Below are 139,761 nucleotides of genomic sequence, written 5' to 3'. Positions count from 1 at the left end.
AGGCAATGGTGATTCAGTTGGGCTGTGCGACAAGAAGTTGGGCGTTCCCTTAGCTTTAACCTGCAAAGAAGGCTCTGTGGGTTTGGAGACTTTGATTGTTGCCTTGGTCCCCAGTGCAGTAGGCCTGGGTCGACTGATGCTGATACAATTTGTGGATTGGGCGGTAGAGTCTAGTCTGACTCTCTCCTGAATGGCTGGATTTGTCCGCAATGCCGGGGTCTGTCCCAACACTGGTGGGTTTCCAGTCATGACCATCTGGCAGTGTGAGGATGTAGGCAGTTTGCAGGGGTTTCCAAGCAGGGCTGGGACTGGTGGTTTGTGGAGTCCTAAAACTCCAGTAGGTCCTTCTGGCATAGGGCAGCTATGAATGGGCTGCACTGGATCCATTTACCTGGAGAGACGATACAGAGAGCCATTGAGCTTTTAAATTAACTTTTCAGGTTCAATGCAAGTCTTTAGCTGTTAATCAACATTAAACAGATTAATATTTATACTATACAATTATATTATATACATTTTTTTTTCTATTATTAATTCATTAAAGGGGTCATGAACTGCATTTTGTTTTTATTATTTTGTAATGTTTCCTGAGGTTCACTTATAATGTTAGTATGATTTTTACATAAAAAATTGTCATAAATTAATAATATAAGGGCATTTTCTACCCTGATTTTAGCCCTCTGATTTGAACGCTCTGTTTTAAGGGCGTGTCTGCTGTGACTTAAGAGTAAATGCCCACTGCTGTGATTGGCTGACATCTTTGCAAATGAAATAAGTGTTACATGTGGAACTCTCTCGAAAACTTTTACTACATTTTTACTATTACAGCTGTCGAGATTAACTAATCGTGAAAAGTGTTGATTATAGCATTATATTTAGATATTTAGATCTAAATATATTTAGATATATTTAGATCGCATTAAAGGTTGCAGCGATGAGCATTGTAGCCGATGACAGACATGAATGCAGTGATCTCGTCATTGCAACTAGATTTATGAACTCTCACAAATACTTTCATCATAACTAACAGTTCCAACACATGTAAATAAGAGATTCATGGTGTAGATTCATAGTGTAGACAGCATCACTGATCATAACAGAAGTTTTAGCGAGAGTCCAGAAGTCCAGAGTCCACTCGTAACGTATAAACTCACAATTTAATCACAATTTTAATAACAGGTTATTTATATGCTACTAAGAGAAACAATGTGAAGTTGCCTATTTAGTCACTGGCTTGATTTAGTGACACAAAAACAGCAATAAGAAAATAATATTGAGACAAAGAACGTCTGACTGTACATGAATCACTATATATCAGAAATCACTGATCACAGATTAGGCATTAAAATTAACCAGGTAACATATTGTGGCATTACTGTCAGGTCCACATCTTACAGTAAAAGTCTGTTTGCAAAGTCTGCACCGAAATTGTGACTGATTTCTGAGTCATTCACATACCGTAAAACTTCAAATAATAACCGAGTCCCAAATAGACGCCTGTCTCTTTTACACGCCTGGTGTGGCTACAGGTTTGGATAAAAAAAGGCCGGTCTCAAATAGAGGCCCGGTCTGTTTTTTTAGTTTCGGGTTGTATTTAATCTTCTAAAACCCGTCAGATCGTCTGTTTAAGCCAGTTCTATGGAGCAGATTGCGCACACAAGAGAGCCCTACGCATCTGGGCGGGAGCTGTTAGCGCAAGCAAGGCAGGCAGAGTTAGCGGATGCCGGAGAGGGAAAAGTGGAGGAGAGCGACGAGGAGGAGGAGAAATTTGCCAACTTGTAGTTGAGGATCGCGGTGATGATGATAGTGATGAATAGGTTCCTTTTGCATCACATGATTGCAGTTGTTTTACAGGGTAGCCTTCATTCTTTCTTGTTGATGTGTTTCAGGCAACTAGTTCATAGGCTCGATGGATATTACCGGTAACTTGTATTGTTCAGCCCATGGCTGTCACATAGTTTCGTTTTTTTATGCTGCCAGTAATCTAAAGGGGGTCGCACACCGTACGAGAAGCGCAGTGCCGCGTTGCGTCTATGACAACTCGAGGTATCGCACACCGGACGTGCACTTTGTCAGTTTATGGCCAGCAATATAGTTATGTTTAAGGATATTATGGAATTAAGATCATGTCTGTACTATGTTATGATTGTACTGTAGCCTACAATTAAATACAATCATTGCTTAGTCTGCAGTCTGAATTCACTTTACCTCAGAGCGTCCGCTAACTGAATGAATTGAGAATATCACCTGAAAATCCGATAACATCAGCAATTTTCATTCAAGCAGCTGATTTCTGTTAATGATTGTAAAACTGAATGTATATTGCAGCACAGGGTGAAGTCAGTATATAGATTAACGACAATTTGAGACAATGTACACTCATAAAGAATAATGTGTTCAAATTTTAAAGACGTGGCGCTGCGCTTCTCATCTGGTGTGCGACCCCCTTTAGACGTACGGAAATATAGTAGGCTAATTCTTACATTAACTGATTTGTTAAACACAAACACAGATTTGGTAACCTCCTACTGTCATGCTCATCTCAACACTAAATTAAAGGCCTGTCTCATATAGACGCCTGTCTCAAATACAAGCCAGTGCAGTTCGGCGATTTGGGAAAATAAAAGCCCGGGCTATTATTTGAAGTTTTATGGTAGTTGAAAATAAATAACCACATTCCTAGCATTAGGATCCGTTGGAAGGTAATGTTATTTTTAGACCAGTCCTATTTTTAATCCTGTATCGCTCTTCTCTCCTTATCGTCTCACTAACACGCCAGTGGGCGGGGCCAAAGACGTGATGATGTATAAGTAGGCGTTGATCTGATTCTGCAGAGGCGTTCTTTCGTCGGTTTTACGTCATTATGTGACAAAATCTGAAACTAGTCATTTTATGAGCTTGGTTTATATAAAAGCTGTTTTTGAACTAACAAGGAAGTTTTGAGCTCTGAAACTTACAGGATGTTTTAATAGTACAATGACCTCATCTAATTCATGACCCCTTTAATATCAGTGCATTTTTGGAGAATTGCACCACATGACATTTTACCACTTGAAATACCTTATCTGATATTTTAAGTGACTTATTGACCTTGCCACACAGTAAGGGCCCTCTCTGTGATATCCTTTTTGTATCATTTACATTGTTTTCCTGCTTGTTTCTATTATGTTGTTCACACCACATGACTTTGACACAAGTTTTTTTTTTTTTCTTCTTATAAATGATTACACCAATCTACTTAATACGGTTTGCTTTTTAAGAATTTCATCTTTTTTCTTTTCTCTGTTATCAAGACTGCATCACTTTCACTTTTAAATGAATAAATTTGGACAAAATGAACCACTGACTCAAACCACAAATTCTGTTCAAAGAGCTGAACTTCTACTGAACCCTGAACATGCCTTTAATAACGGTAAGGGTGACCAAACCAGAAAATAGATGCTGTGAATGCAGAGTAAGATGAGAGTCCTGGGTTTGTGTGTCCTTCACACTCCTCTGCTTTCTCCCATGGTCAAAGACAGAGACCGCTGCTGTCTGCAGTGGATGGATGAGTGTGTGAAGAGCTTTGGACAGTAGCCAGGGCTGAACGTCCCCACTACCTGTCCCCTCTCGCTCTCTGTTTTTCCTGGGACGTCCCTGCTGACATCAATGAACTACAATCAGCTAAGATCAATCCTTTTCCTCACATGACAACTATATACCCTCCCCGCTGTCCTGATCTACTTTCCTGTTGCTTGGCAACAACTTTCTGTCCCAACACATTTCCATTCTGTCCTTTTAACATTCCAGTATATTTCCTTCAATAAACAGGATTCTGATCGATAAGGCAATGTTTGAAGAAAGTGCTGGGGATAATCACCATCACATAGCATTAGCAATGATGCATCTGTCTCCATCTGTTGCAGACTAATAGCTTAGAGCTTTTACACATTGGTGTCTTGGGACAGATCTTTGTTGAAAAAGACAGAACGCTGTCTCAAGTACGATTTACATCTAAGAAAATGCTATGTATAGTTTAGCAAAGATGTCCCAGTCTAAAAATGCAGATATACAATAAAAACACAGACCAATTCATATCAAAATTACAAACTGGGCAAAGCTTTGGAGCTGTAATGTTTATGGCTGATTTATTCTATGCAAATCATAATTCTAATGTTTGGAATGCAACACAATGCTTTGCAACACAAATGTGACGTGTGAAATGTCACATATGGATAAGGAAATTAATTATATGGGGGTTTTTATATATGTATTTTCATGGTAAGTATTCAAATGCGCATTAATGTACTCTACAACAATCAAGTATTATATATAGTACTAGTACCGGTTATTAATAAATAAAAGAAATCCCACAGTTCAGTGCAGTAAGGTAATACTATAAAAGCTAACCTGGTCACAGTATAGTGCACAATAATAGGATGGCATTCATTAAGAAAATAGGTCATCATTAAAAATGTATATTGATGACAATAATAGCATTGGCTCATCGGACTTCAGTGGAAAGATACATTCACAAAAATTTAACCATAGGAAGCAACAACAACATGACACAAATTTTCCAAGTATGACACTCAAGGTGTCAGCTCATTTTATAAAGGAGGCCAGGGCTAGTTGTCACTCATGTTCAAATTTTTTCATTACAAATTCTGTTGGTTGGTGGTATGTTTGTATGTTGTTTTGTGCTTCCTTATTATTTGTATTTTTCAGAAAAGCCTATGTGACAACATGCTCTGCTTTTGGGGTCAAAAGGTCATTTAAAAAGCTTCTAAAAAATTTCACACCTGGCCATTTTTCACCTTATGAGCTAAACAAGGTAATGTGCTCTGGTGGGTTTTAAAGATCTATAAATATACTTCTGTTCATATATAATTTTAGTAATTGTATTTGAACAAAGTTCAAATACAATTTTAAATAGAGTTTTAAATAGTGTCCCTCATTTTAAGTACGTCCTATAAAGAACTTATATGCAAAATGCATATATGCAAAATTAGTGGGTCATTTTGTCAACACATTAAATATGTTTGTCTGATGGTAGTGACAATTTAGTTTGAAACCATCCTGTAGGCCTATTTTCCATTCATTAATTTTAGTGAATGTCCAGTATTTTTCATTATAAAAGTGTTCTCATTATTTTTGTATCAGATCATTTTGACTGATATTCAGTGATAGGCAAGAAAAAATGGAAAAAAGAAAAAGCAGGAAATTTAACCCAACTGAATATAGCCTACTGAACAGACACAAAATAATTATTATATGCTAATTATATCTAAACTTTTTTTTTAATTTAATTTGGTTTTGTCACAAGGACCAGTGAGTAGGCTACTCGTTGGTCGCAAGAATAATAGGCTAATATTTATAAATATCATAGAGCACGCTGGACATCAAATAAAATTTCGAGTATAATATTAATAATCGTAATTTCCACCAGCCACGCGCCTAATGAACCGATATTATGAACAAGGTCATATGTCCTCTCGTGACAATTAAGAGTCAGCAGCACGCGCTGCGTATGAGATAATTCACCGTTTGACACGCTGATGGGATGGACATTTTATGTTATGGAAATGACGAGAAATGAACGCGAGTCTATTTCACAGACGAGCTGGTTAGATATTTTCAAAGTTGTTTGTCTGACGACACTTGTTTTTACGCTGCAGTGTCTCGAGGTGAAGGATGTCACGCGCATCTCTCGCGCTTTAAACAGATGAGCGTCACGGTAAGATATCTCCAATAATTTTTAATCACAATTAAGTTGTCTGTTTTTGATATCATATCGAAAGAAATCTTACCTGTCCTGTTTCTCTGCACCGGCGCAAATGTTTGTGTCCTGTAGAGACGCTCACATCACATGCACACACACACACACACACACTTCCACTGGTGTGATAATTAATGATGGGGAGCGGATACGTCAGTACAAAGAGGACACGAGGAAAGGTAGCGAAAACTGTGAGTGAAACATCTCCAGCAGACACTTGACTAGTAGTGACTAACATTGGACCTGAAATGACGTAAGGCGACGTAAAATCAGCCGCATCGTCGTGCGCGGAATAGAAATGCCCAGCTGGCACGCGCGGGCTCTCACACGTGGGGTCAGGAGTCAGGACTGGATCTATCATCCACACAACTCACGGAACTTCCCTCACACTGCAATAAATAATGATTGTGATGTTGAAGAAGGTCGGGTAATTTCTACTACATAGGCTACTAAGGCCTAGGGCCCTAATAATATAATATTGGATAAAGTATTAACTCACAGATAAATGTCACCACGAAATCAAAATGGACATTTTTTCTTGTTTTTTTTTATGGAATATTGCCGTAATATTGTTTATAAATTGTTTATAAATATGCCGTATAAATTGTTTATCAATGTGCAGGCGGGATAACCTGTCACTCACATAAGTATTAATATCGATCAATATCACTAATATCGACCAACAATAGCAAACCACTATCCAACCATCAAATCAATCCCCATGGACAAAATCAATTTCCGCCCTAAATTTCGCTTGTCCGAGAAGCCATTTCTCATGGATATAGGCTACTTGTATCACAAATTTCACAATAAATGTACACAATAAAGCGAAGAACAGACTTCAACTTCCGTTTCATATTAGGCTAATCTGTGAAAAAAAAAGTAGGCTACTTTATTGTATTTGAAATATATTCCCTTTTTCAATAGTAGCCTAGGCTACATTGCAAATATACTAACAAAAATGTTACTATCTTTAAATATATTAAAAGTATATTAGCATCATGCTTTTACCTATTTTCACAATAAAACTTTGAACACACTATAAAATAATTGTACTTTAGTATATTTTCTAAAAATATATTTTTGAAAAATTTACTTGAAAATTGTATTTATTTGCTTTATTTAAAATATATTTTAGGTTTATTTTAACTGTGCTGGAAATGATCATTGTAACAGTGCATTGGAAGTATACTTTCAAAATACATTACAGTATACAATTTGTATATTATACTGTATTTTGAAAATACAATAGTATTTTGTACAAAGTATAGCTAAGTATTATTTGTCTATTAATGTGCATTTGTTATATTTTTTTATACATATCTATACCCTTGTGGTTGGCGCTGATAGCCTTGTGGGAAAGTGCGTCGACGTGCTTCGGGAGACCCGAGTTCGAGTACCAGCTCGTGATCCCGTCCCCCTCTCTCTCTCCCACCTCACTTCCTGTCTAGCTACTGTCCTATCCTAATAAAAGACAAAAAATATAATATTTATATAAAAAAAAAAAAAAAAAAAAAATATATATATATATATATATATATATATATACACACACACACACTTACGGTATATTGCTTGTATGTTTCGAAGACACTCGTGATGAATTTGTAATGTACTTGTAACACAAATAAAGTACACTTTAATATCACTAATCAAGCATGTAATTAGTCCCTACATAGGCATATACTTAAAGTATACAAAGTATACTTGAAGTTGTTCCAATTTAGTACACAAAAGTACACTAAATACACTTAAAGTTATGCTTTACTACAATTTAATTACAACTAAAATATACTTAGCACAAAATTAGTTGTTTCAAAATAGCACTCTTCAAGTTATCTAATCATTAACACACTTGAAGTATACTAAATTAGTCTGGCTGCAAGTATACATAGCATATTTTTTTTTCACCAGGGATTAGTTTTCTTTTACCACAAAAGTATTATTTTCCGAACATAGAAATGGATTTTGAAGTAATTTCATGGCTTTTATTTGAGTGGATATTGCCATTTTTGTCATGTCATTGGGTGCTGCGCTGAATTCGCAACTCAAAAAACAGAAAATATTTTTTGTAAACAGAACGTCTCAGTTACCAATGTAACCCTCGTTCCCTGAAGGAGGGAACGGAGACTTAGTCGATCGTACCGACTGTATGGGATAACGCCTAGTGAGCCCGATCACTCTGATTACTCTTAAAATCAAGCCAACAAGCTTTGGCAGGTGCGTAATCAACACCCCGCCTTTCCCTGCGGGTATAAACACGGAAGTGGATGCACCTACCAGTTGTTTTTCGCTGAGGAGCAGATCGTGCCCCAGTCAGCGGTGGTCCAGTAGAAGTGGCAAGGGGACTAAGTCTCCGTTCCCTCCTTCAGGGAACGAGGGTTACATTGGTAACCGAGACGTTCCCTTTCAGTCAGGTAACATTCGACTTAGTCAATCGTACTGACTGTATGGGATCCTCTAACACGCCACTACTACTGCCACCTTCCAGTACCTAAACACAAAGCTGCAAGAGCCTCCGCATGGCGGACGGTCGAGCTTAGGTCAGGAAGTCACTGCTGTTCCACAGGACCACTGGGACAGCGTACCTTGAAGGAGAGGTCTACGCTGCGAAGCCACATCTACATGAGAGTAACATGTGGAAAACACATATGGACCAGGCGCCTAAGCGGGTAGTACAACATATGGGTTGTCATTGAGATGGCTCCAGCCGCAGAAGGGGAGGGGGGGGGAGACACAACCAGTCATTGACGGCAGAGGTGACTCTGCCGAAGGAAGATACGAGCTTACCGTAGGAAGAATGCCGTAGAGAAATACACATACGGGATCACCGTAGGGATCACAACGTGCCCGTTATACATGGCCCCTGTGCTCATGTCCCCAGATCTGGTCTAGAGTCACTGACTCGAAAACCAAGACCTGTATACGGCTAAGGGTTTGGTAGCACACCACGTGAGTGTGCTACTCTGCCATGGCCACTAGCGAATCTGGTCAAAAAGTCAATGTTGAAGTGGTCAACACATGGAGGAAACCATCCAGGATGGATGCGTCTCACACATGCCCCGGGAGCCTCTGAAATTAATCAGTGGGACCCTTTCTCACCCCATCACTGACCGGACATGTCCCCTGAGGAACATGTAAAAGCAAGTTCACCTCCAGACTAAGAAAGGTTCCTCTCTGTTTAGGAAAGCAACCCCTCTCAGTTGACCTGCGAACGCCACTGGCTATACAGCACTCGTAGGGTAAGGACCCGTACCAAGACCTCCATCCCAGATGCCAGGCACGGGATGACCCATGTCTCGCGGAAGAGTGGAGCCCAAAGTACTGATCCAGCAGGTCCTTCGTTGCAACCACTGAAGGACCACAGTTTTACCCGCTGTGTGAAAACTGAACGGGGGCTTTTTATCTTCCAAAAAAGGCCCGAACAGTAAACACAGATCCCATTGAACTCACTGTAACCCAAGTATTACAGAAACGGATCCCATAGAGACCTGTTTCCATATATGCTGGAGGAATGGCCTCACCGCAACCCTCACCAGTGGGAAGCGATGACCACGCTCATCACGGTACTACCTGCACACATAGTGACACAGGCAGCACCGGACCGAACGGGTGCCAGACGAACTGAATTGCCTTAGCCGAGTCAAAAATACACGAACCAATCGAGACGATCAGGAACACTTTTCAGCGCTACAACTGACCACCCCAAAAGGCTCAGTGTACCAGACCTACTCAGAATGAGGCAATGGTTCGGAGGCAGAGACCTAGCTTCAGAGAGCCTGTAGGCGGCCAAAGACCAGGTCTGCCTCCTTAGTTAGCAGCAGCGTGCATGAGAAGGCATGAGCAGGTCCTCGAACACATTACTGCTAACTAATGAAGCTGAGTCTCTAGCATAAGGAAAAAAACTGAAACAGCCAGGAACACCTCACGGCGCTACACCGGTGAATCAACAGAATTCCAGATACCATCAACCACAGCTTCAGTAAACAGGGACTCTACTCGGAAGGCCCGTAGGTGGCCCGAGACTGAATCATGTGTACATGTAAGTGCACTTACCCGTTTCTCTCATTTTAGAGGATCTCAAAATAGCGTGAGACGCCCAACCGATACCGAATCACCATAATGAGGGCTGGTGATACAGACGTGGCTGTTGGTGTCAGGCTCCTGGGTTGCACACCTACAGCTCACCTCTGCTAATGCTCAGGGATAAAGAAATTTGCTCTTTCTTTGAAAATGTAGGTACCGCTGGCCCTGCTTTTACGGGGAGCCAGCGGCGGAACAGACATACACAAACAAAGACTCCCCTCGGTGGACGACCGGGGGGAGTCTTTGTTTGTGTATGTCTGTTCCGCCGCTCACTCCCCGTAAAAGCAGGGCCAGCGGTACCTACATTTTGGGCGAAGTTCTCCACCGCGTCACCGAATAACCCAACCTGGGAAATGGGGGAGTCCAGGAACCGAACCTTGTCCGCTTCCCTCATATCCGCCAGGTTGAGCCAGAGATGGCGCTCCTGTACCACCAAGGTGGACATCGCCAGACCGATCGCGCGAGCTGCAACCTTTGTACCCCGGAGGGCCAAATCGGTTGCAGTGCGGAGCTCACCCATGAGCTCACGATCTGCACTACTCTCGTGCATGTCCATTAGTGCCTGGGCCTGGTGGACCTGAAGCAACGCCATGGCATGCAGCGAAGATGCGGCCTGCCCACAGGCCTTGTAAGCTCTACCCGCCAAAGCAGACGAGAACTTACAGGCCTTAGAGGGGAGACGAGGGTCTCCCTTCCAGGAGGTAGCGATCGCTGGACACAGTTGCATCGCAACAGACCGCTCCACTGGGGGGATCGCCTCATAACCCTTATCCGCACCTCCATCGAGGGTAGTGAGGGAGGAGGAGCTACCAAGCCTGTTTCTGGCAGAGAAAGGTACCTTCCACGACCTAGTGAGCTCCTCATGCACTTCAGGAAAGAAAGGTACCGGAGCGGCGGGCTGAGAACCAGACCGGCCTGCTCCAAGAAACCAATCATCCAACCAAGACGGTTCGGGATGCAGTGGAGTATTCCACACGAGCACGACCGCCTCGGCGGCCTTCTTGAGCATAGCCGTCATCTCAGGATCAAACATTGGCGTCGCCACCCTCCCGGAGGAGGGCAACGGCACAGAGTCTTCCTCTGTCAAATCAAGCTCCTCCTCTGATGCTGCGATGGACATCCCATCGTCCGGAGTCGCCCCAAAAGAAATGTCCGGTCGGTCCATCATAGAGGGACCGACGCATTCCTGGTGAGCTTCCCCTGGCTGCTATGCCAGAGAAATGGGAGGGATCCACGGGGCCACAGTGGGCGGATTACCACTCACCGTAACTCTCAGATCCAGAAGAACACCAGCACACCCGTTGTATAGTCGCTTGATCAGTGACCATCAGAATGAACCGATCAGCTCCGAAAGCAAAAGATAACTGGTAGGTGCATCCACTTCCGTGTTTATACCCGCAGGGTAAGGCGGGACGTTGATTACGCACCTGCCAAAGCTTGTTGGCTTGATTTTAAGAGTAATCAGAGTGATCGGGCTCACTAGGCGTTATCCCATACAGTCGGTACGATCGACTAAGTCGAACGTTACCCAACTGAAAGGGAACACATTTTCCTGAGAATAGTGTTTTAATTAGTAATCAATTTATAGTTTTATTTTACTGTGTCCTCAATGTACTTGCTAGTGATTTGATGAATTTTGTGCTGTTCTGTGGTATTATTTGGTTTATCACTAAAATCCAATAATACATTAAATTGTGTGTGTGTGTGTGTGTGTGTACGTGTTAGTAAAGTGAAAAAAAAAGCACAGGGAAGAATGTCACATTTAATAATACTTGGCAAACAGTTGGTGATGCACTGTGGGAGGAAAATAACACCCATAATTTAATCAAACCAGAACAGTGATACAGATTGACAGCAACTGTACTTGTATGACTAAAGATACTAATAATAGCCTACTTAAATAATTTTTTATTATATTTGAAAGTCATATTTTTATGGTGCACTTAAGTCATTAGCCATGCAGCAAATAGTGTCGAGGACATTTTAAAAGCACTTAAAAATTACCATTGGCCACAAACAAGACTTACAGGCATGTCACAGGCCTCGAGTGCCTGTCTATCCCTGAGTGAGAGGTTTTATTGGACCTAATCTCTCTTAGTGCAGTTCTAGGGTCATTTTCTAGTACCAAGCAAGGGCTCAGTACAATGCACATCCTGAACAAGATGAGAGAAAGCTGTCATATTTCACCCTATAAGCAAAATCAGGTGACACTTCTATTCTGAAGGAGACGAAAGAGACATTTCTTTCGGGCTTTAGACTTTGTTGTCCTTTCTGAACGCGTTTCAATAATAGCAAAAGTTCCCTGTCTATATTTTTAAACAAACGATTAATCTGAGTTAAGAATAATTGTGTATTAGATCTCATGCCCTTATAAGCCTGATGTCTCTGTGCTGGAGTGCATTCAAAACAGGGAGTAGCAGTACCATAAAAAGCCTTCTGCGTATACACACACACACACACACACACACACACTTTCACACAATCTCTAAGCATAGACTGAGATTAATGCATGTGTAATCTTACTGGAATGCGCTGTTTCAGAGCCCCAGCTGTACCCTAGTGCTAAACACGCAGGCTATAATCCTCGTCCACTGCATGTGCTTTTATGAAACAGAGAAGAGCATGAGTATAATAGACTATCTGTCTGATCTTAGGTAAAAGCTGCAGGTCAGGTCACATGTGCGCTATGTTGTGTACCTGTTGTGGCCCATTGGTCATTTACAGTGAAAACGCTCAAAAAAGTTTCTATGGCATCTTCTTTTTAGTCTTGACGAGGCCTTTCTCTACTAGGCAGCGGTAGAACTCTTGGATATACGTGTACACACACTTCCAGTCGGGCTCTCGCATCCGCATCAAGTCGTCAACGTCCAGCAGGGGAGGACAGTCAGCTAGTCTCCTAAAAGTAATTTAAAAAGTTGTTAAATACATTATATTTTAAGTATAATATAATTATTAAGTATAATTATAAAATTAATTATATTAAATGATGAAATATATTACTATTATTAATATTAGGAAATTGTTATAAATTATGTAATTATTATAATATTTATTTTGTATTATATTATTTTATATGATTAAAATTTCATCCTTTTTCGGGTGATATATAACATTTCTTCATGTGATGCAGATGAGGATGCAATATTAGTGTCATGTCTTACTCTGCAGTCTTGAACGCCTTCTCAAAGTTGGCCCTGCGATCATAGGGGTCGAGAGTGCAATATTCAAAGCCCTCAGGGAAAAACCTGTGCACTAGGGCACAAAACGCCAGACCGTCTGCCCAGCTAGAGGAGAAATTTTGGATTTTCACACCCTAAACATAGAAACAAGTATAAGAACACTTTTTTTTTTGTTAAATCATATTTTGTTTAAAGAAAATTAAGCTTATTTTTAAGACCATTAAGGCCCTGATATACTCAGAGCAAAGTTATTTTTCATTCTACATGTTGGGAAAAAAAGAAGCTTGAAATACGTGACAGGTGGTATACTGTTATTGAACATCCTGACGGCGCCCACATTTAGATGAATGATTATGTAAGTGTTGCACGCTTTTCTCTCAATAACAAAGTAAACACATAACTAAAATGACAGTGGTGAGAAAACAACAGTTAAGAAAGCATCTGATCATAGTGATGTGGATGTTTGTCTGAGCTCTGCAATTCAGTTCTCAAGTCATGTCACCACTTTTTTTTATATAGCACTTTATACAATAGATTTATACAATAGAAGTCCCTGTGGTGAAAATCAAGCTTTTAATGCTGTTTATATGCCTATGTGGTGTTTTTGATGTGCTGTAAGACAAACCAGGTGTGCAAATTCATAAGTCAACAAGTTGCAAGCGTTTCTGGTGATTGTTACACCATGTCCTAACCAGACTCGATGCGATAAGATTCCAGCGACAAATAATTTGTGGGTCAACACTAGACACGACGCGACTACGATATGCGTCAAAATCAATCAAAACCCACAGCCAATCGGAACAGCGTGTGGGCGGAGTCTCGCTGCGAGTGCACGGCACCAGAGAGTAACGGCACTCGCAAGAAAATGGGTAAGTAGGCTACATAATCAGTTTCACAAATATTACACCATTTAAACATTATTAAAAATACATAGGTTACTGAGTTACTAAAACAATCTTTGTCAAATAATACACTTGTTTGAACGTTCTTGTTTCCATTTGTTTAATTTCAAGATCTGAGGTGAATTATCCATTGTTGCTTTTACAGCTACAAAGCTGGGAGCACTAAATGATATTCAAAGTCACATTACACGCTTTTAACATTAAATAAAGCACATAAACAGTATCTGAGATTATCATTGCCACACAAAATAGAAACCGTTTCTAAAATAAAATTGTTGTCTGTCGCCGTCGCGGCTGGTTAGGACAAAAACTCTGATTAACATGGAAAATAACCTTTTATCGCGTAGCGTGTAGTTAGGACACGGTGTGAGATGGTAAACGGGAACATAGTTTGTGTAACATTAGCAACTCATTATTAGCGGTTTGATAACTTAGTCAAGCAAAAGGCTAATCATATAAATTACTGTTATGTGTCCGACGTTGTAAAGAGCGATACCATTGTGCAGTGTTTACTACAGTAAAGTTGGCCGAGTGAATCTGTGAGCTGGTGTGAGTGAGTGGAGGCGGGGCTAATTAGCATATTCATGGCTCGACGTAGATTAAATTAAACAAGGCTGTATATTCACATTCAAGGTATTTTAAGGCATGAAGTTTTTTTTTTTCACAGGAAAAAACTTTTAAATTTGTTAAAGGGATACAATTATTAACTACAGGGGAACTTTAAAGAAAGCAGCGAAAAAACTGTGTCAGTGTCTGAAATTTTTTGATTAGAATTACAACTTCAGTTTCTACTATAAATCAGCTCTTCTATTACATAATCACCACAGGCCAATGGTTGTTCAAAGGTGTTTACCAGCCAGATCGAATTTTTTCTGGAAAGTTTGCTTTGGCAAGCTGTTAACTCCTGTAATGAATTCCAAACTAACTTAGTTTTGGCCCAACTTTGTTTGAAATGACATCACACCAGTTTGTTCTTCGATTACGCTTGAAGTATATCAGGACCTTTGAAGGAGCCGTATGTAAGATTGTGGCCAAAACTGGTACTGCAATCACTTTCAAATTACTGTAGAGCGGTGTATCCCCTCCCCCTCCCCCTGACTCGAGGTTGCCAGATAGGCTGCAGGATCCAGCACGAACGTTTGTAGCTGCAGCTGTGGTAACTAGAGCTGAGCTGGCAACCCGGATGCTGAAACACTACTGACTTCGTGATTGGTAGATAGGTGGAGGGTGGCGCTTCAGGCCAAAACACAACATGACAACATCAACATCAGTTGAGGGCTGCAACTTCACTTTTTAAATGACAATATCCTGGCCGGACTACTGTTGTCAGTGATATTAGTATTTGAAATGAACATGATTTCTTAATGTCTAGTGACATATCAGGGCCATTTTATGATTAATTGAAATACATTTCTTACATACAGCTCCTTTAAGGTTATTTTGGGGTTTTCCCACCACCCTCCTAATTTGCATTGTAATAAAGCAAATAAAAAAGATATAAAGTATTAAAGCATTTGTTGTAAAACAATTTCTGCTGAGTTAGATTTTTTTTTTTAATTGCTTAAAAAAAAAACATTACATTATTTTTGGCAGTAATACAGTAAAAAAGGGAATGATCATTAAGCATAATCGGTCTTACAAATATGGTATTAAAAAAATAGTAAGCATTACAGTAATGAGAATGAGAGGGAAAACGTGCTTAATTGTCATACAAATATCAAAATGCAAAAGAAATCCTTACGATAGGTTTGATTTTCTTTTTCTTTTTTAATATTTTGGGGTGAAATGTGATCTGGACATGTTTCCATGAGATTCACACAGGGAGGGTTGCAGAGCCAGAGAAATGTATAGCAAAACAGAAACTGTTTGATTTGATCTTATTTGCTCTCTTCAGGCCCACCTCATATGGTTCAGTCTTGACACGACACCAGTCCAGCAGCATCTGTTTGACATCTTTAGTGTTTGTCCCCCCGACTGCCGAGCCACCCGGCACTTTTTTATCCCTGGCCACATGGGATTGAGCAGGGCTTTAAGAGAAAAAATAAAACAATCAGACGATGGGATTCATCCCTGTCATCCTGCCAGGCCTCTAGGAATGACTCACCTGCCCACAGTTTTTGAAGAGACAGTAGAGGTTGGTGTTGAAAATGTTTTTGCCTGAGCCTTCTCTGTACCGAATTGAAGTAAAAAGAGAAAGGGGAGGTTATCAAAGCCTTGCAGTTAGAAGAACTGCAGTAAATGTACATAGTGTTCAGATCCTCAAGAGTACTCACTGTGTGCGTTGAACTGAGCGCCGCTCGTGTTATTAGCGGCTTTCTGGTCTTTATTCAGTCCAGCAGCTGTCTTGCCTCCGCTACCCTGCTGACGCAGGTTCTCCATCCGGGCCGCCCGCTCCCTATCACGCCTTTCTGAGAGAGATAGAGACGAGAGGAGGACATTTTTCACTCACAAAAAAGAATAAACAAACTATTGTGTTTTTCATTCTGTATAGAAAAGTTAAACAAATACTAGTAGTGGTTTATTCTGTTGAGTTTACTTCCTGTGGTTGTTTGTGTAATAGTAGTGACTCTTAAAGGTAGTGTAGGCAGGATTGTTATAAAAAACTTTTTTCCAAATTTGTTTAAACTTTTTATATATATCAATGCATAATTAAAATGTAAGTACTCTGATAAAAAGAGTATAAAAATCGAGTGACTCTAGACCGTTTAATCTGTATTAAACACAGCTCATTATTTCCATTCGGGACGAAACAAAGGATTGGCTTAGGCAACTGTCACTCTCTCGCAACCATGGCAACCACCCTTTTGCCACACAGGATCTGCCCATATGCGCGCGCACCCGTTTGATTTGAGGAATTCAAGAGGCACGGAACCTAGGAATAGCAAAACAATGGCAGAGAAAGAGCAATCAAAAATTCACATTACCGGCATATGCAGTTAGCGAAGGCAAACAAGGCAAAAAGGAAGACAGTACTAGAAAAGGTAATGAACAAAAAGTCTTTGAATAAAACGCGTGTCAATATCCTCGGACCCTAGTTGCACGGCCTCTTGCACGACCTCCTCTGCTTCGCCCTCGACCCCGGACCTGTCCTCGAGCTGACGATGCGGTACTTGTCTCTGGAGTGTAGTCCTCATCAGAGTCAACAATGCTTTCATCATGGAAACTCTTACATGCAGAACACCATATATGTTATGAATCTTACACGAAATTCATCTTCATCACAGTGTAAATGATGGTAATGGAAAAACGTGTATCATGCAACCTGTTTTTAGCTTTGCCTTATAGATAACTAGCTCGTTAGCGAATCAAAAAATATATATTTTAAACTTTACCAATATCAATATGCTAGCTTGATAGTGAGTACTAAAATACATCTTATTTGTTTATCTTCATAATGATAAAGTTAGATTTTTTTTATAACATGTGATTCTGACATGATGTCACTACATGCACTGCACTCCTTCCTCTCCACTCGTCTCAGGTAAATAATGCGTCTTCAGCTCAGCGGTCGGCGTCGCGCGTTCATGTGTTTTGGGGGCGTGGCTTTGGAAGGATCCCAGAAGGGAGGGGGTGGAGTGAATGGAAATAATGAGCTGTCTTTAAAACAGTCGTGAGAGGTCTACAGACACTCGATTTTTATACTTTCTTTTTCAGAGTACTTACATTTCAATTATGTTTTGATATATAAATAAAGTTTAAACAAATTTGGAAAATAAGTTTTTTATAAAAATCCTACCTACAATACCTTTAAAGGTGGAATCTCATGAAACCTGTCAAGAACATGTCTGGGTTATATTTATCACAATACTGTTCAAAAAGTTTGAGGTCAGTAAATGTTTTATTTTAAAAGAAATTACTTTTATTGAGCATGGATGCATTAATCAAAAGTGACATTTATAATGTTACAAAAGATTTCTAATACAAATAAATCCTGTTTTAAACTTTCTATTCATCAAAGAATCCTGAAATTTTTTTTTTTATCACGTTTCCACAAAAATATAAAGCAGCACAACTGTTTTCAACATTGATAATAATGAATGTTTCTTAGGGATGCATGATATGATAATTTATAATGTTATCGGCCCAATAAGAAAATTAGGCCGATATCTTAAAGCCGATAAATAATGGATTATTTCCTTCAGCTGAGACACTTCAAATGCGCACTGTTCGTCATGATGGTTTTGAATTGCTTGAAATATGATTGAAATCATTTAAAAAAAGGAAATAAAGGAATATACAGTTAAGTGCAACATGTGCAGCACAAGTCTGTCATATAAGTTACATGAAATTATAATGAGAACGTTATAATTGTGTGCTTGGGACATGGCTTTTAATGGTGAGGTTTTTGTTTTTGTAACCAGGCTCTCAAAATTTATATAAAAATTTGGATTAAGATTTATCGGCCAATATATCGGTCATCAGCTTTCAAATATAAAGAATTATCGGTTATCGGTAATATCGGCCACAGTTTTCATATCGGTGCATCCCTAATGTTTCTTGCGCATCAAATCAGCATATTAGAATGAATTCTGATGGATCATGTGACACTGAAGACTGGCGTAATGATGCTGAAAATTCAGCTTTGATCACGGGAATAAATGACATTTTAAAACATATTAAAATAGAAAAAATTAAATAGTTTTGTACATTTTTAAAATTGTAATAATATTTCAAAATATAAAATTTTTTACTGTATATTTAATCAAATAAATGCAGCCTTGGTGAACATAAGAGACTTCTTTCAAAAATATTAAAAATAATTTACGGACTTTTGAAAGGTAGGTTATATTAATTTACATATATATAAATAAGAGATTCTATTAAGACAATGACAACCTATTTTTAGAATAGATGTTTTGCATTGTTGTATTATCGTGGCATTTGACCTCTGTCCACTTTTGAAATTACTGTAATAAAAAATATAATTCTTATAACTGTACAGAAAAGAAATCGTATTTTATGTATCATCATATATTATTAAAATAGTTTTTTATTTTACATATTTGTTACTGACTTTAACATGTTTCTTAATGCTGATTTTAATTGTAAATTAATTTTGTTAGTCATTTTTAACAGTATCATAATGCTGATAATAATGAATATGATATTGATAATGAGATTAAAGGCACACTATGCAGTTTCCGTTTTTGTCAAACAGCGACCCCTAGAGTCGCTGTGGAGTACTTGTATTTAACGTTACTGTCGTAAATAGCACTCACGCAGAGCCGTCTCTGCACTCGTCCGACCGTGCTTTCTTCGATTTCTTCGTCGACTCTGCCATGATTCACGTCTGAAATGCGTGCTAGTGTCTTCCATAGAGGCTGCTTCATATGTTGTTGATGTATGTGACGTCGTGCCGTAAAGCAAGTCGTGATTTTCGCGAGATTTAGCGTGGCGCCACCTCTCAAACTTGCATTGTTGGTTTTGCCAGCGGCTTCCCCCCGTTGCTTTGCTATCGGGATGATTCGCCCAACTACGAGTTTGTTTACCATCAAAATGATTTTGAAGCTGTTATATTAAGGTACAAATCTTGCATAGTGTGCCTTTAAGATAATGAGACTCCAATGGGAAATAACACTGAGAATAATGAGAATTGTCTAGATTTATTACGATATGAGAATATTGTATAATACAACAATATATAACCCTTAAAACCCCAACTATTTTTTTTATTTTCATGATATTTTATCACATTTTCACCCAAAATTGTCATTATTATAATGCAAAAAAATTGCAATGATGCAATGATAATAACCCTGTCCAGATGCTTTTCCCCACTTATAATTACCATAAATACTTAAGACAGCAGCACAAACCATGAATAATGCTTACATTAATGTCATACAAAAAAATGCAACATTTTCTTTACGCAACACTTTTTTTTTTCCTTTTGATTGTGATCCAGATCCTTGACAGGTTTTAAAATTCACCAAAAAGCATGTCGGGAATCAAGTTAGACTTGAGTTATATATATTGAATATGTGGCATTAGGGACATGACCCACTCCTCACCCCTCTTTCTCTTGAGCAGTTCTCTCATGGCAGCCCGGATCATTTTCCTCTCCTCGAAATCCACAGCCTTATCTAGCTATTACATGCAATAAACAAAAGGGAAACACACTTTCCTAAATATGGTCAAGACAACCCACGATAAAAAGCCTGCTCCACTTGTAGCGCCTATTGTTGCCTCTTACCATATTATTGAGGATCTCTTCATCCTCTATAGCTGCCAGCTGTTCGGCTGTCAGTGGACCCGTCATATCAGGTTCAGGTTGCTCTTTGACACCTGCCTTTAATGTTCCCTTCTCACCCTCCATCTTTAGTGACAGCTGGGACAGAAGGAGGAACAGGAGGTGTTGATGCAGCCAGGTTACGAGATGTGTAAATCTCCATGTGTGCGTGGGAATGAGGGAGTACGTTTATGGAAAGGAAAAATGAAGGAGAGATGTTCTAGCTGAAAGCTTTGTGTGAGAACTTCTAGTACAGGGATAGCAAGATAGTCTGTAGCTATTAAACGCTGATATAACTAGTCACAGCCAAAGGGTTTGAGCGGCTTCTGAACAAACAGGTTTCATTAGTAAAAAATATTTAGCGTGATTGTTTTCTCACAGATTAAATGTCACGCTGCTTCCAGCCACACATAATGATGACTGTGTGCATCAATATAAATGGAAAAGGACATTTAAACAGCAAACATTCATCTCAACATAAACAAAACCATGTTGGTTGGCGCTGACATTAACCATGCAGAAGCTTAGGATATCTGTCACACCTTCTTCCTGTCGTCCTGTAAACCAACTGAGATCCAAACACAAACAAAGAGATTTATGAGTGGAGACTATTTACAGGGATGAACATTCCTTCATAATTTCCATGTCGTTCCAAACTTGTATGACTTTCTTTCTTCTGTGGAAATAAGATATTTTGAAGAATGAAAACTATTTCTTATCCATTTCCTGTGGTCCAAAAAAACACCATTTGACTTTCACTGAATGAAAAAACAAACAAACAAACAAACAAAAGAAAGACCTTTTTAAAATATCTTTTTGTGTGTGTGTGTGTTCTACAGAAGAAAGTCAGTCATACAGGTTTGGAACAACCTGAGGATGAGTAAATGATGACAGAATCTTCATTTTTGCCTGAACTATATAGCTTCATAAGATTAAAATGAGAACATTATAATTGTGTGTTTGGGACATGGCTTTTAATGGTGAGACTTTCATTTTTGTAAACAGAGTCTCAAAAATTATATAAAAATTCAGATTTTAAATTTAACCGAAAATTTTTTGGCTATCGGCTTTCAAATTTTCATATTTGGTGAATCCCTATTTGGTGAATTTTCATATTGGTGCATCCCTATCTTTAAGACTGAGATTAGATAGAAAATATCAAACCAAGTGGCATTTATTTTAAAGAAAGATAGTACAAGTGCACTTTTTAAGCAAAAAAAGAGAGAAATTCTTAGGTTTTAATGCTAAAACAATACATACTGTTTAAAATGAAGCATTTTTGTCTATGGAAAACATGGTTATTGAAAAAAAAATATGATGGGAGGAACATTATATTTCAATGCTTTTTATTCTCGTTATTCTCTAAAATTATTGAGTTCCCCCAAGAAACTCAAAATTGGAGAGTGTGCGACTGAATTTTACATCCAGTCGCACATGTGCGACCAGTAATTTTTTTTTTTACGTTAAACATGGAAGGGGCGCGCGCGTCAATGAATCCGGAATGTGTAGCAGGCCAATGATGACGAGTGTGAGAAGAATAGGGAATGGCCACTGTAACTGGCTAATGTGTGGAGGGGGAGGGTCCTAGAGATAATCGAGCGCGCGACCGCGCGTAAACGTCTGTGGGAAGGAAACAGACTAACGGAGACAAATATCAATGTCACAGACACAGTCGGATGATGATTCAGAGTCAGAGGTTTGTGAGGTGATAAAGTCCCGAACCCACCATTTTCGGGAAGACTGGCTGAGAGAATTCAACTGGTTGAGGTACTGTAATGAGACGAACTTAATGAACTGCGAATGTTGCAGTCGCTTCCCCAGAACTGCGGGGAACACGAAGTTTGCAGACAGTGCAGGCACTTCGCAGTTTAAACACAATACGATAGTTAGACACAATCTCAGCCTCAAGCATAGAGTAACATGTTAATAAATGGAAACAAAATGAAAGCGGAAAAAAACTGCGCTACTCATTTCTGCTTCACGGACCGTTTAATAGTTCGAACCAATAATAGACAGCGCAGAGCTTCTCTCGCCAGTCGCGGGCGGATCTCGATCACGCAACACCGTTACATCGTTGAGATCCAGTGAAGAAATCCATTGATTTCGCGACAGAATTAATAACATTGCTGCGAGATCCAGTGAGAAACTTTCAGATTCGACGCAGAATTCTGTTATAAACCATATCAGATCAAACAGCACTGACGTGGAAACCAGGAGAAACGTGCCATGAACGAACAAGTTATAGAAGGCTTTAGGTCCACAGATCAGCAACATTCACCATGGATTTAATGTAGTAACATTAACTGTAACTAAGATTATAACAGTAGCCTACACATATCTTTTTCCAGCACTTGAAAACTATAATATCATATTTAAATGTTATTTTTAATGTGTTGGCCAAATCATTTTTTGTTCATCCTTTAAAGATTGTCCCTATTTATAAAACTAAAAGTTTCAAGAAGTAGGAAAACTCAAAATACACAAAAAAAAGGAAAAAGATTAAATTACCATTGTAAACATAGAGGATGCTTATTGGCTATTTTCACTCCCTAATAGCTATTTTGTCACTCATTTTGCTTTTGAATTAATATTAAGACATTATGAATGATAACAATTAAAGTTAACTTTATCTATACACCTCAAATTAAGCTCAGTGCTTTGTCATCCCAGTGCTACCAAATACTTTCTGTAGAACTTAGTGCTTCTACCCTCAAATGTTACCCTGGAGCCCTGCGAACTTAAAATAAAACTGCACATTGTAATTTCTGTACGTTAAATCTATTTATTATCAAAGCATTTGTCAGTAATACAGTTATGTGGGGGGGGGGGGGGGGGGGAAATATGAATAATTGCATTGCAAGGTGATTTAAGGTGTGCCCCTAAATTTTCTGCTTGCACTCCTAAAATTTTAAGTCAGGGGCTACAGCGCTCCTAATAAAAAAAGTTAGTCTGGAGCCCTGCATTACAAATATACCAACCTCATATTATTTCCAGCAGCAGTTTTGTTTTTGGTCACAAAAGTTTTAAGTTTCCCTGAGATACTTTGCATGCGGCCACAAAAATTCTATGTTCACTAGCAAAAGCATTGAACTAAAGTTTTTCATTCCACCTTATATAAAGTCTATTACCTGTTTTTGCATTATTTTGTGAGCGAATGCAAAGTTTCTTGGGGGAACACAAAAGCTGATTAAACTTTGATGGTCCACTTTAGACATTTTACTAATAAGTAACTTGTCAACTACATGTCAACTAACTGTCATTAGAGTATTAGTAGACTGTTAGTTTAGGGTTAGGTGTTCAAGTAGAATAAGTTGCCATGTAGTTGCAAAGTTACTTATAGTCAGTAGAATATCTGTTGATGGAGCATCAAAATAAAGCGTTAGCAGATAATAAGTAGACAGTCTACTAATACTCTAATGACTGTTAGCTGACATGTAGTTGCAAAGTTACTTGCAGTCAGTAGGATATCTAAAGCGGACCATTAAAATTAAGTGTTACCCAAAAGTTTTACGAGCAAACACAAAGGCATTGAAATATAATCTCATATTTCCCCCCCCATCACCATGTCCCTTAAGGGGCTCCATAGTTGTCAAATGTTAGTGGATCATCTTCACAGTCAATGTCATAAACTAAATAGTTACTCTAACAGGACACCTGTGTTGACCAGTTAATTAAAAGTCAATGAGCCTCAAGTGTCCAGATGCTCTTTGCTGCTGTATGTCAGCATGTGTTGGGAATAATGTGTGGGCTGAAGCTAGCAGAATGGGTAATATTGTTTGTGGATGCCATAATACAGTTTTACCCTAATAACACATAATAATGTTGGTGGAATTTATATAACCGCTCAACAATTTGCTCTTACACTGGTGTAATAGCTGTTATGTAATCACACAATCATTGAACTGAAAGATAAATAGAAAAACAACAAAATTCTCCCTAAAATCTTGCAAAATAAGAAGCATATAAAGATGAAGCTCACCAATCTCACTGCGGCTGTCCAGAGGAAAGGCTTTGCGGTCTGATCTAGAAAGGTCACATACACTCAACTCAACTCAACTCTGATGCTGGAGTGAGTGAGTGAGTTTTTCAGAGCCACCGTGAGCCACTCCCACCCCGACCCTCATCACCCTCTCCTGAAGGGACCAGGAAAAACGGGGAATCAGTAGAACGGGACATTAATTATTAGTGACATATTTTGGCACTGCTTGTTCTGATCTCTCTCTACTGTCAGCTGTGCCGTATCTACTACTTAGGAGATAACAATGCGTCATTATTTTATCTAAACACTGTCACTTAAAAAGTGGTATCAGGGTTTTTATATATTTAAAAACCAGAGGAAAGGAGACGTTGAGATAAATGGTGCTCACCCAGCATGCTTTGTGATGACAGTGATTGCATAAGCATGTGGCCTGGCTCTACGCAGAACTAAGCTGTGAATGCCGGACAGACGGAGAACACTGCCTTATTAAGGCATAACAAGAATGATGTTGCCTCGAATCGGCTCCAAGTTTACACAGGTCGGACACATCCGTTTCTCCCCTGCAGACGTAAACATGCAGTGTTGATCTGCAAAAGCTGAGGCCAGAAATGTCACTGGCACATAAACATTTTCACACTCACACCATTACAGAATTACTATGATGGAGGCGCTCTGTGTGTTTAATGAAGGAGTGTTTGGCTCCACCTAGTGGTGGCCGATGGTTATCGTAATCTTTTGCTGGCAGAAGTGAGCTAGCATGACATATGGAAACAGTGAGGGTGAAGGAAACCTTGGCTTAGACTGGATGTCCAGTGAGTCATTCACTAATGAGAAACATGTTGGAAGGGTGCTGTGTGGTTACCAGGTCATTCTTATGCGTTTGTAATGGTGACCTGAATGGTAGTTAGCATGTTGCTTTGTGATTTCTAAGGTATTCTGTGGTTGTTTATGTACTCAAATCTAAGATATTTTGGTCTTTTAGACGTCCTCTTTCAACATACATCTAAGACATTTGAACTGTTTTATCATCATCTATGTGAAAAAACAAGGTACAATACAAGTTGCAGTGAGGAAAATAAGTATTTGAACACCCTGCTATTTTGCAAGTTCTCCCACTTGGAAATCATGGAGGGGTCTGAAATTGTCATCGTAGGTGCATGTCCACTGTGAGAGACATAATCTAAAAAAAAAATCCAGAAATCACAATATATGATTTTTTAACTATTTATTTGTATGATACAGCTGCAAATAAGTATTTGAACACCTGTCTATCAGCTAGAATTCTGACCCTCAAAGACCTGTTAGTCTGCCTTTAAAATGTCCACCTCCACTCCATTTATTATCCTAAATTAGATGCACCTGTTTGAGGTCGTTAGCTGCATAAAGACACCTGTCCACCCCATACAATCAGTAAGAATCCAACTACTAACATGGCCAAGACCAAAGAGCTGTCCAAAGACACTAGAGACAAAATTGTACACCTCCACAAGGCTGGAAAGGGCTACGGGGAAATTGCCAAGCAGCTTGGTGAAAAAAGGTCCACTGTTGGAGCAATCATTAGAAAATGGAAGAAGCTAAACATGACTGTCAATCTCCCTCGGACTGGGGCTCCATGCAAGATCTCACCTCGTGGGGTCTCAATGATCCTAAGAAAGGTGAGAAATCAGCCCAGAACTACACGGGAGGAGCTGGTCAATGACCTGAAAAGAGCTGGGACCACCATTTCCAAGGTTACTGTTGGTAATATACTAAGACTTCATGGTTTGAAATCATGCATGGCACGGAAGGTTCCCCTGCTTAAACCAGCACATGTCAAGGCCCGTCTTAAGTTTGCCAATGACCATTTGGATGATCCAGAGGAGTCATGGGAGAAAGTCATGTGGTCAGATGAGACCAAAATAGAACTTTTTGGTCATAATTCCACTAAACGTGTTTGGAGGAAGAAGAATGAGGAGTACCATCCCAAGAACACCATCCCTACTGTGAAGCATGGGGGTGGTAGCATCATGCTTTGGGGGTGTTTTTCTGCACATGGGACAGGGCGACTGCACTGTATTAAGGAGAGGATGACCGGGGCCATGTATTGCGAGATTTTGGGGAACAACCTCCTTCCCTCAGTTAGAGCATTGAAGATGGGTCGAGGCTGGGTCTTCCAACATGACAATGACCCGAAGCACACAGCCAGGATAACCAAGGAGTGGCTCTGTAAGAAGCATATCAAGGTTCTGGCGTGGCCTAGCCAGTCTCCAGACCTAAACCCAATAGAGAATCTTTGGAGGGAGCTCAAACTCCGTGTTTTTCAGCGACAGCCCAGAAACCTGACTGATCTAGAGAAGATCTGTGTGGAGGAGTGGGCCAAAATCCCTCCTGCAGTGTGTGCAAACCTGGTGAAAAACAACAGGAAACGTTTGACCTCTGTAATTGCAAACAAAGGCTACTGTACCAAATATTAACATTGATTTTCTCAGGTGTTCAAATACTTATTTGCAGCTGTATCATACAAATAAATAGTTAAAAAATCATACATTGTGATTTCTGGATTTTTTTTTTTAGATTATGTCTCTCAAAGTGGACATGCACCTACGATGACAATTTCAGACCCCTCCATGATTTCTAAGTGGGAGAACTGGCAAAATAGCAGGGTGTTCAAATACTTATTTTCCTCACTGTAAGCTCAATCGCCAGCATTTGTGGCATTGTTAATTTTACCTCAAAAAAGAATTAAGACTCATCGCTTCTTTTCTTTAAAAATAGGAAAATGAAGGTTGGGTTGAGGCACTTACAATGGCAAGTAAATAGAGCCAATTTAAATAGAGACATGTGAAGCTTATTTATTTTATAAAAGCACTTTTATTAATTCTTCAGTTAAAACTTGTGTTTTGGGGGGTTTACAGTGTTATGTTGTCACATCAACAAAGTTGTACATTTAGAAATAACTTTACACAGAGAAGGGTTTTTTTACACACTAAATCATGGTAACATGCATATTGTTTACATCTTGTGGCTATATTATTGAAACAAATAGTGAGGATTTTAATGTTTCCAAATCGCCCCCATTCACTTCCATTGTAAGTTTCTCACAGTAACGTTGATTTTGAAAGGAACAAATGTAAGTTAAAGTTTGATGATGTTGACTTGACAAAGCCTGGCCTGAAAGCATGACATAGCTTTAAAAGCTTGAGACTTTAATGTTTTATTGTCAGATAAACAGAACGTCAGATGAAGACAGGAAAACAAATCTCAGAGCATGTTTTAAGACAATTAGCATGTATTAACAGGTTGTTAGCATGCTGCTAGCATGTTTTAAGACAATTAGCATGTATTAACTGTTGTTAGCATGCTGCTTGCATATTTTTTATATGTTTTAAAACACTGCTAGTTTTAACAAGTATATTGATATGAACAATAATAATAGCTAACAAAAAATGTTTACATACTAAAATGTAAGATAGCATTAGACATAAGAAAAAGAGACATCAGACAGTGTGTTTTTGAACCGGTGTATTTGTCCAGCTTTCCATGATTGTAAAATACATAAATATAATAAAATAAGCATTTGCATCAGATATTTTGCTGACATCAGAAACCATATATACACAGGAGCCACAGAGTTATGCAAATCGTCAGCGCAATTTTGCATTGCAACCAATAAAAGACACATCAAAACCGTCAGTACCACTCTATGTTAAGAGATCTCAGCATTGAAAACATCATCTAGTACACTAGTGACCCAGTAAAACGTCATCACAGGAACAAACAATAACATCTGAGGTATTTATCTGACAAACTTCACCTCACGGTGTATCAGAAACTTAGACTAATTGTGGTTAGTTAACCACTGTGCTTGTGGTACAGAGAGACTGGATGAACATTACGTGAATACGCCGTCGCTTTCACTAATAAGGCGCGGTCATATTAGTGAAATTTCAGCAAAATTTTGCAGACAAATAAGGTCCATTGCCAATTATCAATAGTGTAGCGATATATGAAGCATCGCTCACATAGAAGTCAATTTTTCAGTTGGTCAACAAATCTTTCACACTTGCACGAAATTCCCAATTGCAAAATCGCAAAATTTTGCAGAACAAGTAAATGTGATTGCAACTATAGACTGATGTATCAGCTAGAGCTAGACCGTTTAATGGGCCATTTTGAAATGATCGGCAAAGGTAACCGAAAACCGTGCAAGCATAGCCGAATAACAGTAGCTGCGTTTACATGGACACTTATAATCGGATTGACGGCTCAATCGGACTAAAAAACCTTCATGTAAACACCTTAATCGATCCGATTGAGCTCGATCCGAATGAAATTTCGATCGGATTGTAAGGGGTGGTTTATCCCTTTTGTAATCCGATCGAGAGAACATGTAAACACTTGATCGGATTGAAAACCGAAACTGAAAGGACTGCGCATGTGCAATGACGTTAAATAGCGTAATGACGTATGACGCGCGGAACGAGCTGTTCTTCCTGTTGAATAAAGTGTCATATTAATAAGTTTCCCATTCTAAAATTCTCATTTCACTCGCGCGTCTGTGAAGTGAAGCAGGACAACGTCCCACCAGTCCTTGTTTTGGATTCTCATCCACAGACGACTGGTTTTGGCCGCGGGGAGGGGCATTTTTACTGCGTGATCAATAAGCAGCACGGCAAAACGGTTAATATGCTCTAAATTATGACCAGAGACGAATTAATATTACGTCTGCTGTTTAAAACAATTAAAGAACCAATAGAGGAGAATATTTATGCGCGAAAAGCGGGAAACTCTGTATATTCGTGCAGTGTGCGCATGTCAAAACATCAGATCCGATTTGAAACTTGTGACATATAAACGCGCACATCAACCCGATTACTTTATTTATCATTCATGTAAACACCTTGTTCGGATTCATCAATGGTATTGATTTCATTCCGATTGTGTCCATGTAAACGTAGCTAGTGTTAGCGCCCCCTTGTGCCACCCTTAGTAACATATAACAGCCTAAGAAAAACGTTTAAAATTTGTCAAAACGAATGCCAATATATATTAGACACTCTTTTAGTCTCTTAGTACCATGCTTATCCTATGATGCTGTTCTCTAGAAATAAAGTAATGAGTGAAAACACTGAAGAATGAATGGACAGTGGTGACCTTAATAAATAAAGCTTGAAAGGCTGGTGTTTCCTTATGAAAACAGCCCTCAGGTAGGCACACTTGAGCTAGTGTAGGTTTTATCATGGATTTGATCATCTCCATGAGACTGCCTACACCTCAACATCCGCTCGGATACATTCACATCCTTGTACATTTCCAGTTACCCAATTCTAAGAACCCAAAATGGGTTGAGTCAGTTTTTATGAGAATATATTAAACCCCAACTATGAATTCCTGTCAAACTGCCTGATATTTGCATTTAATGCACTTCAATTCAGTTATAAAAAATAAAGTAATAATAATAAATGCTAATCCGCTTTCTATCCAGCAGATGGCAACAAAACCTCTTCGAGGGAATGACCTTGCTATACCGTGGTCTATAACATCTGTTAGTGTCAATTTCTTATGACAGCTTCAAAACACACAATTCAAATAGGAGGGGAAATAATACTGTCCAGCAGGTGTCACAAAAACAATAAAACAAATCAAAGAAACTAGTGAAAAAAGATGAGCACCTACTCAAGAGGAGACGAGCAAGAGCAAGGAAACCTTTTGTGGAGGACAACGAGGGTGAACATATCGTTTTGATTTCTCCTGAGAGATCATAGTGTGCTAGAGATGAATGAGACTCCTTAGAGAGACCTATTAATAATTATCTGCACTGGGAATTACATAAGAGGCACCAGTTTATACCTGCCTGTCTATGATGGGACACAGTCACATTTATATTATTACATTAAAAAAAACAGCCAATTTTCTCAACGGATACTTCGGGTGAATCTCACCCAAGCCTGTCAGGAACACGTCCAGGTCGTGCATCACTCCAAAAGCAAAAGAAAACCTTATGACATTATATTTTGCATAAATAAAATGAAGCATATGCTTATGTTTTTATTTGTGACATTATTTTCATGACAATTAAGCACATTTCCTCTCTTCTTAGTAAAATTCTTAGTAGTAGCGTAATGCTTAAGTTCCTTTATAATTCTCAATGTCATTAATTATGATCAATTTTAATTAAATTAAGTTGCATAAACATCATAATAGGTCTTTCATTTATGCTGCTTTCAATAAAATGATGACAATTTTGTCAAGGATGCTTTTCTGTACAGTATTGTGGACTGAAAAATTGTCCAAAAATGCTTCATGTTCTTGGTGCAAAAAAGTCAATATATTTATAGTTTTTTTGCATGAATTAAAACTTATTTTGGATTTTTTTAAAAATTCACCTATTCCCCCAATTCTCATTAATGCAGTGTGAAAATCATTTCCGTAATGCAATAAATTATATATTATTAAAATTGTACAGTATAATAATAATAATAATATTTGTTGTATATTACAGTAGTGAGAAGCCTCAATGAGAATAATGGCAATTATAAAACTCAAAATAAAAACATTCAGATGAATTGCGGTAGTGAGATAACGCAGTAAGAAAAAAAACATGTACTTATTATAGTAATAACAGTAAACTAAGCATAATTACAAGTAACTAACCCTAAACCAAACCCAAACTCTTACTAAGTACATGTAGTTAATATTACTCAGTACTTATTTTAGTACAATATAACTACATCACCTTAAAATAAAGTGTAACCAACCAATTTTCTGAAAAGAAAAGTGCACCAGGCTAAATAAAAGTGAACCCAAATGAGGATCCAGTAGTCTTGCTCGTCTCCATTATGTAAACGTAACCTAGATGAACATAGGATACTCGTTCAAACATGGCATCCTACAGAAAGCTGCCTTAAATGTACCGTCCATTTCACCAGAATCAAGACGGCGGAGTTACAGTATCTAAAAATACATTATTCCTATGTATTTTTTTGTGCCCATCTCTAATATTTAAAAAGTGCAAACAAGTCCAAAAACAGCTATGCTGACCAATAAAGAGGGTCAGAGCAAATCGAGCAGTTGTTTTTCACAGTGCATTAGACACAGTCACAGAATGAATATGGCAGGATTTTGGAGATCTTCCTGATGCTCATGCAGAAGTTTTTACGAATGTGTGAACGTGTTGGCAGAACAGAGGTAATAAAATCCAAACAAATGGTTGCGGTCGGCATCAAAAAGACATGTGCTAAAGTCTGTCTCCATTGGAAGAATGACTGAAATAAAAGTATTGGCACAGTGAGGAGGTACTGGGGAAAACTACACCTCCGATATCATCTTCATCATCGCCGACCAGGATACCTCGTATCTTATCAGACTTCAACCAGATAACGCTGGATGATGCTCAGTCTTCAGTTCCAAAACCTAGTGAATTGTCTATATTCAAACAAAATACTCCTAATTCATTCAGTAGTGAAAAGTATCAATAAAATAGTTCAGTCTCATTATAATAGACTATTTTATCCGATTATAATAGACTATTTTATCCGATATTTGTGTGCTCTATGCTCATTAGAGAATCGCCGCGTTAGCTTAGCAACATGCTAACATCAAATTCTTTCTAAACCCAAAGTATACTTCGGTTTTTATGTGTATGCTAGGTTATACGTACAGTACACTTTCTAGTGTGCGTGTTGAGCGCCTCTGTTGGCGCACAGTATCAAACAAAAGTATAATTTGAAAGGCCATGCATTTGGCTATACGCGTACACTAGCGTTCACGTCAAAACTGAAGTATAATTTAAAATCACTTGTGAGGTGAGAAACCGGTATGACAATCTTTCTTCTGTAGAACACTATATCACACACTGCATGAAAGGTAATATCCCAAAAAAAGCATAATAGGGGCACTTTAATTTTATTAAAAGTTTTAGCTAAACGTTAAAGTTTAGATAAAGTTTTAATTTTGTTGTTTATGTCAAAAATATATATATATTTTTAAAGTGTCTATGTAGTTTTTATTCATTTTATTTCAGCACGTCAAATAAAATTAAAATGAGCAACGTGAAATAATAAATAAAAAGGTTTAGGTTTTTTAAATATGTGTATTTTATTCCAGTTAAGGTTTTTTTGTTGTTGTTTTTTCGCCAGAAATAACGATTACTTTTTTTCAGTGATTTTAGTTTTAGTTTCTGTTTTAGTTACACATTATAACTCTGGTCCAAGCTGCTCTTTTCCATCTAATGAAAGTGGTTGGGAACCAGAGAAATCTGTGGTCACCTTTCACTTTTATTGTACTCCTTTTGTGCTCCATGCACAAAAAAAGTCCAGAGTTTGACTACAGACAGCACTGCAACTCGCTAGGTTTTGGAACACAGCCGTTGTTGAGTCTCTTCAGTCGGTTTTCTCATGAATCTGATCCTCTGTCCTCTCGTTAGGTTCTTGAGCCGGTTCCGGAGAGGATTCTTCTTCTTCTGAAGGTTGTGGAGCTGGTTCTGCAGTGGAGTCATTCTCCTCTCCACTGTCACTGGTTGGTGTCCTGGCCTTGCGTGCGTCGAAGAAAGCTACAATGATCTCCGAGTTCTGGTAGATGATCATGCCCGAGAGGGTGAGGGCCGCTCCAGCACAGCTGAGAGCCGTCAGCTGGTGGCCAAACAGCAGCTGGGAGAGCAGCAGGTTCCCCACCACATTCAGGTTTCCCAGGATGTGCAGCGTGACAGCGGAGGTCAGGGTGATGACACAGCAGCTGGCCAGGTTGTAGAGCACTGAACCCAGACAGCTGAGCAAGATGAAGCCCCAGAGGTGACGGTCATACTGGAGAGGGGACTGCATCGCTGCCCAGTTCTCCAGAACCAGAGCGGCTATGGCCAGGATGCAGAAGCTGGGGATGGACATCAGATACAGCAGGAAGATAGAGTTGATCTTCTCCTCCTGGAGCAAGATGCCTGACAATTACAAATATACAAAATATAAAAAGTGGTGCAATTTAGCCATTATCGAGTGCAACAGTTCAACACTTTTTCAGCAGCTTTGGTTCTGAAAGTATTTTTTCCATTCATTTATCTTTAAATAAATTTGTCATGAAAACAAGTGATGACAGCAGCCACTGTGTACATTATTATATTTCAAAAATGAATTGGAGTAGAAAATTAACTTTATAATTAGATTTAGAAGTTAATGCAAAACCTGCCTTATGTGCAATTTACAGTACATGTTTTGTACTTGTGTTGATTATTATATCTAACAATAAATAGCAACTGAATTTAATCATGTGGGCTCTCTTGTTAATTATAACCTTTAATATTATAGTAATGTGTAATTAAGGGCTCCCCATATATTGTTTAACGCATTAGCTAAGATAGTTTTTTTTTATCCTTTAGAAAATTTTAATTATGATAGAATTTATTTAAACACATAAACACATTTGTTAAAAAAAAAGGTTTAATTTAAAAAAAGAAAGAAAAAATAAGCAATTTTGTGTTCCTGCTGTACCGAACCCGTACTGAACCGTGACTTCAATACCGAACCGTCATGTTTGTGTACCGTTAAACCCCTAATATATATGAATACACATATATATATAGTCAAATATTTAAGTATTTTGAGAACGTAGGACTAGTGACTTTTTTTGTACAGCATCATGAGTAATGTTGTTGTTCACAGTAAGACTGTAAGTAAGTCTTCAAAGGTTTATAAGTATAGGGTTATACTATAAAGTCCCTATAGGGAAATTGAATGGATTTTTACTTCCGTAACCCAGCTGTTACACTCTATACTTACTGACACATATTTTTTGGCCATCTGGATTGTCATTTACGAAAGCGCATGTTGAGCTATGGTGTAATGCATATAGTAAACAACTTTAACCTCTGTCATAAAACTAAAATAGTGCACTGAAACATAACACCAACGATGAGCAAGATAAGTCTACATGGAGTATCTCCCCTGGAACCAAGAAAGCAAAGTAGCTGATTCAGTTACAACTTCTGAAAAAACATTTAATTCCCTAAAATTTCCCAGTTTTCTATGAGATATTAATCATTACAATATATTAATTAATAATAATAATAATAATAATACAAACCAGATTTTTCAATTATGGAAATACTTAGCCTCTATTAATTCTTTGTTTCCTAATATTGACACATCATAGTTTTTCTTGTATACACTACAAGCAAAGTTCAATTTGTTAAAAACAAGGCACTGCCCATTTAGCTTGTATGCAAGCTGTAGGTTATGTTATGCAACAGTACAATAACTAAAACATTTTCTTTGACATACATTGCATTGAATATCATCAATATGTATGGTTGCAGCTGTTTGTGAAAAGTTAGAAAGTCATAAAAAGACTAAAACCAAAACCAGTTCTCCCAGTAAACTAAAGCGCAGACTCTTGCCCAGTCCGCTCTCACTCCTTGATGTTCTCAGAGCCTGACGCCCTACATAGTTATTCTAGGGAGGAGGTCACTTAGTGTAATGGAGATCAACTGACACTCATTTTAAGTAATCAAAAACAGTCAAGTAGATAATCCCCATCTGTTACTGTGAGTTCATTTGCTACTTGGGAGATTGGGTTAGAACAACAGCAGCATGTAGTCGCTCGTGGGTCTCTGGGACAGGACGTCCTGCTCTGACTCAAACACTAGGAAGTTACAGCAGTGTGGAACATAATGACCAAGAACTAGCCTTATTGATACAAAAATAGGCTCTGCTGTCAGGAAGATTTGGTTAAGAATATTTTCATGTGTCAAAATAGCCAGTGACCTTTTAAATTATGATAATGAATTTAGATACAGCATCAAATACCTTTCTAAAATTTTGAACACGTTTTATTGTCAAACTGAACAAGAAAAAGCTCTGCAGTTCAGAAGAAGGTTATGAGAAAGATCACTAGTCATCCGACTCGCGAACGAATCGTTCTTGTGAGCCGATTCTTTTTTAATGATTCGGTCGAAAAGATTCGAAAGGCGTTATGAATCATTTAACTTGTCTAGGAATAACGCAAAATCTACTTGCCTTAATTTGACCTATTCATTTCTCTGACCGTTACAAATCTTTCATAAATCTACCAATGAGGCTGTATGACTTTCCAGGTAGGTTAAAATTCCCTAATATTTCCAAGTTTTAAATGACATTGAAAACCCTGAATCTGTATAACTAGATCTAAAACAGTCATAAATGTAGACTGCAAAAATGTATAATTACACAGATTTGAGTGATAAATCAGTTTACTAAAATGAATCGGCCCACTTAAAAGAATCGAATCCCAAACACTACATTACTTACTTTGTTGAATGGTTTTTACGCCTCTTAACATGGTGGCGGCGAACACAAACAGGCAGCCGATCTGGTCGAACTGGACTTCGCCCATGATGCTGAACGACGCCCCGAGACAGATGGGCATCATCGCGGTGTACTTCAGGATGTGGTGCTGCTTTCCGAGAATCAGCGTGGAAATCGCCAGAGTAAACAGCGGCGTTGTTGTGTAGATCATCTGTGCGAACGAAAGCTGCACATAATTCAGTCCCACGTTTCCAAACGCGATACTGGAACAGAATGTCAAACTCAACAGGAACACTTTGAATTTGGCGTTGGCGGTTAAATCCTGCTCGCCGATGCCCCTGTGCCGGATAACCCTGCATTTGATCAGCCCGTAGTCCACCACTATCGCCGTCAGCATGTGGAGGGCTGACAGGAGCAGCGGGTATCTGAAATTGTACACGGTGAATATCCATTTGTTGAGGCTGGATATGGTGGTGCCCGTCACCAGCCACACGGAGACCGCGAACATGAGGTGCAGCATTTCAGGCGGTGTCCTCTCTCTCTTCCCGGTGTCCCGGGTCTCCGCGCACTTGGTGGAGGGGCCATCGGTACTGATCATGTTCGTTTCATCTTCGCACCTGCAGGGGAAACACATAAGTTATTAAGTTTGCAACGTAAATTAATAATTCGTCTCGTCACATAAAAAAGCAGGTAGTAGCAATATGAGTCAGTTGTATTCACTCTCTGTTGAAGGACTGAAGCCGTGTATGTGTGTGTCTTAACCCGCTATAGCAACCGTGTGTTTTGGAAGCAGACAGAAACAACATTCCGTCTCGTCTACACGTGTTACGTGGGTCTGGTTGGTGACGTAATCAACGGGCGTTTGTTTTAGTCATTTGTTTCATTCGGGAACCAATCGGTTCTTTTGAATGAATCCCGATTCCCGACTCTTACGACTCGAAATAGCATACTACTCCTAGGGCCTGTCCCAATACCTACACTTGCGGTCTTTTCACTTCATCACTTGTCTACTTAAAGTCACTGTAAGATCAAAATAGACAATCCTTTTTTTTTTTTTTAAATGGAATATTGTAGCATTTATTATAAAAGATTTAACCATGCACATCATTATTCATGTGCCCTCTTAAAGGGATAGTTCACCCAAAAATGAAAATTCTGTCATTTACTCACCCTCAAGTTGTTCCAAAACTGTATGAGTTTCTTTCTTCTGCTGAACACAAAATAAGATATTTTGGAGAATATGGGTAACCAAACAGTTTTCCAGTATGGGGGAAAAAAACAATAACATTATTTCTAACAATATTCAACAAAGGCTCACCTAACTGTAAAGTTACTGTAATGATCAGTGCTGGGTCCAAAATCCCTACTTGCCAACTATATAGAATGCGAAAAACTGTATGCCAATAGAGAAGTATGTCTGAATACATATTTGAAAAACTGTATGCAAAAAGTACCCGGATGACCTACTACTTCCGGAGAGATTCTGAAGTGTGCATACGATGAACACTTTACTATCCCATGAGGCCACGGGAGAGGATTTATGAAGGACAGTGAAGCAATGCAACTGACATTGGTAGGTCACATGATAATGACAACATGGCAGATCTAGTACATCCGGATTACATGAATTCATACTACAAAGAACATACTTTTGTAACTGTCGTGAAGTAAGTCGTAACTCAGACAGAATGTGATTCAGATACACCGCAGCCAGTGTCAAATCGGGTCACCAAGCGATTCCATTGGCTCAAAGAACTTGTAATAGTTACTCTTTTTAGCGCCTGATTACAACAAAATACAACCCACAAAATCACATTATGATATTGTTTATGTTATTATTTTATAATGACCATTAATGTCTGTTTTATGAATGTACTAATCTAGCATAGCATACAAAATCTGATTAGCCTGATTGCTTATCTTGCATTTGCATTTACCCCTACGTGTATTCACAACAATCTTTAATGTAGGCTAATTATCATGTAAAATATCCAAATATTTCAGTTACTAAAAGAATGATAATAATGTTCAATTATTTGTTTATTATTATTATTAGGCTATTATTTATTTAGTTTATCAAGTGAAATATATTAGCCTAGGCTACATTATGTTTGATTGGTTTTCTTGTGCTCTATTTAGTACGCAGTTATAAACATATGTTGATGTTGTTAGTGTGTACATAGTAGAGACAGGGAGGACCCGTTTTCTCACGACACCGGGGGCGCGCAGGGAAATTAAACCATCGAGTCTACCAATCAGAAATCGGCTCGTGTTGCGCTGCCTGTTTTGGATTGGTGGGCCATGTTTATTTAAAATACTCTATGAAAATGATTCAGTATAAGCAAATCCTAAACAAATTAGTGGTTATGGTAATTAAACAGTCGGGATAGTGAGTCGCTGAGTGTGTTTGTCGCTGACTTCACTGCTGTCGGTGGCTTTTAGATTGACAGCGCAGCAAATGGTCGCACTGTGTGGTCCAGAGGCTTATTTCATCCGGGATCCCGTGATGGGGTACCTGAAACTGCGACGACTATACAGCCTAGCCACATATACCAACAATTACTTATGAGTTTAAACAATAACATGAGACGTTCAGTGCGCTGCATAACAAAACAACAAGGCCGTACATGTGTACAAATGACGCTCGGTATATTCACCGCAGCATCGGTATATTTTATGTCCCGTATAGTTTCCATGGAGGTTGTTCAAGCCTAAACGTGTCATATATTCCTTGTTATATTAATATATTCGCTTGGTAATGCGACTGTCGGATTATATCAAGGATGCAGTTTGTCTTGATCGCCACATCGTACGCTACTTGTCACGTCCAGTGAAGCGTGGTAGCAAAACGTTTCATAAATGACAATAGCAAGACCCTCAACAGAGGAAATAAACAACCGGTCCGCATCAACAGAGTAGCCTATAATACCATCACAACTCATCCGCAGCACCATGTCCGATTGCACAGTATGATCAAATGCGTCGTCACTTACCGTTCCCCCGCACTGCTGAAGCTAGATGTGTTTAATAATGTCCTGCGCGGGGACACACACATTCAGCTCTTTCTGTTGCCAGATCAGCTGTGCTATACGTCACCCGTCTATTGATTCGCTGCGCCCGCTGCTGAGAGGTGACCGACCCATCATCGCGTGCCGAGGACAACCCGTTTCAGAAGAAAAGCCTCGAGCATCTCAAAAAATGCGTGTTTGTTTATTTATTCATTCATTTCATTAACAGACATTTTGATTGACAATTTTATCGTTTTCTATTTATAGGCTATATTTTTGGTTATTTTTAACATGTCCCTTTTATTTTCACCCCTTTTTATTTTATAATAACGTTATGTAGGCTATTGCTTTCTATATTTAAACACTTTAAATCATATTGAAAAAAGGTTAACAATACTTCCAATAAAGCCTTTAGATTTTCATGACAATGTTAAAAATGTCACTCGCATCACTATAGGCTACATTTTACAGTGTTATACAGTATGCAAGATACGCTTGACTGATTAAGGCCTGTGACTTAGTAGATAATGGTTATTTTAGATGGCAGGTTTAACCTGGTTAAAGGGATAGTTCACCTAAAAATGAAAACTCTTGTCATTTTCTCACCCCCAACTTGTTCCAACCCTGTACGAGTTTCTTTCTTCTGTTGAATACAAAAGAAGATCTTTTGAAGAAAGTTTGTAACCAAAAGGTTTTGGGCACCATTGACTTCCATAGGATTTTTTTCTCCCATAATTTGGAAGTCAACAGTTTAGTTACCAACATTCTTCAAATTATTATCTTCACTTCTGTTGAGCAGAAGAAAGAAATGGGCTGAGCAAATGATGAGTAAATGAGCATGTTGCCGTTCTGAACCAGTGGATCAGGATCTTCCATTAACGTGAGTCAGTGATGTGCTATAAGTATTGTGAATATAAAGGTGATTAACTGAGCAATGTTGCCACCCATCATATTCACTTCACAGTATCAATGTGGAATAAAACATTCAGACATTTTATCAATGTTCAATGCATCTACAGCAGAAAATTCTGTCTTGCCTGTTCATGAGATAAATTCATTTATATTCACCCTGTAGATTTCAGGATATATTGTTGCCAGGAGACTAAATTGCTTCTAGAAGATTAAAACAATACTGTGTTGCATAATTTTACCATAATTATGCTGCAGCGCTATTCCAAGTACGTTGGCGCCAACTACTGGCCGTGATGAGAACTGAAAACAAACCATTGATAACCTTAATAATTATTAAATCAGATAATTATTTTTCTTATCATTCGTTTGAATCTATTAGCCTACTTATATATTCAGATTATTTCGACAACCAAGACAAATACACATTATCTACAGTGCACATTTTAGAGAGATGAACTTCAATAAGAGTCCTTGGAATGTCTAACACATTCAACATCACCATATCAGCATCATTTTTAATCAATTTATATAGTTATAATAATCAGCTTAAGGTTATTTATATATCTGGAAAATACTGCGTACATGGAAAGTGTAGTTTTTGCAGTCGTTATGGTGCTGATGATCTCAAGGAATTCTTTGAAGACACTTGCTTTTGGTTAAAAAACTCAAACACAGACAGTAAATATTCAATCAGTCCTTTACATTTTTCACAATGTACTAAACACAGTTCCTGACATGGTATACTCTCATTGGAAAAGTACATACAACACTGCTCTGCTCATATTCTGAAAGTTTTTAATGCCTAAATATGAGTTTCCTTCATCTTCGTTTTGGTTACAGTTTACGGTCAGTATTCCAGACCACTTTTCCTTGCAGCAAGAAGGGTGTATTTAGTGTTAGTGTGCTTCAGCTGCTAATACTAAAAACTAGAAAGTATTGCCACCACAAAATGTTAGTTATTGACAATATATAGTCAAGGCCAAAAGTTTGCAAACACCCTAAAATGTGATCTGATACTGTGTTAGACAAATATATGAAGAAATCTGTTGAAGTGCATGCTTAATTTTGCATAATTATTTCCAAAAATCTGCACTGCATGCAGATGAGTAATACTTCACGATGTGCAATGTATTATTAATTCATCTACTTAACTAAATTTTAGCATGTTTGCACACATCTAACCATGACTCTAAATGGAGAATCTCAATCAAGCCGTAATTCATCACCTACACAATGACATTTACATTACGCTTGTGCTAAATAACCAAACAGCCAGCTAAAAAGAAATTCTCGCATCTAATAAATTAGCTTTGATAATTGTTATTTTGTAAAAGCAACATCAATGCACTGATCTGGATTGTATCTAGGTTGCTAATGGAGCATGTTTGCACTGTTGAAACCACACAGCACTTAATCTATTCTACAGCTCAGTGGAGGAACACAGTCTTGAGGGCATTCGGTCTCCATACTTCAAGAGTAGCATGTGCTCTGAATGTCTTTTATCACACACCGGTGGATAATTCATCATGGCTATCATACAGTTAACCTGAAGCAATCAGCAAAAGCTCTGAGGAAGAATCTTATCCCTGGTGAAGTGTTACATTCCCCAGATCATTAATGTTATTAGTGTCTTTCACTGTGACATTTATAAAGTGCCTCCATTTCTTGTGCTTAAAATGTTTTTTTCATTTTTTTTTCCATGCTATGTGAATTTTCCCTGCTATGATACAGGTGTCCCAATGCCCCCATGAATACACTCCAAATTAAGATATACATTTATATACATGTGGATGCCTTAGTAGAGACTGAACAGAATCAGTATATTCCACATCTTTGAAACTCCTTGGAATGGGAAAGATGATTCGGAATGGCAAGCTGGTCCTGGTGGAAGAGAGGCCTCAAAAGATGGCAGAGCACTGATTCCAGTCTTGTCTGTCTTTGGCTTCCCAGTAGCCTCCTCTGTACACGTAGCTGCTCTCACCTGTCTCTGTGTCAGTCCTTTTCTCAAACCACATTGGCTGGTACCTCTCCGCTTCTTTACCTGTCAAATCCAGGACAAAACATCTTTATTGAGATAATAGTATACTAGCCTACAGCTTTACTGCACTGTATGTACTGTATATTGAAACGCCATGAGTGTTTGTGGTTCTGTCTTGCCTTCTTCCAGTGCGAGGTTGGCTTGCGCCTCTCTCTTCCTCCTCTCCAGTCTCTGACGCTCCTCCAAACGCTGTTTCTCAGCGTTAGCTTCGTCCCACAAACCCGCCTCCATCAGCCGCTGGTCGGGCCGTAGACGGCTGTCAGTAGGAGCCACTCCATCCTCAGGCTCATTCAGAGTCAAGGCCAGAGAAGAGAAGAAATGCATGTTCTCGGCATTCTCGCTGGAATTACAGCAGACGAAACGAGAGTATAGAAAGATACGTTTACTAAACAAAATATTAAAAAGAAATATATAATTTACACATTATAAATAATAAAAATATAGCCAGATATATACAGACAGACAGACAGACAGACAGATAGATAGATAGATAGATAGATAGATAGATAGATAGATAGATAGACAGTTATAGTTTGATTCTTACGGGAGAGAGTATTTTTTCCACAATAGTTGTGGTGATCGAGTCTGATAGACAGTTTTCTGCTTTCCCTCAGATCCTCCCCAGCCGTGGCTGCTCTCTATGATCTTTGCACTTTCCATTTTATCGTCCCACGTTCCAGAGAGAATGTAGTGTGCGCTGCCTTCACCATCCGTCACAACGCCTGTTACCTGGTGACAGGACACAGACACACTCAGTACCCTGCAGAGGGCAGTAGCACACAGACTGAACAGAGGATGCACACACTGACCTTGCGGGGAACATCCCTGGAAAAATAGCTGTAAGGGGAGAATTTGAGGTGGCACGTGTCCTTGCTCCTGTGGTTCACTATTATAATGTCCCCAGACTGCATCGGGACAAAGAGTATACATTAATAATAATGACGGAGCTGCAGTGATGAGAGCAGTTGTTTGCATTAGAATACATATACAGGCTGTGCAGAATTATTAGGCACGTTGATTTTCTGATCATATTTTATTCCCAGGAACATTTTGCCAATTCCAAACCATATTAATCTTAATAACTACTATTCATTTTGTATTTAATCATGTATAAGTGATATATAATTGTTCATGAAGGCTGGAAATGAAAAATGCCTTATTTTCAGGTGTGCAGAATTATTAGGCAAGTTTTCTTTTTCAGATAAAATAAGCCAAAAAAGAGATTTAACTAAGACTGAAAAGTCAAAAATTATTAAATCCCCATGAGAAGAATGCAATACTAATGCAATACTAGAGATTGCAGTTAAGGCATGACCATTGGACAGTGAAATGCTCATTGGGTCAGCAGGGTCAGACAAAAACAGGTGGAGAAGAAAAGACACATGTTAACTGCAAAAGAATGAAGAATTAAGGTGAAGAATTAAGTGTGAAACCATCAGGAACCCTTTAGTCTTCAGCGCCACCATTTTCCAGAACTCCAACCTACCTGGAGTCTCCAGAAGAGCAAGGTGTCAGGGTCTCAGAGACTTGGGTTAGGCAAAGAATCCTAAAAAATGACCCCCCTCTTAATAAGAATCACAAGCTGAAGTGTTGTGAAATATGTGAAATAAGTGGTTTTTTTTATAGGCTTTATAGACAGACAGATTGAGAGTGACTCTTGAAGGACCAGCACCACATCCTCTTCTACCACTATTTGAAGAATTCATCTTCCAGAATACGTTTTAATAAGTTTTGTGAGTTTATTTTAAGTCCATCTCCTACCCTGAAGTCTGTTTTGCAGAGATGGACTAAAAATTAACTCACAAAACTTATTAAAACGTATTCTGGAAGATGAATTGTAAAGGGTTCCTGATGGTTTCACACTTAATTCTTCACCTTAATTCTTCATTCTTTTGCAGTTAGCATGTGTCTTTTCTTCTCCACCTGTTTTTGTCTGACCCTGCTGACCCAATGAGCATTTCACTGTCCAATGGTCATGCCTTAACTGCAATCTCTAGTATTGCATTAGTATTGCATTCTTCTCATGGGGATTTAATAATTTTTGACTTTTCAGTCTTTGTTAAATCTCTTTTTTGGCTTATTTTATCTGTAAAAGAAAACTTGCCTAATAATTCTGCACACCTGAAAATAAGACATTTTTCATTTCCAGCCTTCATGAACAATTATACTTATAAATGATTAAATACAAAATTAATAGTAGTTATTAAGATTAATATGGTTTGGAATTGGCAAAATGTTCCTGGAAATAAAATATGATCAGGAAATCAACGTGCCTAATAATTCTGCACACACTGTATATATATATATGTAATAACAGCTTCCTGTTTCCTCTGGAGTGGGAATGATGGGGTGGAAGACAGATGGAGGAGAAACGTGTCAATGGTGACTTTTCTCCAACAGATAGTGTAATGATGAGTAATGCCACACAACGTGGGAGGACTCAAACCATAAATATTACTCAAAAATGAAAAATCATAATTTAATCACCCTCATGTTGCTGCAAACCAATTATTTTTTTCTTCCATTAAACCTGATATAACATAAAATGGTACCATGTTGGATTTGAGAGCAACAATAAAGATTTTTATTGAATTTTTGAATTTTATTGAATTCATTGTACAGCTTCAGAAGACTTGGAATATGGCATTGATATCGTTAACTAAAACTACTACTAAATGTCTTTTCATTAATTGAAATAAAGCTAAATTAATACATACATATATATATATATATATATATATGATATATATATATATATATATATATATATATATATATATATATATATATGACAAAAGCACAATAAAATACTGAAACTTGAAGTAAAGAAAATATATAAATATAATAAAAAGAATTCAAAATATTCATAAGTACTATAATTGCATATTAATAATACTGATACATATACTGTCACGGTTGATTTATGGTTTCCTCTGTGTCTCGTGTCACTGTTTGTTTACATGTCTGTGAGTGTGCGCGAGTGGGCGTTGTCCCGCTCGCGTGATTGTTCAGTGCTCCAGCTGTCATCAATCACTCTCATTCCCTGTTCAGGTGCAATCCATTCCCGCTCTCCATAAATACTCATTCACCTCTCCTTTCCAGTGTCCATCCGTTGTTTGCAGTCCTGTGTGTTAGTGTTGTGCCGTCTCTTCCGGATCTGAACTTCCTGTGGATCGCGTCTTTTCTGTTTCACCGCACACGAGCACCGAGCACTGAGGATTCCACGGATTCACCGCACCCGAGCACCTCTGCACTTGACCATCGAAGTCCCTGCGAGAGTGAGCCTGATTGTCTTCCCCTGAGAGCGTCTGTTTGCCTGTTTCCTGAGAGCGTCTGTTTGCCTGTTTCCTGAGAGCGTCGGTTGCCGGTTTCCTGCGTGCAGCGGATCGCCAGTCCCCATGAGATCGTTCAGCATTGACTTTTGAGTGATATTACTTTTGTTCTTGCTGTTCGAAATAAACTCTATTTTACCTGCTATTGCTTCCAGTATTCTATCATGACAGAACGGATGGACCAAGACATGGAAGCAGCAGGGGGATCTTCAGCTTCATTGGAGGAGTTTATTCGAGTATGCATCGGCCGTATGGATGCACAGGAACGCAGCCAGGGGGAGACAGGACGAGCAATTCAGGCTCTTGCCTCGCAGGTGTCCGAGCTCACCCAGCGATTCCATCAGCTGCAACCTCCCACTGCGCCAGCACCACCAGACGCACTGGCAGTTCCCCCCACACCAGCTGTGCCTCTCTCCCAGTCGGAGCCCAGACTCCCTACTCCTGAGTCATACTCCGGTGAGCCCAACTTCTGTCGTCCATTTCTAACACGTTGCAGCATGCATTTCGCCCTACAGCCTAAGACTTTCGAGAGAGAGGAGTCGAAAGTGGCGTTCGTATTGACGCTACTGACTGGGAGAGCGGCGCTTTGGGGAACTGCCGTGTGGGAAAATCAAGACCAGTGCTGCTCCTCGTTCCAGGCGCTCGCGACGGAAATGAGGAGGGTCTTTGATCGTGCCGTCGCGGGAAGAGAGGCTGCCAGGGTGCTGGCAGAGCTACGCCAGGGAGATCGATCCGTCTCGGACTATTCCATTGAGTTCAAGACCCTGGCAGCCGAGTGTCGCTGGAACGAGGAGGCGCAGTGGGATTTATTCCTGCATGGGCTGGCCGAACGCGTCCAAAGGGAGATCTACGCCCTGGACCTGCCCCCATCACTAAACGCGCTTATTGATCTGGCCTTGAGGGTGGACGCTCGTCTATCTCGGATCGGCCAACGAACGTCACCCACCAGAGTCCGCGGCAGCGTGGAACACCAGCGGTCCAGCGGCATGGACGCGTTCGGTCCCCACGATCCCGAGCCCATGCAGGTAGGGCGAGCTCGGCTTTCCCGGGAGGAAAGAGAAAGGCGGAGATCCCAGGGCCTTTGTCTATACTGTGGTGGCGCAGGACATTTCGCTCATTGTTGTCCAGTAAAAGGCCCAGCCCGACAGTAAGTATGAGGCTACTGTCGGGTGGGATCTCCGCAGAAAAGACCTCATCCACTTCCACCATCCTCCCGGTAAGACTGAGATGGTCAACTCACGATCACCACTGCAAGGCACTTATTGACTCGGGGGCCGAAGGTAACTTTATGGATTACAGTTTTGCTTTACAGTTTCATATTCCCCTCCGAACACTCCCTCAGACCATCACTGTAAACGCATTAAATGGACACACACTACCAGCCATCTCTCAAGTCACTGAGAGCCTCACACTCATCACATCTGGAAATCACGCTGAGACCATTTCATTCTACATCATGGACTCCCACCTCACACCCATCGTTTTAGGACACCCCTGGTTAAGTTTGCATAACCCCCGTATTGACTGGAAACACAGGACCATATCGGCTTGGAGCACTGAGTGTCATAATTCGTGTCTAGTGTCTGCTTGTTCTGTTGTTTCTGTCCCTGTGTTGCAGGAGGAAGCAGTGGATTTGTCAAACGTGCCCGTAGAGTACCACGACCTAAGGGAAGTGTTCAGTAAGTCAAGGGCTGCTTCTCTCCCTCCGCATCGTCCCTATGACTGTGCAATAGATTTACTGCCAGGTAAGTCTCCGCCCAAGGGCAAGATTTATTCACTCTCGGTTCCGGAGAGAGAGGCTATGGAGAAATATATTTCTGATTCTCTAGCAACCGGGTTCATTCGGCCTTCCTCTTCTCCAGCGGGGGCGGGGTTCTTTTTTGTGGGGAAGAAGGACGGCTCTCTGCGACCTTGCATTGACTACCGAGGGTTGAATAACATCACGGTAAAGAACACCTATCCTTTGCCATTGATGTCTTCAGCCTTCGAGAGGTTGCAGGGAGCGTCACTCTTCACAAAATTGGACTTACGTAATGCTTATCATTTGGTCCGCATCAGGAAGGGGGATGAATGGAAGACTGCTTTTAACACCCCTAGGGGGCACTTTGAATATTTGGTTATGCCGTTTGGTTTATCCAATAGTCCCGCAGTCTTCCAGGCACTCGTCAATGATGTGTTGCGAGACATGATCGATCAATTCATATATGTTTACCTGGATGACATATTGATTTTTTCTTCGTCTCTCCAGGAACATGTGCAGCATGTTCGACGAGTGCTTCAACGATTGCTAGAGAATGGGCTTTTTGTCAAGGCGGAGAAATGCGTTTTCCATGCACAGTCGGTTCCTTTTTTGGGACACATCGTGTCGGTTGAAGGTATGCGTATGGATCCTGACAAAGTTAAGGCTGTGGTAGAGTGGCCAATCCCAGATTCCCGCAAGGCCCTGCAGCGGTTTCTGGGATTCGCCAACTTCTATCGGCGGTTTATTCGCAACTTTGGCCAACTAGCCGCACCTCTGACCGCACTGACCTCCCCCAAAACTACGTTCAGGTGGTCAGACGCAGCTGAGGCTGCGTTTGCCAAACTAAAGAGCCGCTTTGTTTCAGCTCCCATCTTAATCGCCCCTGATACTTCACGTCAGTTTGTGGTGGAGGTCGATGCGTCAGAGGTGGGGGTAGGCGCAGTTCTTTCCCAACGCTCTCCTTCAGACGACAAGATGCATCCTTGCGCGTTTTTGTCACATCGTTTATCTCCTGCCGAACGTAATTATGACATTGGTAACCGAGAGTTGTTGGCGGTCAAGTTAGCTTTGGAGGAATGGCGTCACTGGTTGGAGGAATCTTATCGTCTGGACAGACCACAAGAATCTGGAGTATATTAGAACCGCCAAAAGATTGAACTCCAGGCAGGCCCGGTGGGCACTTTTTTTCGGTCGTTTCGATTTTACTCTTTCGTATCGTCCGGGGTCCAAAAACATCAAACCCGATTCTTTGTCGCGTATTTTTGATCGTCCCGAACACGAACCTACTCCCGAGCGCATTTTTCCAGAGACCCTAATTATCTCTTCGCTCACATGGGAGGTCGAATCGAAGGTCAAGAAGGCCTTGGAAGGGGTAACGCCCCCGATCCGGTGCCCACCTAACCGCTTATTTGTGCCGGAGGGATTACGATCAGACGTTATCCAGTGGGGTCATTGCTCTAAACTAGCCTGTCATCCAGGGGTGAGTCGTACTATCTCCTTAGTTAAGCAGCGATTCTGGTGGCCACTTATGGCTCGTGATGTTCACAGTTTTGTTTTGGCTTGCTCTAGTTGTGCCACTGGTAAGTCATCCAATCGACCCCCAGATGGGTTACTTCAACCGCTGTCGGTGCCTTCGAGACCCTGGTCCCACATCGCTCTAGATTTTATAACCGCCCTCCCACCCTCCCAGGGTAACACGGTAGTTTTAACCGTGGTGGACCGGTTCTCGAAGGCGGCCCACTTTATTCCCTTGCCCAAATTGCCTTCAGCCAAGGAGACAGCGGTGGCAGTCGTAGACCACGTCTTTCGGTTACATGGCCTCCCGACAGACGTGGTTTCGGACAGGGGACCCCAATTTGTGTCCAAATTCTGGCGAGAGTTTTGTAAGTTGCTGGGGGCGACGGTCAGTCTGTCCTCTGGGTTCCATCCCCAGAGCAATGGTCAAACTGAGAGAGCCAACCAGGATCTGGAAAGAACACTACGATGTTTGGTCTCCAGGAATCCTTCCTCTTGGTGTCAACAACTTTCTATGGTGGAGTACGCCCACAATACGTTGCCAGTGTCATCCACGGGCCGGTCTCCGTTTGAGTGTAGTGTAGGGTACCAACCACCTGTTTTTCCTAGTACGGAATCCGAAGTCGCGGTCTCCTCCGCCCACGCCTTCATCCAGAGGTGTCACCGTACTTGGACGAGAGCCCGGGAGACACTCCTCCAAGTGCGGGAGCGCACCAAGGCCAAGGCCGATCGCCACCGGTCAAGGCCTCCTGTATACGTCGTCGGTTCCAAAGTGTGGCTTTCTACCAAGAACATTCCTCTCCGCTCCGTTTCGAATAAATTAGCTCCCAAATTTATTGGCCCGTTTTCTGTCACCAAGATTGTTAGTCCGGTGGCAGTCCGCCTCAACCTTCCTCCGGCGTACAGGAGAATTCATCCGGTTTTCCACGTTTCAAAGATAAAGCCCGTGTTTTTTTCACGTATTAATCCGCCAGTCCCGGTTCCCCCACCGCCGCGGCTCGTAGACGGGGAACCATCCTATTCGGTCCGTCGCATCCTGGATTCTAGGCGGAGGGGACGCGGGTTCCAGTACTTGGTGGATTGGGAAGGTTACGGTCCGGAGGAGAGAAGTTGGGTTCCTGCTCGTGACATCCTGGATCACTCCCTTATCGATGATTACAATCGACAGGTAAGGGGGTCTGGGAATGCCGTGAGGCATTCCTAGGAGAGGGGGTACTGTCACGGTTGATTTATGCACTGTTTCCTCTGTGTCTCGTGTCACTGTTTGTTTACATGTCTGTGAGTGTGCGCGAGTGGGCGTTGTCCCGCTCGCGTGATTGTTCAGTGCTCCAGCTGTCATCAATCACTCTCATTCCCTGTTCAGGTGCAATCCATTCCCGCTCTCCATAAATACTCATTCACCTCTCCTTTCCAGTGTCCATCCGTTGTTTGCAGTCCTGTGTGTTAGTGTTGTGCCGTCTCTTCCGGATCTGAACTTCCTGTGGATCGCGTCTTTTCTGTTTCACCGCACACGAGCACCGAGCACTGAGGATTCCACGGATTCACCGCACCCGAGCACCTCTGCACTTGACCATCGAAGTCCCTGCGAGAGTGAGCCTGATTGTCTTCCCCTGAGAGCGTCTGTTTGCCTGTTTCCTGAGAGCGTCTGTTTGCCTGTTTCCTGAGAGCGTCGGTTGCCGGTTTCCTGCGTGCAGCGGATCGCCAGTCCCCATGAGATCGTTCAGCATTGACTTTTGAGTGATATTACTTTTGTTCTTGCTGTTCGAAATAAACTCTATTTTACCTGCTATTGCTTCCAGTATTCTATCATGACATATACAGTATATGGATTACTTTAATGATACTTTCATGGTGATTTTGGATTTGGAACGACATTAAAGTGAGCGTAATACATAGAAGAGTAAAACAGAAGAGTAATACGTACACATAACAAATTCAGAAAAAATAAGAGAACACCGATCACGTACTTGGTCAATCCATAGTTTGCCCACGATGATGTTGTGCACAGTGGAGGTCACCTTGCTCCACACATAGTGATTCCCACTGGCGTGGAACTTAAGGTGAATGTTGCCTACAGAGAGCAAACAGAGGCATTATGAGCAAATTATAGCATGAGAAGGAGAAATGTACCTGGAAATGAAAGTCAACGAGGTTGATTCGCTCTAAAAACAGTTCGGAGCTGTAAAAATAGAAACCATTCCACAAATGAAATTTTCCTTTGAAGTAACGTTTACCAGGAAGCAGCACATCTATATATACATTTGCATGTGCACAAAGTGAATCTAGGTAACAAGTATTTTAATAAAAAAAAATGTAATGTGATCACTTTTAAAACGTTTATAGAGTTTACATATTATTACTGTTTTGTTCTGCTTTATATTCCCTCAAGGTAATCAAGGTTTTAAGGTAACTCTGGATTGATAGAAAAGTGGAAACTATTCAATAGTTTTGAGTGTGTGATGATGTGAATGTCCTTGAGAGGCGACACATAGCTCATGATGGATCACCTAGCGGCATGATGGAGATGTATTTGCCACGAAATTTGCTGTCAATGGTGATCTCCTGCCACAAGGTCCAGCCTCGCTGCGATATCACATGATGGGCAGCCGCCGGTGGGTGATGACTTATCTGAGAGAGAGAGAGAGAGAGAGAGAGAGAGAGAGAGAGAGAGAGAGAGAATCAGTGTGTGTGGAATCACTGACAATATTGGGAAATATTACAATTTAAAATAACTGTTTTATATTGTAATATATTTTAAAATGTAATTTATTCCTGTGATCAAAGCTGAATTTTCTGCATCATTACTCCAGTCTTCAGTGTCACATGATCCTTCAGAAATCAGTCTAATATGATGATTTGATGATCAAGAACATTTACAATCAATGTTGAAAACAGTTGTGCTGCTTAATATTTTTGTGGAAACTTTGATCAAATAGAAAGTTCAAAAGAACAGCATTTATCTGAAATAGAAATCTTTTGTAAAATTATAAATGTCTTTACTGTCACGTTCAGTTATCAATTTAATGTATCCTTGCTGAATAAAAGTATTAATTTCTTTAAAAAAAAATTCTACTTATCTACTGAACTAAGGTGCATAATAAGGATTTATTTACAAAGTATTATCAATAATATTATTATTATCCTCATTTCTGATTTATTCAATTAATAATTAAATGAATATTTGTGCATTATGAGTGTGGTTTCGGACCTGTTCACAAATGGAGCGGTATCCGTACTCCTCCACGCGGTCCAGCTCATAGGTCTCTCCCAGCAGAGGGTTGAAGGGTTTCCCTGTGCGGTGGATGGTGGTTGAATAGGACGAGACGGAGAAGGCAGAAACCAGACACATCTGCTCCAGAGAGGAGTCGCAGCGTGCCGCCCGGTCCAGGAGCTCGCTGTATTCAAGATCCTCCGTCAAACGCTGCAGCATCGACAGCGGCTCGTTGAAGTTCACCTGGAAGTGAGGATTCAGACGCATGCAAATCCCTGTGAAGATTCAGATATCGACAGCTACACAACACACCAGATCTGAGACTCCTCTTACAGGCATGGGGATCTTGGAGAGCTCCTTGCCAATGCAGTTCTTCATGATGCTCCACAGGTTCAGGGAGTAGTTGGGCTTATCTGGGATGCGACAGCGTCTGCCTCTGCGCAAGTAGCTACCAGAACTGTCCTGTAAACACAGAGAAAACACTCTAGTGAGCAAACACAAGGGACAGTTCACCCAAAAATGAAAATTCTGTCATCATTTACATCATCATCTTTTTTGCCGTTGCTAACCCATAAGGCTTTCTTTCATCTTAAGAACACAAATGAAGATATTTTTAATTAAATCTGAGATATCTGTCTCTCCGTTGAAATCATCTTCACCAAGAAATTGAGATATAAATCCAATGTCACATGATCCTTCAGAAATCATTCTAATATGCAGAGATTTGATGCTCAAAAAACATTTCTTTTAATTATCAATGTTGAAAACAGTTGTACTGCTTCATATTTTTGTGGAAACCATTATACATTTTTTCAGGATTCTTCGATGAAATAAAAATATTTTGTGACATTATACAGTTGTAATCAAAATGATTCAACCCCCACTGCAAATCAGGTTTATTGGCAAAATGTAGAGACTTTCAGCTGTTTGCAATGAACAAATCAAACAAACGTAATTAAAATAGCTCAACACAACAAATGTTTCAAGTGGTTTCCCCAAATTCAATGGAAAATGCAACATTCATTCTTCCTCCAGACATACCACTGATACATAGGGCTGAAAAGTTCTAGTTTTGCTTTAACGCTCCACAGAACAGAATCCCAAAACTTCTGTGGCTTATTTACGTCATTTTGAGCAAACTTTTCTTGTGCTTTTGGGTCAGTAGTGGTGTATGTCTTGGAGTTCTAGCATGCGTTTAGTACATTTAGTGCCTTCGCTATCTTTTTGTATCCTATTCCTTGTTTGTGAAGGGCGATGATATCTTCTAACTTTTTGAACCATTCTTTTGACTTATTTTTGACCATATTTCTAACATGCAGTCAAACGTGATACTCAACAAGCCTAGCCAGTTCAGATATTTCATGTGTTCTAGCTCAAGCACACCTGGTGAAACTAATGAAGCCCTTGATTAGTTGCATCAGATGTGCTTGAGACAACACCTGTTTTGTAGATTTGTGCTGTTGTGAGGGATTCAATTCAGGGGGTTGAATAATTTTGAGACTGCAGAAGTCAATAAAAGTTGCATTTTCAGTTGAATTTGGGGAAACCACTTGAAACATTTGTTGTGTTGAGCTATTTCAATTACTTTTGTTTGATTTGTTCATTACAAACAACTACAAACATTTGTTTGATTACAACTGTAAATATCTTTACTGTTGCTTTTGATAAATGCAATAAAAGTATTAATTTCTTATGTATAAAGTATTATTATTAATATTATTATATTCAATATAATATTATGAACTGTCCCTCCACTGAAAGCCTATTCACCCACTTTGACGCTTCAAACCGTTCATAAAGAGATCATTTAAAAAATCCATATGAATTGAGCAGTTTAGTCCAAATTTTCTGAAGAGACAATCGCTTTATATGATGAGCAGATTGAATTTAGGCTTTTATTCTCTATGAAGTTTTTAGAGCATCAAAGTGGTAGTTGTGTACACTGTCAATGGAGGGACAGAAAGATATTTGATTTCATTAAAAATGGCTTCTTTTGTGTTTCGATTCGAAGATGAACAAAAGGCTTATGGGTTTGGAATGACATGAGGGTAAGTAAACGATAACCGAATTTTCATTTTTGGGTAAACTAACTCTTTAATTAAGATATTTAACATTATTTGGCATGTGTGGTTTAGTTTGGATATGTTATGATTAAACAAAAGCCCAAACCTACATTGTCGCCCTGGCTCCAATTACTGGATAAACTTCCACTTGTCACGCTCTGGTTACTGCTCAAGTGTCTGAGAGACACACAGAGAAACACAAGAGAAGGATGAAATGGAAGATCATTATTCAGGTACATTAGTGCCTGAATAGATAACACATAAATGCTGAAAAACAATTTGTTGCTTAATGGCATTATTATACCAAATAGAATTCATTTATTTTGGCAAAGAACTGCCCATTTATACAGGGAAAGGCCATCTAACTGACATGAAAAACCACAATTCATTTTGTTTTTACACGCCACTTAGGGGTAGGTACATCTGAAATTGATGACACTTAAAAAATATTCAAATAATAGTGCAGCAGTTTCAGTGCACAAATGATAATTATCTGAAAAAGCTAAAACAATTGTGTAAATTGTGAAGATTATTCTAAGTGAGCTAGTAAAACCTGGGCACTCTGACTTCCAGAAATTGTGAACAGTCAGCCAATCAAATCTGATCTTGTTATTTTATCAAGCTCTTTTCCTTTTATATGCATCAGATGGTCAGTGATTTGATTGTGGGTGTGTGTCTGGTTCAGTGAGTAAAAGCCATCAACTATATGATCTATATATGAACCTGTGCTGTGAGTGATCCTCTGCAGGCACTGTGATGAAGGCTGGAGAATCTTCCATGGCATCAAAGAACTCTATGTCTTCATTCTCTTCACTGGATTCCCCCTCCGGTGTTCGCTCTGCCTCTTCTGAAGAGCAACACATGGACAATCTCACTTAGTGCTAGGTGAGCATTATTACAAATGCAGTTTTATAATAAAGATAGAAATATTTACACTACCATTCAAAAGTTTGGGTCATTAAGATTTTTAATGTTTTGGAAAAACGTTCACCAAGACTGCAGTTATTTGACCAAAAATACAGTAAAAACAATAGTATTGTGAAATATTATTGCAATTTAAAATAACTGTTTTCTATTCTATTTGTACTTTTTGGAGCATGACGACCAAAGTTTACTCTTCACGCTCATTATAGAGAAAAGGTAGCTTGGACATTCTGCAAAACGACTCCTTTTGTGCTCGATGGAAGAAAAAAGTCAAAAAGTCTCACTATTGTGTGTACTGGGCGCTTCCCTCCAGGCTCTCTCCAGATTGTTGTGCTGTTTGGCTAGCTGCTCGATGGTCTCCTCCAGGTGGTGGCGCTGTTCCCTTTCATACTGCAGCGCACGCTGCCACCGCCGGCTGTGAGTCTCCGCTAGATCCACAAAGTCCTGGCAGGCCTGATCCAAAAACCAATCATTTAGATTCATCATTCATTTAATTTCGTTTAGTATGCAGAGTCAACTGTAAGACTCACATTGATCATAGCATTGGAAGTGATGCGGAAGAGAGTGGCTCGCTCGTTCACGGTCTTCAGTTTATCGGCGCCGTCGGTGGGGGTTCGCAGGTCCTCTAGTTCACTGAGGGAGCGCTGGAGGGCGGCACCGTGCTTCCCTATGAGCTCATTGCAGGTGCTGAGGTCTTCAAGCTTGCTGGCCAGAGTCTTGAGCGCCCCCTGGATCAGAGCCCGATCCGGCTGGGCTAGTGGACCCTCGTCACCAGAGTCATCTGCAGAAAAGAGATAAATGGAGAGACAGACGGAAAATTAATGAGAAGATGTTATAAGTGAAGTAAAGCTAGTCGCAGCCTCATTTTCATTTGCATCAATTTACAATTTGCAGGCGGATGTCCATTGACAGCAGAGGATGTGCAGGCATGCCTAAAAGGGGTGGCCGATATGACCAAAATCTATATATCATGAGTAATTTTATTTCACGATAACATTATTTTAACGTTATTTTAGCTTTAAATTAGGTTTTTATGACATCTACATTTTTTATACCATTGAAAAACCATGATTCTTGTGATCAATTTCAATATCGCAAAAAACTACCAGCCATTACTACCATTTTTTATACAAGTATAAAAAATAACTTTCAAGATTACTAAAGACAAGTAAACAGTGATAAAAAAGAACAAAGAAATGAATTAAATTGATATAGACCTATCTGAAAAACGTTAAGCTCTAGAAATAAGAAATACTACATATATTGTATAAAGTATGTATAAAAAACATAGTCTTTTACTATTTTCCTCACATAGTAAAAAATGAGTCTTAAAATATATTGCAGCATTTACATTTTAGAAATGGGTTCCTTGCCAGGGGATCATCATATTTGGGGGTCCTTGGCATTCAACAAATTTGATTTCCATTGTAAGTGAATTTCTGCATCCATTTTTTTTTTTTTTTTTTTTTGCAAATTAAGGGATGATTCAAAATGTCTTCTTGTGGTAATCGAAAGTATAACACATTCCTTTAAATAAGTGAAGTTATTGTGTGTTATGGTGTTCTGCAGCCAACAGAGATGATCAAATTTACCGCAGTACTACAGGCTGAACTAAAATAAGTTTATAAATAGCACAGACGTGGCGCTGGAGGGGTCTGATGTGACAGCTGAGAATTTACGCAGTCCTTTTGTGGAGGTCTTTTCAATTACAAGCGTGTTTTTCAGCTAAGCTTTAAATGGATGCTGAGAAATGACCACAGAGATGGACCGAGGAGATGGCCGTCGGAGACAGCAAGAAAGAGAGAAAGACAACATGTTCAAACAGAACGAAAGCAACAAAGACGCAATCAGAGGGAGAAATATCCAGATTTAGATGTCACTGGAGAGTTGAAGGACATCACCATTGAATGTGGGCAGTTGGTGATGGAATGAGCGAGTGTGAAAGAGAGGCGTCATAATAACCAACAACCCATTCAAACACCAGATTTCTGTGAATGAACATGGTTACCATGGAAACTAGGAGACGGCTATTTTTAGAAGCTATAAAGAGAATGAAAAGCCCAAAGGGGCTAATGCGTCTCGCTTTGCCTACTCTCTCACACAACATGGCCATCACTCACTGGCAAACAGACGAGGGCAGGCTGTAAATCACCTCTTGTCTTGTGTGACGCAAGACATTTTTGGAAGTACTTGCTTGTAGGAGCCTGAGGCAGATACACAGAGATGAGCAATTACATGCTGGCACACTGTTCACTGAATCTGTACATCAGTGAATGGAGATCAGATGGGTAGAAGTGTGACCTTTAAATGACCTGCTGCTCCCTGATCAGATCATCAGGTGATGTACCGTCATTATGATTATATGTATATGTGTATGTGTACATATACTCACTGCTGTTCAAAAGTTTGGGCTCAGTAAGGTTTTAAAAAAATTATAATAATAATACTCATTTAGCAGCACATTAAAACAAAACTGACAGTAAAGACATTTATAATGTTGTTTTTTATTTCAAATAAATGCTGTTCTTGTGACCTTTCTATTCACCAAAGTTTTTTTTATTTTATTTATTTTTTTGTTTTTTTATCACAGTTTCCACAAAAATATTAAGCAGCACAACTGTTTCAACATTGATAATAATCAGAAATGTTTCTTGAGCATCAAATCATCATATCAGAAGGATTTCTGAAGTTCAGCTTTGATCACAGGAATAAATTATGTTTTAACATAATTAAAATAGAAAACAGTTCTTTTAAATTCAAATAAATGCAGCCTTGGTGCGTATAAGAAAACATTTAAAAAAGCATAAAAATATTGCATAATTAATAATATATTAATAATATATCTGTAAGCTTAACAGCTCTAAAATAAACACAAAAAATTAATTTCCAACCATTTACATAGCAACTTTTCATATTACTGCAATAATAAAAATAGTAATAATAATGAATATCAATGTTTTGTTTTTGTTTTTCATTGTAGTATTATTATATAGTATTAGTATTATCTGATTAATTAGTTTTATATAAAAGCAAGACATTTAAATAAAACAATAATTACTAGGTACTAAAAACAATCTGTATCTTATCGGCCATATCTTTTAAAAAAAATATCTATAAAAAAATTATAAAATAATAATATATTAATGCATGTCCTTGCAACATACAATAAAAAACTGGTGTAGGATTTACTTTGAAACACTTTTCACTTTTCAGTAAATTTCACAAATAGTAACAAAGAAATGGCAAGTATTGAATTAAACGTAATTTTTAAGTAGGAAGGCTGAAATAGTATTTTCTTGTAAAACATACTCCAATAAACTTTGTTTTATTTCCAATTTCAAAAACTATATTACTATTCCTATACTCCTGTTTTGAACAAATAGAGGTCAACAAAGCACCTTTTGTTACAAATACTTTTATTTATTAGTATTCTCATTAGTATTCTTGTTGAGTTCATACTGTTGAGACTCTCTTTGTTCTTTGTTCATGCAACTTTTTTTTTTTTTTACATTTGTTAGAACTTTTTGCAAGTTGGATTTTTTTTACAGTGCCGAATCGCAGCTGCAAAGATTATATGATTCAATCTTTCCATCCAAACTGCATCTAAGCCAAAGCATCTTAAACCCAATCCAAGCAAAATATTGCAATTTTATGCTTGCCAAGAAAACAATGGGGAAAAGTGGATTAGTGTGGATGTCTAGAGAGCAGAATGAAAGAGGAGAGAGCGAGAACTCCTCCAGTCTGTTGAGACACATAAAGATGATGACTCCTGCCTGCCATCAGAGCGAGACCTGAAGGAGGGATTCGGGGGAATTAAACTCGCTCAGCCTCGGTGGGCGTAAGAGGAAAAGCACCAGCGCTGGAGAACAAAACAAAGATCAGCTTCCCCTGACCTGCTGGAGAGAGACGAGTGACTCATCCCTGACTAACCACCACACCTAACATGGAAGATTCAAAGTGTGGACCAACATCAATGGAGGCGCAGCAAAGGAAAGCCTAGAACGATCTTCGAAAAGTTCACTGGCTGTCTGACTATCCAGTTTGGCCCATCAGCCTGCATACTTTGCATCACAGATAATCTGATTTGCACAGTTGTGTTGTAAGTTTCTCACAGTAGTGTACAGTAATGAGGTGCTGACAAACCAGACTTAAAGTAACTTAGGAGTTTTGACACCAAGAACATGCTACCAACGCCCTGACAAACACAAGCAACACTGCACATTTTATTCAAAAAATGTAAAAATGTAGTTATAAATGCAGGCTATACCGCATATCATGCTGTTATGAAGTCAAACATGGGCTCAATTGGTTCCCGATGCAAATCCTGAGATTTAGCTGTAAGCGCTAATTTGTAATGTATTTGGCCCACGAAAGAGCAAGTGAACACATGCGAACATCAAGTTGACTGATAGGAATTGACTGATACAGTAGCCACAATGTGCTTCAGAGCATCTATAAAAATAGACTCATTCCTGTAACTGATCATAAAAAGGTACTGCATTTTTAACTTTAAAAAAATCAAGGCTGAATAAGGATGTAAAACAGACCATTCCATCAAATTTTAAGTAGTACTCGAATAAAACACTGGCTAAAAAACATCTATGAACTCTGGATTTATTTTCCACTAAACAAGAGACATGTTTTTGCATTAATGCCATTCAAGCATATGTATTTATAGTTTGTCCTACCTTTTCTCAACAGGATTGAATCGCTGATAAATACGATGATAAGATGATCAAATGTTATTGAATGCAAGCGTGAAGCAGCGTTCCCTCTCGGTCACCTTCCAAGCTTCCCTCCCATCCCTCGCGCTCCTGTTTTCCTTCTCGCCCTCCCTCTTTCCCCTCACATTCTCCATCCTGCACAGTGGGCGGAGCTATCATGCTCGTCATTTCATTCAGTAGCAGATGAGATGGTCCAAACGGGAAGGTGTTGCAGCATGCATATTAATCACATTTGGGGATAAAAGAGGCTCGTGTAAAAGCAATAATGTAGGAGTCGTCGAAAACAGTCAAAATGATCTGTGCATTTAAAATATCAAAGATATTTCACTTAAAATGTATGTTTTCTCAGGCTGGGAGTATTAATTTTTGTTAAGAAAAAACAACAACAGAATTCTGAGGATAGAAATAAAAAAAAAAGTAAGACGTGCACTGCATTATTTAATTTCAAATGAAACCTGTCAATTAAATGTAACACACACATAAAAACACATTTAAAATAGAATATTTATGAGTAAATAATAATTACTTTGTATATAATTGTGGATTTATAAATACTTTAAATATGAAAGGAAAAACAAGCTTAAAAATCACAAACAATGCTACCCCCTAGTGGCATTTGGCTAAAAAATATATAAAAGAAATAAATAATAGAAAAGGCACAAAGTTTTGCCTTAAATGATAAAGGGGATAAACAAGGTGTTTATTATACAAAACATTTTTTAGGGATATACAAGTGTGAGACTAAATGATGTTTTCTGTAGGAAATAATTTGACTGTGCATTCATGTTCACAGCCTTTACATCTGAGATTAGATCTGCAATCAATCATTTCTACAGAACTTGCACTGCTAAAATGAAAAATGAAATTCATGTTTAGTTCTATTATATACGACACCAGCGGACAACAATATTCCGTTTATCATAAGCAGTTTTGCCGTCTGCTCGAGCTCTTTAAAGCAGGATGGATTATGATTGGCTGTCATGTTTTTATCGTTCATCAGCTGGAAACAATCATTCTGAAAGTGATTCCAAGGACATCGTTTCTCTGTGCCTTTATGGTCATAGAACTATATTGTTATCGTTATCATTATAAATATCTTTCTTGGTCTGAACGGGCCTTAAAGGTTATGAGAAGATAAGAATGCAGACCTGTTTAAAAATAATGTATATGGCTGAGATTGATGTACAGGGTGGGCCATTTATATGGATACACCGTAATAACATGGGAATGGTTGGTGATATTAAAGTCCTGTTTGTGGCACATTAGTATATGTGAGGGGGCAAACTCCTCAAGATGGGTGGTGTGTACTAATATATACTAATGTGCCACAAACAGGACTTTAATATCACCAACCATTCCCATGTTATTACGGTGTATCCATATAAATGGCCCACCCTGTATTATTAAAGCCTGAAGAACAAGAAAGATTATTGAAACAATAACAATAGAATATGTGCACACTCCTCATTCTTTATTATGAATGTATTTTACACATTTTTTAATATAAGAAATGTAAGAAAAATATGTAAGAAAAATAGCCATATTTATAACTTTATAAACTGTATTCACGGGCATCCGGTAACCGCCGTACACGAGTGTAGTTCTGTCGGAAGAGTGACCCCTGACCCGACGCATGACGTATTGATGAAAGTGGAAGCGCAAAGGACAGAGCAAAACAAAACACCCGTCATGAATTAGAAGTCTAAAATTAGAATTTTTCAAGAGAAATGTTGGAGGAGCTTGAGTTTGTTTCCCAGCGTCTACTCTCACCTAAGCTTACGCTACTCCTACATCCTACGTCATGCGTCGGGTCAGAGGTCACTCTTCCACCGGAACTAGACTTGTGTACGGCTGAAGCCAGTGGTTTTAGCTTATAAAGTTATAAATATGGATATTTGTCTAACAAAATCATATCGCTTTATTTCAGGGGGTTCCTTTATTAACCCCCTGGAGCCGTACGGATTTACTTTTATGATGGATGGATGCACTTTTTTGGGCTTCAAAATCTCAAGTGACCATTCACTCATATCATAAAGCTTGGAAGAGCCAGGATATTTTTTAATATAACACGGATAGTGTTTGGCTGAAAGAAGAGAGTCATATACACCTAGGATGGCTTGAGGATGAGTATATTATGGGATAATAAAACATTTTGGGTGAACTATCCCTTTAAATGCTCGAGCTCTTTAAAGCAGGATGGGTTCTGATTGGCACTCAATGTTTTTATCATCAGCTGGAAAAAAGAGTTCTGAAAGTGATTCCAGTGACATTGTTTCTTTGTACCGTTACCGTTATAGGTGTGGTGTGAGTGAACTCTGCTTTCTTTTATATAAAGAACGATTTTTAGAACTATATCTTTATCGTTAACGTTAGTTATCGTCCTTGGTGTGAATGGGCCTTTATAAGCTAATTCACACTGCACCGACAGACGTAGACAAACGCCGTTGGGTTTTACCAGTGTGTCGGGTCTGTGTGTTACCAGTCGCCGTCTACCGGCTCTCTTTTCCGTCGACTGAACATGATTGAATATTGTTCTTGGAATGTCTGAGAAGTGACGTGCTGTAATCTAGTGACTGACGGCGACAATCAGTGTGAATTGGCCTTATGAAGTGCATCCTGGGATGCTTTTCATTGGCACTGTGACAGGACTCACCTGAGTGGGGCATCATTTGAGTGGCGTTTGCTTTGGCCTGTTGCAGAGCAGAAACCCAGCGCTGACACTCCCCCTCTGTATAGGCCTTCAGGTGGTAGCTCCGCCCCCCACTTGTCAACACGAAGTGATAGGTGTCGCCCATCTCTATGTGCACCGTCGCCAAGGTAATCGTGCCTCGGCAGGTGTGTGCCATTTCTGCTTGAGTCCTAAAGACAAATTCACACGATGACATGGGTTAAAGGAGCAACTAGCTGAAAGTAATTTGACACGAGTCACACCATCACAAACACACCCATATACTAGTGATAGACTGATATATCAGCCAGACTGATTAACTAACATAACAGTGTCAGTTCCAACATCTACCAGCAGCCTTGTCAATCGTTCATGCGCATTTTCTATGCAAATAATTATGAATTAATTTATACTTGAGTAATTATTGTGTAAAATATATTTTTCAAGTGTATTATTATGTGAGAATTTATTATTGTGAATAATTATGCTGTAAAAATATTTTATTTTGTATAATTGTATTTTTCTTTTTTTTTTTGAGTTTTATTATTGTATTATTATGAGTGAACTTATTATTTTGAGTAATTATGCTGTAAAACAATTTACTTTTATTGGGGAATTTATTATTGTGGATAATTATGCGATAAAAATAATAATTTACTTTTATTATTGGAGAAATTATTTTTGAGGGTAATTATTGTGTAAAAATAATTTATTTTTTATTTATTTTATTATTATAAGTGAATTTATTATTGTGCGTGCATATGCTGTAAAACAATTTACTTTTATTATTTCATTATTATGAGTGAATTTATTATTGTGAGTAATTATTGTTTAAACATTATCATTTACTTTTATTATTATTGGGGAATTTATTATTGTGGGTAATTATTATGTAAAAAATAATAACTTAGTTTTATTATTTTATTATTATAAGTGAATTTATTATTATGATTAATTATGTTATAAAACATAATCTAGTTGTATTACTTTATTATTATGAGTGAATGTATTATTTTGAGTAAAATAATTTTTAAATAATTTTATTATAATTAGTGAATTTATTATTGTGAGTAATTACTGAGTAAAACAATTATTTATTTTTATGATTTTATTATTATGAGTGAATTTATTATTGTGAGTAATTATGTTGTAAAACAATTTATTTTTTATTATTTTATTATTATTGGTGACTTTATTATTGTAAGTAATTATTGTGTAAATATAAGCATTACGTACTGTATTGCAGTCTTTTTTTTTATTATCTCATTTTCTATTACATTGTATTTGATCTTATTTGTATTCGATTATTGGTACCCTGCTCACATCAGCATTGCCGTTAGACACTGAAAGTACCAGACTGACAGACAGATATTACATGCTGGCTGCAATAAATAACTGCAGGATTTCTAAGTCCATAAATGCAGAATCAGAGCCTCGTTAATATCAAATCCAGATACACTGCAGTAGCAAGACATACTGCATTACTGCTGCATTACAGTCACACTTGAGTACAAGCTGAAGGGTACAAAAACAATTATCATAATGAGGATACTAATGTTAATAGCGTTAAAAATACAATATGCTAAACACCAATGATTTTTAATTCTGGATAACAGAATGTCCCAAAGGTCTGTAGTGAAATTAAAGCTGCAGTCCGTAGTTTTTCCTCTTTGTCGCCATCTCTGTTCGAAATCTGCAATTATTCACGGAATTATCAACTTTACGTGGGCTGTGCCTCCGCACGGCACAGCGCGGATGAATCCAATGTTTTGAGGAGAATGTGCGGCTGTCAGTCGCCGCGCCGGTGTGGATCCTGGCATTCACAATCACAGATTCTACTTTTTGGAAGTATGACCAAGGATTTCACCGGAAAATGTAGTCTGAACAAGTAAGTAACATCCATTTTTGTTCTGACCAACTAAGGGGAAAAAATTATTAAATCTAACGATCGCTTATCATATCACGTCAAACCGTGCAAATTATACTTTGTTCTCAAATTGTTAATGTTAACAACATCAGCATTGCGTGACTACATTTAATGCCCTTCCGATATTATCCTTGTTTTCGCATGGGCCGGTTGCAGTCTCTTTTTTTCTGTAGCCACTCCGAAGTCTTTTGCATTACAACGGGTGAATCTCCAGTTGTCACTGGTGATTGTCGTTTGAACCTTTCTGGATCAGCCATCAAATTGATAAGTGTAATTATATCAAGTGCTGTGAGAAAAGGCTATAAATCTCCACCTCCAACATCCTCACACGCAATATAGCCTACTAGCCGAGACTCCTTCTTTATGTGGACTGTACAGATGTGACGTAATGACGCAAAGACATGCTCGAATTTCCCGTGGAAATCCACCAGTACCACTGGAGTTAAAAACATTATTACAAGCTTACCGTTTTGAATCGAGCTTGAAGTGGAACAACAGTAAAGGCAAGGCAAGCATATAGTTTTGAACACTGGCTGGTTATGTACTTGCTCAAACATTTATTTTGGATAATTTTCAACCCAAAAAAGTTACGGTCTGCAGCTTTAAGTCAAATGTACTGGAATTGAGCATTTAAACTGCTGTATAGAGATGGACAGATGTCCCAATGAAGCACAATTTGTTCTTTGAAACATTCTCAGATCATGCTGGAGAAAATGACCATCGGGTTCTACACAAACTTGAGGAGTTCATGCCTCTTAAAAGAGACACCAAATACAAAGATATTCTGAAATTCATGACCCTTTTTTTTTACTTAAGTGGATACACTGATAATATTTTTAAAGCACAATTTTGTAAATGAGAAAACAGAGGTATTATCACTAGTGTTCTAAGACCCCACTGCATATAAATACACTGTATAATGTGTATTAAATAGTGTTTTTCTGTTAGGCCCTTGCAGAAGCGTGGAAACTTGATCTAGGCTAGTTGCTTCAGATGTCCCCATTACTAATTATAAACAGGAGAGGCATTGTTGCTGCATGGATGGACAGCTAAGAAATGACTTGTGCTGTGGCTGTAACCTGCGGTGCCCACAGGTAAGAGGCCTTTTAATTCAAACTTCTGCGCAACTCTACCTCAGTTAAAAGTCAGATAATGTACGTACCGTGGCCGGTGAAAGGGGTGACACAGCAAAGTCACGCGCGCCGAGAGTCTCGAGCGCTCCTCGTGCGCATCAACTGAAACGCAGTGCACGTACCTGTAATAAGACAGGAGGCCGTTACTCAGGACGAACCACCGGCGCTGGTAGCCCTTCAGGTAGTTGGTCCATTTAAAAAGCCATCCTTTATAAGTGTCCGGGCCGGGACCCTGCACACCTGAAGGAGACGGAAGGGTCCGCACCACCAGTTCGGTCATATTGAGCGTTATCCGCGGGGGGTCCGCGCGCGCTGCTGCTGTCTCTCTCACCGCTGCGGATCGCGCGCCAGACACCTCACCTGCCTTCGCATGTATGCAACACGTTTAGGGCATGAGCGAGGAGTCAAATTTGCGGTCACTGCGAGGAGAGGCGGCGCTTCTGAGATATGATGATGGAAAACTGATGCTACTGGGGGAACCAACACAGTGGATGACGTAGATGCCTCGCGGACGCACAGACCGCTCAGAATCTGCCATATGACGTAAAGACATTAGTGAGGAGAGCGGATGCGAGGATGCACAGGCTTTTAAAAGCTCAAGCATAGGCTATGCATCCCGGGATAAGCTTGACAATGCAGGGCTTCATCCGATATCGATTAGATTCTTGATCCATGCATTAAGGCATTTGGTGTTGCAAAGTCACGCGGTGTTTTTCCTGTTTAATATTGTCTTACTGAATTGATCTTGGATGTAGTTCTCTATACTATCCGCAAGGTGGCGCTACAATGAATACTTCACCTATTACAGTGTCTGTAATATTTACTCGCATTCATGTTAGAAAACTTTTTTTTTTTCCTGGAGCACAAAAAGAGAATCAAGGATCTTAACGCGGCTCTTTTTCGTATAACTATAATTTTTGATTTTGTTCAACACAAGGAAAAAAAAAATCATATGGTTTAAGAAAAAAGGCAAGATCTTTTTTTTTCTTCAGAATTTTATTTTTTTGAGGTGAACTCTTAAACACTGTTTGAAATTACATAGGGGGCTGAAAAGCATCAGTTATTTACATTATTCAGTTACACAGAAGATGCCACACTGTTCAGGTGAAGTACATGGCCTAGGTTTTTTAGCCATGCATTTAAAAAAAATGGTTTAAATGTTTTTTATTCAACATTTCCACACATGGAGAGCAAAAAATATTGGGTATAGGGAATAAAAAAAACAAAAAACCTCAAAGTACCACAAATACATTTCTGACATATCCAAATGGCACACTGAACACCCTGCATTTACATGTGCATCTGGTTTCAATGACAGATCTTAACCAGAAAAGCGAGCACAAAACACAAAAGAAAGTTTTAAAAAAAATAAAACATTCACTGAGGACTAACAGCAATGCAGTAAATTCCATACTAACCATTTATAAATATGGAAATGCAACTTTAAAATCATTTGAAAACGAACAGGGTTGATGTTGACCAGCGAGGTATGGTCTCTCAATATGGTCTCTCTCTCCGGTCCTGGCGATGGTCTCCCCTGCAAAAAAAACAACATTACTGTTCTGTTTTGTGACTACAAAACCTTCACAGCTCCACAGAGACAAGTTTCTTCATACTCACTTCATATCCATTTTGCCAGGTGGTCCCATTCCTCGCCCCCTTCTTCCCATGTCATCCATAGGGGGCCCACCACGACCTCTTCCTCCAAAACCGCCTCTGTCCATACCACGGCCTCCTCTGAAGCCTCCACGGTCTACACCTCTGCCCCCACGGAAGCCGCCAGGTCCCCCTGGCCCTCCACGGTCCATTCCACGGCCACCACGCATCCCACCTGGTCCACCACGACCCCGGTCACCACCTGAAACCCAAAAGACACCTAGTGAATATTAACAATGCAAACATCTGAAGCCACAATGTTAGCGGTTCTGAAAGCTAACACAAGACGTGAATATGAAAGACAGTAACCTGGAGGAGGGAAGGGAGGAGGGCCAAAGCCTTCAGGTTTGGGTGCCTTGCACTGGTTACACTCCATTCTCCAGGCAAAGTTTTGGTTTCCACATCCCCTAGAAAATCAAAGACTCAGAATCAGAGGCTGAATGGAATACATGGATCACCGAGTATCGCTGCACCACTACTGAAATACGTACGCGTTTGGACACTGCCAGTCTCCTGCCCTCTGCTGCATGTTTCCTCCAGTAGGTCCTCCACGGCCCATTCCTCTAGGACCTCCACGTGGCATGAACCCTCCTCGATCCCCACCTCTGCCCATTCCACGACCCATCATTCCTACCGGAGAAAAAAATCCCATTTCAACTAAAAATGTATAGAAATGCAGGTTTCAATTGCTTCTAAAAGAGCAATTAAACGACGTACCTCCTCGTCCCATCATGCCACCTCGGTCTCCTCTCATTGGCATGCCTCCACGCATCATTCCCATCATGGGCTTGCGTCGGGCCATGGACACCTTCAGCTTCTTCCCCTGGAAATCTTTTCCTAATGAGGAAAACCAATCATGTCAGTTTATCTAGAGGACTCATGTTGCATGGAAAGACATTCAGGACTGATTTCAGTAAAGATCAACATACCATCAAACCACTCAACAGCTGCTTTAGCAGATGGAGGCTCCTCGTAGGATAAAGTGGCATCGCCTTTAGGCTTCCCGCTGTCTTTATCTGTGTATATGTTGACAGCAGGCAGGCCCGTCCGTTTGTTTATCTTAGAAAGATGAATGAAACAATATTTAATCATAAGCTTCAAGAAATCCAATAAAATGCATGATGTACAAATTATGCATGAAAAAAAGCCTTCCATCTTTCAAGCCATTTCATCGTATTGAAAAAGAGTATCAAGTACCCTAATGATTCCACTGTGCTTGAAAAAGTCAGCAACTTCATCCAATGTAGCGTTCTCAGTCAGCCCAGTGATATAGATAGTGCTGTTTTCAGAGTCATCTTGCTCCTCTGGCCGTCCTGCAGAACACAAAAGGTGTTAAAAGCAGAAGAAACTGATAAAAATGGACGGAAAAGGACCAATAAAAACCCCAAATCCAAACCTACCCATGTCACCATCTGTTCCGGAGGTTCATTAAGCAGGACACCAAGAGAAAAAGACAGCGAGAAACAAGTTAGTTTACAAGCTGAGCTTTAAACACCTGACAACATTATGCTACCATTTTCTGGTCAAGACTGCCCCGGCACACTTGCTCTGACCATTCAAAGACATAAAAAGACAAAATACCATGGTGCTGCTGACCCAAGAATGGTCTGATTATTGTCAAAAAAGTATTAAGAGGAAACTAGTCAAGAGCTACCTAGTTTTTATTCCAGTGTGCCTTAAATAAAAAAAAATGTATATTTGCAAAACCCTTGAAAAACCAAGGACCCAAATTGGACTCCATACCTGATATATAAAATTGAAAAAGTAGTAAACGCTGAAATGTTGATACTCTACATGGCTGGGTCGGCCATTTACCATTAACTCCTAAATATGAGAGCAAAAATAACCTTTCATTGGAGTCCACACTCAGGATTTTTAACCAATAAAAATAGGACTGAACCATTCCTATATGACCAATGGCAAAAGCTGAGCTCTTAATTTTAGCCGGCAGTACAGTTTTGCAAGGCATTACTTATTTCCCTTCTGAAAAACACCCATAAAGGTGGAGAATTCTAGTGTATGGTCTTGTGATTCTCATTAAACTTACCACCAGGCTTAATGAAGCCACCTCTGTCTCCAGCGATGCTGGGGGGGAATAAGCGAAGATATGAAGGCGATATCCCTTAAAACAGCCACTTCGGTACCACAAAAGGGGTAATGGGGGTATTTGCACAGTTCTGACTCTAAACCCTCACAAAAACTCTTAAGCCCCCCTTATAAAAACACAATATTTCTGAGGGGAACACTCAGTTAGGGTGCTGTAGCATTACAATGTCCCTGCCCTTAGTCTGACTTGCTCGATTTACAGTTTAATGACATTAGTGGCTGAACAGTATTGGGGCTGTATTAAGCAGAAGTAAGGGTTGATCTTTATTACTATTGTAAGTGGAAAAACCCAGAAATTTGTACACTGAAATTGGGATGTAATTGTTTCAGATGCAGCCTTGCTACGAACTTTAAGTGAAAATGAATGAGGTCATGCAATATTTAAAACTACACCCAAATCAACTCTTGAAAATATTATACGACAATTGATCCTCACGAAGGAACTAAAAGCTTGGTGCAAGTGCACCAAAATGCGGGAGTAGCCCGTTTGTGGCTGCATCTGAAACAATCTGCTTACATAAAGCTGGTACATGCATTTTAGTCAAAGAAAAAAGAAAAAGCAGATAAACCATAACACCATTTTTATCTTTACATAAAAGTTTCTAATATTATTACACAACACAAAAAAAAGTAAACTTGTATGTTCAGATAATTATTAAAAAAAATTCTTTGGTTGCAAAACATGATTTTCTCATTCCTGTTGGAAATACACATTTGGAACACCTCTCGACACCACCAACTTTAAGTCCCCATTTCAAAAGGCTGCCGGCCCAGACTCAGAACTGAGTAGTGGTACTGTAAAAGTATTGATGTGTTTACATGGCTCTCACTTTGTTACCTGTAGCGTATAAATGCGACAAAGCATGTTAAAGAAAACTTTTCATAATGCACAAGACAATTGCAATCCAAATGTGTGACAGATAAAGAAAACATACCTTTTAAGAAGGAAAATGAATGCAGTGCATTTTCACCTTCATAACCAAAATATAGCTTACTTTAAAAGTAGTATTGAACAAGCTCACTGTAAAATAAATCTATGAATGGATCAAATTTTTTTTTTTTTTAAACACCTAGCAGGGGACACGCTCAAGATAATGAAGAAGGGACAAGACATTCTGTAGTAACAGTTTTGTTTTGAGCATCACTGCATTCACTTTCATATTTGTTTTGCGCTAGCTTCTTGCTTTTGGCAGCAGTCTAAGAAGTCTTTGGGAACCAATATTCTTAATTATAAAACACTGTTCATTTTATGAAAACCAGACCTATTTAAAATCATTTTCAAACTCTGCAGAGTAAACTGGAATTTGATCCTGGATGCTAGTAAATATCACCCATTTAAACAGCTTTGTCTTTCCAAAAATACCCCTAAATTTCACTTACCGTGAAGAGTAAGTTGAGAGTAAGATTAAATAAAGTTTATTTAATTTAAATTAGTTTGAAACTTATGTACCTGCAAGCCTGTGATTTGCAGGTAGATCTACAGAATACCATTTAGAGTAACTAATACACCTTATTTATCCTAAACGATCACACTCTGCATTGACGACCACTTGGAGCACAGATCTTTTGAAATCTTTTGTATTGTGCTTTCTTGATGTTTAATCATCTTGTTTCCTTTTCTAACATATTCAGTTCTTCTAGTAAATTAAGATCCCACAAAATGTATTTAATTATTGTAAATGAGACTGAAATTATTATATTTTTTCCCAAAGCACATTCTCTATCATCTTACCTTAGGCCATAATGTAGGGTTGTAGTGTATACCGGTATGACGGAATATCACGGTATGAATGCAAATGATTATGGGTGGGGGGTGGGTTGTCCGAGGATAGATATCCAATTTGCAAAAAAAAAAAAAAAGTGGGCGCAACCCTCCGTGCAGATAAAGGTATGCCCCGTTTATAACTTAAGGCGTATGATTTCCGTTATGCAGAATGAATCCCGGAATCCAGTCATGAAAATGGAATTTACAGTCTCACGCAGATGTACAATAAATCAAATCGTGAAAAGGTCTAGTGTCTGAATATTCAATATTCAAAAAAACAGCTATTTAAATATATAATCGTCTTGAATCCTTTGTCTACTACATAGACAAGTACGCCGGCCGTCATGCTATTTTAGGACACGAATACCACTAGAACTGCTCTGAGAGAAAGCTTAATGAGCCTTTCAGCATTTTATTTGAGAAAACCAATTGTCAAATATACACTGAACCTCAAAGGTCTTCACTACAACCCATCAAAATAAAAGTTTGGGTTAACTTGAAATGATCACAGAACTCCTGTATATAATAGAATGTACTTCAATTATAATAATTTCAGCAAAAATAATAATAAAGTATTATTATTTAAAACATTAAGTTAAAACTTTAAAGGTTTATGCATTCATCTGATTACCACCCCTTTTGATCATCTATTTGTATTAAAATATAAAACACAGAATCCAGAAAAATTAATAAGACAAACCAGAATTTCTGAATAGCATACATTTCATTGGACTATTACAGCCTACTTAATGGTAATAAATGATAAATAAGTTGTTAATCTAATCAAATTCACTTGATTTATGTGCTTTTGATTAAATAAACAAAACTAACAAATGGTTTCACATTTGTCATTTAAGGGTCATTGTAACTAGTGATAATTGTAATTGATTAATACTGTATACCGTGACATTTTCTGTGATGTCATCATACCGTGAAAATCTCATACCGTTACAACCCTACCCTAGTGAGGCAGAGCTGAGAGCAGCACTTAAACCAGTTTTGCATCTTGTCAAAACAACTGTGTGACTATCAAATTAACAAAACAAAAATTACAGCATATAATTCAAGCTTTGGCTCTAAAAAACAAAGTTACATTTCTGCCAATTTCTGAATCTAGCATGACTCTCAGCCCTGTATTGCCTCTTTCAGCTCCTGTCTGAGGGAAAGAGAAGTGGTGAGGTGAGACTGCACAAACGCACACTTACCCCATGCCTCCACGGCCCCCTCGCATGCCACCACCTCCTCGCATCATGCCCCGGTCAAACCCACCCCGGCCACGCCCGCGGCTCTCCCCCCCTCCCATGCCTCGGCCCTCTCCAGGGCCCCCATATCCTCCGGATTCAGGGCCCGAGTAGCCACCTCCGCCCATGCCGTTCTGATGGTCTTGTCTGTAATTGCCTGTGAAGGAAAACTGTTAATCAACAGGAAAAACTCCAGTGACAGTCTCTACCAAGCTACTACCAGAAGACTTACCATACTGGTTGGGTGGTTTGTAGTCGGACTGGCCATAGCTTCCTCCAGTACTGCCCTGCTGTCCGTACTGACTAGCAGGGGGCTGTCCATAGGACCCAGAAGCTGCGGTGTAGCTGGAAGGCGGAGCTTGTTGCTGCTGGGCAGGAGTTTGTTGATATCCTCCCTGCTGACTATAGGAGCTCTGCTGTCCGTAGCCTCCTTGTTGGCCCTGGTATCCTCCCTGCTGCCCTGAATAGGAACTTTGCTGAGGCTGCTGGGAATACGAGCTCTGCTCATATCCAGAGGGCTGCTGGCTGCTAGAACTGTAACTGCTGAAGAAAATTTTAAATTTGCAATCAGTGACCATCATTGACAAACTTTGGGGACTATGCAGAATAGAATAAACCCAATACCTTGGTGGTGCAGCAGAAGCAGGCTGTTGCCCATATCCTGGATATGTAGACTGGGCACCGTAGCTGGTCTGCCCAGCATAAGAGGTCTGGTTACTGCTGGTGGTTGAAGCAGCAGCGGCGACAGCAGCAGTGGAGGAATCGTAGCTGCTGCTTCCATAACCCTGCACAGGCTGACTGTAGCCCTGTGGAGCAGCTGTAGCAGCATTATAACCAGCTACAAAAGGTAAAAATCAACAAATCATTGAATAAACGCACATTGCTTGCAGGTATTGGAGAAATTCAGTGCTGTTCGAATAAACACAAAAATAACACACCGCTGGCTGGTGGTTGCTGTCCGTAGGATGATCCATACGGCTGCTGACTGTAACTGCTGGAGGACCCACTGGTCTGAGAGTAGGTCGAGTCAGCCGGTTGGCTGTATGAACTGTAGCCTTGCTGTTGACCATAGGATTGCTAGACAAAAAGAGCACATACAATAAGTCACTTTTCCAGAAAAAAGCATGAAGAAAAGAATTTAAAGTGACGGTTTACCTGAGCGCCCTGAGCATAACCCTGTTGTGAGGGCTGGGCCGCATAGGAGCTGTACCTGATAACAGATGATGAATTATTAATAATTATTAATTATGAATTATTTCCTCATTTTATTACTGATGAATGACAACTATTATTATACAGGAATGTGTATATCTGACCAACACACTTCCATGATTATACATACATTTTCAGTTGTTCATGATTAGCAAATTAAAGAGACAGTTCAGCCAAAAATTCTGTCATTTACTCACCCTCAAGTTATACCAAACTTGTATGACTTTCTTCTGCTGAACACAAAATATGATATTTTGAAGAATATGGGTAGCCAAACAGCTGATGGACCCCATCAACAATATGGCGGGGAAAAAAATACTATGGAAGTCAATGGGGTCCATCAACTGTTTGGTTACTGACATGCTTCAAAATATCATCTTAGGTGTTCAGCACAAGACAGAAATTCATACTGGTTTAAAACGACATGAGGGTGAGTAAATGACGACAGAACTTTCATTATTGGGTAAGCATATATATATAAAACTAACTGTATAGAGCCTGCACAGTATAACTAGAAAAAAATGTATACTAAACACATACCCCTGTTGGCCTCCAGCCTGTCCGTAACTGTTGTAATCTGCGAGAAAACAAAATGAACACTCATTTAGAATATCAAATATATCAAAGCAAGAACAAAGCTGCGGAAATGGGTCACATATTCAAAGAAAGGTACGGTCATATACACTTTGCTTAGTGGTTAATTAATAACACATTAATAATATACGGGGGAAAACGGTAAAATGGGTATTTACAAATCGTCCAAAAAAAAAAAAAAGTTTATCCAGTAACGTTAACGTTAGATATTTCAGAGAATGGGGGGGTAACATTAGGTTTCGATGAGCGAGCAAGCACCACCACGTTCAAATGAACACGAGAAATAGAGAGAAATGAATGATTCTCTTCATTCACATTCTGTAACAGATGTTGAAACGGATGCATTTTGTGATTAATATTTAAAGGATTTAGAATAGCAGTGGATTATTTAGATAAGACACACCTGAGCACCACTAAACACAGAAATAGGAGCTAATAACAATTAGCCCGCTTCTCAGCTCAAGCGTTGCCAAGCAACAGACCGGCACGTGTAAATTGGTGCTAAAAAATAAGCTGCATATAATATAACCAAGGTAAATTTGTGTGGCATCAGTTAAAGAAATTATTTGCATGTGTTTGAAGCAAAGCAAAATGTAAAATGCCGCAGTTTTCCCATCCCCTCCCCCATTTCCAACGCAGACAGAGCAAACCGGCTCGAACCACACCGGCAAACATGATACAATTAATATTTTATGGATTCAATGCGTTTTATGAAACACATAACATGCTTAACGATAACTATAACTCCAGACAAAAAGACACACTGATATTTTCTAAAATCTCTATTCTATGAAAGAGTACAAAAGGTTTCACATTACCCTTACCTGCAGCAGACGCCATTTCGTGTGCCTTCTGTCGCGACGCGAACTGCGCATGCGTGGATGACACTCGTCAGGCGCTACCAATTCATCAAGCGGGGGTGGGCATTTATTACAAACGTTATAATTTCACGATTACTTGGTATGAAATGCTATATTGATATGTCTAAACGTTAATTTTGTTGCAGTTTGTTTGTTTAACCACATCATGAAGGAAAGAAGCTAAATATAGTGAAATTAAATGCTGCTGTCAATGGATTCGTCCTAAGGGTCTACGGAATGACCTACTTAAAAGATTCCATTTAAATAAATCCTGCATAACGGGGACGTCATGTATGATGTATCAATGTATGAAATGTTCTTAAACTGCATCACTATAAGTACAACTCTGCACTATTCGTATAATAAAAGTTCGTTTATAAGTGACTGAAACACAAATGGAAATTTACAGGAATGCTGATGAAAAACATGGCAAACAAACTGTATTCCCATGTACAGCTGTTGGTTTGTCAGTTCCTAAACCATAAACACATATTACAAATATTTCATTTGAAATTTATGAATAAAGCATTGTCTTATAATTAATTTTGAACCCAAAATGCTACTTGGGAAAACTGCTTTACACGCCAAATGCTGTAAATTATGCTTTAATATCACATTGGAAATTATAACTGTTATTTGGCATTGTTCATTGCACAGCATAGCATTACCTACACCATGATTTACCTGCAAAGTTTTTTCTATGTGTAAAGACCTAGCTATTCGCAAGCAAAAGTACAATTTAGTGTAGCATACAAAACTGTACATTGAAAAATAGTTATGGCACTTTGAAAAGCGATATGACAGCAAATGCTTATGAGGGTGCAATACCAAATACAAGTCATATCTCTTAAGATAAATATAATAACAGGACTTTGTTGACACTCTTTGAATGACAGTACATGACAGAACCACAGCTGACCATCCCGCACCAGAAACATCTGATATCAACTGGTGCAAATAGGGCTGTCAGGTTAGCCTGCTGATCCGACCGTGACCACGTTTTGCAAGAAAGCATGTTTTTTCTTTTACAACTGCTGGATCGCTGTCCGGTGCCCAAAGTTCAGTAGGCCATGATGATAAGCTACAGTGTCCTGTTCAAAGAGCCGTAGGTTACAGTCAGAGTAACCCATCTTGCTCAAAAGCAGAAGGTAACAGAGAGAAGTCAAAGGGGGCAAATTTGACTCCTGTTCCACTGTAGAATTTGTTCTGAAATTCCACCCTGCAAAAAAAAAAAAAAAAAAAGTAAAAATGAAATTATAATGTAATATTTTCAAATATTTAGTTTGACTTTTATATGTAACAAAATATTTCATATTAAAAAAAATTATGGATTGAAAAAAATATGTTAAACTCTAGGAGATTTTTTAATCCCACAAACCATTTCTGATACTTAAACCTGCCCATATCTGAGGCCGTGCGCTCACCAGTGAAGACGCAGAGCATGGAGGAAAGCGGACAGACCCTCCATGATCAGGAGAATGGAGACAGTGAGCAGAGCGAAGACACTGAACACAGGCACAAGGAAAAGCACGCCCAGTCTGGAGCTCATCCTCAGACCCAGACGCATCACCATCGCCCACAGTACCTCTGACAGCTCTAATATATAGACAAATGCAATATATGCACAAACAGTCTAGAAAAGATATTCATATGCCCATGATGCAATGAAACATGCAGGTTTTTCAGTGTGTTTTCTGAATGAACAACCAGACACTCACGGGCGTGGGCGAGACTCAGGGCCCAGAGACGCAAGTAGGAGGCTGTGTTGGAAATGCAGCCCAAACAGTACTCTATGGTGTGAATTGCTTGATGCAGGAATACATCTCCGAAATCAAACTGCCAGTAAACAAAAAAGCTGTTAGCGACATTTATACAATGAATAAGCAAAAACATTGGATCTGATTCTGAGTGTGCGTATGCACAAATTTTTGTGCATGAAATCTGTGTGTGACCATTTTCACAAGCAAGTTTCATATTAAAATTTATTCTAAATTTACAAAAAATGTAAACCCTAATCCGAAACCACACATACATACACAAAAATCACACTCTGGGTGGCCTTAAATTAGTGTTAAGATATTTTTTTTTATACATTTATATACATATGCAGTACTGGTCAAAAGTTTGGAAACATTAAGGTTTTTTAATTTTTATCTCTTAATCTCACCAAGGCTGCATTTATTTGATCAAAAATACAGTAAAAACAGTAATACTTTGAAATATTATTACAATTAAAATTAATTGGTTTCTGTTCTAATACATTTTAAAATGTAATGTATTCCTGTGATCAAAGCTGTATTTTCAGCATCATTACTCTAGTCTCCAGTGTCACATGATCTTTCAGAAATCATTCTAAGATAATTTCTAATTATTATCAATGTTGAACCATTGTCTAAATCATGATACGCTGCCATTCAAAAGTCTCTAAAGAGAGAGAAAAAATAAATTAATACTTTTATTTAACAAAGGCACAATAAATTGAAGAAAAAAAAAAGAGCAAAGACATTTGTTCTTTTGAACTTTCACTGAAGACTGGAGTAATGATGCTGAACAGAAACCAGTTAAATTGTAAGAATATTTCAAAGTTTTTTTTACTGTATTTTTGATCAAATAAATGCAGCCTTGGTGAGATTAAAAGACTGTATACTTTCAAAAACATTAAAAAACCTTAATGATTCCGAACTTTTGACCGGTACTGTGTATTGTATACACTGTATAGAAATATATATAAAAGAGTAAGAAAAGCTTGAGTTTCGAGGTTCCGCTGCATAAAAACACAAATATTTGTATGTAGCTAAAGCTGAGTTTGTATTAAAAGTGTTTGAACTGGTTTTGAGGATGGCACACTTTTTATAACTTGAGGATCTTGCTGTGCGCGATTTTTTGCGTCATGTATTCTAAGAGTGACAAAAGCTTGTGCGGAAAGCCCTTATATGGAGATGGTTTGGGACTGTTTTATGCAAACGACTAACCTCAGGCAAGTAGTCACTCAATGTTGTGAATTAAGTGACTTTTTTGTAAGAAGCTCTACTGTGTGTACAAATACAAAATAATCCACGCAATTATTAGTCGATGAGACCCACTGTGGTTCAATGGTGATTTTATGTGAGATAGGTCAACTTTAACCTCCTGAGGCTTTCCTGAGTCACTTAGTCCATCCTCTTCATCATGGACTACAGATGGTGACAGATCTTCTTCACTCACACGCCGAACTCTCTCGTAGCCCTACACACAAAGTGATAGCCTCTTTAACCAGGTCATCATGCATCAATATATCAGGATACATATTCTATTACACACATAAGAACATACATCTGAAGCCCACATTTGGATCAAATCTCACAAAAAAATGTGGGTTGACATTTCACACGAAAATAATAATAATAATAATAATTTTTAAAAAAAATGAATAAAGAAAATAAAGCCTATTTCAGGATTAAGTTGTATTTTTCATTGTGATTTTCTATATTCACGTAAAGTTGTGAGATTAATTAGGTTTTTTAAGAGCGATCCACAGCCCTAATAATTTATGAATGTACCATGTGATATCTTGACATCAGATACGAACACATACATACACAAGAACACAGACAAACCCTGTGGACCCCCAGTCTCTTCCCGCCATGATGCAGCCAGTAGAGGTAAAGAGGTTTCCCGAGCAGCAACACTGGCACAGACAGCAGAGCAACCACGACTAGAAACACCTGCAGTCCCATCTGTTACAAGAGGATTAACACAAATGCAGATATCAAGCAGACTGACTAGTCCTCCCACACATGTGCACACACACACACACACACACACACACACCTGCCCGGGATAAAGCGGTGTAGAGGCATTCCCCTGCATTAGGAACATGTCGATAAAGTGGATGAGAATGCTTGGAGCCAGCCGTGAGTCTTGCACTGAGAATGCCAGCCATTTGTAAAAGATCATGAAGACCAAATACCCAAAGAGACAAAGTAGAAAGAGCAGCTCAGGAAGAAAGACAAGATAGATCTTAAACTTCTGTCGGAAGTGCCTGTGAATACACAGAGAGGAAAAGAGCAAAGACAGAATTTATAGAGTATAAGAGCATAGAGAGCTTAATGCAGAAAGAATCTGATTAACAACTGATGTTGTATGTGCTTCTCATCGTTTTTTATATGATGTCACACAGAACCTTTTGATTAGGACCTTTTCTGAAAATATGGAAGCAACTATATATTTTCATGTACACATTTATATTGTGGAAGAAAAATATAAATATGAAATCATAAAATTGTTTCCAACATGAAATACTTGGCAAAATGAATACATTTTCATGCTGTACTGAAGCCAAAGCAAATTATTTAAAAACAAGATCACATATTTAAAATTTTGCAGGCAAAAAAAAGGTTCACTATCTATTGTCAATGGTGTAGCAATGTATAAAGCACAGATCACACAGAAGTCAAAACTAGCAGATGAAATCTGAATGAAGTACTCGCTCACTTTTTGAAGTCAAGAACTCGCAGTTTATAAAGTAAAGTACTTGCACAATTTTTGAAATACTCGCATATTTTTTGAAGTGAAGTACTTGCACACTTTTTGAAATCAAGTACTTGCACACTTTTTGAAGTCAAGTACACACATACTTTTTGAAGAAGCATTTTTAAAGTCAAATACTTTTGAAGTCAAAAACTTGCACACTTTTTGAAATACTTGCATATTTTTTGAAGTGAAGTACTCGCACACCTTTTAAAGTGAAGTACTCGCATACTTTCTGAAGTACTAGCATTTAAAATATTTTTTTAAATCAAGTACTCGCACACGTTTTGAAATCAAGTACTTGCACACTTTTTGAACTGAAGTACTCACACACCTTTTAAAGTGAAGTACTCGCATACTTTTTGAAGTGAAATACTTGCAGTGAAGTACTTAAACAATAAGAGTATCTTAATGATAATAAAACACTGCCTTGGAGTCCCCAGACCCCAGTTTGTAAACCCCTGTGCTAAATGACTTATTTGTATAATAATTAGTAACAGAACCTTTACCATTACAAACACAAACACATTTATAAAATAAATTGCTCACTCACAAGTGGTTAAAGACACTGAGCACCACCCCAAAGCTCATGTGGATGACTCCAATGATCACAGACATCTTCATCTTGTAGGAGTTGAGGAAGGACAGGCGATTCACGGCCATGTTCCAAATCTACAGGTCAATAGAACATGATAAATCAGAGCTCTGCAAACAATATCAGCGAATTACTCTGAGCTATAATGTACTATTTCAGGATGTGGCTGCCACCCACAGAAGAGTGCTTCATAAATCAGAGAGTGTGTACTCACTGGATCAATGCCCAGTGGATATGGCCCAGAGAAAACACCGGAAACGTTTGGATTCAAGGTGAGTAAAGTATTCATTTGTAGAGTTTCATTTCTATTCCAGAGTAAAAGGAGGAAAACAATAGCATCCAATGATATGTATGATTATTTTCGAACCTTAAATAAAATAGAAATGCAAATTTAGATGCAAGCAGCAATGACAGTCCCAAGCACTATGGTGCCACTGCACATGGAGGCTCTAGGAAAACTATGCACATGCATTTAAGCAAGTAAATATGAGAGGATTATTCCAAAGTCTGTTGTAATTGCCACACTTCCTGTTGACGCTATGACTTTCAGTGCTTGGATCCTAAAAAGTCAGCAGAATTACATTAAAGTCATGCTTTGCAAACAAACAAAACGGTTTCTTATAAGATTTGTATATTTTGTGTCTTACGACCACTCCTGTTCCGTGAACATGGCCTTGACGCTCCAGGCTGAGCCAAAGATGTTGAGGGATTTGGAGAAACAGTCATTATAAATGAGTCCAGTGTATAAGGAGAATAATCCCATCATCAGTATGATGTACCGCCCATCAAAAAAAGTCATCCAGATCTGAATAAAGACAAAAATGTATTCAAAAACACATTTGTACTGCCAATGCATAATCACAACAGCTCAATGCATGTTGAGCTACACCAAGGCTAATTGCAATTAGTTTAATTAAATTTAGTTACAACTCTGACCTCATTTCCTGGTCGTCTCCGTGTGTGGTCCTTCTCAGTCAACACCATCCACAAAGCACAAAGTGTCATGACTGCACCATGACCAACATCTCCAAACATCACCGCAAACAGAAAAGGAAAGGTGATAATGGTATAAGGAGCTGTGAAGAAAAGGGAAGAAATAAAAAAACTGAACTATAACAATAGACTCTTAAAAATAAAGGCTCTTAATTGGCATCGATGGTTCATGAAGGACCTTTAACAACCATGGAACCTTTCCGTTACACAAAAGTTTCTTTATATTGGAAAAAGGTTTTTCAGATTAATAAAATATTCTTCACGCTAAGAAAAAAGTGGTCATTTTAAAAACTGCTCAAGGTTCTTTGGGAAACCCAAAATTGTTCTTCTGTTGTATCACTGCGAAAACAACCTTTTGGAACATTTATTATATACAATTTCGGTCTGTTCCGGACACAAAGACAATGCACACTACAGTTTTTTTTAAAGAATTTAACACTTTTATTCAGCAAGGATGCATTAAAGGGGACCTATTATGCCCCTTTTCACAAGATTTAAAAGTCTCTGATGTCTCCGGAATGTGTCTGTGAACTTTCAGCTCAAAATACCCACAGATCATTTATTATAGCTTGTCAAATTTGACCCTATTTGGGTGTGAGCAAAAACACGCCGTTTTTGTGTCTGTCCCTTAAAATGCACTATATATAATATAGTGCCCCCTTTCTAGAAGAGGACGGACGGAGCATTTACAGCTCGTGCTTCGGATACTCCACAACAACAAATCTGGAGAATGTCACGCGGCCAAAATGTCAGAAATTGTCAGCCTTGCATGTTAGAACCGGAGTCAGACACTAATGAAGAGACTCAGGAAGAAGTTACAACTTTTAGAATGCAACTGGACGTTTCTGAATGGTTATTGGATACATTTATGTAGTTGTTGTGGAGTTAAGTTGATTCAACTCATCGACTAGCATGTACCATCATGTTAATCTATAAAATCTTTCAGAAACAACTTTTGTGCAAATACAGTGTTGAACTGACCCTCGTAGGTGAAGCAGTCTGGCGTAAAATGATTTGCGCAAATATATGACACGTTAACGACTTTCTTCGGCACATTTCTTTCATAAATGAAATTCAACTCAGATGGCGGGAGTCTATGGAGACTCTTGTGTTTGTTGGTGCATCCAATAACAGAACATTTGTAATCAGTTTTTTTTTTGTGTGTGTGGCGCAGACATTGTAAATCTCTAGCTGACACAGCGACTGCTGTAGCTCACTCAGGGCGGGATCTATGCTGAAAGGGCAGATCGTCACCAGTCAGGGGTGGGGCTTCCACCTACTCTTACGTAAGACTAGGGGGAAATCTGGAACCGCTCGTTTGGAGGGACTGTTTATGATTTATTATGGGATTATAAAAAAAGGAGTGGGTGGATTTTTACCATTATAGGCTGGTTGTTTACACACACTGCGGACACACATCTGTGTTCAAACACCTTATAAAAGTGAATTTTGCATAATAAGTCCCCTTTAAATTGATTAAATGGACAGTAAAGACTTTTATAATGTTACAATAATAAGACGATTTCTATCTCAAATAAATGTTCTTTTGAACTTTCTAATCATCAAATAGGCCTAATCCTGAAAAAATGTATCACAGTTTCCACAAAAATATTGCACAGCACAATTGTTTTCAACATTGATAATATTCAGAATATTCTTGAGCATCAAATCAGCATATTATAATGATTTCTGAAGGATCATGAGACACTGAAGACTGGAGTAATGATGCTGAAAATTCAGCTTTGATCAAAGGAATAAATTACATATTAAAATATTTCAAAATATTACTGTATACAATATTACTGGTAGTATGGCTAATGACAAGCAATATGGACCCTTTTTATGGATCCTGACAGCCACTAGTCACTACATGCTTTCATGAACATTCTTAAAAAAATATCTTCAACATGAGGGTGAGTAATACATTTTTATTTTAGGGTGAAGTATTGCTTTAATTCCTAGTGTAAGCCTTTTCAATCAAGCTGATGAATAACAGCTGGTGGTCTGCACTTACCCGGGCTTGCCTCCCTGTAGTCGCCCACTCCATAAGCTTCCACTATACTCTGGAATCCCGAGGTAAACTTGTTGCTCCTCAAAAGTGTCGGCGGAGTGTCGCTGCTTGGGATACGGTTCACGAAAGATGGGACAGTGGCGTCACCTTTTCTCTATTAAGAAAGTTAAAAGAGGCTGCAGTTACAGCACTTATCAGTAGAATTGTCTAGAAGCGACATTAACACTTCTCGTACGTCAATAGGTTGGATAGAATCAGACTACCGTCACATGAGAACAACTGTACTCACTGAGCCCTCTTCCAGCGCCCGCCTCAGGTTCGCCAGGTCACTGACCGGACACCACACCTCAGCGATGAGACACTTGTTGGTGACGTCAAAGCTGCAGAGGTTGAGGATGTGATAGATTGCTTTCATCTTCTTCACTTGGAGCACCCATGAGTGCGCTGACTCAGACGCCTTATGCAAGACCTGCTTCAAGTAATCCTCAGTGCGGTGCAAAACCTAATGAGCAAAGATCGCTTCATTAAATTTTCATTTATGAAATCCCAGGTTAAATATATTTACACTAATCCTCTGGTGGAAGAGATAACGTCAGCATTATTTTGCAGAGGACAAACCAATAACAGCATGCAATAATCAACCCTTCCCCCAAGGTGACACTGAAAGTACTTGGTAATGCAGAAGACGTACGTTTTGTAAGTCTTGGATGCGTGTCCTCAAGCTGTCCATCACATCGGCTCTTTCCTCGTCCGTTTCAGGGTGGGGGTAGAGATGGCAGTGGTAACTGGTGTACACAAGCAACATCATACAGCAAAATCCAACAGGACGGTGGCAGGCTTAAGAGCACAACATGCTCTATTATACCATCTGCAAAAATACTTAAATTTTTTCACTAATGGTCAGACACATACTTCAAATAGATGTCTCACTGTTTTCAGGGTTTCGCACCACAAGCGCCACGTTTAAAGATGGTAGGTCAAGTTAAAAACAGTTCCATTTTTAGGTCAGTGACAAATTGGGTCAGTGTTCATGACGCAGAAAAGATCTTGAATAAATCTTTGAAAAATCTAAAAACACATGTGCCAAGTTCCTGGAAATGTACTAATTGTATTTATGATTGTTTTATGTTTTTTTCCCATGACAAAATGACTGAAAAATAACCCTAAAAATGTCAAATAAAAAGTACATATTTCCATATATTTATATATATATATACGTTAAAAGATCTTAAACTCGATTCAAACAATTATGCAATCTTATTCCTAAATGACAACAATTCGGCTCTGTCTATTAAACCTTTGAGAGGTACGATCACAGCAACATTCAAATCTACTTCGCCGCTGCCGCTAAAAGCAGTTATCATGTATGAAACAGCTTCACAAACAGTCTTTTCAACCACAGAGTATCATTATTTTTGTTACAGTAATTCACATTACCACACAAGTACTGGGATAAAACGTTATAGTTCAAATATAAACACTGATGCCTACAGTCGCGATCAAAATAGAGCAAGATTGTATCGATTACATTGTTACACCAGTAGGTGGCGACAAGTGACTTTTAAAAACTTTATTTGTCCTTGAATCACTCAAGATATTTCTTCAAAAACACTGATTCATCCAGTAACAAAACAAGTGAAATCTTTATGAGTGAGTCACTGAATCATTCATTCAAACTTAATTTTTACTCAATTTATCCAGGTAAAACTTTTTTCTTCCCTTTTTTTTATTATTATTTTTTTTACAAATATCATGATTTTTTTATTCCTAATAATTACAATTAAAGTTTTTTGGGCGTGAAAGGATATTTTATAACCTGAACTAATCTTGCCTTATCATAAATGATATTTTAAGCGACTTTAAGTCCTCCTGGGAAGTTCATACGTACGAGGTGGGAAGTCGTGCTTATAACGACATGTGCGTTCAAGTCACTTTCGTCGGAGCAAAATGGCGGAGTACTTTCTCTTAATTAATTACACAAAAATACAATAAGGTTCTTAAACTCTTGTTCTAGAAAATGAAGAACAAAGAAATGTGCATCAGGTGTACTTTGTATTTTTATGTTTTTAATTAATTTATGAAGCCACTGCCAACTCATCGTTACATGTTGCATTGTTATATTATAATACTATCATATTCTGTGTTGGCAATTAGCTAACTGCGCTGTAAATAGAAAAGCCTGACAATATCACAGCTAAATACCTTTACGTATTGTGTATTCCGCCATGATAATCACTGACACGCCCCCAACTCGTAAAGATCGGAGCTTAGAGAAAATCCCGAGCTCCCCACTGGTATTTACGACATTGTGGTGGCGTTCAACTCGTAAATACGATCTATACGATATGACTTGAACGCACCATTATTGACTTATTTTTTCTGCATGTTAGTCACACCACATGACGATAATTTGGCAGACAAACATTTTTCAAATATAAATAAACAAAGCACATATGGTAAAATATTTTTTACCAAAGAAATAATCATAAAAGATAATGCCAAACTACTTAAGGCTTTCTTTAAGAATTTCATCCTTTTAATGAGGCATTATAATTTCAGCATGGTTGTATCACCCTGAAATGTGAGGCTTTATGCCACAAAAAAATAAAATTCTGAATTTTAAAACATGCTCATCACAGAAAATATGTATTCAAGTCACAGTATGTATGAGTTTAATTTTTAATATAATTTAGAAGAAAAAGAGTTCAGGAGACAATGCTTTCATTTTTAATGCCTTTTTTTGTTGTTGAAATAATTACTTAAATTACTTCAAATAAATTAAAGTTAATTGTTTAATTGACAGCCCTAAAATTCATAATAAATTAAATATAAAGGTGAATAAAAAAAAGACCTAAAAAGTCGTTGCGTTCAAACTTACATACTGTCTGACGTATGTGTCCAAAGACCAACAACTAACAGATAGTGCAGATGATATGCAAGAACGTGCCATGTGTGAATGACCCCTAAAAAGGTGAAATAAGAAGAATGAAGTCTCCATCTGGGCCTTCACTTACCAGTCGCAAATTTTTTGAACCTTCTGCCCAATCTGGTCGCCCCAAAAGGAGATGAGGAACACTACATTCTTATTGATCTCCCCCTGAAACACGCAAACACCAGACAGGGCCTCCGTAAACAAACTGCTTCATCACTCTGAATACATTAACATGCTTTGGCTGTGGCAGACGGGTATGATCTAAAACTGTGAAACAAACACAGAGGCACGTTTGCACCATGCAGCATATTCTGTTAAACCAAATCATTTGGATATAACTACAGCCATTCAGATGCACTTTGTTGGTGGACCTCAGCGTTCTAAGTTTGCATACCGTGTCAAGATCAACCAGGCTCTCGTCCACCTCTGCGTAGCTGAGGATGGTGTAACCTTTGCAGACCCGCCAGAGCATGCGCTCAAACGCCTCCACCTTCACCCGCTGAATCAGTCCTGAGATAAACCTGCAGCACACAAACATCACACACACGTAAAACACAGGCAGCTGTGTGGATCTAAACGGAGACACAATGATCTGTTTCAAAGAGTTAAGAGTGTGTACTATGACGAGTGAGACGCTTTTTGTGACTCACCCGAGTTTGGCGCCCAGTCTCTGCATACCGGTGCAGCCTGTCACCGATTCAGTGTCCAGAGACGGGAACTCTTCATACTGCGGGCCCAGGGCTTCATGCTAAACACACACATGCACATTCACACATTCAATTAAAATCTGACAGCTACAGATGATAATCATCTTTCTCAAATAAAAGGTTTATTGTAATATTACTTAAATTGTGATCCACCAATATATATTAGTTAAACCAATTAATCAGCCAAAATTTGGCCATTTAAAAAATTATTAGTATTGCTTGATAAATGTGTCCACTTGACTTATTAACAGGATTGTGTTTTATCTCAAAATGTACAGTCATGCAAATGGTTTTAAATGTTTATATTTATTTATACTAGTGCTGTCAAATCTATTAATCAAAGTTTGTAGAAATCTATTATATATATATATTATATATATATATTATATATATATATATATATGTGTATATATATATATATATATATATATATATATATATATACAAACTGTTACGTTAGATGTGATTAATCAATTTGACCACTAATTTATACATATATAAATTAAAATTTCTCAAATAACTCATGCTTTTAAGTTGTACTTTATTATATATCATATTTTATTTTATTTCTGTAAAATATTACAGAAAATATTGTGTAAAACAAGTCATTTTTAATTGCTTATTAAAATGCATCAAGTAATTTTTGTTAATCTCATTTGCTTTTAATAAACTGTATTCTACATTAAAATTATTAAGTATTATTTAAAAAAAATATTTTATTTATATTTTATTTTCAAATGTTCAGCTATTTTTTCAATTTATTAGCTTTTCAATTGTATTATATCACATTTTAATGAATTCTGTAAACTACAAAAGAAAATATTTTGTAAAATAATATGAAAATAATAGAAAATAAAATTATGTTTACATTTCAGCATTTTTTTTTACTTTTTTGTTCAACTTATTTGTTTTTAAATTATTATATCACATTTTAGAGAATTCTGCAAAATATAAAACATTGTGTAAAATAATGTTATTAAAATAAAAATAAAAATATATTTTTCCATTTCAGCAGCTTATTTGCTTTTAAATTGTATTATATCAAATAAAACTGTGTAAAAAATATACTTTTAAGCACCTCATTTGCTATCAATACATTATATATGTATATATATATGTGGGCTTGTAATATGTTTTTCCAACATATCCAAACATCACGTGACTCTCAGGCTGTGTCTGCTCACCGTATACTCACAACAATAGGCCACATTAGTGAGTGTTAAACGAGTGAACGGGACGCACCCTGGAGCGGCTGTGCATGAACGTGTGTGTGATCCTCAGCATGTGTGTGTACTCCGTCAGCTCCAGCAGGTTCCTCTGGAGCTTCTCTTTATTCTTGGCCACCTCGCTGAGCTCCACCTCCAGCCGCTGCAGTTGCTCCTAACAACAGCCAATGACTCTCCATCAGTCATGTTAAAACACATCATACTTGCACAATCAATAAAGGTCTCCGAAACAAGACAGAAATCAATAAAACTCAGCACATAATACTACCCAAAACAATACTTAGCGCACTAAACAGGCCATTATAAAAAGTCATGGGTATATTACTATAAATAAATACTGATGAATCTGCCATGCATAATTAATTCCCTCAATTCACCGGAAGCTTTCTCTCACCACATCGCACACAATCAATCACTCTTGGCAACTTGACACGGTCAATTACCAGCACTGGGTCTTGATGCTCTCATATACAATCAATTACTACAAACCACTGACCACATGGCCATTTAACCAAAATTATACGCTCTATAATTCAACAAAACTGTATGGAAAAAAAAATGTCCTTCCTTTTAGGGGTCTATAACCTTAAATGCCTTAAACATTGTGTTATATGATGCAATATTTATATGATTTTTCAAGCAGCATCACAATAGCAAAATTTACACTCACGTCAGACGCTGGAATTCATTCGGCGCAACCATCAAAGTGCATTATGGGTATTCTCTAGCGGTTGAGTGTACATCAGCTGTATACTCGTTATTGCGTTTCATTATGGGATTGAATGAGTGCACTCAATAACGTCCACTATGGTTTTGGACCCCATTTCAAATGGCTGACTCCTAAGGGGACATTTCGGGGGCGATTTCAGACACAGCCCACTTGTTTCATCACTGGATGAATCTGTTTTTGAATGAATCTCTTGAATGAAGGATTCAATGACAAATACATTTTTTAACAGTCACTTGTCGCCACCTACTGGTGTAGCGATGTAATCGATACAATCATTATTAGAAGCACCGAGTTACTTTCAAAAGGTGATTTGCTCTATTTTGATCGCTACCGTAAATATCAATGTTTATATCTGAACTATAAACTTTTATCCCAATTCTTCTGTGATAATATGAATATTTGCAACACAGAAATAATGATACTGAGTGGTTGAAAAGACTGTTTGTGAAGCTGTTTCATACCTATACATGAATGATAACTGCTCTCTCCGGATCAGCGGCAGCACCAACACAGATTTGAATGTTCCGGTGTGATTATTTTAGGTTTAATAGAATTGTTGTCATTTAGGAATAAGATTGTGTTGATGTTTGAATCGAGATCACAATCTTTTATCAACTGTCTACTGACAGTAGTGTATTCTATGTATGAAGCACTGCTCACACAGAAGTCACTTTCAAACCAAGCAGCTTTCTGTTGTTGAACGTGGCGAAATCTGGCCGTTGCAAAATCTGCATGGGGAAATCTTTCGTTCTCATGCGAAATTCCTGGATTTCGCCAGTGAAAATTCAACTTAACGGTATTAACTGAACTCAGACCCAAGATAATATTTATGAAATAGAAAAGGCCTGTTTGGCACATTCACCTTGTCTACTAAAACAGTCAATATCTGTATATCTCAGCACCTACCATGATCTCTAAGACATTTTTTGGTGCAGGAGCAACAGGAGGGACTTCAGCCTCTGGCACTGCAATATTAGCCTTCCTAATTTCTCTCAGCAGATACCCTATAGGCGACGGAAACAAAGAAATGGTGTTTTAAACACACATCACATTCTGTTACAACAACAACAACAACAAAAAGCACACCAAAACATTTACCATTTTTATAGGAGCACAATTCAGATCAAAAAAGCTAAATTCAGAACAAAGTCTGTTCTAATGTACAAAAATAGTCAAATAATAGTTACTCCAGCAGAACTGCAGTGTAAATATACTATTTTTGATCTTCTTCATTTTAACTTTACAGGTTTGAGCAACACACTATTAAGGCTAAGATGGAAGGAAATGTATTGCAAAATAAAGGAAAGTAATTGTAGCCTATTTGTTAGCACTCTAACAGATATATTTTGAAGTTCAAAGATCCTCTGCATGAGAGGTTGAGGCTTGATCTAAAATGTACTCAGTAAAGATCCCTTACCCAGAATCCTCTCCATCTCCTCACATCTCTTGATCTCACTGACGAAGCGGCGCTGGAAGGAGCTGACGCTGGGGTTGAGCTGGAACAGGTCAGATTATGACTTATGTGTTTGACATTACAAAATATTACAATCTAGAAGCAACAAGACAAGGCTGTGAGCATTACATTAATCAAATGATATTTGGTCATTTAGAGATTGCAGCATTGGGTGATAATCAGGTCCCATATGCGGATTAACAGGAGTTAAATTGACTGACAGCTTCATTGCGATGGATTGAGGAATGGAGATTTTCAAAAAGGACAGAAAATCAACAGAAAATCATCATGAATGTGGTTTATACAACTCATGAACTATATTTCAAGTCTTCTGAAGACATATGATTGTTTTGTGTTACACTCTAGTGAGCTGGTAACCAACCAGATCCACTGAATCAGTGAGATTTGTGAATGAATCAATCAGACCGGTTATGAGTTAGATCGATCGATTCACTGAGTAGTTCTGATTCAAAGGAATTGATTCATTCACATATTAGCTGAGAGTAGATAAAATGATATCTTACATGGTTTGTTCCTCACAGAAAGCTGTCAGAAGACTTGGAAAAGAATGTGTACATTTGAATGATTCATTTATTTATTTATTGTCATTTTGGCGCTTTACAGCCCCCATCCTCTCTCATTTTCATTGAAAAATGATTAACAATAATAATAATTTTTTGTATTACAGAAGAAAATAACTCATATGATTTTGGAACAACATAAAGATGATGAGTAAAAAATTACGTTTAAGGATGAAAAAACTAAAAACAACTAATTTCATAAGTTCTTGGACTATCAACATCCACATTTTAGATTAAAATTCATACAACTGCATACAAGAATGGTATGTCTCAGAACTAGTGATATTTTAGTATTATTTATATAATATTATAGTACTTATTAATCACTTTAATTTGGTTTCAATTTTATATTTTCATTTTAATTATAGTTTAAGTTTAGTAAAAGCCTGTTCATCATATAAAGAGATCGAGTCTCTTCAGAAAATTTGGACTAAGCCTCTCAATTCATATGGATTAGTTTTACGATCTCTTTATGAACTTTTTGAAGCGTCAAAGTGGTAGTTGTGTAGCTGTCAATGGAGGGACAGAAATCTCTCATTTGTGTTTCGAAGATGAACGAAGGCCTTATGGGTTTGGAACAACATGAGTGAGTGATGATGACACATTTTTCATTTTAGGGGGAAGTACCTCCAATTATCGTTATGTGCCTTTAATATTCCTAATTAGATTCGGTTTAACTATATTTCAGTTTTAGTTTAGGCAAATTTAGTATTTTAACTTATCTTATTTCAGTTATAGGTGCCAAGGCAATATTTCTATTATGTATTTTTCGACTAATATTTATATTTTATTTTAGCTTTATTTAAATTATTGAAAATTATTTTTAATAGTTTTAGTTAACAGCAACAACACGCTTAATTTTAAATGTAACAAATATATAAGCTGCACGCATAATTAAAGAATTAGCACAATTTTATTTAAAACAAAATAGTCAAAAGAAATCTCAAAATTATTTTATGCGGACTAACCTGACTGTTGCCAACAAAACACTAGGTCACACACATACATGACCAAAACACGGCCTACATGAAGTTGTTAATGAGTGTCAAACACCCTCGGGCTGAATAGAAAACACAGGCTTTTATAACCAGACTTGCTCTGTTTTTTAGCAAGTAATTGATCCAGCTCATCAGCTGTAACCAGGACATTAAAGGGATAGTTCACCCAAAAATGAAAATCTTGTCATCATTTACTCACCCTCATGTTGTTCCAAACCTGTATGAGTTTCTTTCCTCTGTTGAACACAAAAGAAGATATTTTGAAGAATGTTGGTAACCAGACAACATGTTGGTTGGTGGCCATTGACTTATATAGTATGAAAAAAAAAACCCTCAATGGCTACCTGTTTGGTTACAGACATTCTTCAAGATATCTTCTTTTGTGTTCAGCAGAAGAAATTCATACAGGTTTGGAACAACATGAGGGTGAGTAAATGATGACATTTTGGGGTGAGCTAACCATTTAACCTGGCTGACACACATCGGCCTCTGTCTGACCATTCACTCAAATCTGTCTGCTCTGAGAATAAAGGTTTGTGGTTCACAGAGTCTACCTAGACAGCATTTTTGGAATCCAGAAGGTAGGCAGCTCACTAGGTTTTGACACACAGTCCAAACTTACATCTCGAAATTCGACCAGTCCCATTTCTCCCAGTTCGCTGATGCAGTCGTACGCCAAGCCGGACTGCAGGAACAGCTGCGCCAAGCACATCTCCTCACTGCGAAAGCCCGAGCCCATCTTCTCTCTCCTCTCTCGGCCACCTTGAGCACTCAATCCGCCTCTGGCCTTTGCGATTCACTTTACGACCGTCAAGTGTTCAACTCAAATTGCATTCAATCCCAATAAATCTGACTAAATTGACTTGCTAAGCACGCATTCTGAATAACTGAAGATTGTATGTCTGATCGAGCCGGGATGGGATTAAATTGTACCTAAAATGATTAACCTATAAATACTATTTTTAGCAACCTAGTGAAGATTCTCGGCATTCTCATGAAAAGTGTGCATATACTACAAATTAAACCGCAGATGTAAATAATATTCAAAAAGTGTCTTACCTAGCTGGCTGGACAATAATAATCGATAGGCGTCTGTACCTTTAATTGTCGTCTTGCCATTGAAACGACAGAAATAGCGTGAGAGATTTAAGGCTAATGAAGGAGTGTCGACATACAAACATCTAAACACTATCCAGATTTAAAATGTACGAATGCAAGGAAGCCTTGATGTTGAAATAAATCGCATTATAAAAAGATCACTCCGGTAAAGCACAAACCCTGCCGGTGTTACAGATTGCGCCCATGGGTTGCCAGATACTTCGTTAACAAATCCCCCTCCTTCGATTTACGAAAACATTTTAAACTTTGAAAACGAATTATTTATTGTTTTGAAAAATAGAAACATAGCATAAATATATAGTTATATGTTACTATATGATTTAGAAAACTGTTCTCTTTCAAAAACCGGTCTTTAAAATGTACGGTAGCTTCCTAAGAATCCTATGGTGCGATTTAACGGACTGAATTAAATTAATTCATATAAATTAAATAAATATATTGAAATACCTGTATTTCACACCTTATTAATGCTTATTTAATTGTACTTTTAATTATTGCAACATTCCATGATGTGTCTATAGCTTTCATCAAGTGTAACTATATTTAATAAAATTATAATGACTTAATTATGAAATGCCACTGTAGGCTATTGATTATTAAAAACGTGAACAGTTGTTCAATTTATTCTCCCAGTGATCCCATGGCTTGATTTTATCTGTTTAAAGGGCCACTCAGTAATTTTTTGTGTTGCACTGGCTGTTTTTTTATTTATTATTAAAAAAAAAAAAAAATTATGTGACAGATCTATCAATAATATATTTTAAATTGTGCACTTCACATCTTCTAATGTCTTGATTGTTTGGCAAGCAGGTTAGGGTTTTTCTGCAATCTGGCAACCACATTATCATTTAATATATTCTGTGGCGTATTCTTGACCAAAGGCACGCCATCTGCCAGTTCTTTGTTTAAATGCCTGAAAATGAGAAGATTTACAGGGCAAAACAAACCCTTGTTTGAAGTTCTCAAGTAATAAACCCCAACAGTGCGATATGATGAACAAGTTAAAGATGCGTTGAGATTGTAAAGGTCCTGACGTGATAGTAACGTCATTCAGTCCACTGTACTCCACCTCATAGTAAATACTTGCACCATGCAGTACACCACAAATTAACTTACTCTCTTATGTTCCACTAATTGTTCTAATATTTATCACAGGAAAATGCTAGAAGTGGTATTAGCTGATAGTTAGCGCAATATAGTAATAAGAGTTTCGTTATACTACATGCAACTTGTACTGACATTATTAGTTTGAAATATGGTGCAACCCTCATTACTTTCTATCATATAATAAATATAAAAAATTATATTTGAAAAAAGAGCATAAAGTATCAGCACCTATTTAGGTCAAAACGGTTCATATTATAAACCAGGTAAAGAACCTCTCAAGTGTAGATTAATAGATTAAAGTGATCATGAACATTAAAATGCATATTAGAATTTATACTCAGGTTTTTCAACTATGGATCAGTGTAAATTTAGTTATTAATATTGGCTTTTTATATTCGTAGTTCTGTTAATTGTAGCTTAATTTTTAGTAATTTCGTTAAGTGTTTTTGTAATTTAATTTTCTATTAAATTTTATATATATATATATATTTGGCTTTATTTCAATTAACAAAGGTTTTTAAATGGTTAAAAAAACCTTTAATTTATACCCGTCTCGAGACGAATCATGATCAGTAAATATTTACATTACAGTAAACATTTCAAGTAATGAATTACAGTAGAAAACATCCCTCCTCGCTCAGCCACCCTTACTTCAATAAAGCAACTATTACAGAACTGAATTTATTTTTCATTGATTCAAAAGGTGTCTTAATCACATGCACGCTCGAAAATGCAACTGATTGGAAGCAGTGAATCGACGTCATCTGAGGTTTTGTGCGAGTCTGTTGAGCTCCTGTGAGAGGCCAGTGACTGTGTCCAGGATCTTTTTCCTATCAGAGTCCACCAGACGGCTTCCACAGCGCTGGAAAAACTTATCCGGGTGCCAGAGGGCCTGCTGCCGACGGAGCACCTTCCGGAAAGTGGATAAATCCGACCGGTCAGCACCGTGCAACATAACGCCCACCATGTCCTCCAGCGACCCGTGAGGAGCGGGCCACGGGATGTCCTTGTATCCCAGCAGTCCCTCGGGTGCCTTGCTGGAGGAGCTGTTGAACGTGGCGGCACAGCGCTCCTCATAGCGCCTCTTCCTCCCCTGCCGCGTCTCCTCCTCCTTGCGAGCGGCCCGTTGCAGGTACTCCTCGTGCTCGCGCTCCAGACGGGCTTGCAGATCCTTACGGCTCTTCTCATCTTCCTCCGTCTCCTTACGCCCCTTTGACCTCTTGCTCTTGTGTCCTACGGAAGCCGCTTCTCTCTGTTCTCTGGCCCGTTGCTTAGTGAAATACTCTCGCCTGATCCGATCCGCCCAGCCCCCGAAGTCTTCATCCTCTTTGTCATCCCATAAGAAATCACCTGGAGGGAACAGGGAGATATTCATACAATATTTCATCAGCCCAATCTGTTCACTGACTGTCTGATTCATATTGCTCACTTTTTGTACATGAGACTACTTACTGTAAGGCAGAGTTGTCAGGTTTGCGTAACAAAACTAGCCTAATGGCCAATCAAAAGGAGCCCAATTACCATATTCCAAAATCTCAAATTTTACAGTCACTGTTATGCAAATGGGAAACCACTATATCATAGTGGTCATAAACACAGTTCAAAGGCTCCATACCAGTGGCCCTCCTTCACAAAACTTTACATCTAGCATATGATAATCAATTGATGTTGCTCATTTTTTATTAAATTAAAGTAATTAACAAATATTTATTCATTAACATTATTGCTAATTTTATTCAAAAGTACATTAAATATGCAATGAATTCATGTATTTACTTAAATACACCTCATCTAAGATGAGCATGTTTTTTTAATTTCTGTATTAAAAAACAAAAAAAAAAATTTTTTTGGGGGGGGGGGGGGTAAAGTAAAAAATATCAAAGTAAAGAGGCATAATGAAGAAAAAAGTCTCACTAATAGAATAAAATTATTAACAAGAAAATGTTAAGTAGTTTGGCATAATTGTTAAGAACCATTTCTTAGAAAAAACAACTGCTAATTATTATTTTAAAATATGTCCACAAAATGAAAGTCATGTGGTGCACACAGACTGTCTAAAAATAGGAAATGATGTCATAGAGAAAACACCTGTAGAGTCTAGACCTTCATGACTGTGTGTCAAGATCGATAAGTTCAGATCAGATCATTTCAGCAGGCTGCAAAGTGTCAAACTGTGCGACTCCACCGAAATATTTATGAATTAATAATAATAATAATAAATTATATTATTTGTTAAATAGCACTTATCTAAATACTTTTATTATATGCTAAAACTAATGTATTGTATCTAACGATTACGATGTGTACACTAACAATTATACATGTATTGAAGGTATAAGGAGAATGTGTTATTATTTTATAGATTGATGGTAATACCAAATTGCATTTTTAGTCATTTAATTGAAAAATGTCTTTTAAAAACAACAACAACATGAATTAATTCATGTCTCAAAATAAATTTGTATAATACTTTTCATTTTCTTTAAGTGACACATCTATGTATTATTTTATAAATAACTGTGACATGTAGGATAACCAGCCACTTCAAAAATTATAGCCTAATGTATTAATGCAGGATGTACCAAACAACAAACAGCTTACCATCATACTGTCCATATGTCTCAAAAAACTCTTCCTGGCATTCGCCTAACAGCTTCTCTCTCCATTGTTGCTCTGGATCAACATTTGAGGATTCATTTTTGACATTCTCCTGTTTCAATTAAATGAATATGGAACATATTATGCACTTGCATGAAGATGCATAACTCAACATGACAGCACAATCTATTATAAATATTCCTAAACCACTCGTTCATTAGTTTAGACTAGAGAGTCTATATTTTCACAGCACCTGCTCGGGCTTCATCCACTGGAGCAGGTCCTGAGGAGTCACTCCTGCTTTATTGGGAGTATCCATGGCTTCTGGGCAGTTTTTTCGTAATGGCACCACCAGGTCATCATAAGCTGCGATTGATAATGTGAACAGCATTAAACACAGATAAGAAAAAGAGTTTCTTGATATTACAGAGCACAGTCTCATACCTCTTTTGCCATGTTTGAGGGCTCTTTTTGCGGCCAGATGTAGCGGTGTTTCTCCATTCCGGTCGGTTTGCAGGGGATCTGCTCCATGTTTCAGCAGCAGTCTGAGAATGGCATCATCCCCGTGAGAACAGACCATGTGTAAAGGACCTCTGTGCTTCTTCCCCTGGGTGAAGTTCAGCTCCAGATCTTTGTGTTTACGAAGGAATGACTTTAACTTCATCAAACTCCCCTCTTCCACATAGCGCAAAACTCTTCTCTGCTTTCTTTTCAACATCGAGACTATATGCAGATATTAAAATCTGGATAAAATGATCACTATGAACTATGGATATATGTAATACCACATTTGATAATGAGAAGTCCTGTCTTATTAGCGCTACGGACATCAACAAATGTTACACGACACCACTGCAGTACGTCTGCGAAATCATTCCGGAGGAACCCAACAGTTCCAATAGTTCCGTGTTTGACACGAAGGTTTGCATGGTGACCAGCAGGTGTCGCTGTTTCACAACAAATCTCAGTATACAGATGAAACTCGAAAAACTACAATATTTTCATAGACTGTAAAAAAATATGGACGTAGTGTCCGTGACGTCACCCGTAGGTTTCTGAAGATCATTTTTGAAGCCTAAAGTGGGCGGAGCCGGCCGTCGCCATCTTGGCCTTGCGTCACTCCCGGACAAAGGCTGCGTCCGAAATCGCATACTTTGTGAGTAGGTACTACATTTAAATTAGAACGTACTTCGCGACCGTTAAAAAAGTACGTTCTATATAGTATGAATACGGGTAGTATGAATGGAGTCCGGACGTACTACATGCGCCATGTTGGTATTGTCACGTAACATGCGCGGTCACATCAGCGCGAAAATTTAAAGAGCCCGTTCCACTGACTGCACCAGAGCAATGTTTTTAGTTCTTCTTTCCGCTTTCGTCTGCGTTTTTACGTCGTTCGTGCTCACAATTCAGAGTCGTCGGTCAGTTGCTCGCACACACACACACACACACACACACCTGTGAACAATGACAGAGGTTGGTTTTTGGTAAGGAAAAAGTAATTTATTTGCTTGTGATATTGCCATCAATGAATAAACATGAATGAATCAATAATATGCGTGTGTTTATCTCTGTCGATTCATTCATAGATGACAATATCACAGTGTGTGTGTGTATATATATATATATATATATATATATATATATATACATACATACATATATACACACACAGTGAACAATAGGGTAACACACTGAGGTCAGATACAATACACACACATTCATTCATACATGTGTATATGAAGACTTAAGACGTAAAAGAAAATAATTCTTCTAAAATGAGCATTTTTATCAAACTTGTATTATTTAGGTTCAGTAATTTCACTTTAATGACAATTAATAGGTCCTTTTCATTGCCATTAAAGTGAAATAACTGAACATAAACATACAAGCTTGATAAAAATAATCAAACTAAAAGAAAATTCCAGATGGCACTTAGAGGCTTTTACATTAAGTATTCATATATATGTGTGTGTGTGTGTGTGTGTGTGTGTATATATATATATATATATATATATATATATACACACACACACATATAAGAAATGGATCATATACATATAATACATATAAATAATCCAACACCGAAAACAAGTGTCTTGTCGATTCAAATCGTATTCTAAAATAAACTATGAACACGTTTACAGATTGTGAGCCCTACAACGCCAATTCTTCATCTATATTTTAAAGATGGAGCTGACCTCCACCCCTCACGGTAGTCCATCCAGTCACTGATTGCGACCATGGGTGGAAAAAAAGGACATCGAGGTGCTGGTGTTCTAGCTACATATCACATAGAGCTTAATTTTTTACAAATTATTTACTTTAAATTTAGGTAGGAAAAATTAATGTGGAAATCCAAAAATTGCCCAGGGTGTAAAGTTCTCATCTTGTACACATGCTTTTAAAGAAACAGATTTTAAATTATTTTAAAGTGATGCCCAACAAATGATTGTTAGTAAGAAAGTCCCTTTAGATCTTTAGAAACCTGTGAAGGTTACCTTACTGAAGCTGCTGACGTTGATTTTCTTCCCTCAAGATGACACTTTAATAAAAAAAGTTTTACTTTTTTTTACTAAAAACTTTTGCTTTTGGTGGTGCTTTAAGCTATATTATACTACTTTGTGCCAAAGTTTTGTGATTTTGTTTTAAACTTTTGTATTCTGTATCCATTTAAAAGTTAAATAATATACACAAATAAAGCAAATACATTTTAAAGGTGTCTGGGGTGTGTGGATATTTCTCTTCAGTGTGGCACTATTTTTCAGATATACCTGCAATTTGCTTTTCAAAAAAAACATCTGGAATCTGTCACAAAATAAGTGCACACACAACACCCTTTAAAAATATGAATATGTAAGTACTCTGAAAAAGAGAGTATAAAAATCGAGTCTCTGTAGTCTTCTCAGGGCTGCAATTCACCTTATTCCGCCCCGCCCACTTTTAATACTTCGCGCTTCCGCATTTTGTCATCCGACTTCCGCTAAACTGACACGGCACATCCGGTAGCTATTTCAGTAGTTAGAAGATTGTTTATAGTTAGCCAAAACTTTATCAAAATGACAAATTACGTTAATACCGTAAATGTTTTAAATTGGGAGCACGGAAAAAACTTCGTACGACTATCAGTTCGTCTCACATAGTCTCATCCATCGTCATTGTTGTTGTGGCCAGAGGTAACGTTAACCTATGGGAATATTTAACTACGTCCTGTCAGAAGGAGTTGACGGAGCAGCAATAAAAAAATATTTGTAAATAAGGAATGAGAATATTTAGGGTTAAGGATAGGAGATTAGGTAATTGGTTAAATATGAATGATTAAATAAGTTGTATAAAATCAGTTGTAAGAAGTGCTTGATGTTTTCAGGAAGCTAGAGACACCTTCTACTTACCTTCATGTAGATACATTTCACCATTTACATTTCATAAGTAATAAACCAAGATGGTATTCATTTGCAAACTTGACCGTGACGTATTCCTTCTAACTAGAAGACTTAATTCATTTAAGTTTTAAGGGGAATCTACAGAGCTCACATTATATTGTTTTATAATAAATGACTGACAGGTAAAATCTGGTCACATTGTAAAGGTTTATAAAAATAACTTCATAACAGGGAACATCTGGGCACATTGTAAAGGTTTATAAAAATAACTATTCATAACAGGTAACATCTGGTCATTGTAAAGGTTTATAAAAATAGCTATTCATAACAGGGAACATCTGGTCATTGTAAAGGTTTATAAAAATAGCTATTCATAACAGGGAACATCTGGTCATTGTAAAGGTTTATAAAAATAACTATTCATAACAGGGAACATCTGGTCATTGTAAAGGTTTATAAAAATAACTATTCATAACAGGGAACATCTGGTCATTGTAAAGGTTTATAAAAATAACTATTCATAACAGGGAACATCTGGTCATTGTAAAGGTTTATAAAAATAACTAATTATAACAGGTAACATCTGGGCACATTGTAAAGGTTTATAAAAATAACTAATTATAACAGGTAACATCTGGGCACACTGTAAAGGTTTATAAAAACAACTATTCATAACAGGTAACATCTGTTTTACAAGATTCACAAGGAGGACAAGTTTCCCCTTCCTTTCATAGAGGAGATCGGTAATGGTGAAGCCTCTGTCTGCCATTACTTCATCGCCTGGACGAGGTTATTAAGTGCACGATATTGAAGAAAAATGCGATATGCGATAACTCATTAAACAATGCGATATTCGATATGCGATACGATAATGCTTAAAGTATATAAAATTAACTTAAATTAGATTTAAAATTATATAACCTACATATGTGTTTCACATTCTTTTTGTAACAAGAAAACATCCCTTCAACTTGTGAAAGTGAACATCAGTGTTTTAAGATGTTATTTTAACATCAGTGTAAACCACAGGGTTCAGGTTATCCTACATTAGGTCTATTTAACAACAGAAACTGAATAATCAAATGTAAAAGTAAAACACTGCTTAGTTTTTCACTGTATGAATTATATAAACTGATTAAAGCTTATTAAAGCTAAAAAAAAATATGCATATTGCAATATATACATTTGCGATATTTTGATATATTGTGCTCTACATGTTGTGTTTGGAAACTGCTCTCTGAAACACTTCTCCATGATGTCAAGCCAACGCGAAATCACCTTGCTTACAATGGACTGAGAAACACCAAACCTTTCAGCAAGATCACCCTGCAATAAATTAAAGGGTTAGTTCACCCAAAAATGAAAATTCTGTCAGTAATTACTCACCCTCATGTTGTTCCAACCCCGTAAGACCTTCGTTCATCTTCGGAACACAAATTAAGAAAAATTATAAAATGGAGGAGTGAGAATGGAGGACAGCTCTCAGATTTAATCAAAAATATCTTAATTTGAGTTTCCGAAGATGAACGAAGGTCTTACGGGGTTGGAACAACATGAGGGAGAGCTGATACCAAGTGTGTAGCTGAAAGCTGTTGGTGTGTGAACTGGTAAGGTGCTCGGCAAATGAGTGGAATGCATCCAATGTCGACCCTGTGTAGAGCTGACAAAGGTGGTCGTTTCTCAGCAGAGTTATGTAGTATGGCACTGGCTCAACGCATTGTGTTCCCATTTCAGATGTAGGCTTCAGGTTGAGTTGAGATTTTGGAGCGTAGTTGTGGTCAGAGACAGATGGATCCTCCCATTGTGTATCTGCATCACAGGTCTGGGGCATGTGGCTGTGATCCTCCTCACAGTTGTCCACTGCAACACTGACTCTCATCGATGATCTAAGGAAATAATAGAACCATAAGCATTTTTACATTAGTACTTAAAATAGATTTAAATAGTACTTTTTTAAATTAGATTTAAATTTAAAATGTAGATTTAAATTAGTACTTAAAATGAGAATTAATTAATTTATGATGGCACTCATACTTAGAACAGTGTGAAAAAGAAAGATGCATTAAAAACGAGACAGTATACACACAATCTCCTAACTCTATGTAACATATGTAACATAACATACTCTATGTATTGGTCAATATCAATATCTGAATGAGAGATGTAGCTAGCTGGCCTCCTAACAGGAATAATGTGAGCTATTGTAAGACTGTAATGTACCATAATATATTGTACTATCCAGAATATTCTTTCATTCATTCTTTATTTCAGACCCTTAGGTCCATATCACAAAGTAAACGAAATATAAGAAATATGACATATAGGTGGCCAATGGTAATCATGCAAGATTCGTTGTATTTTGTGAACGGCTCGTTACTAATGTATTCATAGAACGGACTTCATCTAACGTTAGGCTAACAAGCACATAGATAGGTAAGTTAGGAAACAACAGTTAGGTAAGTTAGCTTACCTGAATCTGACAACCTGTTCAGCACCCGGCGGGACTTCTTTACCAGAACATCGTAGCCGAGCCTTTACTCAGGGTAAGGGTGTTCGTTCGTCAGTCTGCTCCCCGTCCATAAAATGGTACGAACACATATAACACACATGGTAAGAACACACAGCGCTTGGGTGAGCACTTCAAGTTTAGCGCCTTCCGCCATTGCCTCAGGTGCTCCACGTGTAAATCGTAAAGTACACCACAACACTCCGATCGCTTTAGCCTACATTGTGTTCGTAACACCGTTGGTTAAATTGTTCTATCCTCTTAATCCAATTGTTATGTCAGCCCCTAACTGAGCATATAATACTTAACATATTTTACCGTTACAACTATAGAATTACGCTAGAAACTAGCGTAGGTCGTTTCAGCCGGAAGTTGAAGTCCCGCTCAGCCGGAAGTAAGATGACAAAATGAGCGTAATGGCGTCGCCCTTGTTGTCATGGAAAATAAGGTGAATAAACACAGCTACTTATTTCCATTCGGAACGGATGAAATGATTGGCTGGGCGACTGTCACTCTCCCTCGCTACCATGGCTAACACCCCTGCTGCTACAGGAGCTGCCCACATGCACGCACCCGTTTCGAGGAGGCGAAGAGGCACGGAAGCTAGGAAGAATCACAATTATGGCAGAGAAAGAGCAGTCAAAATTCCCAGTACCTGCATATACAGTCAGCGAAGGCAAACAAGGCAAAAAAGGAACTAGTAAGGTAGAAAGGTAGGCTACTTGTCACCTGAGTGTAACATTAGTCCTCATCAGAGCCAACAGTGCTTTCATCGTGGAAGCTCTTACATGCAAAACACTGTATATGTTATGAATCGTACACAAAATTCACCTTCATCACAGTGTAACTGATGGTAATGAGAAAACGTGTATCAATGCAACCTGTTTTTAGCTTTGCCTTATGTTAGCTCGTTACCAAATCAAACTCAATATATTTTAAACTTTACCAGTATCGATATGCTAGCTTGATAGTGAGTACTAACAGCCATGTTAGTTGTTTATATTTTATACTCTATTTTTCAGAGTACTTACATTTTAATTATGTATTGGTATATAAAGACAGTTTTAACAAATTTGTGAAAAAGTTTTTTAGAAAAATCCTGCCTACCCTGCCTTTAATAAAATCTATGAATATCATTTACTTGATAGTTTGAGTTGAACATACCAAAATAATTGACTAAAACTCCAACAATTAATTTTGTCTGAAATTTACAGTTATATTTAAGTATGAAGTTTTTCACTAAAATAATTTAGTATTTGACTAACCAATTATTTATTTAAAATACACTAATATATTTGTGAAATTTCCATCACAATAGGCTATTTGAGAATGGATAATTAAACTGATCTGTTTCAAGAACCACAAATATTACTTAAATAAAATCAATATTATTAATATTTAACATGCATAAGAAATTATACATGAATATCAGTCACGTGACCTCTTACGTCATCCGCTCTTTTTCCAGTTGACTGCCGCCATCTTGAGTACCTACTGAGTGCTGTCTATGGTACTGACAAGCATTAACTAGCTAGCTTGCTACTGTTTACAGCTTCGTACAGATACAGTAAATGGCTACGAAAGACAACATTTGGCACCTCGACTGCCATGAAAAGAAACGCTACTTTAAAAAAATAATATCGTTAGGGTGTGATCCCTACGCGATACCTGAACTACCAATCCTGGCATTCAATGATATTATACGTGATCCGACTATTCAAAGCGTGTATTTAAATGGTCCGGGGCAGAACTTTTGCCAAGCGTGTCAGAGGTTCTGGGTTCTAATCCGCACTTATATAGTTTTTTTGTTTTTTTTTCATCAAAACCGATTATGTTTATCAGTGGTTGTATATCAGACAGGGACATGTATGTGTGCAGTTTGTTTTGTAATTTCACCGGAACGAACAGAGAGTCTCTCCACATTGAAGTGCTCGTCCAAGTGAAGCCTGTGCGCGAGCCACAAACAAACACAGTATCCGCGCCACTGATCGCAGCGGCAACGAGCACTTCGATAACTTGATTGCATGAACAACACATTTCAGCGCTAGGTCGCCTCTTATTTAACAATCAAACTAAATGAATGCTCTGCTAGTTAACTGGAGATATTTTATTTTTTATTGGTACATTCGTGCCGCAAGATGTTTCAAAAGTGGTGGGGACATGTCCCACCCACAAATTACGGCGTCTTTTTTCGTCCTGAGGTAGCCTGTAAAAGGATATTTTGGGGTCATATTTTTTGTTGTTGCACCTCACCGCACAACATATTGAAGGCATACGTTAGCTAGCTCCTTTGCGACTGACATGAATCAGGTACTCAAGATGGCGGCAGACAAGTTTTAGAAGTGAGTGACGTCAGTGAGGAGACGTTAGTGACATCATCTGATATTCATCTATACTCAATTAAAACAATGCACCCCTCCCCCACCCTCTGACGTGACAACAACTCAACAGTTGAGTGAGCGCGCGCTGTTTGAACTCTCTCCAGTCCAGAAGAGTTCTCCTCTCCTCTTCTCAGCATCGCAGAATTGGTGCATTTCCTCTGTGAAATTCAGGTGTGTGTGTATGTTTTATTTTATCTGTATAATCATTAATGTGCTTTAAATCATTTTATTTAATGCGAAAGAACATACAGAGACGCAATGTTACTCACCTTAAACGAGTTAAACGAGTGTCGACTCACGCCTGTCTTTTTGCATGATTGTAACGCCTTGCATAAAAAACACACGACTATATTCCTAAAGATAATTAATAAAAATTATTTGGATGATAAAATGTCCACAGAACTGTGCACTGTTTGTTTATTGGCAGGTTATGGAGTCAGTCGCGTTGCAGCATCTTTTGGCTGAGTGACGCAGGACGGCGGTCAAAAGTCAGAGGTTCCCCCGCAGTGGCGAGTCCATCTCCGGCACGAGAACCAGCGCTGATCCGGTGGATATTGGATAACAGACCGGTTGATTACACTTGAATTACTTGAATGTTTAGGCCTAAATGTTTAATTTTTACTTCGAAAATGTTTGTTACATGAGTTTAAATGTAGGCAATATTGTATACGTGTTAAAAATAGTATAAAATAACTTATTATAAATAACTGAATTGCTGTAGGCTACTCATGACAATAAAGGCCAATGTCATGTAGTTATACCAGTTGTTGTATGGAATATTTTTTACAAAGGTTTAGAGGAAATAAAAAAGTTAATAGTACTCGCATATAAACACAGTTAATATTACTCATAAATATTTGTTTTTAAATGTATATTTGACTCAACTTTGTTCATTTGCAATAATATGTTATGATTTGTTCACAAACAACAGGCCCAGACAGTTCACAATTAATGCAAATACACAGTCTTACAATGTCATTGCTTTTCAACTGCTCTTTCAAATCCTGTAGGAAAATGAACAGTCTTCATAAAGGTCAGTGATATTCTGACAGTAATCCTCGAACCGGCTTCTGCACTGTACAATTTTAAAATTTGCCAAATGCATATAAGTGAATCAGATGTTGGTCATCAAAACATGAAATCTGTATGAAACATAAACAAATTACACAAAATGTGTATAAATTCTGTATGACTTTAATTTGACTAGCATATGATTCAATATAAGAACTTTAAATTATTTATGAATATCAGTTATTTTCTACTAATACCATACACATTTGCATACTTTTGTCATGTAAAACTCATAAGACTTTTTACAGTATTCATATACAACGCAAAAATCCCCTACAAGTTCTATATTTAGTATGAAATGGGCCATAATCGGTCTGATTTTATATATGACATGTATTGGCCTTACATGAAACACAGAAGGTAATTCTGGCCGATTTAAGTAAGGAAGATGGTTGCTGTATATGAAGCATGCAGGTTTTTTTCATATGGGTTCGCTCACATTTAATGATGAACATATATCATTAAAATCTTTTCATTTATGGAGTCAGATGAAATAACGAGTTAATGCATATGAGAAAATGTATTTCACTTAATCAAAATACTTTGCCACGAGGAAAGACAGTAACGCACAAAAACCTTCACCCGCTGACCGGATGCCTCCATTGGGCCGATTGAGCCGGGTTTACATGTCCAAACGAGAACCTACAAGAGATTGAACTAAGCTGGGGGTATAAATACACTGGGCAAACAAAGGAACTAAACTAGGTGCAGGTGACAGCAATGTGTAACTATAGAAACAAATGGCATAATCAGGCAACATATCAGCCCCCATTCTAATCAGGCAACATATTTCAGCTATTTAAATGACCCCTCAACAGCATTTGTCAACATTGGATGCAAATTTCTGGTACTTGTATTGCAGAAGAGAAGAATCCACACTGACTGCTGAATTCTGGTCTACCAAGAGAAGGTTGTTTTCATTTATTTAATGTTAATTTAATATTCATTATGTTTTATCCTTACTCATATTGAACTCCCTTATATAAATGATTTATGGTTATGAACAGAGCAATGAAGGTTTTTCAGAGTGTTCTGGTACTCTTCAGCTGCCAGTTCCTTCCCACTCTGGGTAAGCTACTAATGTGATTTGATAACATCAATATATTATAAATCCGTTAAATATTTTTTTTGATGGTGTTTTATATAACAGTATACTGTTATATAATGAAATTCATTTGTGAGTGTCTATTTGTACTCATTTTGCTCCATGTTTCCACAGCTTTAATCTGTGAAGTGATGAATGGCACACTGAAGCAGATAGACGCTGGATCTGGTTTAGTGGTTGGAGTGAATGATCAAAATGAAGCGTTTATCCTAAATCATAATGTTTTCATAAAGCTTTGCACATCTCTAAAGCACCTCAGTGTTGGTCCTGCTGGTCTGCTCGGGGTGGATGCAGCTGACAAGATCTACAAGTTGCAGGGTGGCAGCTTTGTGCAGATTCCAGGTGAAAAGAGAAATTACAGAAACCAATACATGCTTAATGGGTTATTAATTTGTTTTAAGATATTATCTTATTGTTTTTCTCAAATTAATCTTTCATCCAACCTGTGTTTTGTACTGTTAGGCCTTCTCAAACAGGTGGATGCTGGAGGTGATCAGATCACTTCAGGTGTCAATGTGAATGATGATATATTCTGCTTAAGTATGGATGATAATAACAAATGGCCATCCAGCAATATTTCTTGGGTTACAATTAATGGAAAGCTGAAGTATTTCAGCTGTGGCCCGTACAGCTGTTGGGGAGTGAACAGTGCTGACCAAATCTTCATCTTGAAGGTAATGTCATAATGTTAAATACAAGGGCATGAGTTCAAGTTTAAATACACCAGGTTTTTAACAAACTAGACCTCACACACGTTTGATTTTCTGACATAACTAAAGAAATAAGAAACTGGTGTGGAAGCAGCAAAGGCAGGTATTTCATGTGACTTTGTTATGGTTGTCTCTTTGGGTCTGGTGCAGGATGTGTCTAGTAATTCCTGTTCCGGGTCCGGCTTTGTGAATATTCCTGGACTTCTGTCCATGATTGAAGTAGCAACTGATGGCAGTGTCTTTGGTGTCAACTCTCAAGGGAACTTATGGCAAAGGTAAATAGAACCTTCATCATATTAAACATTGTATGAACAAAAGTGATTATTAATTTTCTGATATAAATCAAATGCTACATTAAAGAAATTATGATTTTGCAGAACTGGTGTCACTCAATCCAACCCCGCTGGTACAGACTGGATCCCGATGGTTGCCTGTCCCAATAACCACAAGCATGTGAGCTTTGACCTGGGATTACTGTGGGTCGTCTGTGTTGACGGCTCCATCCGTAAATGTACTTTATAGTCTGTTATGAGTCACTGCAGCAACAGGAGCTCAATCATTAACAGAAACCTCAAAATAATCAGTCATTATTAACAAATCTAAAAGTTTGATTAATCTCTCCTCTCGTGAATCAATAAAGCATTATGATAGCATCTTATCAATGTTTCTTTTGTGTATCATTTTGTTCAGTGGTTCTCCAACTGAGAAAAAAGCATTTTGTTTCTTATGTCTGATTAGAAAACATGTTTTTGTTTAATTTCTATAGTTTTCATCACACTTTTAAAGTTGCAGCAAGTTATTAGTGAAGGATCTAAGGATTCAAACTAGCAACTTGTGTTGTGCAGCTTCAACAGAGCACACATTCATTTGTTTAACTTCATTTATGTTATTTCTATATCTGTCACGATCATTTCTACATGCACTAATGTAGCAATTTGTATATTTAATGGCTGTAACACAGTTCATTGTTGTGGGAAGGAGGTGGGAACCGATGAGCATTTTAAGACTTTTAATAATAAAATACAAAAGTAAAGGCAGCTGCACCTCACGGATGACTGCTGCCACATATAATAAAACTAACATAATAGTCCATGCCTGGCCTCTTATCCTTCACTGTCATTGCTCCTCCTTTTATGCTTCTGCTCCTCTGTGAGAGATACAAGACCAGTGCGTCGCTCATCAGTAATCCCGCCACCGGCCTTGTGCTGTTCTCTCACAATCCTCTGCCTTGTCCTGCTTGACACAATGGCTTTTTTTTTTTTTTTAATTTTAAATCTTAAAGGCAGGGGAAGTGCGGAAGCAGGTGATGAAGTGAAAATATTTCTTAATTCTCATTTGTACACAATCAGCAAATGTTATTAGATTATACCAAAGCAAAAGCAGTGCAAGATTACGGCTTCACATCATTGTGTTTTTCAAAACCTTATTTGTCACATACATATACAGAGTTCCCAAAAAGACTTTTTAACAAAAATGTTAAATTACAACATTAATACATTTTTTAAAATGTTTAACAAACTAACAAAGAATTAACATTTGCAAAATTCTGAAATTTAAAATAAGTTTTTAAAAAAAAGCTGTTTGATTACAACTTTCAAAATGACTGACCCTAACTAAACAAATGCAATTTTTTAAAAACTTTTAAAAACCTTATTCGTCATTGACCCGCACATACTTGGACTCCTTTATAATTGTGCTTGATATAAACAATCTATTAAATGCCCAACCAGAGAGGAAAACATTGTGGATCACTGTTATACTACAGTAAGTAGAGCTTATTATCACGCTGTGTCACGAGCCGCATTAGGACGGTCTGATCACGTCATGGTCCATTTGATCCCTGCATACAGACAGAAATGAAGACTCTCCAAACCGCTTGTGAAGACATCAAAGTAGTGGACCAGAGAAGCTGTTGAGGAACTTCAGGCATGCTTGGACTGTACTGACTGGGATGTATTCAGAACTGCTACCAACAATCTGGATGAATACACAGAGGCTTTAACCACCCTGCTTTAGAGAAGAGAAGATGCATATCCTTAACTGAACAGAGCTGCTCACACTTACATGTTCAGTTAAATTAAAAAGAAAAAAAAAACATGATTGTTAGTTACAATTTTTAAAGTTATAATTTATAGACATTTTAAGAAAGAAATCATTTACCTGTTGAGAGTATGTTGACAGTCTGTGTAGTTGTAGCTGAGCTCCAGAACATCAGTAATGAGGTGACTGACAGTTACAGATCTGAAAAACAAAAAGGCGGGAATAAAGAACCCTAAACTCGAACACAACGAACCATTAATTTCATGTAAAGGCTTCTTCAGGACGATACAGTTCTAAATAGAACTGTTATACGTGTAAAGAACCTTTAAAGAATCATCTTTTTTTAAAGTGCACTTAGCATCAGTGTACTTTTTTCATTTTGTGTTGCAGCTGCGAAAACCTTTGTGGACTTAGTGGAGAAGCCTGAGGTGGAGCCGGAGAGCTGGAGAGCTTGACCACTGGAGGAGGAAGGACTCTGGGCAGAAGCGGATAGTCCATATAGTCGGACAGGACCGGCAGAGAAGGAGAGATTTCGAGGGTGAAGAAAAGGGTGAGACATGGATCTGCAGACTACAAATCAATCAGACAGTAATCCGTTCCTGGTTCTAGGATGGACTGGAGCACAAGCACTGACTCCCAGATGGATCTGGCGGTAGGCTCTAGGGGACGGAAATGGTGACTGTGGCTGGCTCTGGCTCCATAGCGGGAGTTTGCTCTGGCTTGGGGTCCATGGCTGGAACGGGGCAGACGTCCTTTTCCTCTTCTGCCTCCCTAACAGACGGTGAAGGGTGATAGCTGTAAGACTGGAAAAACTGGAAGAACTGGAAGAGAGGGCTACTCTTTGAGAGAAAAAAGGAAATTAACATTTGAACTCACTCTCGTAAAGGTAGCATCACCATTCGAGACGCAAGTCTCACCTCAGAATCATCCTAATCTACATGTCTTTCCCACTTCCCCCACTCTCTCTCTTTCATGTTGAGATCACCTGAAATTCACCCAAAAATCGATATGGTTTGATGTAAATAATTATCATACAGTATTATACATGTTTGTTATCATTTGAAATGTCTCAGTGCGACTGGTACAAATGTCTCATTCCCAAAGAAGTAAACCAAAAGGTAATAAGTTATTAAGAGTTTAGGGATAACTTGTACACAAAAGAGAGTGTGTCTTCCAGGCAAATGGCATTCTGTTCCCAAAAGGTGAAAACTCTGAATGCAAATTGCCATTGTTAGCAGGTGTTTCCATGTGAAAGAAGTTTCTGTCTATATAATGAAATGCAGCAAAAGGCTCAGGGTGATTCATGCATTTCCTAATGTCAAGGTTTGCATCTTCGCTCTTTATTCCAGAGCATTTGATGTTTTGTATCTATTATCTTTGAACTGATTATGAAATTGGCATTATACATTTACCTAACATAATAAATTGTAAACATTTGATTTTTATTCTAACGGACTGTGACATTATTTTCAGGAAAGAGTTAAAAAGAATAGTCAAACATTCCCCTATGGAAAAGGTTTGCTAAAAACACCTGTGATTCTTATATGTTCCAACAGAATATTGTAAGTGACATATATGCTGCAAAAACCTGTAATAATGGATCCACTGGAGGCAAGTTGAGAGATGAGAACCCAAGTGCAGTTTATTATAACTAAAACAAAACATGAAACAAAAACATGGCACATGAACATGAACAGACTACAGGAAACAATGCTTGACAAAGACACATCTTCTTCGTTGATGTTTAACAGCGGTTGGCATCCAACATTAATGGTGCATTTCCGCCACCTACTGTACTGGAGTGTGGGCCGGAGATAAATAACTAGATGGAACCCATGTAAATTTTACCCTTACCCCCATCTGACAAATCCGTGAATGAAGTTCTAGTTTTTCATATATTATGTCCGGTCTTGCTTGTGATCTAAATGATTGCAGACTCTTCAGAACTGCACTAGAGTCTGAGCATATGACAACTTTTGCAGGTTTAATTTCTTCTATCCACTGCAATGCCAACCAAACAGCCACCAACTCAACGGTGAATACTGATAAATTATCAGAAAGTCTACTTTGCATCTCTACCCCCATTTTTGGTACACCGAAAGCAGATCCAACTTTTCCAGATTCAGGATCTTTAGACCCATCAGTAAATATGTCCAAATATTTACTATACTTAATCATCCTATCACAAAATGCCTGGCAAACATCCAACCCCTCTCTACTCCTTGTGTGGCTATTTAAAATCTCTAGATCCACACTAGTCTGCCAAAGAAGCCAAGGTGGTCTGACTGGCAGCGGAACTGTTGGGCTAAATTCCTTTCTCTCTAGTCCCATCTCTTTCCCAATAGCATCACCTACCCATCCAAAACTCTGACTTTTAACCCTTTCGTGTTCCCAGCATACCTGTATAACTTCTCTTGTGGGGTGAGACCTATCCTGTCCTTGCAGGTTTGCCCAATAGTTGGCGGTCAACTGTTCCCTTCTTAATTGCAGAGGCATCTCACCCATTTCCACCTGTATTGCCACTGCCGGTGACGTATGAAACACCCCAGAACATATTCTTAATGCTTGTGCTTGTACAACATCCAACTTGGCCAATGTGGTTTTAGCTGCATCTCTGTATGCCATGCAACCATAATCTACGTATTATTGATTTAATCAATGCATCATATATCCCCTTCAGTGCTTTCCTACTCGCAACCTAGTCCACTCCTGCCAAACATCTCATCACATTTAATACCTTTTTACATTTAACTATGACTTTCTCAATATGGCCAGCCCATGTCGACCTAGCATCAAACACCATTCCCAAAAATCTAAAGGACTCAACCTTCTCCAGTACAGTTTAAGATGGATCTCTTCCCCCAACTTTTTCCTTGTAAAGAAAACAACCTGTGTTTTTTCCCTTGAAAATCTAAAACCCCATCTCGTTGACCACCGCCCTACTACTGTAGATCAATTGCTTCCTGGACTTTCCTAACTGTATAATTTATATTCCTTCCCCTTTTCCACATAGCCCCGTCATCAGCAAACAAAGATCTTCCAATCCCAAGCCCCACCTCTGAAAATACATCATTTATCATGATGGAGAAGAGCAAAGGACTAATCACACTTCCCTGGGGGAGTCCCATTCTCTATGAGACAAAGACACATAGCAAACAAGAGGGCTTAAATACATACAAGACTAATGACTAGACAAGGGACACCTGTGAACAATGAAACAATGAACCAATGACAACATGACACATCAGACAAGGGAACACATGGCAGGATCACATGACTTACAAGGGATCACATGAAAGACAAGGAAACATGACATGAACAAACCCAAAATGTGACAAAACCATATAAATTGCATTATATTAATGCATTTTTAATCATACTATGTCATATATGTCCTACATCTAAACTAAAGCCATATAGATTTTCGTGATGTAAAAACGTAGGAAAATAATGCTAATTTAATATGAATGTCCAGCATGGACATGTATAAAACGTACTCGGTTACTAACGTAACCTCGGTTCTCTCTAGAAGAGGGAACGAGTACTGCGTAAGTAGCTTACGCTAGGGGAAAACCTCTTTTCCACGAGATATTGAAGCCAAAAAATGATCCTTATAATTTTGTATTATTGCAAAACGCGTTGCGGCAGCATGCAGTCATGGGTGAGACAGCTCGACAAAGCTGCGTCACGTCCCGCCGAAACGGGCGTGGCTTAGTCCTAATAAAAGGAAGGCTCGGGGCAGCTGATCCCTGGTTTTTCATCGCCGAAGCGAACCAGAGTGTGTTGCATGCACGGCAAGATACGCAGTACTCGTTCCCTCTTCTAGAGAGAACCGAGGTTACGTTAGTAACCGAGTACGTTCTTTTACGAGAGGTCTCTCGTACTGCGTAAGTAGCTTACGCTAGGGGACCCAATGCAAAACGCTGTGCGTGCTGGGATCTAACACCAATAAACCTGAAGGCGAAGCCCAGGATTTACAGTGCACAATCACCAGGGGAACTCACAGAGAGTCCTGGAAAGAGGAGGGAAATCACTCTATCCATATACAGCAGCGTCCATAGACGCAAACGTTTAACGTGACATCACACAGACAGGGCGGAACTGGCCTGAACTGATGCGGGAAAATGCGGGTCTTACGCAATACTGCCCATAGCATAAACAGTCGGCAGCGCGCAGCGCTCAGCGACCTCAGTGTCCTGAATCAGCGAAACAGACAGCACTGGTTCGTCTATACCGACAGCAGCTTGGCCTGTAAGGCGGGAACCTCCAGGTTATAAAACCTTATAAATGTAGACGGTGAGGCCCAGCCCGCCGCCATACATATGTCTTGCAAGGAAATCCCGCTAGACCAAGCCCACGAAGAGGCCACACCTCTCGTGGAGTGCGCTCTGACACCCAACGGGCACTGTAAGCCCTTGGCAGTGTATGCCAGCGCTATGGCGTCAACTATCCATCTGGAAAGGCTCTGTTTCGAAACAGCCAGTCCCTTGGAACGTCCGCTGAACGAAACAAACAGCTGCTCTGTCTGTCTGAAAACAGACGAGCGAGACACATAAGCTCTTAGCGCCCTAACTGGGCAAATAAAGCTTGCGTCCCCTTCCTCGTCAGAGACCGGTAGGGCGGACAGGGAAATGACCTGAGCCCGAAACGGCGTGTTGAGGGATTTTGGAACGTAACCATGCCTAGGTTTGAGTATGACTCTTGAGTCACTCGCCCCAAATTCTAAGCACGCCGCGCTCACCGAGAGCGCGTGTAGGTCACCTAAGCGAGAGCCAGTAAAAACACTGTTTTGAAAGACAAGTGTTTGAGGCTAATCGTTTGGATAGGCTCGAATGGGTCACCTTTCATGGCTTCCAACACCGTAGAAAGGTCCCACATAGGGACTGAGGGAGGTCTGGGAGGATTCAGCCTCCTAGCTCCCCTGAGGAAGCGGATGACTAAATCGTTCCTTCCTATTGCACTTTCGCTCTGCCGAATCTCTCCCACAACAGTTCGACTGTTTGTGGGTGTAGAGACCATTCGCTCGCTGGAAGGTTGTTACTGGACAGTCTGTCTGGCCCCAAATTCTGTAGCCCAGGCACGTGCACTGCTCTCAACGAGCGCAGATTGCGCTGAGCCCATAACAGGAGGCGTTCCGCCAGCCTGTATAAGTTTCGGGATCTGAGACCGCCTTGGCGATTTATGCAGGACACCACTGACATGTTGTCCGAGCAGACTAAGACGTGGTGGCCCTTTATCTGAGGACAAAAACGCGTCAGCGCGTTGTCCACTGCCAACATTTCCAGGCAGTTGATATGTTGAAGCTTTTCCCGTTCTTTCCCTGTGTGAAGGGCTGTGCTTGTGTGTAGGGATGGGCACTGGGCAGTGGGCATCTGCTCTACACTTATAGCACCATCGGCCGTGTCCGGGACACCAGAAAATACACTCTTTATGGGATTTATCTGGGTAGCTGTAAAAACAGCTTTTGTGTGCAGGCAAGCGGGCAGCTGTTCCGGCTTGTACACTGCAGAATACGCTGGAACAGTCACAATTCTTGGAACTGAACGAGCGGTGCGTTTCGGTGAGAGTCCGGCCGCGGCGGGACTCGAACACCGACGCTTTCCTAGGCGTGCTAGGATGGCTTCGGGGCTTCAGGCTTCACCGCAATCCTTGGCCGTGGCCCACGCGGAGCGGGGCAGCGGCTAGTCGAGCGAGAGCGAGGCCTCGAGCTGCGGTCCTGTCGGCGCTGCGATGAAGCGGCAGAGGGCGGAGGCTGTGGCTGAGAGCTCCGAGCAGACGGTTTCGCACGGCCCGCTGTGGAACTGGAGCGCTTCGGTAGGAAGTGCTTAAAAGCTTGTGACGCTTTCTGCACCTCGGCGAATCTCTCTACGAACTCATTGACAGAGGATCCGAAGAGGCCAGCAGAAGAAAGTGGGGTGTCGAGGAACGCGGTGCGCTCAGACTCAGACATCTCCGAGAGCGTCAGCCATAGATGTCTCTCAGCAACGGTGACAGAAGCCATGTTCCGTCCTATGGCCTGTGCAGCAGACTTAGTAGCGCGGAGAGCGAGGTCCGAAGCGCTTCTCAAGTCCGCTATGCAGATTGCTTCTGGTCCCATCTCGTCCAGTTTTCGGAGGAGATCGGCCTGGAAAATCTGCAGCGTGGCCATCGTGTGCAGCGCTGACGCAGCCTGCCCAGCGGCGGAGAAAGCGCGACTGAGCAGAGTTGACGTCATGCGGCAGGCTTTAGACGGCAGCACCGGTTTTGCAAGCCGTCCAGCAGAGGGCGGGCAAAGGTGGGCTGCCTCTGTTCCTAGCACCATCAACAGTAGAGAATGCTGGAGACACAGACGAACGCATTCGGGCTGAGAAGGGAGCGCTCCATGCTTTGACAACTTCTTCGTGAAGCTCATGAAGAAAGGGTGCCGGTTTGGACTCGCCGCGGCCAGCGCGAGTACACGCATCAGTTCCATCTCGATGCTAACTCTCTTGCTTGGTTTACGAGCAGCAGGCGCGAGATCCACAGAGCTCGCCCAATCCTCGCTGCCCGATGCCAGCAGAGAGCAGGTGTCATCCTCTCCAGATGCGGTTTTCGAGTCAGCATCCTCGATGGAAGCGGTGGCGGACCACGGCCACTGTGCATCAGGAAGTGACTCAACAGAAGCCAGCGAAGCAAGCGGGCGAACCGGCGAGCTTTGGCGGGCTGGAAAAGGTTCCGGAACCTGCTGAGCGCGGCGCTTTTTACGGCGCGGCAACACAGCGGGAGGTGCAGGCTCGGAGAAAACTGCCAGACGAGTCCTCAGAGTCGCCATAGGCAGTAGCTCGCAGTGAGGGCAGCCGCCGTCGGCGAGCGCGAGCGCTGCATGATCTTCACCCAGGCAGGAAACGCAGATAACATGGCGGTCCCCGTCGCTGCGTGGGGCTCTGCACGAGCCGCAGGAAGGCATCTTTAAAAAGACGCGAGCTCTTTTAGAGTGTGTGTCGCGGCGGCGAGCACACACACACACACACAGAACAGAGAGTAAAGGATATAGGCGCCGGATAGCGCAGCGGGAGCGGCAGTAGAAGGCGGCGTGGCCAGCGGCTTCAGATGATGGCTCGTCCCTCTGAAAGGCTTCTTCAGACGGCGCGGCTTCTCTCGGGATCCAACGATGCGTGAGCTTCGCTGAAGCCTGACGTCATTGGCCTGACGTCACTTCAGGCCTCGCTCGGTAGGCTGATGCAGTTGCCGCAGAGCAGCCAATGGGCGCGCGAGCTGTCTCGCCCATGACTGCATGCTGCCGCAACGCGTTTTGCAATAATACAAAATTATAAGGATAATTTTTTGGCTTCAATATCTCGTGGAAAAGAGGTTTTCCCCTAGCGTAAGCTACTTACGCAGTACGAGAGACCTCTCGTAAGAGAACACAGTGCAGTTTACCAATAAGGCTGTACTTCACTCATGCTTTATCTTGTCCTAAGTTGAGCCCTATGCCATGGTTATATACTGTATAACCAGCCTTAGATGAAACACAACATTTAAACTACACACACAAGCACACATTTTAATTACAAAATTATTTATTAGAGTGTATTCTACAAGATACAGTTGCATATTTCACATATCACTAGTTTTCATTTTAAATCCTGCATCACCAGATTTCATTTTCATGTGTGACAATTTCTCTAAACTTTATCACAGTACATTTACACATTTGGTAGATGCTTTTATCCAAAGCGACTTACACTTATTACAGGGACAATCCCCCTGGAGCAACATGGATTAAAGTGTCTTGCTCAAGGACACACTGGTGGTGGCTGCTGGGATCGAACCAGCAATCTTCAATTTACCAGTTCAGTGGTTTAACCCACTAGACCACCATCTCCGTACTATGGTATACAATTCTTAACCTACATATTCTCAACCTACAGGTTAAGAATAATTAATATTCTTAACCTACAAACATAAAACTTTCCTAAATGTCGAAGTGATTCTTATGCTTATCACTCTAAAAAATAATGCAGTGGCTTAGGCACAGTAATAATTAACTTTATTAAGGCAGGGTCGGCAGGTTTTTTCTAGAAAAAGTTTTTTCCAAATTTGTTTAAACTTTCTTTATATACCAATACATGTAAGTACTCTTAAAATGTAAGTACTCTGAAAAAGAGAGTATACAAATCGAGTCTCTGTAGTCTTCTCAGGGCTGCAATAAACACAGCTACTTATTTCCATTCGGAATGAATGAAATGATTGGCTGGGCGACTGTCACTCTCCCTCGCTACCATGGCTAACACCCCTGCTGCTACAGGAGCTGCCCACATGCGCGCACCCGTTTCGAGGAGGCGAAGAGGCACGGAAGCTAGGAAGAATCACAATTATGGCAGAGAAAGAGCAGTCAAAATTCCCAGTACTTTCATATACAGTCAGCGAAGGCAAACAAGGCAAAAATGGAACTAGTAAGGTAGAAAGGTAGGCTACTTGTCACCTGAGTGTAACATTAGTCCTCATCAGAGCCAACAGTGCTTTCATCGTGGAAGCTCTTACATGCAAAACACCGTATATGTTATGAATCGTACACGAAATTCACCTTCGAAACAGTGTAACTGATGGTAATGGGAACACGTGTATCAATGCAACCTGTTTTTAGCTTTGCCTTATGTTAGCTCATTACCAAATCAAACTCAATATATTTTAAACTTTACCAGTATCGATATGCTAGCTTGATAGTGAGTACTAACAGCCATGTTAGTTGTTTATATTCATAATGATAAAGTTAGGTATTTTATTACATGTGATTCTGACATGATCATGCACTGCACTCCTCTCTGCTTGTCGCTGGCAAACGCGTCCTCCAGCTGAGTGGTCGGCATCGCTTGTTCATGTGTTTTGGGGGCGTGGCTTTGGAAGGAGCCCAGAAGGGAGGGGGTGGGAGTGAATGGAAATAAGTAGCTGTTTATTGCAGTCCTGTGAGGAACAGACACTCGATTTTTATACTCTATTTTTCAGAGTACTTACATTTTAATTATGTATTGGTATATAAAGACAGTTTAAACAAATTTGGGAAAAAGTTTTTTAGAAAAATCATGCCTACCCTGCCTTTAATAAAATCTCTGAATATCATTTACTTGATAGTTTGAGTTGAACATCCCAAAATAATTGACTAAAACTCCAACAATTAATTCTGTCTGAAATTTACAGTTATATTTAAGTTTGAAGTTTTTCACTAAAATAATTTAGTATTTGACTAACCAATTATTTGTTTAAAATACACTAATATATTTGTGAAATTTCCATCACAATAGGCTATTTGAGAATGGATAATTAAACTGATCTGTTTCAAGAACCACAAATATTACTTAAATAAAATCAATATTATTAATATTTAGCATGCATAAGAAATTGATTAAGTATACATGAATATCAGTCACGTGACCTCTTACGTCATCCGCTCTTTTTCCAGTTGACTGCCGCCATCTTGAGTACCTACCGAGTGCTGTCTATGGTACTGACAAGCATTAACTAGCTAACTTTTGCCAAGCGTGTCAGAGGTTCTGGGTTCTAATCCGCACTTATATAGTTTTTTTTTTTTTTCTCATCAAAACCGATTATGTTTATCAGTGGTTGTATATCAGGCAGGGACACGTTTGTGTGCAGTTTGTTTTGTAATTTCACTGGAACGAACAGAGTCTCTCCACACGTTTGAGTGAAGACTGTGGCAACGAGCACTTCGATCACTTGATTGCATGAACAACACATTTCAGCGCTAGGTCGCCTCTTATTTAACAAACGAACTAAATGAATGCTCTGCTAGTTAACTGGAGATGTTTTGTTTATTTGTATTGGTACATTCGTGCCGCGAGATGTTTCAAAAGTGGTGGGGACATGTCCCACCCACAAATTACGGCGTCTTTTTTCGTCCTGAGGTAGCCTGTAAAAGGATATTTTGTTGTATATTTTTTGTTGTTGCACCTCACCGCACAACATATTGAAGGCATACGTTAGCTAGCTCCTTTGCGACTGACATGAATCAGGTACTCAAGATGGCGGCAGACAAGTTTTAGAAGTGAGTGACGTCAGTGAGGAGACGTTGGTGACATCATCTGATATTCATCTATACTCAATTAAAACAATGCACCCCTCCCCCACCCTCTGACGTGACAACAACTCAACTGTTGAGTGAGCGCGCGCTGTTTGAACTCTCTCCAGTCCAGAACAGTTCTCCTCTCCTCTTCTCAGCGTCGCAGAATTGGTGCATTTCCTCTGTGAAATTCAGGTGTGTGTATGTTTTATTTTATCTGTATAATCATTAATGTGCTTTAAATCATTTTATTTAATGCGAAAGAACATACAGAGACGCAATGTTACTCACCTTAAACGAGTTAAACGAGTGTCGACTCGCGCCTGTCTTTTCGCATGATTGTAACGCCTTGCATAAAAAACACACGACTATTTTCCTAAAGATATTTAATAAAACTAATTTGGATGATAAAATGTCCTCAGAACTGTGCACTGTTTGTTTATTGGCAGGTTATGGAGTCAGTCGTGTTGCAGCATCTTTCGGCTGAGTGACGCAGGACGGCGGTCTAAAGTTAGAGGTTCCCCCGCAGAGGCAAGTAATGGTCATTTGCAAAATTCTAAAATTTAAAATAAGTTTTTTTTTTTTTTACCGCGCTGCTGGCCAATGGAGGTCGATGTCCGCACACGGCGGCCATCTTACCACAGGGTGCTCGCTCACTTGTAACATGGTGCATGTACATTTAAATAACCATAACTTGCTCAATTTTCAACCGATTTTCAAACGGTTTGGTTTGTTATAAATGTCAGAGATGTAGGTATGACACTGCATACATATGAATAATTATAACATACATGTTCAAGCATTTGGAATTATAGCCACGTTAATAACGTTTGTAAGAAACCAAACCATTTGTAAATCCGTCAAGATTTCAGCGAGATAAGAGGATTTGTGTGCGTGCTGATCACTCACCTTAATTCACAGCTTCCCTGTGTTAAGATGGCCACCGGTGATCTCGGAAGTGACTCCGTCTTAAGACATCTAGCCTTTATATGATATCTATGGGAACAACAGGTTAGAGACAAGGCTCCGTCAGAAAAAAGTTAGAAAACAGTGACAACTGCAGATATATAAAGCTTTCAGGGTGAAAAATAGCCTGTGAACAAGATGACTACCACATCGAATACGAGAGCACAAGGAAAACCAGGACATTTGAAAGAAACCGACAATAAACCACCGAACACGAACAGCGCTAGCTTAGATGCTACTAGCCGCGAGGAGCAGGTAGCACGTGAGGGCGAAATGTCTTTGATACAAGAAATGAGAAAACTTAGTGAAGAAAACAGTCAGGGACATAAACAAACAACAAAGACCCTTGAACGCTTGGAAAAGACTGTGACAGATATTAAGGAGCAGCTCAGTGACCACCAGCAGAGGATCGGTGAGCTGGAGGGGAGAGTGAGCGATGTGGAAGATGCGGGGGCAGGGCAGCACCGTGTGATACGGTACCTGTTTCAACCAAGCGGCAACCTCCCCGTCTCTCTCTTTAAACCAACACGGAAGTGAGTTAAACTGCAATTCATTGACTGGCCGCTTGAGGCTGGCTGCAGAAGTGAGCCAAATCTGTATCTCCCCCATGTTAAAATTCCAGACTTTACAGCAGAAAAAAACATGTTTACAGCCTGGATCTCTATGTGGCTTTGGTCTATACAGCTAATTTTGCCTTTCATAACAACTGTGAGGGGGGTGATTTTTTTTATAACTCATCCATTTAGTTGATTAATATTTAAAGTTCTGCATAATTAAGGGTGTGGCCAGTGGCCACTTGAGTGACAGGTGGATTGCCGCTGATGTCAATGCTAGCCGTTTGTCTGCTAGCCGTCACTTCATCTCAGCAAATGTTAGCTGCTGAACTTGCCATCTCTGCAGTGTTTTGTGCTTTTTTTCGGGATTATTTCATACAATTTAATACACCCATTACTTCGCCCACGGCTTAGGATTCCGTTGTTGTCGTCGAGTATCGTTCGAGAGAACAACCAGCTCTGTATTTCAGTTGTTTTCCTCTGTGAACATGCACTAATGGATGTCTGACAATTTCGTTGCTTTTTGGAGTTTTCAGATTTAAAAATGTCAATAAAGGCTTGTTCGTTCTGCTCTCACGGAACAGATAGATTATAATATGTTTATGTACCATCAGGTGAAATCCTGCTGGTGTCAGCGCTTTCTTCGTCCATGCAATAAATGCACATCCTTGAATGAGCGCGGATTTTCTAGCACATTTACTTGAACTTCATAGGCAATATATCTATGGTTTAACCCATTTGAGAGGCGGTCAAAATCAGAATTTAAAATGGACTGAATAAGCTCTCTACGAACTTGACGAGCGATGCTGCGCTGACGGACCATAGAATATAAAAAAGAGTGACTGACATGTATGCACATAAATCACTGTCACACACACTCTCTCAGAGTAATATTAAGTTACTGCATAATACATTTTCAACTTGCAGAATAGTACAGAATCACGATACACAGTCTCAAAAAATAGGAACTTTTAATTGGCTTTACATCATCAACTGTCACTTTAGCGCGAGGCCCTCAGCAGGCGCAGACTTGGTACTGTCAGTAGCATAACCTTATAGCATTACCCAGAGCCGTTAACAGCCTGAGCTAACTCGATCACGTCGAGCTAGGTGGGCGTGATTTCAGGTAGCCAGGCTCCTCAGCTCCACTCACTTTGCCTCTTTGCCCATTTTCTGTTATCCGGGAGTGATGCGAGGCCAAGATGGCGACGGCCGGCTCCACCCACTTTAGGTTTAAAAAATGCTCTTCATAAACCTACAGGTGACGTCACGGACACTACGTCCATATTTTTTTTACAGTCTATGGTTTCAACGCGAAAAACAACTCACAGTTGTTTGTGATGATTTACAAAACAGGCTGAGGAGAAACAACATTTGAATATTTCAAATACTGGAGGAGAGTGAACATGGAGACGTGGTTGCGTTTGTGAAAGCCCTGCTTCCCAAAGTACTGACGTACTGAAGTACCACCTAATTTGGACATTAAAATTGAAAGAGCGCACCGCTCACTTCAGTCCAAACTGACAGATCCAGCGGCTCCCCCCAGATCAATCATTGTGAGATTCCTCGACGCAGCGGTGAAAGATGTTGTTTTGCAGCAAGCATGGAGCCAAGGAAAGGTGGTTTCAAGACAAGAGGATTTTCTTCGATCAAGATTATTCTCCTGAGCTACAAAAGAAGCGAGCTAAGGTTCACGTAGTCGTCAAGCAGCTAAAGCAGAGGGGCATTCAGGCAAAGTTCGGTTCTGATTAATTTGGTTCGGTAGTATAGATAAAAGCCCGCCCACACTTACAATTGACTGGTTGGGTCCTTACATTCGCTTCGTGAGGCACACTAGCACACACACGCAAGGTCTCTCACTCCCTCTCTCTTCACGTTCTTCTTCCGGTAGACGTAGAATCCACAGCTAGATCAATGAGTATAGAAGCCATATGATTACAACGAACGACCATCACAGTTCTGAAATTATCGTACATTATAGGATTTTTTGTCATTATTGATCGTACATCGTACAGAGGTCAAAATGATCGTACAAATACGATAATTATCGTATGTCTGGCAACACTGATGTGGAAGTTCTGTTCTATGTTCATAATGATATTGTTTTATCTGAGGCAGGTTGTAAATTTATTTTTCTTTAACTTTGTACATTTGGAGTTAAATCATTTTATTTGTTTTTGTCTAACAGATGCTTATGAGAGGTTCGGGCTGTGTTACATGAATCATTATAAATACAATGATGGCATTACTTAATTTAATTACCTACAACATAAAAGGAATAAACAACCCAATTAAAATAAAAAAGATACTGGGACAGCTGAAGAAAATGCAGTGCTCTATAGCCTTACTGCAAGAAACTCACCTCACAGAAACAGAACACCAAAAATTAAAAAGAGAATGGGGGGATCAGGTTTACAGTAGCTCTTATGGGAAACGTAAAAAGAGAGGTGTAGCTATACTATTTAGTAGGTCTGTGTACTTTCATTGTGAAAAGGTTTTCCAGGATACAGAGGGTCGTTATGTTATGGTCATAGGAAGGATTGCTGGTTTTAAATTAACTCTTTTGAATGCCTATGCACCAAATGAAGATTGTCCACAATTTTTCAAAAAGCTTGCACATTTGGTAGCAGATCATGGGGAAGGCTTTTTTTAATGGGTAGGGACTTAAATTGCATACTGAATAATAGAATAGATAAATTACCATCATCCTCAAAACCTCAAAGCAGAATGTCGAAATGTCTAATGAATATGATGAAGAAATTAGGGTTGATAGATGCTTGGCGACACCTTCATCCAAAAGAGAGAGACTTCACCTTTATGTCACAAGTGCATGGAAGCTACTCACGGTTGGATCATTTTTTGGTGTCCAAAAAGGACACATACTGTACCAAGTTAAAAACTGTGTTATTGAGCCAATAACCACTTCAGATCATAGCCCAGTACAAATGACACTTGATTTGGGATTGGAACCGTGTATGAAGTATTTGAGAATTAATGTTTCATTATTGACAGATGTTAATATAAGAGAGGAAATAAGGTCAGCAATAATGGAATATTTTGCTTTGAACGACAATGGAATGGTCTCACCTACTGTTTTATGGGACGCATGCAGGAAAAGCCACAATAAGGAGGAAAATAATATCTATAGGATCAAAGTTAAAGAAAGACAGACTTAAAAAACAAGTAGAATTAGAAACTGAAATCAAGAGATTAGAAAATGAACATAAACGAAGTGGAAAACAAGAAGTATTTAATAAACTTAAAGAGAATAGAGCTAAGTTAGATGAGATTCTGACCTATAAGGCAGAGGGTGCCCTTAGGTTTATCGATAGAAAATACTATGAATTGGGAAACAAGGCTAGCAGGTTATTATCATTTCAACTACAGAAAGCACAAGCTAGTCGAACAATTCCTAAAATTAAACAACCGCATTCCAACGATGTCGAAACTAGTCCAAAAGCAGTACCTTTGCCAAATATTATGAACAATTATATAAGGGTCAACATCAGGAATTGAAAGAAGAAAAAATACATGATTTCTTTAAAAATCTTAAATTAGACAAATTGACGGCGGATGAAGCCTCTGCGTTAGTAGAGCCAATTAGAGAAAAGGAGGTGAAAGAAAAAATTATTAAATTAAAAAATAACAAAATGCCAGGAACAGACGGATTTGCAGGAGAATATTATAAATTGTTTGTTGAGGACCTCACTCCGGTATTATGCAAGTTATATAATTATGTGTTAAATTCAAGGAATCCTCCAGAGTCATGGTCAGAGGCTATCATCACAGTCCTGCATAAGGAAGGAAAAGATCCATTGCAGTGTTCTAGTTATTGTCCTATTAGCCTCCTGTGTGTGGATTATAAAATATTAACATCTATTTTAGCAACTAGAGTACATAAATACATTAGGAAATTAGTAAAACCAGATCAGACGGGGTTCATTTCAGGCCGCTAAGGAACAAATAATATAAGGAGAGCATTAAACCTGCAGTCACTCATGGCAAAGGGTACTCAAATGTCAATGCTTCTCAGCTTAGATGCTGAGAAAGCATTTGATCGGGTAGATTGGCAATTTTTAGAACAAACATTAATTGAGATGGGCTTCAGTAAAAAATTTACCTTTTGGTTTCGGCTGTTGTACAAGAAACCCAAATAAAAAATTAGAGTTAACGGACATTGCTCTGACTTTTTTGATATAGAGAGAGGCGTAAGACAAGGTGATTCTCTCTCACCCATTCTATTTGCTCTCAGTATCGAGCCTCTAGCGGAGGCAATAAGACAGGATGTCCAGATTGAGGGGGTTGAGGATGGTGGGGGGAGAGTTAAAACATCCCCTTACTTCAATACCTCGACTAATGCAATGCCTAAAAGATTATGGAGACATTTCTGGTTACAAAATTAATCAAAATAAATCAGAGGCAATGATGATATCAGGAATATGGCCTAAACAACTAAACGAGATGGTGTCATTTCACTGGTCTAAACAAGGATTTAGGTACTTGGGGATTATTATCACACCTGAAACTACAAGACTTATTGAGGCAAACTATAATAAGCTAATTAATCAAATAGGAGTGATCTAGTTCATTGGGAAGTTCTTCCTTTATCTTTGTTTGGCAGAGTTGAGACCGTAAGGATGAACCTGCTCCCACGTTTCCTATTTTTATTCCAATCGTTGCCCATAAGAGTTCCAATTTCCACTTTTAATATGTTAAACAAATTAATTTCTCAATTTATATGGCAACACAAAAGACCCAGAATTAAACTTAAAACACTTCATCTGGCTAAAAATAAAGGAGGTTTGGCTTTGCCAAATATACAATTTTATTATTGGGCAGCTCAACTAGCAGCAATTGTGACTTGGATCAGTGGAGATGAGGAAGCAAAGTGGACTCAAATAGAGCAAGGGAAAGTTAAGGGTGCACAACTGTCTGCCCTACCCTTTATGGATCTAAAACATGTCAATAAAATGAAGATTGAAAATGAATGGATAAAACATACAATAAAGGTATGGGCAGAAGTAAAGAAAATGCTTAAGGATGTTGGAACAATTTCTCGAGCTATGCCCATAGTGGGTAATGTAGATTTTCCACCTTCAATGTGCGACCATGGTTTTAGGAGATGGTCAGTTAAAGGCCTCTTTATTTTTAATCAGCTCTTTGAAGAAACACACTTAAAGTCTTTCTCACAACTTCAGGAACAATTTGATCTTCCCTCGAGTGATTTTTATAGATATTTGCAAATTAGGCATTACATTACAAACCATAAGGAAAAAGAGAGAATTGGCAAAATCCCAAATGGCATAGAACAATATTTTATCACAATTTCAGAAAAACGCCTCCCTGTTGGTAAACATGTTTCTCATCTTTATAAAAGATTGTTAAAGGTCCCATGACATGCTACTTTTTGTAGGCTTTAATATAGGCCTAAGTGGTCCCTAGTACTGTATCTGAAATCTCTTTCCAAAAATTCAGCCTCGGTGCAGAATTATAGCCACTACAAGCCAGTCCCAGAATGAGCTTCCTTCAGACGGGCCGTTTCGGTGTCTGTATAGCCTTAAATGATAATGAGGAGGAGAAAGGCGGCGCAAGGTGGAGGGTGGGTGTGGCCTTGACCATCTTGCGCAACGGTACCATGGCGTGCATGTTTACGTTGGATATAGCAATGGCACGAAGACACGCAGTCTTTCAAGCATTTCAGTTTGACCCAGAATCTGATCTGGATGGAGAAGCAACGGATGAAGAAGTTGCAACTCAGCGGCTCCAGCAGGACGTTTCCGAATGGTTAGTTTAAAATATTATGTCTGGATACGGTACTTTATTCGGATGGTTTACAGTTATTATCATGTAGCTAACTCTAACCTACTGTTGCCTTTTCATGAGAGATCTGTAACGTCTGTATTTATCTTATTACAATTACATCAAGCTCTGCGATCTTGAAATGCGATATCGCGCGCCATATAACCAACAGGAAAACGGCTATCCAAATAACAAAGAAGTGTGCAACACTCGCATTACAGTGTGTGTATTCACACACATAAACTGCATAGCTAATGTTACAGCCACATTCTACGTGTAACAGTCTAGGTAACCATAAACAGTAAAGCAACACACTTATATATCATTAGTTGACTTACTTGTCCGAGGTGTGTAGCTGAGCCAAAGAGAGTGATCCAGACTTTAGTTTCAGACGTTCAGCAAGCCCAGCTCTGTATTGACCCTTGGGTGTTCATTTGTACATCCAATTATTGAGGAATTGTTATGCTTCGCTCGCTCAAAAGCCATGATATCTCTCGTGGAAAAACTAAAATCGCGCACGCGCGTTCCTACTTCCTAGCGCATTTTCTCATGGGCGGAAAATATTCTCTGGGCGGGCAAAGCAGAGAAAGGGGAGGTAACATTTCCTCCTTATGACGTCATAAGGAGGAGATTCAAGATCAGCGCGTATGAGCCTCCATTTTCTCAAAGGCAGAGAAAGATAGCAAAAGCTCGATTTACACCGATTGAAATTTCTAGAAACTTGGGGACCATATACAGGCTAGGGGAACTCATATTAATGTTAAAAAACCTGAAAGTGAAAATTTCATGTCATGGGACCTTTAATAGACATGGTTGGAAACACTTACAATATTAAGGAAAAGTGGGAAATAGAAGCTAATACAGTAATAGAGGATGAGTTATGGGATAAACTGTTATAGGTGCCATAAGGGAATTAATAGTCAACAGTGGAAGGAATTTGACTGGAAAATTATAATACGTTATTTTCATACTCCTCTGGTTATTTCAAATTTTGTAAAAGACCCCTCTGCAGCTTTATGCTGCGACAATGTGGTAAAACAGGTGACCATACACATATATTTTGGGACTGTCCAGTACTCCTTGCGTATTGGAAAAATATTAAAGAAGAAATGGAGAAAATTGTAAAAAGAGAAGTTCCCTCAAATGTAAGTTATTTCTTATTGGGTGTTATATCAGTTGATGTTTTCAATGCTGACCAAAGATATATTTTACGTGTATTACTACTAATTGCCAAAAAAAACATTACGGCTAATTGGAAGTCTGTGAAATCACCAACTGTAACTGAATAGAAACAGAGACTAAAACAGATTTATATGATGGAAAAAATGACTGCATCATTACAATTGAAAGCTGACCTTTTTAATCAGAGATGGCACATGGTTAAAGAATATTTAAATCTATAAATTAATTGTTGTTTTTTATTATTTATTATTTTTTTTTATTTTTTTTTTAAGATTTTCATATATATACATTATACATTTTATATAATTTTATGGCTGAATATTATTGTATCATGTTTGTTGAGATGTGAACATGCATATTAGGTGCCGCAATATACATATATACAGAATATTTGTATTTATTATTATTTTTCTCTGTATTATATTTATTTTATCACTTGTCTCAGATAATGTTCTTTTTGTTTTGTTCTGTGAAAAATATAAATAAAAATTAAAAAAAAAAAAAAAAAGATTGATTACAACTTTCAAAATGACTGACCCTAACTAAACAAATGCAATTTTTTTTAACACTTTTAAAAACCTTATTCGTCAATAACCCGCACATACTCGGTCTCCTTTATAATTGTGCTTGATACAAACAATCTATTAAATGCCCGACCAGAGATGAAAACATTGTGGATCACTGTTATACTACTGTAAGTAGAGGCTAGAGCTTATTATTACGCTGTCACGAGCTGCATTAGGACGGTCTGATCACGTCATGGTCCATTTGATCCCTGCATACAGACAGAAATAAAGACTCTCCAAACCGCTTGTGAAGACTTCGAAGTAGTGGACCAGAGAAGCTGTTGAAGAAGTTCAGGCATACTTGTGTAACCCCATCATCTCACAAGGGATGAGGAGAACTCAGAAAGGGCCACAACCACAGTGTGTTTTGTTGCAAAATATAACAGTTTATTATACAAGATTCACAAAAAAGCACATGGGGCAATCAGAGATGGCAAAGAGAATAAAAAAACAAACAAAATTGTAACCGTTACAGACAACAGGGTTCCCAATCCTATCCAATGGAAATTGCTCTGAAACTATGTGCACACTCACAAGTTCAATAAACACACTTTCACTCCAAACTCCACAAGTGTAAAGTAAATCAAAGCACTACCATCTGTTCCCAAAACCTTACAGAGTAAATCACATACAAGAAAATGGGAACCCCACCATCAGTTGTAGGTCCACAACAAACAAAACAAAAACAAAATAAAACAAAACCAAACAAAAAACAAACAAAGACAATTTCACAAATTAAATCAATCCCTTTGCCACTTCCATACACAAGACCCAATTCAACATTAAAGTCATCTCTTCAGACACCCATTAAGCCACCAATGCTTTCAATAAAGTAAACGGCAATCATGCATCATCTGTAAAGAAAACAAAGAAAGAATACACATTGATGATTGCCCTATAAAATATTTACAAGGATTAAATAAAACCTTATAACCATTAAAACATAAAACACAATTTACAAATATAAAATAAAATAAAACTTAAAACCAAATCTCCCTATTAAATAATTCAATTAATATCAGTACCTGCATTCTCAAATATATCTGCTTAATTCTCTGAGGCACCAATCAACACCATTCCCATAAGAACACTAAAACAGAAAACAAATACAAACATATTAAAACTAGACAAACTCACTATGGTCTCATAAATCACAACAACCCTTACCTTCCCACTTCAGTTCTATAATCAACTTGGTTTTTCATCTGCTATTACACAGCCTTGAAAGACACCAAACAGCTTTTCCTGTTTGCCACATGGTACCACAAAGAGGAAGTCTAAACAGTTTGGTTTCCCTTTATAGTGTCTTAATTCATGGGATTTGTAGTCCATCCAATTTGTAGTCCTCCCCCATTACACTTGGACTGTACTGACTGGGATGTATTCAGAACTGCTTCCAACAATCTGGATTAATACACAGAGGGTTTAACCACCCTGCTTCTTCAGGACGATGCAGTTCTAAATAGAACTGTTACTACGTATAAAGAACCTTTAAAGAATCATCTTTTTTTAGAGTGCACTTAGCATCAGTGTACTTTTTTCATTTTGTGTTGCAGCCGCGAAAACCTTTGTGGACTTAGTGGAGAAGCCTGAGGTGGAGTCGGAGAGCTGGAGAGCTTGACCACTGGAGGAGGAAGGACTCTGGGCAGAAGCGGATAGTCCATATAGTCGGACAGGACCGGCAGAGAAGGGAGAGATTTCGAGGGTGAAGAAAAGGGTGAGACATGGATCTGCAGACTACAAATCAATCAGACAGTAATCCGTTCCTGGTTCTGGGATGGACTGGGCCACAAGCACTGACTCCGGGATGGATCTGGCGGTAGGCTCTAGGGGACGGAAATGGTGACTGGCTCAGGCTCCGGGATGGACATGGTGGCTGGCTCTGGCTCCATAGCGGGAGTGTGCTCTGGCTTGGGGTCCGTGGCTGGCACGGGGCAGACGTCCTTTTCCTCTTCTGCCTCCCTAACAGACGGTGAAGGGTGATAGCTGTAAGACTGGAAGAACTGGAAGAACTGGAAGAGAGGGCTACTCTCTGAGAGAACAAAGGAAATTAAATAATAATAATAATTCGTTACATTTATATAGCGCTTTTCTAGGTACTCAAAGCGCTTTACATGGAAGGGGGAATCTCCTCAACCACCACCAATGTGCAGCATCCACCTGGATGATGCGACGGCAGCCATATTGCGCCAGAACGCCCACCACACACCAGCTTACTAGTGGAGAGGAGACAGAGTGATGAAGCCAATCAGTATATGGGGATGATTAGGAGGCCATGATGGACAGAGGCCAAGGGGCAAATTTGGCCAGGATGCCGGGGTTACACCCCTACTCTTTTCAAAGGACATCCTGGGATTTTTTAATGACCACAGAGAGTCAGGACCTCGGTTTAACGTCTCATCCGAAGGACGGTGCTCATTGACAGTATAGTGTCCCCATCACTACACTGGGGTGTTAGGACCCACACAGACCACAGGGTGAGCACCCCCTACTGGCCTCACTAACACCTCTTCCAGCAGCAACCTGGTTTTCTCAGGAGGTCTCCCATCCAGGTACTAACCAGGCTCAACCCTGCTTAGCTTCAGTGGGCAACCAGTCTTGGGCCTACAGGGTGATATAGCTGCTGGCTGAACATTTGAACTCTCTCTCGTGAAGGTAGCATCACCATCCGAGACGCAAGTCTCACCTCAGAATCATCCTAATCTACATGTCTTTCCCACTTCCCCCACTCTCTCTCTTTCATGCTGAGATCACCTGAAATTCACCCAAAAATCGATATGGTTTGATATGAATAATTATCATACTTTATTATACATGTTTGTTATCATTTGAAATGTCTCATTCCCAAAGAAGTAAACCAAAAGGTAATAAGTTATTAAGAGTTTTAGGGATAACTTGTACACAAAAGAGGGTGTGTCTTCCAGGCAAATGGCATTCTGTTCCCAAACGGTGTAAACTCTGAATGCAAATTGCCATTGTTAGCAGATGTTTCCATGTGAAAGAAGTTTCTGTCTATATAATGAAATGCAGCAAAAGGCTCAGGGCCATTCATGCATATCCTAATGTCAAGGTTTGCATCTTCTCTCTTTATTCCAGAGCATTTGATGTTTTGTATCTATTATCTTTGAACTGATTATGAAATTGGCATTATACATTTACCTGACATAATGAATTGTAAACATTTGATTTTTATTCTAATGAACTGTGACATTTTCAGGAAAGAGTTAAAAAAGAACAGTCAAACATTCGCTCACATTTAATGATGAACATATATCATTAATACCTTTTCATTTATGGAGTCAGATGAAATAACGAGTTAATGCATATGAGAAAATGTATTTCATTTAATCAAAATACTTTGCCACGAGGAAAGACGGTAACGCGCAAAAACCTTCACCCGCTGACCGGATGCCTCCATTGGGCCGATTGAGCCGGGTTTGCATGTCCAAACGAGAACCTACAAGAAATTGAACTAAGCTGGGGGTATAAATACACTGGGCAAACAAAGGAACTAAACTAGGTGCAGGTGACTGCAATATGTAACTAACAAACGGCATAATCAGGCAACATATCAGCCCCCAGTCTAATCAGGCAACATATTTCAGCTATTTAAATGATCCCTCAACAGCATTTGTCAACATTGGATGCAAATTTCTAGTACTTGTATTGCAGAAGAGAAGAATCCACACTGACTACTGAATTCTGGTCTATCAAGAGAAGGTTGTCTTCATTTAGTTAATTTAATATTCATTATGTTTTATCATTGCTCATATTGAACTCCCTTATATAAATGATTTATGGCTTTGAACAGAGAAATGAAGGTTTTTCAGAGCGTCCTGCTTTTCTTCAGCTGCCAGTTCCTTCCCACTCTGGGTAAGCTATAATGTGATTTGATAACATCAATATATTATAAATCCATTTAAAAAAAAAAAAATTGTTGGTGTTTTATTTAACAGTATGTAATTCATTTGTGAGTGTCTATTTGTACTCATTTTGCTCCATGTTTTCACAGCTTTAAACTGTGAAGTGATGAGTGGTTCCCTGAAGCAGATAGATGCTGGATCTGGTTTAGTGGTTGGAGTGAACGATCAAAATGAAGCGTTTGTCCTAAATATTAATGCCTTCAGAAAGACTGGCACGTCTCTAAAGCACTTCAGTGTTGGTCCTGCTGGTCTGCTCGGGGTGGATACAGCTGACAAGATCTACAAGGTGCAGAGTAGCAGCTTTGTGCAGATTCCAGGTGAAAAATTACAGAAACCAATACATGCTTAATCAGTCATTAATTTGTTTTAAGACATTATCTTATAGTTCTTCTTAAAGGGATAGTTTGCCCAAAAATGAAAATTCTGTCATTTACTCACCCTCAATTGTTTCAAACCTGTATGATTTTCTTTTTTCTGCTGAACACAAAAGAAGATATTTTGAAATGTCGTTAACCAAACAGTTGATGGACCCCATTGACTTCCATAGTATCTTTTTTTTTTTTCCTACTATGGAAGTCAATGGGGTCCATCAACTTTGGTTACCGACATTTTTCAAAAATCATCTTGTGTTCAGCAGAAAAAAGAAATTCATACAGGTTTGAAACAATTCGAGGGTGAGTAAATGATGACAGAATTTTAATTTTTGGGTGAACTATCCCTTTAAATTAATCTTTCATCCAACCTGTTGATTGTACTGTTAGGCCTTCTCAAACAGGTGGATGCTGGAGGTGATCAGATCATTTCAGGTGTCAATGTGAATGATGACATCTTCTGCTTAAATATGGATGCTAATAACAAATGGCCATCCAGCAGTACTCCTTGGGTTTCAATTAGTGGAAAGCTGAAGTATTACAGTTGTGGCCCGTACAGCTGTTGGGGAGTGAACCGCGCTGACCAAATCTTCATCTTGAAGGTAGTAATGTCATAATGTTAAGTGTATCAGTGATTTTCAGGCCCAAACATAAATGATCACATTCATCTAATCTTTCCTAACGATCCGTTAGCTGCCTGTCCCATAAGCATGCCGTCAAAACCACGTCTCTGTAGGCAGCCTGGGCTCTGAGATCTGCACACATAAACAATTGCTTTCACCAACCACTCAAAACCAAAATAAAGTGTGTTCCAACCAGTCACCGACAGGGGGTGGGTGTTGTGAGGTTTTCGCATGCAGCCGAGCACAAAACCTCAACACCCAGCTGTTTTTTTTCTGACATAACTAAAGAAAGAAACTGGTGTGGAAGCAGCAAATGCAGTTATTTCATGTGACTTCATTATGGTTGACTGGTTTGTCTCTTTGGGTCTGGTGCAGGATGTGTCTAGTAATTCCTGTTCCGGGTCCGGCAAATTTGTGAATATTCCTGGACTTCTGTCCATGATTGAAGTAGCAACTGATGGCAGTGTCTTTGGTGTCAATTCTCAAGGGAACTTATACCAAAGGTGAACAGAACCTTCATCATATTAATAAACATTGTATTAACAAAAGTGATTTATTTTCTGATATAAATCAAATGCTACATTTAAAGAAATTATGATTTTGCAGAACTGGTGTCACTCGATCCAACCCTGCTGGCACAGACTGGATCCCGATGGTTGCCTGTCCCAATAACCACAAGCATGTGAGCTTTGACCTGGGATTTCTGTGGGTCGTCTGTGTTGACGGCTCCATCCGTAAATGTACTTTATAGTCTGTTATGAGTCACTGCAGCAACAGAGGAGCTCAATCATTAACAGAAACCTCAAAGTAATCAGTCATCATTAACAAATCTAAAGTTTGATTAATCTCTCCTCTCTTGAATCAATAAAAAGCATTGATGGCACCTTAGTATTTCTTGTGTATCATTTTGTTCAGTGGTTCTCCAACTGAGAAAAGCATTTTGTTTCTTATGTTTAGATTAGAAAACATGTTTTTGTCTAATTTCTATAGTTCATCATACTTTTAAAAGTTGCAGGAAGTTGTTAGTGAAGGATCTAAGGATTCAGACTAGAAACTTGTGTTTGTGTAGCTTCAACAGAGCAAACATTCATCTGTTTAACTTCATTTGTTTCTATATCTGTAAATGTGGATAGGAGCAGGCTTCACTCAATGTGTACTTGTCAACTTTAAGAGTGCTGGCCTAGATAATTAGAATACATAAAGTGGGAGAGAGGCCGCACTATGCTTAAATGTATTTATTTGCACAGACGTGTTTCGGCACGTGCCTTCAGTGTGCAACAATGTAGCCAATCTTGTATGTCCACACTCATAAACACAAGCCAAAAATGTTAAAGTGATATCCAGTCACTAATGTTTCAAACAGTCCATTAATGAAAGATGACAATTGTTATACATATTAAATTTAACATACAATACACATTTGTGTGTTCCATTTATAAGAAACAACTTCGTGACAGATCTTCATTCATCCCATTTGGGATACATGTGTTTAAGTTAAAAATATACCAAGCCTCTATAAAAAATATATTAAAGCATAGTGCAGCCTCTCTCCCACTTTGTTTCTATATCTGTCACAATTTCTATATACATACACTAATGTAACAATTTGTATATTAATGGCTGTAACACAGTTCGTTGAGGTGGGAACCAGTGAACATTTAAAGACTTTTATTAATAAAATAAATACAAAAGTAAAGGCAGCTGCACCTCACGGATGACTGCTGCCGCATATAATAAAACTAACAAAAGTCCAGGCCTGACCTCTCTCGTCCTTCACTGTCATTGCTCTTCCTTTTATGCTTCTGCTCCTCTGTGAGAGATACAAGACCGGTGCGTCGCTCATCAGTAATCCCGCCACCGGCCTTGTGCCGTTCTCTCACGACCCTCTGCCTCGTCCTGGTCGACACAATGGCTTCATCATTTTTTTTAATTTTTCATAAATATTTGATATTTGTTTAATCTTAAAGGCAGGGGAAGCGCGGAAGCAGGTGACAAAGTGAAAATATTTCTTAATTCTCAGTTGTACACAATCAGCAAATGTTATTAGACTAAACCAAAGTAAAAGCAGTGGAAGATTACGGCTTCACAACATCATTCTGTGGTGTTGAAAACCTTATTTGTCACATACATATACAGTACAGAGTTACCAAATTGACTTTTTAACAAAAATGTTAACAAATTACAACATTTAACAATTTTTTAAAAATGTTTAACAAACTAACAAAATACCAAAGAATTAAAGCTGCAGTCGGCAAGTCTGGCAGATTGGGTCGACTTAGCCAAAATTTTGAACGTTTACAACTCTCATGCCCCTCCCCCACTACCAGCGAGCACCCTCCCATCGAGGTTGTGCTCGTCAGTGCGTCATGCGTGTGTACCTGATTTTCTGTGAACCTGTCCATCTCTTCAGCATCGATCAACACCATGGACTCAGAGGTAGGCTTCCCTGGCTAATCTATCCATAGATAGCAATAAACGAGGAATTGGAAGCTTGTTAGTAGAATTTCTCTCCGCTATCACGCTTCGTACAATCTTCAGGCGTGTCGTGTGCATGTGATATTGTAACGTGCGCGAGGGAGGAGGGGGATCTGTGGCGTGTGCACGACCTGTGATTGACATTTTTGCAAAACAAATTACATGCTCCAGGTGGAGTTAGAAGCTCGGGTTTTTTTCTAAAACCACCTTATTTATGTTGTTCTGTCGGATTATAGTGTCAATTTCACTGAATATGATAAAAAAAATGTTGCCGACGGCAGCTTTAACATTTGCAAAATTCTGAAATTTAAAATACGTTTTTTTTTTAAAAAGCTGTTTGATTACAACTTTCAAAATGACTGACCCTAACTAAACAAATGCAATTTTTTTTTTTTTTTTTTTAAACCTTATTCGTCAATGCCCTGCACATACTTGGACTCCTTTATAATTGTGCTTGATATAAACAATCTATTATATGCCCGACCAGAGAGGAAAACATTGTGGATCACTGTTATACTACAGTAAGTAGAGGCTAGAGCTTATTATTACGCTGTGTCACGAGCTGCATTAGGACGGTCTGATCACGTCATGGTCCATTTGATCCCTGCATACAGACAGAAATGAAGACTCTCCAAACCGCTTGTTAAGACATCAAAGTAGTGGACCAGAGAAGCTGTTGAAATTGTTCAGGCATGCTTGGACTGTACTGACTTGGATGTATTCAGAACTGCTACCAACAATCTGGATGAATACAGAGGCTTTAACCACCCTGCTTTAGAGAAGAGAAGATGCGTATCCTTAACTAAACAGAGCTGCTGGGTCATTCTATGAAAATGTCCATTTTTCTGTCCCTAGCCTTTACAGAAATATTACACTTAAAAAACACTTTAGGGTTACAATTTTTTTACATTTTAAAATAAAACAATATGTTATTTGAACAATTACACCCTCTTGAGCCATCAATGTGGCAATATTTGATTTTTATTAATTATATAGAATTTCAAGCACCACAGAAGTGCTCGTCCCCACAGTCATGTCCAGAGGGAAAATGCTATATTTTGAGGTCAATAACAGATTTTTACACCATTTAAAATACAATAATGTATACATAACTATCAAATATATTATGTAAATGATATATATAAAAAAAATGCAGAATAAATATTATAAAATTTATAATGAAAGTAGTGGTCCCCTGGAGTTGTGTGACTGGTGTTACCGTTAAACAAAAATGTCTTATTTTGAAATAAAAATCACACTGATGACATCACTTGACTTCCCTCTTCCCTCTTCCAGTTCCTGAATATCTATGAAGAAAAGCCCATGGTAGATCCACTGTCTCTGTTCAGTTAGCAGAAATCTTCTCATTTATCTCATGATTTCATATGAAGCTTTTAGTTGAAGTCACTGGTATGACCTACTTTACTGTTAGGTAATTGTAAAAAAACTAGAATACAAATGGATTAAACTACTTAATTTAGTTAGTATACCATGATTGACAACATGTGGTTTGTTACCTTGCAGCAGCCATTTTGTAAAATTAATTTTTCATGAAAATTGTCACTGGTGTTACTGTCACTGGTGTCACCTTTCTTATGGGTAACACCAGTAACACCAGTGACTCCCATTTATAGATAAACTTTATTGTGTCACTGGTGTTACTGTCTTTTTTTCTGTCACATTAAATGCAATGTCACATGTGACAGTAATAATGTTACATCCATTTTATTCTGCTACACTCAAAAGTTAAGATTTAAAGGATTGATTTTAACTGGTTTTCAAATATTTTCATTGTTATAGCAAATAGATGGTAGCACAGATGAACTAACCTCATTCAAGCACACTTTTAACAAACCTGATTAAAATAAATAAAACAATCTCCTTATTTGTTGCGTTATTATTATTTTTCGCTAACTCTGTCTACATGTGCTGAAAAAAAAAATTAAATAATATTTCATAAAAACCTTTAATATTGCCAAAGAAGTAGGGTAACACCAGTGACAAAAAAATGGTACATGCGGTCTTTAAATAAATGTACAAAAAAAAAAAAAAAAATCATTAAGCTGTAATTTATGCATATTCATAAAGTCAAAGGGTAATCTAATAATGTGGTGTAAGTTTAAATGTTAGAAAAAGAAATCAATTTTAAGACATCTTGCCATACCAAAAGTGGACGTTTCTGTAGAATGACCCTGCTAACACTTACATGTTCAGTTAAACTAAAAAGAGAAAAAGACATGATTGTTAAAGTTATAAAAGTTATAACTATTATTTAAAGTTATAATTCATAGACATTTTAAGAAAGAAATCATTTACCTCTTGAGAGTATGTTGACAGTCAGTGTAGTTGTAGCTGAGCTCCAGAACATCAGTAATGAGGTGACTGACAGTTACAGATTTGAAAAACAAAAAGGCGGGAATAAAGAACCCTAAACTCGAACACAAAGAACCATTAATTTCATCATGTAAAGGCTTCTTCAGGACGATACAGTTCTAAATAGAACTGTTACTACGTGTAAAGAACCTTTAAAGAATCATCTTTTTTAGAGTGCACTTAGCATCAGTGTACATTTTTCATTTTGTGTTGCAGCCTCAAAACCTTTGTGGACTTAGTGGAGAAGCCTGAGGTGGAGCCGGAGAGCTGGAGAGCTTGACCACTGGAGGAGGAAGGACTCTGGGCAGAAGCGCATAGTCCATACAGTCGGACAGGACCGGCAGAGAAGGAGAGATTTCGAGGGTGAAGAAAAGGGTGAGACATGGATCTGCAGACTACAAATCAATCAGACAGTAATCCGTTCCTGGTTCTGGGATGGACTGGGCCCGGATGGATCGGGCCCGGATGGATCTGGCGGTAGGCTCTAGGGGATGGAAATGGTGACTGGCTCAGGCTCTGGGATGGACATGGTGGCTGGCTCTGGCTCTGGCTCCATAGCGGGAGTGTGCTCTGGCTTGGGGTCCATGGCTGGAACGGGGTAGACGTCCTTTTCCTCTTCTGCCTCCCTAACAGACGGTGAAGAACATTTGAACTCTCTCTCGTGAAGGTAGCATCACCATTCAAGACGCAAGTCTCACCTCAGAATCATCCTAATCTACATGTCTTTCCCACTTCCCCCACTCTCTCTCTTTCATGCTGAGATCACCTGAAATTCACCCAAAAATCGATATGGTTTGATGTGAATAATTATCAGACTGTATTATACATGTTTGTTATCATTTGAAATGTCTCATTCCCAAAGAAGTAAACCAAAAGGTAATAAGTTATTAAGAGTTTTAGGAATAACTTGTACACAAAAGAGGGTGTGTCTTCCAGGCAAATGGCATTCTGTTCCCAAAAGGTGTAAACTCTGAATGCAAATTGCCATTGTTAGCAGATGTTTCCATGTGAAAGAAGTTTCTGGCTATATAATGAAATGCAGCAAAAGGCTCATGGCCATTCATGCATATCCTAATGTCAAGGTTTGCATCTTCTCTCTTTATTCCAGAGCATTTGATGTTTTGTATCTATTATTTTTGAACTGATTATGAAATTGCCATTATTTACATATATACATTTACCTCACCTAATGAATTGTAAACATTTGATTTTTATTCTAACGAACTGTAACATTTTCAGGAAAGAGTTAAAAAGAATAGTCAAACATTCACTCACATTTAATAATGAACATATATCATTAATACCTTTTCATTTATGGAGTCAGATGAAATAACGAGTTAATGCATATGAGAAAATGTATTTCATTTAATCAAAATACTTTGCCACGAGGAAAGACAGTAACACGCAAATACCTACACCCACTGACCGGATGCCTCCATTGGGCCGATTGAGCCGGTTTGCATGTCCAAACAAGAACCTACAAGAGATTGAACTAAGCTGGGGGTATAAATACACTGGGCAAACAAAGGAACTAAACTAGGTGCAGGTGACTGCAATGTGTAACTATAGAAACAAACGGCATAATCAGGCAACATATCAGCCCCCAGTCTAATCAGGCAACATATTTCGGCTATTTAAATGACCCCTCAACAGCATTTGTCAACATTGAATGCAAATTTCTAGTACTTGTATTGCAGAAGAGAAGAATCCACACTGACTGCTGAATTCTGGTCTACCAAGAGAAGGTTGTTTTCGTTTAATTAATGTTAATTTAATATTCATTATGTTTTATCCTTACTCATATTGAATTCCCTTATATAAATGATTTATGGTAATGAACAGAGCAATGAAGGTTTTTCAGAGCATCCTGCTTCTCTTCAGCTGCCAGTTCCTTCCCACTCTGGGTAAGCTACTAATGTGATTTGGTAACATCAGTATATTTTAAATTTAAAAAATTTGGTGTTTTATTTAACAGTATTGTATGTAATTCAGTAATATGTGTCTATTTGTAATCAGTTTGCTCTGTTTTTTCACAGCTTTAAACTGTGAAGTGATGAGTGGCTCCCTGAAGCAGATAGATGCTGGATATGGTTTAGTGGTTGGAGTGAACGATCAAAATGAAGCGT

General features: G+C 38.8%; 10 protein-coding genes and 2 long non-coding RNA genes across 30 annotated transcripts in view; 3 read left to right on the top strand and 9 right to left on the bottom strand.

The window, feature by feature from the left end:
- inpp5ja (inositol polyphosphate-5-phosphatase Ja) overlaps nt 1-5,947 on the bottom strand; it is a 21,179-nt gene extending 15,232 nt beyond the window's left edge. Inside the window, exons 1-2 of one of the 2 annotated variants that reach the window (XM_084104340.1) lie at nt 5,790-5,947; nt 1-391 (exon numbers count right to left, since the gene is read on the bottom strand). The exon at nt 1-391 is cut by the window's left edge and continues 272 nt beyond it. In XM_084104340.1, coding sequence (XP_083960466.1) covers nt 1-387 — 387 coding nt within the window. In that variant the 5' untranslated portion in view covers nt 388-391; nt 5,790-5,947. Of the gene's footprint in view, nt 392-3,428; nt 3,557-5,789 lie in introns of those variants that run through there. The other variant, XM_084104339.1, reaches the window with a different exon arrangement.
- A 5,639-nt stretch (nt 5,948-11,586) lies between these two features.
- On the bottom strand, nt 11,587-24,394 carry smtna (smoothelin a). 2 transcript variants are annotated; one of them, XM_084104345.1, is made up of 9 exons: nt 24,134-24,214; nt 20,697-20,722; nt 20,119-20,253; nt 19,937-20,012; nt 16,199-16,333; nt 16,030-16,093; nt 15,826-15,952; nt 13,006-13,157; nt 11,587-12,740 (listed from the first exon to the last, which is right to left on the bottom strand). In XM_084104345.1, exons 3-9 carry the CDS (start codon nt 20,239-20,241, stop codon nt 12,590-12,592), a joined length of 828 nt encoding a protein of 275 aa, XP_083960471.1. In that variant the 5' UTR covers nt 20,242-20,253; nt 20,697-20,722; nt 24,134-24,214; the 3' UTR covers nt 11,587-12,589. The 2 variants fall into 2 exon arrangements, with proteins under 2 accessions (XP_083960471.1, XP_083960470.1); XM_084104344.1 differs by lacking the exon at nt 20,697-20,722 and having other exon boundaries at nt 24,134-24,394.
- A 3,225-nt stretch (nt 24,395-27,619) lies between these two features.
- Nucleotides 27,620-38,484, bottom strand: slc35e4 (solute carrier family 35 member E4). 3 transcript variants are annotated; one of them, XM_084104343.1, is made up of 4 exons: nt 38,376-38,469; nt 36,553-36,592; nt 35,386-35,999; nt 27,620-33,044 (listed from the first exon to the last, which is right to left on the bottom strand). In XM_084104343.1, the coding sequence occupies exons 3-4, from the start codon at nt 35,978-35,980 to the stop codon at nt 32,494-32,496; spliced, it is 1,146 nt and encodes a 381-aa protein (XP_083960469.1). In that variant the 5' UTR covers nt 35,981-35,999; nt 36,553-36,592; nt 38,376-38,469; the 3' UTR covers nt 27,620-32,493. The 3 variants fall into 3 exon arrangements, with proteins under 3 accessions (XP_083960469.1, XP_083960468.1, XP_083960467.1); XM_084104342.1 differs by lacking the exon at nt 36,553-36,592 and having other exon boundaries at nt 38,376-38,484; XM_084104341.1 differs by lacking the exons at nt 36,553-36,592; nt 38,376-38,469 and adding an exon at nt 36,103-36,484.
- A 1,499-nt stretch (nt 38,485-39,983) lies between these two features.
- On the bottom strand, nt 39,984-65,050 carry osbp2a (oxysterol binding protein 2a). 2 transcript variants are annotated; one of them, XM_084105130.1, is made up of 14 exons: nt 64,701-65,050; nt 61,504-61,709; nt 54,657-54,907; nt 54,411-54,579; nt 53,926-54,049; nt 53,313-53,379; nt 51,473-51,601; nt 51,137-51,382; nt 50,436-50,556; nt 49,896-49,999; nt 42,150-42,245; nt 41,885-42,069; nt 41,460-41,680; nt 39,984-41,343 (listed from the first exon to the last, which is right to left on the bottom strand). In XM_084105130.1, the coding sequence occupies exons 1-14, from the start codon at nt 64,856-64,858 to the stop codon at nt 41,201-41,203; spliced, it is 2,220 nt and encodes a 739-aa protein (XP_083961256.1). In that variant the 5' UTR covers nt 64,859-65,050; the 3' UTR covers nt 39,984-41,200. The 2 variants fall into 2 exon arrangements, with proteins under 2 accessions (XP_083961256.1, XP_083961255.1); XM_084105129.1 differs by having other exon boundaries at nt 64,608-65,001.
- A 505-nt stretch (nt 65,051-65,555) lies between these two features.
- ewsr1a (EWS RNA-binding protein 1a) lies at nt 65,556-74,016 on the bottom strand. Of its 5 annotated transcripts, none has more exons than XM_084104826.1 (16): nt 73,971-74,016; nt 73,099-73,135; nt 72,502-72,556; nt 72,285-72,423; nt 71,971-72,184; nt 71,579-71,889; nt 71,311-71,503; nt 68,282-68,319; nt 67,635-67,646; nt 67,432-67,547; nt 67,164-67,293; nt 66,952-67,071; nt 66,726-66,864; nt 66,544-66,641; nt 66,199-66,436; nt 65,556-66,115 (listed from the first exon to the last, which is right to left on the bottom strand). In XM_084104826.1, the coding sequence occupies exons 1-16, from the start codon at nt 73,990-73,992 to the stop codon at nt 66,076-66,078; spliced, it is 1,902 nt and encodes a 633-aa protein (XP_083960952.1). In that variant the 5' UTR covers nt 73,993-74,016; the 3' UTR covers nt 65,556-66,075. The 5 variants fall into 5 exon arrangements, with proteins under 5 accessions (XP_083960952.1, XP_083960953.1, XP_083960954.1 ...); XM_084104827.1 differs by having other exon boundaries at nt 71,579-71,886; XM_084104828.1 differs by having other exon boundaries at nt 73,977-74,015.
- A 354-nt stretch (nt 74,017-74,370) lies between these two features.
- On the bottom strand, nt 74,371-92,124 carry atp6v0a2a (ATPase H+ transporting V0 subunit a2a). Of its 3 annotated transcripts, none has more exons than XR_014604674.1 (20): nt 91,370-92,124; nt 89,133-89,211; nt 88,622-88,719; nt 87,002-87,139; nt 85,703-85,800; nt 85,447-85,573; nt 85,135-85,217; nt 82,812-82,905; nt 82,410-82,622; nt 82,124-82,274; nt 80,053-80,192; nt 79,764-79,921; nt 79,331-79,421; nt 79,075-79,193; nt 77,823-78,033; nt 77,587-77,728; nt 77,139-77,237; nt 75,731-75,848; nt 75,437-75,608; nt 74,371-75,231 (listed from the first exon to the last, which is right to left on the bottom strand). XR_014604674.1 is itself a non-coding variant. In XM_084104740.1 (20 exons), the coding sequence occupies exons 1-20, from the start codon at nt 91,484-91,486 to the stop codon at nt 75,129-75,131; spliced, it is 2,547 nt and encodes an 848-aa protein (XP_083960866.1). In that variant the 5' UTR covers nt 91,487-92,099; the 3' UTR covers nt 74,371-75,128. The 3 variants fall into 3 exon arrangements, 2 of the variants coding, with proteins under 2 accessions (XP_083960866.1, XP_083960867.1); XM_084104740.1 differs by having other exon boundaries at nt 77,591-77,728; nt 91,370-92,099; XM_084104741.1 differs by having other exon boundaries at nt 77,609-77,728; nt 91,370-92,098.
- LOC311076481 (fish-egg lectin-like) lies at nt 89,081-107,384 on the top strand. 6 transcript variants are annotated; one of them, XM_084104745.1, is made up of 9 exons: nt 89,081-89,220; nt 104,269-104,410; nt 104,852-104,874; nt 105,775-105,822; nt 105,920-105,981; nt 106,132-106,359; nt 106,480-106,691; nt 106,878-107,002; nt 107,105-107,383. In XM_084104745.1, the coding sequence occupies exons 5-9, from the start codon at nt 105,924-105,926 to the stop codon at nt 107,247-107,249; spliced, it is 768 nt and encodes a 255-aa protein (XP_083960871.1). In that variant the 5' UTR covers nt 89,081-89,220; nt 104,269-104,410; nt 104,852-104,874; nt 105,775-105,822; nt 105,920-105,923; the 3' UTR covers nt 107,250-107,383. The 6 variants fall into 6 exon arrangements, with proteins under 6 accessions (XP_083960871.1, XP_083960870.1, XP_083960872.1 ...); XM_084104744.1 differs by having other exon boundaries at nt 104,773-104,874; XM_084104746.1 differs by lacking the exon at nt 104,852-104,874.
- On the bottom strand, nt 93,493-96,954 carry nfkbil1 (nuclear factor of kappa light polypeptide gene enhancer in B-cells inhibitor-like 1). Its single transcript, XM_084104694.1, has 4 exons — nt 96,016-96,954; nt 95,825-95,937; nt 95,575-95,683; nt 93,493-94,323 (listed from the first exon to the last, which is right to left on the bottom strand). The coding sequence occupies exons 1-4, from the start codon at nt 96,287-96,289 to the stop codon at nt 93,734-93,736; spliced, it is 1,086 nt and encodes a 361-aa protein (XP_083960820.1). The 5' UTR covers nt 96,290-96,954; the 3' UTR covers nt 93,493-93,733.
- LOC311076945 lies at nt 99,390-102,436 on the bottom strand. Its single transcript, XR_014604717.1, has 2 exons — nt 101,425-102,436; nt 99,390-100,840 (listed from the first exon to the last, which is right to left on the bottom strand). It is a non-coding gene; the product is annotated as an uncharacterized lncRNA (long non-coding RNA).
- A 20,851-nt stretch (nt 107,385-128,235) lies between the features above and the next one.
- Nucleotides 128,236-129,150, bottom strand: LOC311075998. Its single transcript, XR_014604605.1, has 3 exons — nt 129,038-129,150; nt 128,896-128,960; nt 128,236-128,724 (listed from the first exon to the last, which is right to left on the bottom strand). It is a non-coding gene; the product is annotated as an uncharacterized lncRNA (long non-coding RNA).
- Nucleotides 129,151-131,468: 2,318 nt separating this feature from the next.
- Nucleotides 131,469-133,669, top strand: LOC311075976 (fish-egg lectin-like). Of its 2 annotated transcripts, XM_084103727.1 has the most exons (6): nt 131,469-131,590; nt 131,682-131,743; nt 131,883-132,110; nt 132,555-132,766; nt 133,163-133,290; nt 133,394-133,669. In XM_084103727.1, the coding sequence occupies exons 2-6, from the start codon at nt 131,686-131,688 to the stop codon at nt 133,536-133,538; spliced, it is 771 nt and encodes a 256-aa protein (XP_083959853.1). In that variant the 5' UTR covers nt 131,469-131,590; nt 131,682-131,685; the 3' UTR covers nt 133,539-133,669. The 2 variants fall into 2 exon arrangements, with proteins under 2 accessions (XP_083959853.1, XP_083959852.1); XM_084103726.1 differs by having other exon boundaries at nt 131,549-131,743; nt 133,394-133,663.
- Nucleotides 133,670-136,566: 2,897 nt separating this feature from the next.
- Nucleotides 136,567-139,761, top strand: part of LOC311076944 (fish-egg lectin-like) — a 4,355-nt gene continuing 1,160 nt past the window's right edge. The window contains exons 1-3 of one of the 2 annotated variants that reach the window (XM_084105452.1): nt 136,567-136,588; nt 137,852-139,539; nt 139,672-139,761. The exon at nt 139,672-139,761 is cut by the window's right edge and continues 138 nt beyond it. In XM_084105452.1, the coding sequence (XP_083961578.1) occupies nt 139,464-139,539; nt 139,672-139,761 (166 nt within the window). In that variant the 5' untranslated portion in view covers nt 136,567-136,588; nt 137,852-139,463. Of the gene's footprint in view, nt 136,673-137,851; nt 139,540-139,671 lie in introns of both variants that reach the window. The other variant, XM_084105451.1, reaches the window with a different exon arrangement.

The sequence above is a fragment of the Abramis brama genome (assembly GCF_963993115.1).
Source record: "Abramis brama genome assembly, chromosome: 25".
NCBI lineage: Eukaryota > Metazoa > Chordata > Actinopteri > Cypriniformes > Leuciscidae > Abramis > Abramis brama.
Note: the sequence above shows the minus strand (reverse complement) of the source record. Positions and strands in the feature narration are given on the sequence as shown.

Excerpts from the sequence above, each read along its gene's own strand:
- osbp2a (XM_084105129.1), bottom strand. The coding sequence starts at position 64,858 with ATGACCGAACTGGTGGTGCGGACCCTTCCGTCTCCTTCAGGTGTGCAG. Across the intron at positions 54,580-54,656 it reads CTTCCAATGCTATGATCAAT|GCCTGCCAGGACTTTGTGGA; the intron begins GTGAGTCTTACA and ends TTTTTGGATCAG. Across the intron at positions 50,557-51,136 it reads ACCGCTCCATTTGTGAACAG|ATAAGTCATCACCCACCGGC; the intron begins GTCCGAAACCAC and ends TCTCTCTCTCAG.
- atp6v0a2a (XM_084104740.1), bottom strand. The coding sequence starts at position 91,486 with ATGGGCTCGGGCTTTCGCAGTGAGGAGATGTGCTTGGCGCAGCTGTTC. Across the intron at positions 85,218-85,446 it reads GCCTGGTTGATCTTGACACG|GGGGAGATCAATAAGAATGT; the intron begins GTATGCAAACTT and ends TGCGTGTTTCAG. Across the intron at positions 82,906-85,134 it reads GTTCAAAAAATTTGCGACTG|TTACCACTGCCATCTCTACC; the intron begins GTAAGTGAAGGC and ends TGTGTACACCAG.
- LOC311075976 (XM_084103726.1), top strand. The coding sequence starts at position 131,668 with ATGGCTTTGAACAGAGAAATGAAGGTTTTTCAGAGCGTCCTGCTTTTC. Across the intron at positions 131,744-131,882 it reads CCAGTTCCTTCCCACTCTGG|CTTTAAACTGTGAAGTGATG; the intron begins GTAAGCTATAAT and ends ATGTTTTCACAG. Across the intron at positions 133,291-133,393 it reads CAAGGGAACTTATACCAAAG|AACTGGTGTCACTCGATCCA; the intron begins GTGAACAGAACC and ends ATGATTTTGCAG.
- nfkbil1 (XM_084104694.1), bottom strand. The coding sequence starts at position 96,289 with ATGTTGAAAAGAAAGCAGAGAAGAGTTTTGCGCTATGTGGAAGAGGGG. Across the intron at positions 95,684-95,824 it reads AGTGGATGAAGCCCGAGCAG|GAGAATGTCAAAAATGAATC; the intron begins GTGCTGTGAAAA and ends TAATTGAAACAG. Across the intron at positions 94,324-95,574 it reads GACATATGGACAGTATGATG|GTGATTTCTTATGGGATGAC; the intron begins GTAAGCTGTTTG and ends TGTTCCCTCCAG.
- slc35e4 (XM_084104341.1), bottom strand. The coding sequence starts at position 36,188 with ATGTTGTTTCTGTCTGCTTCCAAAACACACGGTTGCTATAGCGGGTTA. Across the intron at positions 36,000-36,102 it reads CTTCAGTCCTTCAACAGAGA|GTGCGAAGATGAAACGAACA; the intron begins GTGAATACAACT and ends TTTCCCCTGCAG. Across the intron at positions 33,045-35,385 it reads CGTAAAAACCATTCAACAAA|GCATCTTGCTCCAGGAGGAG; the intron begins GTAAGTAATGTA and ends TGTAATTGTCAG.
- ewsr1a (XM_084104824.1), bottom strand. The coding sequence starts at position 73,992 with ATGGCGTCTGCTGCAGGTAAGG. Across the intron at positions 72,557-73,098 it reads CAGGCTGGAGGCCAACAGGG|GTACAGCTCCTATGCGGCCC; the intron begins GTATGTGTTTAG and ends ATCTGTTATCAG. Across the intron at positions 66,865-66,951 it reads TGGCATGATGGGACGAGGAG|GAATGATGGGTCGTGGAATG; the intron begins GTACGTCGTTTA and ends TTTCTCCGGTAG.
- LOC311076481 (XM_084104742.1), top strand. The coding sequence starts at position 105,716 with ATGACCCCTCAACAGCATTTGTCAACATTGGATGCAAATTTCTGGTAC. Across the intron at positions 105,982-106,131 it reads CCAGTTCCTTCCCACTCTGG|CTTTAATCTGTGAAGTGATG; the intron begins GTAAGCTACTAA and ends ATGTTTCCACAG. Across the intron at positions 106,692-106,877 it reads ACCAAATCTTCATCTTGAAG|GATGTGTCTAGTAATTCCTG; the intron begins GTAATGTCATAA and ends GGTCTGGTGCAG.
- smtna (XM_084104344.1), bottom strand. The coding sequence starts at position 20,241 with ATGGAGGGTGAGAAGGGAACATTAAAGGCAGGTGTCAAAGAGCAACCT. Across the intron at positions 16,334-19,936 it reads ACTGCTCAAGAGAAAGAGGG|AAAGGCGTGATAGGGAGCGG; the intron begins GTGAGGAGTGGG and ends TATCTCTCTCAG. Across the intron at positions 16,094-16,198 it reads CGCTCAGTTCAACGCACACA|AGAAGGCTCAGGCAAAAACA; the intron begins GTGAGTACTCTT and ends AATTCGGTACAG.